Source organism: Apostichopus japonicus, chromosome 23 (genome assembly GCF_037975245.1).
Source record: "Apostichopus japonicus isolate 1M-3 chromosome 23, ASM3797524v1, whole genome shotgun sequence".
In the NCBI taxonomy this organism is placed as follows: Eukaryota; Metazoa; Echinodermata; class Holothuroidea; order Aspidochirotida; family Stichopodidae; genus Apostichopus; species Apostichopus japonicus.
In genome coordinates, this window is record NC_092583.1 from 1,931,264 (window position 1) to 2,063,763 (window position 132,500).

Sequence of the window (132,500 nt, forward strand, 5' to 3'; positions counted from 1 at the left end):
ACACCCAAGATCGGATATTACTAGAAGCGGTTCGCGCGTCAACCAACTCCTCTTTCGCACAAGGAAGAAAAGAGGATGTTCCCCGTAGGCGGCGAGTCTTACCAAGCGATAGCGAAGCCTCCCTAACATGTAGAGAATGTAATTGATCTAGGCCTACCTTGTTTAATCAATGCTTAAACACGAGTTTGCTTTAGCCCTCTCCCCCGTTCACGTTCCGCGCTCGATACGAAACAACTTACTGAAAGAGACAAAAAAACAATCTATTTGCTGTAGGAAGGATACAGTTTATCCTTAAACTTCCTTTGGCGGGGGATAGAAAGAAAGAAAAAAAAGTTGGTACAAAGTGTGATTTAATTACGACGGAATATGTTCTAAGTAGACACAGCTGCAGTATGCAATCTCAAACACAAGTCAAAAAACGAGAACGTGATCGATTAGAAAGCGCGGGAAAACTATTACCCCCAAAACGCGGGAAAATGACACACGTGACCCAACTTCAATTCATCTACCTAAGATAGTTGTAAACTGTTGTGCGTCACGGAACTGTCTTGAGAGAGAGGATTCACCCTATCTTACACTTCAAAATTACCATTTCGGGAATCTATCTCAAATGGTAAAGAAATGGAGAAGAGCAAAACGCTCTACAGTGTTTGATTAGTGGTTGTTGACTTAATGATGAAGTTGTTTTGGAGGGTTGGTCCAGAGGAAACAAAACAATATATTAGATTAGGTAGGATTTGATTGCAACTGGTATGTACTCAACTGGCTTCACATGTTTCCCGGTTGCAGCAATCCGCTTAGTACTAGTAGAACATTTCAAATATATAGTCTGAATGCAATCTGTCAAACGAACTAAAGCGATATGAAGAACTAAAAGCTTAGTTTTTTTTTAAATTTTATTATTATACTTTTTGTTTTTTTAATAGATGGGAACGTGAAGTATCTGTCCGTTGGTTTCCAGGTGAAATAGAGTGTAAACTTATGGTGAGTAATTGAAAGTTAATTAATGCTGAAAGGGAAAGAGACATTCTGAAGGAATGTATTGGAAGTGCAAAGTTCAGACTAAATCTACTTTAAAAAAAAGGAAACGTTTCTAATCAAAGATTTTTTATAAGAATATATATGTCGTATGTTGGGCATATCTAACGACCTCGTGATCGTAAGACCAGGTGTAGAAAAAACAACTAACAAAGTACCTCGGTGAGTTAGAACAAGTTTTGGAATTCCCTAACATGAATGTGTTAATACAGATATAGATAGAGTTAACAATATAGCTTCACAGCTAAAGCAGGAAATTGAGACAAAACAAAGACAACAAGACGAGAGAAGACAGAACAGGACAAGGAAAGACAAGACAAGACAAGAGAACAAAAATAGGACAAGGCAGAACGATACTAGACAAAGCGAAACAAAACAAATAAAGGGATAAGGGGGAAAGGGGACAAGGGATAAGGGCGAGGGATATCTAAAAGTATAATCTTTTGCTATATAGTCTACCAAATTTACACTAGAAGGAACCTGTCAAGTTTGTCAATGAAAAACATTAAGATTTTTACCCTTAAATTTTCTTTTGTTAACACGAAAATTATATGTGTTAACTTTAACAGTTTATAACACTCATAATAGAAGTTAACTGGCTGTATCACCAAGAAATAGAAAATTCTTTAGTTAACTTGAGAAGGGAAACCAATTTGAAATGTGTTTATACTATACCTAACTCCGGTCAGAATATCACAAAATTACAAACGCCATGCCAAATTCTGCAACACTTTTCTGAAACACTTTGGCACGATATCTTGCGCAGACGGTACCTTTGCGAATGTAGAATATTCCACTATTTTGAAGGGGAAATAAAGATATCATGATTTTTTAGTGTATGTGAAAAGTTCACAAATCCTTCTAGTTTTAAGCTAAACATTACCAGAGTGATAAAACCACCATTAGAAATCCGAAATTTTGGGATCGAATCTTTCATTATGTCATAAAATTGTTCTTTCAAATTGAGTAGAATCGTCGGCCCCATTGTAATCACGCTAGCGGCCTGTTTAAGGGCATTATAACAGAGTGCTTGTTTTAACAATAAAGGATGAGTCCATAAGGTGCTTTAGGGGTGTAGGGAAAAGATCAAAGAGAAAGACAGAGGTCGAGCTTGCATCGCATTACATGAATCACCCTTCCCCCGCCCCCTTCTCTTTCCCTAAAACTGAGGTAACGCAAAGTAGGTCCTTTGAAGTTCCGGGGTCAAAAGCTTTTTCCTTGTAATAAAAAGGTTCAAATTACGGAGATGTTGTTCTGCTGATAGGAGCAACCCCTCACAACAAACAGAGAAGAAGATGAACTATTTTTTTTTTCAGCTTCAGGAATATGGTTAAGGAATCGTCTAGCTATATGTACTGCATGGCGTGTAATGTCATTATGTCTATGCCATTATAACAGAAATGGTCAATCGAGATGATATACTCTCACGGCCTTCTCGGCCTTTTGGCTAAGATCATGTGTAGTATCTGTTCCCTTTCGAGGGGAGTGGTGATACACACCTGACGATGATCACACAGTCACAGTCTCGATGCAAGGGGACTGGGGTTAGAAGCGGATCAGTCGTTCAGTAGTTTGGTTTTCGTGCCCAGGTTCTTTCCTGGGCGACTTTTTCTTAAAAAGTATTTACTCTCTTGGCCTTTTGGCTAAGATCATGTGTAGTATCTGTTCCCTTTCGATGGGAATGGTGATGCACACCTGACGATGATCACACAGTCACAGTCCCGATGCAAGGTGACTGGAAGTTGAGAGCGTATCAGTCATTCGGTAGTTTGGTTTTCGTGCCCAGGTTCTTTCCTGGGCAACTTTTTCTTAAAAAAAAGTATTTATTCTCACGGTAAAAGCTAATCTGTAAATTTACATAAACAAAGATTTGTTGTTTTACATAATTTAATATGTACAAAAAAAGGAATTTGCGTGTGTAGTTCTTTGATTGAAAACCTCTTTATGATGCTGACGTCATCTTTTGGAGTACGATGCTCTCCTACCGTCATCGGTATTAAAGTCCATTTGCGCGTTCCACAATTAGATGTTACCCATCCTGATCGATAAAGTTATCTCTTTCAGTGCTCATGAAGAACACCAGGACCTACAATCGATTTTTTTTTTATGATGAGGTACTCCCATGCCCCGATACCATCCGCACTCTTCATCACGCTCGACTTTATCCCCCCCCCCCCCAAGAAGTAGCAAATTAAATGAATCCCCCAACCCCATCCTTACCCCTTCTACAGAAAAGAAAAGAAACTCAGATATGTCTTTTAAACCATACACCAATTTGATATGACACACGCGCAGACTAACACGCTTTGCTTATACCACACACTTCCACATGTTGGTTAAAACAGGGAGTTGTTAGGCCTCAATGGCTACAACGACATCTACTGTCAGGGATTGTCATGGAACAAAAAATATGTTTAGCTCTTCCGCCCGACAACCACGAAAGAATTTCTACTGGCACGTCAGACTGGTCCATTCAGTTGATATAACATATTCAGCATATTCATTTTATATCTCTGGCGCTGTTTAATAATAATAATAAAGAAAATAAAAAGAGGATTACCAAAAGCACCCTATCATGCTGCAACTTCTCGCAACTTCTCCATCCGCAATATATACTCTTCAGTCGCCTGCGTGATGATGAAGATGGTGACCTTAAAAGAGGTATCTCCCCCGTCTCCACTGTCTCGTAAAAGAAATAATCAGCTTTTATTTTCTTTTGTTAAAGTCTGATCATCCGTTCTGTCTGTTTAAAACTTGTCAAGTCAACATGTACCTTTTGTTAAAATCCAAACAAGAAAAATAAAATCGGGGGCAAAAAAAAAAAGAGATAGAGAAAAAGTAAAGTGAAAAAAAAGAGTGAAAAGAAAGAAAAAAATGCCAGATCAAAATTCTTTCCTGTTTCTTGTCGTGGTGCAAATTACTCACGGTATGTCGAGTTGAATCTCGCTCTGAATGTGTTGCTGACTTCAAATCGTTAATCTACAGTGTAGTCAATAATACTGTGATTGTAGTTCTGACCAACAGTAACAATAATACCTTTGACAGTTAAAGTTAAAGGAAGAAAAAAAAACTTGTCTGAGCTGAAAGGTCATGATATGCGGTGGTTCAATTGAAACACTCTCTTCGTGTTGGTTGACTTTTTACGGACGAAAGCCGGCTTGAGGCAATATCCTATAACTAGGGAGCTGATTAAATGGTACCTCTCTGCTGAGAGGAAGCCACTATATCTTTGGTAATTGGTGTTCATTAACATTAACATCATTTAATCTCCTTATTACTATACTCGCGGTATACAGTCAGTCCACGAAAACAGCGAAAAGCCACAGTAATGTGACTTCACTTACCTGTTTTAAGATACGGAATGAATGAATGAATGAATGAATGAATGAATGAATGAATGAATGACACGAATGAAATAAATGAATGAATGAATGAAAAAATGAACGAACGAACGAATGAATGAATGAATGCATGAATGAATGAACGAACGAACGAACGAACGAACGAACGAACGAACGAACGAACGAACGAACGAACGAACGAACGAACGAACGAACGAACGAACGAACGAACGAACGAACGAACGAACGAACGAACGAACGAACGAACGAACGAACGAACGAACGAACGAACGAACGAACGAACGAACGAACGAACGAACGAACGAACGAACGAACGAACGAACGAACGAACGAACGAACGAACGAACGAACGAACGAACGAACGAACGAACGAACGAACGAACGAACGAACGAACGAACGAACGAACGAACGAACGAACGAACGAACGAACGAACGAACGAACGAACGAACGAACGAACGAACGAACGAACGAACGAACGAACGAACGAACGAACGAACGAACGAACGGACGGATGGACGGACGGATGAATGAATGAATGAATGAATGAATGAATGAATGAATGAATGAATGAATGAATGAATGCATGAATGAATGAATGCATGAATGACACGAATGAAATAAGTTAAACGAACAAATAGGAATTAAACGAACAAATAGGAATTAAACGAAAGAAAAGAATGGAACGAATGAAAATAAATGAAAATGAAAAGAATGAAACGAACGCAATGAAACGAAATGTATTAAATTACACTATTTCTCAAATCACAAACTATAGAAATATCCCAAAGAAATGGTTACTAAGATTCTGGAAGCGACACCTATAGCAATTCTATAGTAATGGCGGAGGAAGGCCCGATCATGCTTATCAATCTCTCCGATTGGACTATAGGTCAATAATTGACATAGCCTATATAGTAGTAAAAATATTGCACACCCTAGCACGTGGAGTTCTTAATAAACTAAGACGGATGCTAAGTATAAAAACAATAGAAAAGATAGATTATGCATTTTTGTTAATGATAGATCAGATCGAGAACAGCAAGCATGTATGTATGTATTAATACCCGTGAGAAGAATAAAGCAAATTTATGAGGTAATAATTCTATTACCTTTTCTCGTTAATGTCGTATACAGAGGTGTAGCGATGGTACGTCTAGGCGGTTCATTGATCCAGCCTAGGGCCCCACAGAGTCCAAGGGCCCCTTTAGGGTTGGTTCCCTTAATTCTGATACAACGGATCACAACTGTAATATGTTTTAAATATTTTGGCATGAAAAGCCTTCATTATTATATAAGTCTATTTTCGGCACATTTGTCCGGTTTACATTCCTGGCATACATAGTATGCACTATATGCTATATGTTATAGCAGCTATGCCACGCATTTAGAGAAATTGAAAAGACGGGTGTAACTATAAATCATACCAACTATATGACATAAGTGTCAATATCATGTTTAACACCAAACAGAGGTATACATGCCGAAACATAGGCTATATCAAAAATAATAATCCCACAAATCTATCACGATTGAGCTCTGCGAGTGAGGATACTTTTGTTTTCTCTCTCTCTATTTATATCTCTTGGTTATTTTCTAAGCTTGACATATCAACCTTTTAAGTGATGTTGCAAAAAAAGAAGAGGTTTTGACACGACTATTGCTACTGTGGAATCTTAAAAAACCTTTTTCAATTATGTGTTTATGACCTAAAATTGTAATATATATATATATATATATATATATATATATATATATATATATATATATACATATATATATATATATATATATATATATATACATAAACATAAACATATATATATATATATATATATATATATATATATTACAATTTTAGGTTATAAACACACTGTCTTGTTCGATACAGGTGACAAACGCCTACAGTGGAATGACGACCTTCCTTACCGGTTTCGAACCTCTGGACATACAATCAGCGTCCATAGCCTAGTGGTTAGGGTGTCCGCGTACAGAGCGGAAGGCCCGTGGTTCGAATCCCGGTGGAGGCTGGAAGTTTTTTCACTGTTCTTGATTTTCCAACTCATTACGATTTTCATTTATATATATTCATTTGCCTTTGTCGTTTACCTCCATTGCATTAACATAAAGTCTGTTCAAAGTATCTCTTTCGAGATCCGGCTTTAGGAATCACAAATGATTTTCGAGTTGGTTAGCATCATGAGTTTGATCTCTAGAGTAAGGCAAAATATGTCACCAAAAACAGAACTAGTATTGTTCGATACAGGTGGCAAACGCCTACAGTGGAATGACGACCTTCCTTACCGGTTTCGAACCTCTGGACATACAATCAGCGTCCATAGCCTAGTGGTTAGGGTGTCCGCGTACAGAGCGGAAGGCCCGTGGTTCGAATCCCGGTGGAGGCTGGAAGTTTTTTCACTGTTCTTGATTTTCCAACTCATTACGATTTTCATTTATATATATATATATATATATATATATATATATATAAATATATAAATACATATACATACATACAAACATACATACATATACATGTGTATGTATATATGTAAGTGTGTATGTAAGGAAAGATGTTTGTTACTTACGGTATATCAAGAAAAAAATGTTGCTTCGCACGTATATTAATAAACTGGCCAGACCCTTTTGTTAAACGATTCCCTATGCTATTATATACGTTATAATTAAATATTTGGACATCGGTATAATTCAAATTTCTGTAATGATACTATTTTTATGATCTTTTTGGAATATTTTACTCATTCTCATATACACTTTTTCATTCGAACTAGGTTACTTGGTTAGCCGGATGGTTCTCAACTTTGTCCTTGGGACGACATGCACACGGTAAGATATATTTTCACCTGTAACAAAAAAGTTCAATAAGGTTTAAGTACCCTATGTGGAAAATCCGAATGTGAAGCTATATTGATACGAAAATGGTCTACTTTGATATAACCAGATGCTTCCTTGACTTGCATATTCTAGAATTTGACTAGTAATTAAATTTTGAATTCTACAAATACAAAATCTAGATTCTTTACCAATTAAAAATGATACAGAGACATATGAATAGCCCCCAGGACCGGGGTTATAGGGGGGAGGGGCGTTGCCATTTGCCCTTGAAAAGTTTGTAATATGTTTCTTCAGGCCATTAAAATCTTTATATTTCCTTTTGATTTTTGCTTCAAATTGCTCTGGAAACTTCTGAAAATAGAGGGTGCCTCGAGATTTATAATAGAAGAAAGGATTCAACCCTCGATGTCGTAAAGGAAATATAGGCCCATATATTTATATATATATATATATATATATATATATATATATATATATATATATATATATATATTTATATATCGTAAATATCGTATATATCGTAAAAAAGCAAGTGAGCATGCAGTTTCAATACAACGTTTCGAAAAGGTTAACTTTTCTTGTTCACGTATAAACAAGTAGACTGATTCTAGGAACTATACAGGAAGGAAAGATTACAGCTTTGGAAAGGTTGAGACTACCTCAAATGCTATGGCTGACATCTTTGTCCATGTTGTACAAGATCAAAACCGAATCCGTTGCTACGGCATAGTCATGTAAAAAGAGAGGAAACTTACAATTTAATCGATGCAGCTCTGTTGAAAAGTTACATATATTGTTAAAGAATAAGATTAAGAAAGGTCTGCGGTCCATTTTTCATTTTCACCGCGCTAAAGGTGGGTATGTATATGTGGCCCCTCACAGCTACCTTAGAATAAATATTACTGATCTAAATTGATGAGAAGAAACCAGTCCCTCTTGTTTGCTCACCAAACCCACATATGGAAAAGTAATCTGCCTTGATCACTTAGCGGAGCGATAATGTGTAATCCGCGTAAGTACCTGAGCCTCAACCTTGTAAAAACTCCCTTACAATCGCGCGTGTTGAAGTATGAAAACCGACAGAAGCGACAACTGACCAATCAGAACCGTGTAATTAGCTTCGTTTTATCGTCTGCCAATACACTTAAGTCAGCGTGTACACCCCATAAATAAAGATAGACCGTTTTGAGTCTTGACGGATTACTAGTAACTTTGAGCATTACTAAAATAGTTACAAGGAGATTTGTGGTAAAGCGGCAAAAGGAAAAAAAAGAAGCCCATACTTTATCAAAAGTGTTGGAAGGTGTTCGTAGGAGGTACATTGGGTGGAATCGAGAGGGGAAAACAGATATTGATGTACACGTATGCTGAATATAAACGCTTCAACACAAGCTAAGAATTTCCGAACGTTGTTACTTTAAGGTAAGTTCAAGATTTGAAATCAAAGTCTTTTTTCTTTCTTTCTTTTTTTTAGTTTTAATTTTTCCAAGGAAATTGTGTTAAATAGTAGTATATTAAGAAAAAACGCCTCCTTGTTTGCAATGTAACTATTTTTTATTGTTAACGAGTATGAACAATTTAAGTGTGTATGTTTGTTTGTTTAACACGAATGAATTATAAATGGTTCACACAACACCAAAAACAAAAATTATTACAATTCACTTACAGTTTTGGAAATAACTGACACTGTTCCAACGATAAATATATGAAATTAAATACAATAATTACCACTGGAAGGGTGGCTATTCTGTAATAAAAATATTTGATTTCAGTTAAGTTGTCAATAATCGCCAAAAAATTCCTTTTTGAAATAATGAAAACATCCCAACGTGTCCAACGTGACGAAAAATTCAGTACTCGGGAATCCAAATTATTATTATTTTTTCCAAAAACATCTTTGGGCAGATAACAATTTCAGGAAATGAAAACAGTCAATGTGAATTGTTTCTTTCATTGTTGATATTACAATTAATGAAAAAGACATTAATTTGCAAAGTTTTGAAGTTGTAATAAACTTTATTCGCAAAATCAATATCTTCCCTTCATAAACATATAATGTTGGAGGTATTAAAATTAAAGGATTTTTTCTTCTTACAAAGGTCTATCAGGCTGGTTTTATGCATTAATTAAATAATAAATTCCATTACTTTAGACAATAGAAAAACTAACAATGACAGTTTGTTTTTTAATCTTCCTTAAAATAAAAAATTCTTACTGAACACAATTTAATAATATCAGAAAACTTAGATCAACGAAAGGGAAAAAACTTCGATTTAACTGATAACTGCAGAGTTTCTGTTGAGATATTCCTTCATTTTCTTTTCAATTTATGTTTATTTAAGTTTGTGATAAGTTTCAAATTAAACTGCTTATACGATATCTTCGTGGGTATACCGGAGAACTAATCCGTTAATCAGTATGCAAGTAACACAGTTATTTAGCCCTTCTTTCTTTGTTACTAGAAATGCGTGCATCTAAAAAATAAAATAAAACATTTATCGAACCTGTTTAATTGGCCAGCAAAAAATTCTTTTCTTTTTCGTCTTGTAAAAAGGAAGTTTGTGGTGACTTAAATTCAATCTAGAATTTGCATATACATATTTTTACACAAGAAGTTACCGTAATTAATTAAATGTAATAACATGGATGAAATATTTACAATGGAGAATACTTAATCGGAAAATGGGAATGTTTGTTTTGACTGAAGACAACGGACTAAAAGTGTCAGTAAATTAGAGATATCTTGGAAAACAAAAAAGTAATTCCGTAAATGTATTAGAAAAAAAAAACAACGAAGTTGAAAGAAATCAGGAAGCGATTTGTTTGTTAAATTTTAGATCATATATTCAGAGCTGTCATTTTTTAAATTAATTATAATCTCTAGAATTTCCATTGTTTTATTGTCCCTTTGTTCAAGCTATGTTCTCTTTGTTTAAACATGTTAACAGAAAACACATCTTTACAACGATTTATTTGGCTCGTTTTCCAGTTATTCTCGTTATAAATTTACCCCTGCTCTTTTTAAAAAAATTTTGCCTTCAAATACAACCAGTTCGTAAATGTGTAATAAAGTAATATAAATATTACTTTTTATTGATAACTCTGAAGAGTAAATTCGGCTGGTAGAGAACAACAATAAAATGACAACCGTCAAACAATAGGAAAAAACAATGGGTTTGTATAGGACTTCCAAAACAATATTCCGCAGTAACAAAAAGACGCGTCTCACTTATCCATGTTAAACTACCATAACAATACGTCCCATTATACCCACAAGCATAACAATAAAACTAATTGTATATGTACAATAGCTTATTATTCTTTGTTCAAGAACAATTCTATTCCAGATCTCAAAAGTCTAGTTATACTTCATATAAACCAGTAATTTTAAGCTTAAAACAAAACAACTTGTGACGTGAAACCTTTGAATCTGCCCAGTTATTAAAAAAAAAACATCTGTGGGATATTTTTGAAATTTAAACGTAAGTAAAAATGGACATTGTGAAAGACATTTTACATATTTTGGCAAGCGGGTGCCCCGATAATAGGGACAATGTATTTCCCGTTTTCAGAAAACCCTGAAATTTACTTTACTCTTTACAAAGATTTAATCAACTTTGAAATATCGAATGCAAGGTTTGAAATTTTGCGTAAAATAAGGAGAGAAAATACAATCTTTTTTTCTTTGGTCTGTTTGATATGTAATAACTTTCGTTTTAAAATTGTTTTCCTTTTTGCCCTTTTCGCAATCAGCAAAAAAAAATCATTTCTGTGTTCGCCAAACTTTAATATTCAAAGATGATTTCAGACACGTATTGGTAAACGCCAAGACAAAAACAATTGTGAAATTATCACGAATTTGAAAACTGAAAAGTAACACATTAGGTGAAACAAATGTTGTACCTCTTCTTGAAAATTATGTAATTTTCCTTGAAAACGGAAAATAATTAAAGAAATTCAAGTACAAAATTAGCTTCCATTGTTTTAACATTCTGCTCAAAATGTGCTAAACTATTAAATTAACAAATAGACTAATTTCTCATTACTTCTGTTAAAACAATTGCATAATATTATAAGCTGATAAATTGAATCGATTGAAGCGCAAAAACAAGTGCTAGAAATGAATAATTCTAACATAAAAGAGATAACCAATAATTTCGATAAAGCAAATACAATTTATTTTAATTGTATATATAGGCCTATCGTAAACACAAACAATAAGAACATGCGACTGGTTTTTAATCAACACCTACACTACAATTAATACCAGCCTGCTGTGACTTCATCAAATTGATATCATTGAAAAGTCGTTTCATATATTCATATTAATCATATAATTCTACTTATAAATCTTAAATAGAAACAACTTGAATAATTACTAGACCTCTCTTCCTTGCCTTGCCCCCATTTTTCCTTATCCTGATGTGAATGAATAATGTAACAAAATTAAAAAACGAAATACTTGTGAAAAGAATTTTTAATAAAAAAAAAAGCCTCTCTTTATATATTTGTATATTTTATTCCAACCAGTGGTTTTCTTTCTTCACTCTTCCTTTTCTACCGTTTATTTGTCGGGGACAAAAATAAACCCAGCTTCGCTAATTTCATTTAATTAGAACTTCCCATCAAAAAAACCCTAGGACAATCAACTTGGTAGTTATGACTTTTAAGTGCTGTTGTATCATAGCTTCTTAAGACTGAAATGAAATTATGATTAAAAATAATTGGGTTGAAATCTTTCAATTTCTTCATGTAACTCTTAATCGCTTCAAATTACATGTCTCTGTCCCGTGGTAACCAGGTTAGGCGTAAAACGCACGACCAGTTTGACACAAATAATTTATAAGGTGAAAAGGAAGAAGTTAAAAAAAGAAAAAAAAATGAAGTAAAGCAAACGGTTACTTTTGCCCGTCCCAGCAAAATAAACATTCTTTTGTTCCTAAGAAAACTTATTTTCTTTTAAGTCGTTCATCTAACCTCAATATTTTGGAGAGCCTAAAGGGCTATTTCTTGTATGGGTTTTGTGCCTTCTATACAACAGCTGTTTCCACGAGACACCCTCAAAGGGAACGTATTGTTATGGGTAGGATAACGGGGCTAAGGGGGCGTACTGTCACACGAGGGGATTAACCGCTTTGTGATTTCTACACGGGCAAGTGGCTCTTTCTTGTTACACATATTTAACGGTACTCGTTTGCTCGAACGGTCAGAAATAAAAATAACCCAAATTTCACCTTTGTCCTAAATAGCTTCTTTTTTTCCTTCTCTCTCTCCCTCTCACTTCTTCTAAATAACAAAAGCACTACGGGGGACCGAGTGCAGTATGAGATTGACTGGGTTTGTCAAAATGACAGGCCGGGTGGGGTGTCTTTGAGAGAACGAATTTTTGAGACTGTTGTGATTGTACGAGAAAGAATCAACTAATGGGAAAGTTACAACTGTTGATCTTTGGGTATTGTTGGTTGAGTTTATAATCCCCCACATGTGCTGGTTACAGCTAATAAGTACTACTCGGTGCAGTGAACTGGTTTGAGAGAAAAAAATTGCTAAATGTTAAAATGACATCTTTCTCATATAAGATGTAACTAGTCTGATTGAAATAAAACCTGATCTCTAACAACGAAAGGGGAGAGAGATATAGTTAAGACATTTCAAGACACTCACATTTTCTGAGCGGATCTGAAAAGGCTTGAATGTGTCGTAGGATATGAGAATTGCAAGATTTTCGAAGGTCTAAACTTTGTTCCCAAAAGAGTAACGGCACAACAAATTTAAATTAAAATATCTCAGAGTTGGTACTTAATAGTCAAAATATATCAATTTAGATATATACCGTCGGGAACTTTTATTCCTTGAAAGTTTGGTAAACGTCAAAAGCTATGATATCTGATCTGCTAAAGATTTAATCTGCCTCAACTTTGGTACTCCATGCAGAGGACCCACTTCAATACTGCTATAGTCTGTGTACTCCATATATGACTTTATTACATCAAAGAATTAAAGTAGTCTGGGTACTCGAGTGTACTTATTCTAAGTACTACAGTATAGTATTGACACTTCGCAGAACTGATATGAAGCGTACATTCTGGTTACTTTGAAGGGCTTATTTCAAGTTATACACGTGATAATTTGCTCTTTTTTATATATAATTCGGCGGGAGAGCTAAGACTAAACGTTTAACTTGATCTTGTTTATAAAGGATTCGTCTTGGGTATACCAAAGACTTAAAAAGCGGTTGGGGTCATTTTAGATTATAATACTGTTTACCAATTTCGTGAGTAGGCTGGTTTCTTCAGAGGGCCTGCATAGGTATCAGAGACTTAAGTATGTTGGGTATACTCAGTGAAGAGAACTGGGGTTAGTAACAAATACTTACGTAGGTTGGGCATAACGTAAGTGACCCTTTTTATAAATGAGTGGTGAGTGTTAGGCTGGGTGTGTGTAGGCTGAGGATTAATTTGTGTGATAAAAGACGTATGTAGGATACTATGTACTTATATAGGACTGACGCCAACTTAATTAAGTTGCATAAGCAATTAACAGTATTTACATAATAGACTAATTACATATCCTGCTTCCCTGTCTTCGCAATTGAGAGGGTGAGAATTGCACTCTGGACTTTAAGAGACACTGTTACTCACGGGCAAGGGACAAACCCCATTAACAGAATATTGCTAATAAAAGTCATAGGAGCGAGTTAAACTGAACTTTGGATGGGATTATCTCCCAGTTTGCCTTTCTTTGTATCCTTTAAAAACTTTGTCGTTTTCTAAGCAGATGCTATAACGTAAGCACGTTCTGGTTTAGTGCCCTTTTGCAAAATTAGTATTGTGCTACTATTCTTTAATTCAAGATTTAATTTTTTTGCTTAGTAGAAAGGTAAATGGAATGCAAGAAAAGTAGACATTTTGGAAAGCACCTTAAAACGTCTTGAAACAAGTCAAATATGACGTCACGATAACACTGAGGTTGTAAGTTGCAAATTTGTTACTACTCTATTATCAACTGTTCATTGTTTATGTTTGTTTCTGCTAATTAAGAAAGCACTAAATCTTGTTTAAGTCCAGGCTGTTATGCAAACGCCTTGACGAAGTGTGTAATGATCGGAACTGACTTGCACAAGTTGGACGTGACGTCACAACCTACATTTTTCCCATGTCAAAGAGAGAGAGAGGGGGGGGGGGAAGAGGGCATTATGGATGTTTACATTTGCCCCACTCCACTGCCCACAAACCACCTCACCTCCAGATATGTATACAATGAAAATTTTCGTATATTTCATCATTTTGAAATATTTGTAGCTGTGAGACCGTTAGTAAACCAACTTTTATTTTAACAGAGAAACAACAATACTAACAACAGTAATAATAATAATAATAGAATACCAACAATGTCGACGGCAAGCAATTGTTCTTTAGATTTTATTTCGAGTTTATCCACTAAAGGTACTTTCCACAACCACCCTACCCCCACCCCTACCCCACCCTCACCCCATCTTCCCAGCCAATTATGTTTCTTTCTTCGTCCTATAATTCTATACCAAGTGTAAAAATCGCCTGCACGGCAATGAATTTCATGCCGAAGTCTGCAGCTACTAAATAAGTTAGTTTTTGTTTTTATGTTTAATGCGACTAAAGTATTCTCGTTAAGTCTATACTGTGTATAACTGTCACCCATACATTGATGACATTTGTAATGAACTGCCCGCTTATTCGGTTTGATTTGTAACATTCAGGCTTTCACAGCAACATGAATTATTACCCAGCATGCCCCAGACACGTGCCTTTTCTTCCTTGGTGTTATCACCAGTCCTCATAGATAATTCACAGGTTTCCCACCCAAGGGACGTACTTGCAAATTTTATGGAACGCCGAATCGTGTACTTGACGAAATTTTGTCTGTTTACATACGATACGACTTCTTTACTTTATTTTATTGTTTCTTCTCTTTTTTTCTCTGTTAAAAACTATAAAATGAAATAAAAAGAACTGAGAGGGTAAAAACGACAAAAAAAGTAGAGAATTTTATCGACATTGACTCAATTTTCTAAGGTAAGTCACCTTGTCACTAATGAATTTATAATACCCCGTGTATAGATGATGTCAACACACAACACGACAATATCACAAAGTGTATACCGCACACTGGCTGTATGGTATATATATATATATATATATATATATATATAATATATATATATATATATATATATATATATATATATATATATATATATATATATATCCTTATTCAAAAAAGCCATGCAAATATATTAAAGCAATACATGTTGTGCTTATTCATCTCTTACGAATATCTAATGTTACAATCGTGCGAAACTCAAAAGCTATAACTGCTTAATTTTTAATTTTACAATAATGATGAAACATTTGTCGTATTTAAAATCATTATCCGGTTATAGGCTTCCCGGTGATAAATATAACAGGAATATCTCGGCGTGAAACTGTTGATACCGTGACACATATTATTATTATTATTATTATTATCATTTTTTGTGGGGTGTAAGGGGGTGGGGGTCATATGTAACTGCTTAGATCACTGCAAGATTACATCACTGCTTTAAGAGACGACTTACCGATGTTAAAACTGGATATTGAGTCAATTTTATAGATCCTCGCGGTTTTATTCCATTGTGTTATCGCTTTAGTGTTATTCCATTGCTTTTGTAATTCCATTGTATTTTGTCTGTCGTGTTATGCTATTATTATTCACGATGTTATTCCATTGTGCAATTCCATTGTTATTTCAGTTTGGTATTCCATTGTGATTTCCAATATGTTTTCTATTGTTATTCCATTGTGTCTTCCTGTTGTGTTGATTCACCGTGATTCACATTGTTATCGCATTTTATCGAATGCTTGTTCCAGGCTATTATCTTATTTCATTATGTAATTTCCTTTGTGATTTTCTAGTAAGATATTTCATTGTTGTTCCATTTTGTCTTTCCATTGTATTCGTTAATATGTATATTTTTCATTATCTTTATTTGCATTGCAAATCCCATTTTTATTGTACGATTGCTCTAATGATCATCTTATCCCATTATAACTTTTTCTATTGTATTGTACCATTGTGATTTACACCATTGTGTAATTCCATTGTCTTCCATTGTTTTTCCATGGCCAATGAACAGTTCGTCTTTGAAATAAGACAAAAAACTACTAATAATCAAAACTTTGCTAAATATCATCATATTTACACCGGTATTCCTTTGATCTCGAATGTGTGTGAAAATATAACATTGGAATATGTATATCAATACAGTTGCAGCGGAAACGGGAATATAAATTAAAAACGTGTAAACATGCAAATGTAAAATATCTCCATATGTTATACTATTGAAAGTCTTCTATCAACGCATTTCATTTGCTTTTGTACCCTTCTCCTCTGCCGACGGTCACCCACAACTTTCTCCCACCGCGCAACCCCACCCTCTCCCCTCCAAGACACAGATGTTTAACTTAAAACTTTTTATCATGTCTAAAACGTGGTTCCGACATTTAATTAATCTTTTAAAGGAGCATTTCCATTGCTTAATTGATCAGGATTTTTCAATTGTTACAATATGCAGATGATATTCTCATTTCAAAAGAGTAAATTTATCATATTTTAATATTTCCCTTTAAGTTCCTAATTCCATTGGCATTTGGCCTTCTTCCTTAAGCCAAGAAATTAATCCATTTAAAATTGTTTGTCATTTTCTACCCCGGGTATTATGTTAACTTTATTTTGCTTTTAAGAGGGCAAAAAAAAAAAAAAACACGTCTATTTTATCAGAAAGCAAGTTGTATTTTTTTAGTTTTTTATTTTTACATTTGGATTTGACTTTCGTAAGAACGAAAAAAAAATAATAATTGTGATTTTATTTTTAACTGTTTGTTGGATGCATGTGCAGGGTGAGTAATATGAAGATCCATTGCTCATTCGTTTAGTAGGCGATGATTCCAAAAAGGTAATTAAAGCGCCATACCATGCGTGGTTTTAACAAGTATTGTCACACCTTACAAATCCCTGTAGAGAACCCTATTGGATGTAACAAGCAAAATAGATGCACATCCATTTTCTTTGTTGTAAATTATATAAGTATATAGATTCTACATATGTTTGTTTGATAACGAAAATAACAGATGTAAATTTTGCAGACGATCATTTTGAGTTGGGACCAGTTTTAACACCTTTCGCCTATCTCGTATATACGTTTTATATAAGGCATGACATAGCGATGTGACCTTGTCGTGAAATAAATATTTGAAAAGTGTCGGTGTTTAGGGAAATTTTGTTTTCTTTAGTTTCTTTAACCAAAGCGGCCTTGAGAAGGCTATGGCATTTGAAAAGATGTATGTCAACATACCTTTATGCATGTACAAAGTTAGTTCTTTATTCTGTTTTAGATATCCTTCTTTCTTTCTTTTTTTTGGTTGTTTCTGTCATTACCCAGAATGCCCCAGACACGGGCAAAGACCTGAGTTCTTATAATAAGGTTACACTTCAATACCCAATGTTGTTGAATATATATATATATATATATATATATATATATATATATATATATATATATATATATATATATATATATATATATATATATATATAATATATATATATATATATCTATATATATGTATATAGATAGATAGATATGTATATACATATATATATATATATATGTATATAGATAGATAGATATGTATATACATATATATATATATATATATATATATATATATATATATATATATAATATATATATATATATATATACATGCTTACCACTAAATATATTACAAAATTGGTATCTATAGTTTCCCCATATCTGCTTTTGTAAAGTTCTTTGTTTTTTCTCAGTGCATTTTCCGGTGAAACATATGTCACAATATACAGACGCATTATAATAAGGCTAGACTTTGGTGTCACTTAGGAGCAGGATCCTGTTACAAATCTCCACCTTAAGGCCAAAGCAAACAGAAAGTTCTGGGAGGACCTATGTTTTCATTTTTTTGTTTTGGCCTCTCTTCTTCTCCATTTTTTTCGCCTTTTCGCCATTTTTCTTTTCTTCGTTTCTTTTCATTCAAATGTTGCCTTAATCTGTTGGTCGATCATTCAGGCAAAAAAAAATCTCCTTCCATATCAACATACAGGATCGCGCGGCACGCTACAACCACGCTACGGGCGTCTCCAAGCCTTCCTCTTTACTTAATCCGGTTCGGCCAATTATTTCTAAATTTAATGAAAATTAAATCATCTTTGGGGCTAAAAAAAATTGGAAGGAAAAGATAATATCGTTATCTGTTTTTTTTCTTTCTTTTTTTTAATAGGTTGTTTCTTAAGCACTACAGATGCTATGGGGCATATCTATGTAGGTTACATTAAATTGACAATATTCTTATATCACGTTAGGCGCCACAGTTGTATAGCAGTATATATTTATATACAGCCTTCCAACTGTGACATTTTTTTTCCTTCAAATATGCCCTATTAACCCGGTATCATTTTTTCATTTAGTGTTACCACTAGGATTATTTTTTTATGATTATTATTATTATGATAGGCTATTATCAGTTTCCTTTTTTGTTTTCCCTTGTGGTACTGGGGACTTTATTTTTCTTTTCTCCACATTCTCCCTTTATTAAATTATATGTAAAGCTGCATGGCTACTCTCAACTGTTTCAGTAAAAGGGGGAAGATATTAATGTATTTATTTTATGTTATCTACTATAGACTATATAGAAACCCAATAAACCCACATTATTCAATATAATTGAGCGTCCAACTTTAAGGTTGAACTATTTAAGTACTTATCATTAACGCGTAATCAAATGTAGGTGTTACAATTATAGTGAAGTTTCTTCTCAATATTTTTTACTCCAATAAATATGGCTTGTGTGGTAATTAAATATATAACCGTCGGAATTTATTTGTACTGGACTCCCATGTGTAACGCTGAGGTTAAGCCAATATGTTAGATATGAGTTTTTTTCATTTTATGTACGTGCGTGTGTGTGGGGGGGGAGGGTGTTATTGGTTTCCAGGGGGAGAGGGATAGTTAATTGTATTTCTCAAACGACACAGTTATATCTTCATAATCATGTTAGCGAAGGATCTAAAGAAGACCCCATATTGTGCTAAAGGCAGTTTCTCATCTTTGCAAGGTCACGTGATTTTCATCTGCGTATGGGTTCAGGAACCCTAGTTTTACCGAAGCTAAAACTTTACAATTCAAACTTAAGGATAGAGCAAAGAGGATAAGTTAAAGCCACATTAATATGGGTAAGCGAAAGTATAGAAGTGGTACTTCTATACAATGCGTACAATGCGCATAGTCCATACAGTGTCCATACAATGCGCATGACTAAACTAAACTAAAAAAAAAATAGATACATTCGAATGAAATGAGATACGTACCGTACTCCTTTAATGTTTCGTGTTTCACGTTTTTGTTCACGATTGGTAAAGGATTATTATCAAAATGCTCAAACAAATACAAAAGTTGGAAATTCATTATTTTACCCTCATTTCGGTTATATGGGCGAATTATGGAAACAGTGAGGAATTTAGTAGTGTGGCTGACATTCTAAAATATATATATATAGTTTTGAAAGAATTTTAATGTTGAAATTCAAATCAGGTCCATATTATTTATAATATAATAGATAATTACTACCAACTATAGGTATATATTCTGAAAAGTGACTCATGAATTTGTGGTAACCATGTAATACATGTAAGTTCACCTCACTTTCTCATCGCACCAACCCCCCTCCCCCTCCCCTTCCCATCCCTCCGTTTCATCACCAATGTTATTTATCCTGCATAAATTGCGGAGTTTTGTCTTCGCTGTTTTGTCTTCGCTGTTATTTTAAAACACCGAACTTTCAAAGTAAGTATACTTGTTTCAAAATAAATATTACCCATACATAAATACATAATATTACCCCATACATAAATACATAATTTATATCAATTTCCACTTAGGCCTACCTGACAGAATTAGAAGCACCGTTTTCTTCCACGAAACCGAACCTCTTGTTTGTATGTATGTTTGTATGAGTACGTGTTTGTATGTTTGTTGTTTGTAAATGTTTCTCTAAGATCGTTTTTGTTAGCGTGAAATCCCGGCAAAGATACGGTCGTCTGTCTGTCTGTCTGTCTGTATGAGAAAAAAAACACCGCCTGCTAAAAGACCACTTGTTCTCCTTATTTACCTACAATATTGCAGCTGTCACATAATTCTATAAACAAAATATATAAAAAATTGGCATGGTTTAGTTTTAAAAAGTTGTTATTCTTTTCTAAGCAGTCAGCGCTTTACGAGTTGTATACGTCAACCTTTTTAAAGTCCTTAAATCAACTTTGTGAGTCAATGTTGATAAATAACTGTCGATGCTAATCCAAATTGTAAAATCATAAACATTGTTTCTCATCATTTTGACGATAGTCAATTTTTCATATTTTACTTAAAGACTTAAAGTCGAAACATTTCCAAGTTTTTGTTTTCCTTTCTGCTAGTTAACATGTGCTTAATATTGAATCATGAAATGGATCTGAGAGACGTAATAATGTGAATCGAGTCGAATTTAATAACCACTCGCTTATAAACCTTCATTTGAGTGAAGAAGAAAAAACAACCAAGGAGGGTGTCCTTCATTTTTTCTTGTTTCTCAATAGAAAACTGATTTTTGTTGTTGTTGTTGTTGCTAATCCTTAGTGTAAATTTGATAACATTTTTGCCAAACACAAAATATTGAAAACGCAAATTGAACTCACGCAGCGTATATGCCATTTCTACCTATATTTGCGACATGGTATTTATCATATACGCCTACCCCTTCTTTCAATTCAATTTTTAATTCCAATTCCTCCTTTAATTCCAGTATAAATTATAGAAAATTTATTGGATCAAATTGTAAGTAAATATGAAAAACAAATAATTAATAATAGTGATTAGAACAGAGACAGGTTAAAAGAAAATAATAGATATAAGAAGTCATGAATATTGATTGATTTATTGACACGTGCTCTAATTCATTTACATCACAAAAGAACGTGCAAGGTTTTGTATTTGCGATTGTTTTAAGAATTAACTCAAAATTTCGATATGTGCTTGCGATTCTGGAAATCGCAATTCGGAGCAACTTAAAAGTATTTGTTTTATAAGTTGTTCTTATTTTATCAAATTAACGTCTAGAAGTTAATATCTGTTTTTTTTTTATATTAGACTCTACACATTTCGAGATAAATTTTCCAAGCAAAAACGTTTCGTATTGATAATTATTTCAAATGAAATTCGAATAAAAGTGAGACTAAGTTCGAAAATTCCAGGCGAAAAGCTGATATGGGATTCAGTGTCCTTTGCAGAACGAAACAATATCAAAGAAAACACCAGGGAACAATTTAAGCTTTGGAAACATACAACTATAAATACGTTCGTTATTTCATCTTATTTTAACATGAAAATTACATCATCATAGTTCAGAGGTAAATTTTATTTTGTAACTTGTAAATGAAGAAAAATATAATCCACGTTTCACAGTCAAGTTTTTTATTCAATCTCTACATTCTGTTTTTCGATATATATTCTCGAAGAAGATTTCATGATTTGTATATACCCAACAGTGAACTTGAAGCAAACAAGTGTGACGTCATGGTTGCAAAACAAAACAAAAATCGCATCGGTAAAAGACACTAAATCCTTGCGTCATTTCATAATTTCACTTAAACGTCATACTCAAAGTTCACAGGTCAAGCTCATGTAGTCCAGTCCAGTTTATTGATTTATTTTTGCTCTTTTAGGAAGGAAGAAATAGCATAAATACATTTATGGGAAGTAAAAATTAGCATATAATTAAATACAGCCTGTTCCACAATCTTTAGTTCTCTCTCTTAGTTTGTTCTTTTTTCCTTCTCTGTTATTATTATTATTATTTATTTATTATTTTTCATCTTTTTCTCGGAAGGAACCAGACTAGAGAGGCTTATGCTTATTCTTGTTCCTCTAGCAATCACCCTCTCTCTGTTTTGGAATATATACTAGGGACAATATCACTTGATACTATGTTAAAGATCAGTAAACGTATTCAATGATATATTACTTATGTTTAATATCGAAATCCTTATAAAAATAAGTGTGTTATGTGATAATGGCAGAAATAAACTTGAAATATCAATGTACTAATGTTTATTGTTTAAGCTTTATCAAACCGAAAAGAAAATGCAATTTGTAAACGTATCTTAAACAATTACAATAGAAACAAATAAAATTAAACTAAACTACCTTTATTCTATACGGCTATATAGAATTCGGTTAAAATATTTCAATCGAAATAAGATTGAAATTATTTTGACCAATCTAATGATGATGAAATATATAAGTGACTTCCTTTTCGCGAGTTAACTTATTTCCTCTCCATGTTTTTGATCTGGTTTGTCATAATCCATAATCACGTGACAATGTTCACGAGACAAAATTCAGTGACTACATCGGAGAAGTTCGGTCCAGTTCTTCGGGCCTTAAAATCTAAAGTAATAAAAATTTGGTGCAATTGTGCGTTGCTATAGAAACTGTTCCTTAACCCGTTTTTAATAAGACTTAATTGGATCCAAAAGCCGATTTTTTACGGCTCATCTTGTATGATGACAGGAGGTAAGTAAATAAAATAACATAACAAAATTAAGATAAACAAATTACGAAAAAAATAAAAAGATAAAATCCTAAAATATAAATTCTCCCCCCCCCCCCCCCCTCTCTCTCTCCAATCCTCTCGAGTGAAGACATTATTGCCGATGTTTTATATGTTTTTTCTTCTTGAAGTTTTCGAAAGTCAACTTCATTTTTCGTGTGATCTTGTAATCAAATCTTGCAATACCTGTCGGGAAGGCCTGCCTTACTATCAACCCTTGCTCCAGAAATTATCTTGCGAACAGGAGATATTGAGATTTGACATAGATTCCATCATAAGAATGAACTTGGTAGGTTACTCTCGGTCAACACGGCCCTCCTAAAATTGTCGCTAAGAAACAGAAGATGAAAAAGAGAAAAAATGGGAGAGGGGAAAGAAAAAAACCAAACGCTCACATCCTTCGTTTCTTTAGCCTACAGCACTTTCAACAAATTTCTATTGTTGTATCGGCAACAAATGTTTTGTCACAACCGGGCATATCGAATAGGAACCGTTTTGTGTGGGCAGAAAGTAGGCACGTATTGAACTCAACGTGTGAAAACGGAGATGCAATTTAAAAAAAATTGACATATGAAATAAAATTGTTGATTTAATATCTAAAGAGTTAAAAGAAGAAAAAAAAAGTATAGCAAAGGAGAGGAGAGATCAGTTTAGACAAATCACCGATAATAACGGGATAGGGTTACTCTGTTTTAAAACGTTATACTGGCTTCAGCTAAGGCCAAAGGCGTTTTTCATTCAACTGAACGTGGGTTATGGACGGACTCAGAACCACCTTAAAAGAATTGGGGGGGGGGGCGGAGGAAATTTTTTTGGCGTTGCTTTTCGTGAATGTATAAATAATATTATAAGTCAACAATCACAATACTTCGTTTCTATCGTATATTTTGTCTCTCTAATTTTCTTTCTTTTTTTCAAATTCTTCAAAAGTTTCTTGCGGTTTTAGAATCAGGAAGTTTAAATATAGGACACTACAGAACCTTCTAATTGCAAATTTTTTTGGGAGAAAGAAATTTGACAAATTTTGTTTGATGTCAAAATGAAGATTGGATTATATAGCGATGAACTTTGGCTTAGTTATGAATAAAAGAGAGTTGACTTTATACCGCCTTTGGCAACAACCGTTACATTGCTGAGATTTAAGGGCTCTGTGATACGCCTCGTATCAGCTTCACCACCCTATTCCCCTCCCAGACCCACTCCACCTCCCCACCCCACCCCCGCACCCACAAGATTTTTCATAGATTTTAGTGTACTATTTCGTACAAAAACGTTACATAGGAATCATTTCTGTGTTATAGTCTTAGTCTTATGGGTCGCCAGTCGTGATAATTTCTTTTACCAAATCCTGCCAGAATATAAGTCAAACCGAGATAAATTAATGAAACTATATCAGAAACTTTTTTTTAGATATATATTTATCAACCTGTGAAGAATAATTACCGAATACGGTAATTCTTGATTCTATAAATTCCATTTTCAAGCACTTTTTTTCATATTAGTATTTGATCACATGCAGAATAAATAACTTATTATATAGCAAGTAAATAAATTAAAAATACAAGTAGGATGGAGCCTAAAAATATTGTAACGTGCCGTGTATTACCACTGGCTTGCGGTTATAGAAACCATAGTGGTGCTTACAACACCGAAATTGACAGCCATGCACACCTCCCGCCACCTTCCCGTCCCCCCCCCCATCCCACACACACAGAGCCAAAGCAACCAAAATATACTAGGATATATATATATATATATATATATATATATATATACATGCATAAATATCGCACTTTCTTCCACCAACTAGCGGCGAATGAATCTCGACCTAATTTCTGTTGCCATCGTACATTGACCACCACAAGTACCCAGTCACCCCTGCTTGATACAGATTGTCTTTTCCTTCTAAATCTTTTTAAAAGCGAAGTTTATTTCTAAAGCAAACAGTTGTCTGCCGAAAGCGATCGAATGCAGACATGCCTTTCATTTCATCAAGTACACGTGACCCCATTTGATAGCAATATATATATATATAGATATATATATATATCTCCAGTCCATCTCTTGTGACAAATGTTCCGCCCTGTATATAATTAGTATACTTTTAATGTTGTAACATTGTCATAGACGCGCTCTGAATGAAAGCTTTTTTTTTTTGGTTATTTTTTTTTTTTTAGTTCAGCGATGCAGAAGTCAATATTTCCAATTTCAATTGTGCACTACTCCATCCACCACTTTATTAATTATCCGGTGTGCCTGATAATGGTCGCGAGATTATTACGTAATAGTTAAACGACTGAATGAACTCTGTGGGTTTGCACTTTTAGACAAAAGTTGAAAGGGATTGACTTTTTTTTTCTCTCTAAAACATCGTCGGAATAATTGCTCTACCATTTCAACTCGTGATTAGCGAGAGATGCGGTTGTCTCTCGCTCGTTTTATTATTACTACACAAAAGAAGGAAATTAATTCCAAACAGCGGATACTCTGTAATCACACGGGGCCGTTTCGTGAAAACTAAAAGAAGATAATTGTCTGATTGTCACAAAAAAAAGGTAGATATCTGTATCACTTAATTGTTTCACCAGTGGTTCATTAATTATTCTAATTTATACTAACAAATGTTTGCAACATTTGTTGCAATTTCCTATTGGTAAATATTTAACGTCGAAGAAAAGTCGGTCAGAGCGTCCGTTAATTGGACATTGCCAGTGAGTTTGCGCAATGATGTACCTCTCCGACCACGGTACTGCTATATATCTATCTATATATGGGAATTACTTCAGTGTCAAATACTCTGTGAAAACAAACATTCGCAGCATAAACGATAAATTGAATTGCATTGTATTTTATCGTTTTTCTTTGTATCTTTTGTAATATTTATATAATTATTTGTATTTGTATTGTATTGTATGTTATTGTATTGAATTGCGTTGTATTTGATCGTATTTCTTTGTATCTATTGTGTTAATCATATCATTATTTGTATTTGTATTGTATTTGTATTTGTATTTGTATTTGTATTGTATTGTATTGTATTGTATTGTATTGTATTGTATTGTATTGCATTGTATTGCATTGTATTGCATTGTATTGTATTGTTTTGTTTTGTTTTATTTGGTATTATATTGTATTGTATTGTACTGTGTCATGTATGTTATTGTATTAAGTAGGCCTACATTGTATTCAATGTCAGATTGTATGGTGAAGTGTAATGGATTATCTTACATAGCATTACATGCGCTCCATTGTACGTACATTACATTGTATTCCGTTACATTATACATTGTATTTCGTTACATTACATTACATTAACATTACATAACTTTACATTGCATTACATTAAATTGCACTGCACTACGTGCATTACATTACACTGTGTGACGTTGAAGCATTGCTATGTACGTGCGTTGTACTATATTGTATTGAATTGTAACGTATCGAACATATAGGAATTTGATATCGCATTTTCTATTGATATGTATTTATTGCATTGCCCCCCCCCCCCCCCGCTCCTTTCTTTCCGCCCGCCCTCCAAGTCAATCGACTCGAAACAAGTTCGTTGTACCGATATACTGTCCAAAATACTTACTTATTAGTAACGGTAAACTTTCAATTCCATAAGACTCTTTGGAAAATGCTTTGTACCATTTTTCGGATGTGTAAGGTAACCCTCCCACCCCTCACCCCCCCCACCCTCATCCCCTTCTTCCACCTTCCCAACAAAAAACAATTGTGCTGATCTGTACCCACATGTAATAAACTACCTTATAGGTACGTTGCGTCTATACAATATGAAAACATTCATGTTACGAACACCAGCAAAGTTAAGAATGTACTCGAATGATGGAAATGTCCCCGTCTAATCACTTCTCTACTTATCCTTCCTACCCTTTCCTCCTCCTCCTCCTCCTCCTCCTCCTCCTCCTCCTCCTCCTCCTCCTCCTCCTCCTCCTCCTCCTCCTCCTCCTCTTCCCCTCCCCTCCCCCTCCCTCTTACCCTCCCTCCTCCCTCCTCTTCCATTTTTTCTTTTCTCTTCATTTATAACTTCGTCGTCTACAGTTGATAATGCCGACGCCTGACAATATATATAATGCAGGACATTCTTTATAACGTTAAAAGTCGTATCTAGCGCCAAGACGTGGCAGGGACACATTTTGCCAAAAATCTGTGATGATAGACTGCAAAAAAAAAGTCAACACGATAAATTTCAAAGAAAAGGCAAGCAACCGGTAGAGAAATTGACGAAAAGAGAGAAAACAAAAGTCGTGCTTTACTGCAAGTTGAAAGATTGTTAAAAAATTATATCCGTAAGGGTATATAACTACCTGTAATTTTGGTTGAGAAAATCACGATCTAGTTAATAATTGAACTCGTTAATATTTTTTGGTTAAAATGGCACAGAAAAACGGTGATGTGCTCAGGTAATGGAGATAAACTTGTGTATACATTCTAAGGCATCATCGGTTCCCGAAAAGACATAGATATATATATACAAAAAAAAAAACTGAAAGTAAAAATTAGTTCGTCTAGATGCCTTTAAAACTTCGCGAAAAGGAGTTTTGCAATGCAATTATTATACAGACAATGTCAAATTTAAATTTTTCGTTTCCATTTGATGAAGAAGGCTGCAGTATTTGCGGTTGGCGGGGATATATATAACTATATATATATATATATATATATATATATATATATATATATATATATATATATATATATATATATATATATATATATATATATATATATATATATATATATATATATATATATATATATATATATATATATATGGTCCTTTTAAAAGACTTGTCACGTGGATGACCGAGACGCTAAGGATCGTTATTTGAACTACTTATAATAACCTAGGCTGTATGTTCTTTTAAACTTGTTCTGAATCTTGGCCTTCGCGTAGGATTGAAGATGCTACTCCCTCTAAAGAGCGAATCAATATGTCGCGTTCTGGGTCAGAGCCTTTGCATGTTAAATCAATAAGTTCAAACTGAGCAATGATCATTTTATCAGATACAATAATTAATTGTTCAAATGAAATCGATTGATTTATCAGTTACAAAATGTATCCTTCACTTATTGACCTTGAAAATTATAAGTATTCCTTTAGTTTAGCACAAGCTGACGAGTCACGCTCGCAGTCATTCTGCCTATATAGATTTCTGTAACATAGGTATACGCTGTGTATTTATATACTGTTATATTCTATGATCGTATACGTTAATACTATGCCGTATACTGTTATCTTATATGTATAAATATGTATTACTGTTATCAAATATGTATAACTGTGTATTACTGTTATCATATATGTATAACTGTGTATTACTAATATCATATATGTATAACTATGTATTACTGTTATATATGTATAACTATGTATTACTGTTATCATATATGTATAAATATGTATAACTGTTATCATATATGTATAACTATGTATTACTGTTATAATATATGTATAACTATGTATTACTGTTATCATATATGTATAAATATGTATTACTGTTATCATATATTTATAACTATGTATTACTGTTATCATATAAGTATTACTGTGTATTTACTATGTATAGTTTATTACTATTATTTGTTAAGTATTTCCATTTAGCCTTTGAAAGATCCTGCTAGGATCGAAACGTCATGCCAACTTACTTTTACACATTCTCCTATACACAGGCTCTCTAGTGGATAGGCAGTTTGCTAACAGTTTCATTTTATTTTGAACTGTTAAGTAGATGAATACAAATAAGTAGATAAATACAAAAGGAAATAGCCACGTATTATCAAACTACTTTTAAAATTATTAACCTTTATATGTCTGTTACATATTTATTTCTTTTCTGTTCCCTGTTCGTTAATATTGCGTTTCCTTGGATTTGCATCACATAAAATAACCAGTATAAAGAAATTGTCATATATGGTTCAATATTTGCATATAAAGTTTCAATCTATAGCCAAATTATGCCTAAGAATGCATCATTTCACGTGTTCTAGTTTCATTTGTCTGGTGAAAAATACCTCCATACCCCCTACACTGGTCTCGGCAATAATGATCCCTGCACCCCCCGCCACTCCCCCCCCCCACACCCACACCGCCTCTCCTTGTATCTGTTTTATAGAATTTAAGTTTAACGAGACTTCTGTAAACTGTAAAAAGTAGTAACTTGTTTAACGTTTAATTCTGCTCACTGTTTACGTACGATTGTGTTTTTGCTTCTTTCGGACGCTTTAAATGTCAACCAAGTCCTGGCACATCCCTGGAGAAGCCACGCAGGTACCGAGATGTATTGATTAATGATGAAACAGATCTTGAGAAAATTACAAGCGAAATGAGGTTAACTACATAATATTCCAAACAGTTAACACGCCTCTTCTTCCATTTGAGCTCTTACGAAATGAATTGAAAGAAAATGTCTCTCGTTTAAGTTTAAATGCACTCGGGTATCCTGTATCGTAAACAAGTGAATTTTATTATTGAACAGAGAAAACAACTTTTTTTAATATATATGTGTCGGTATATAGTGCTTTCGCTTTGTTGTTCTTAGCCACAAATATAAACTATATAGGTAAACAAACAAACGAGTGAGGAGGAGGAGGGGCGGAGAACTGTTGGGAATTTTAATTCTTTGCTCTGACTTTGCATCAAATGTCAACTAACTAGATCAAATAATTTGAATGATAGTGTTGAATGATAGTGTGGAGCGATAGTGTTGAAATATAGTGTTGAATGATATTGTTGAAATATGTTGTTGATATATATTGTTGAAATATGTTGAATGATAGTGTTGAATGATAGTGTTGAATGGTAGTGTTGAATGATGTAGTGTTGAATGGTAGTGTTGGATTGTATTGTTGAATGATAGTGTTGAATCATGGTGTTGTATGATAGTGTTGAGTGATATAATGTTGAATGAGAGTGTTTAGGGGTATAATGTGTTTTTTTTTCCTTCTAATACATATCGTATTGAATGATTCTACATCAAACCACGTTGGGAAGCTTTTACAAGCCTATACACCTAACCAACATATTTCGTTCTTTTTGTCTCAGTCAAACTGTCAATGCTGTAGGCTGATTTCATTAGGACCATCGCTGTCCCACACATGCCACCTAACCACATCCGGGAATGTTTATCATTGCTCTTATTTCTTTCATTCCATCACCTCCCCTTCTTCCCTTTCCTTGTATCCAATCCCCTCTGAAGGATTAAAAAGTGTATTCATTGGTCTTTCTCACGTGCGTTTATACCTACATAAAAATCACCGAAACCGCAATACCGTTAACACCGTGCTATATAGACTGAAAATGCTTCTCTAATGCCTTGTGACATTTATAACAAAGGGATTGTACGCGTTAAGACTCCGTGTTAATCCCACTCGTAAAATGCGAAGATATAAAAAGTAAAAAAAATAAAAAAAACTTTTATCCTACTTCTTCCATTTTATGACAGACTTTTCAATAGTAAATTCGATCCGTCTGATTGCTACAACTTTTCAACAAAAGTCTCTTATTGTTCAACCCTTGAATTTTGACTTTTGATCGGCTTTTCCGCTGTCCGCCCCGCCCTTGAAAAGCCTAACCTATTCATTGCATTGAATTCGTAAGCTGCGGGGAGCCTAAGCTCTTTATTGTGTTGGATAACATGGGCATATGTCAGTTGGGAATCGATGGATTCTCGTATATGACAAGAGGGAAAACTCAGTAAAGCTATCTGCAAAGAAGTCAGAATCAAATATTGTTACTAAATGCTGCTGGTTTCGTTTGATCTATTCAACAGCTTACAATATTTCGTCACGCATTACGTCATTAAATGTAACATTTATAATTGGACTACATAACGATATTATTCTTTTCTAATAAAGGGTAGGCCTCGTTGGTTTATAATAAGCCTAACTGTAGTCCAAGATAAATTAGAACTTCAGCCCCAATTCATATATTCAAACTAGGCTAGGCTATAAGCAGATCATTCCGTGCTGATAGTCTGGTCATGATACTTACAGGTCAACACGACTGGCCAAAACTATGCTAGAAATTCAAATAATGGTCACTCATGCTGCAACTTCGAAAAGCATTTTACAACTATACTCCACTCATCCCTCGATGTCTGGAAGTCACTTAAAATTGCAGAACCACCAGCAATTTACTTTTGAGTTATATTTTTTGGGGGGTGGGGGAGGGGGTTTGCGGCAATAACTGACGATCTCTTAGTAACATAATTTTATCAAAATTTGAGACATCATTGTTATAATAATACGTTTATGTCTAAAAATTGTTCAATGGTTTGTTTTGCGTGACCATATCATTCAAATATGGTCACCGTGGTCAATATTCTTAAACTGATTTTATTACAACCTTCGAGGAAATTTTCCCCAGTGTGACATTCAGTCATCTTGTATGTTCCTTAAAATTAATATCTGAGAACAATTTGGAGAGTAAAGACCTGCAGGAAAGTTCTTTTCGAAAACTTCTAGCAATTTATAGCGTGCTATAATTTTGGGCCTTTACTGACTACCTTTAAATGCTCACTTCGCGTCAGATGTATCAATGTTACAATACCCTTGTACAGGGAAACTGAAAAAAAGCACTCCCTCGTAATTCTAAGAAGTGTATGCTTGATTGCGGCTTCGTTAGAGCGCATTCTTTTTTGCCCGTTATTTGACCTCCCATGGACCAGCGCACGCCCCGAGGATAACCCAACCGTAACCAACGGGTAGAACGATCAATACTTTGTCGCTGCCTCAATTGACTAAAAAGATCAACATGCTTTGCCTCTGATCCTAACCAAATAAATCTTTAAGTCGCCTTATCGAATTTACAAACAATGGTATGCTCCCCTGCTGTTGAACTTTAATAATAAAGAACGAGACACTGTTTAACATTGACATGAAAGAAAACAATAAACAACTAAAAGACAAAAGCATAACAATAATCATCATTTGCATACAACAGGTTTATTCAGGGGTGGGACTTAAGTTCTTAAGAGGTCCTCGCTGCTCACCCCTCAAATCGATATTAGCCCTTTCTGTATACTCTTGTATTCAACAAGATCAACAGAATCGTGTTATATTTGCCCCTCTGCGAGCGCTTGGCTTCTATTACAAAACTGACACCCCGTTACAAAAGTCATCTTTAACATATTTCGGGAACGGATTCATTTTATTGTTTTTATGCAAGTAAGTTTTCTGACTTTCTTAATAAGTTATTTTGTTTTATTTATTTATTTATCTATCTAACTATTTAGTTATTATTATTATTATTAATATGTTATTTTTGGAATGCCGACATTTTTGCAGCTTTGCCATCTCTTTTAGTAATTTCAGATCGTACCATTTTTTAGTAAAAAGTACTTATTGCAATTTACTTGTATACAGTTATCTTTGACTTTTATCAGGCACAACTTTTTCTCTCCGCGGCTCAGGGTTCAAAACTTGTTGAGGAGTATTGATACTGAAGTTAAGGTACGATTGTGCCTTCCGATTGGCCAGAGGGGCTGAAACGCGCAGGCCGTTCGTTTGGCTGAAGGGGAGAAAAAAAAGGAGAAAAATTTAAAAAGAAAGAAAAAAATTAAAAAAGAGCAAAAAGAAAATTTACAAAGCTTGACTCGCGCAAAAGCCAGCCTACATCTTCGCCTTGTCTTTTACACGTATTTCCCATAGGACTCGATAACATCTTACCCAAACCCATAGTCCTTTCAAAGATGGGTTTTGCCCAGGGCATCCTACAATACAATTTCATGTTTGACGTTTACCATGGACAGAGTGAGGCATAAGCTTATCAAATTATGGGGAAATTTTTTTTTTATCTGGAGGTAAAAATGTTGTTAAAGATTACAGCAAAAGGCCTCTTTTTTCGGACTAAAATTTGAGTGTGATGTGAACAAAATTATATCGGTTTTGACTGATTAAGTCTAAAGGGTCCTTGAGAAAGGTACATATACAAACAAGAAAGAAAGAAGGAAGGAAGGAGAGAAAAAAATATCCATTTTGAAAGTGGTATAGTATCAATATAACTCTATTTGTTCTTTGCTTAAAGGCAGAAATTTGAAAGAAAAAAGACCGAACTGAAAAAAAGAGTAGAAAGTAGAAAGAAAGAAAAATAAATATTTTAAGATTTTTACCGGTTAAGTTAATTAATCAACTTATCGAAAAGGGCATCTTTGTGTAAGCTTTATGTTAAGACGGTTTTAAAGAAGGCGGTTAGGGTGGGGGAGAGCAAACCTGCCAGGGTAGATTAGGGAACGACTTTGACAGGTGATTGGTATAACGGTACAAAAATAAATGCTCGATATTTGAACCTTGCTATCAGTTTCTGTGACTTGATGCTTTGGATTTAATTACAGGATATACATATTCATTTACACTTAATGAGTAATAACCAATTGTCCACTTTCCCGCTCACATATATCCATAGAAAATATTCCTGTTGGGGAAGGATATATGCAAAGGAAACGTATTGGAATAGATAGTAAAAAACGCCTCTACACTTTTTTTGGGGGTGGAGGAAGGGGAGGGGGAGGAGAGGGGGAGGACCATACGATTGCCCTTCATGTGAGTAGGCTTTAACCAGAGTAGTTGATCTGCGTTTCTGGCTGAAACGACTCACGGGCAACATCTCTTCCTTTGTATGATCCTTAACCCCCCCCCCAATGGGGGGGGGGGCTTCCGTAAAGGTTATGCTTCTCCATAAATCAGTAAGGGCAAGATTATTATCACAGTTAGCCTAAATTGTAAGGGTATATCCGATATAAAACACCAATTTCCATGAACAAACGAACATACTACTATTCCTAGATCTTTCACAAAGAAGAACATTTTCTATATATATATATATATATATATATATATATCGATATATCCTAGAGAGGGCGTGGTTACTTTGGCGGATTGTCATGACTGCATATGAATATTCATATCACATTACTGTTTAAAAGGTAGCTGTCAGATAACAGAAAAGAATATATGAATATTTATCTAAAGTTATTGTTTCATCACCTTAGTATGCAGTTAGGCTTAATTGTAAGGATATATCATGTAAGAAAAAAGTGCATTTCCAAGAAAAAAGAAAAGAACACATTATCTGTGCCTAGATCCTTCACAAAGAATAACATTCCATATATATCGATATTTCGTAGCGAGGGTTTGGATACTTGGGTGGGGTTGTCATGACTCTTAATGAAAAGAATAAATGAAATGACTCTTTATGAATATTCATATCAAATTACTATTTATTAGGAAGACGAAATTTGTAAAAACTGCTTTCAGTTTTCTTGTGTCAGTCTATGTGTTAATAACAACATATGAATAATCATCTTTGTGAATATTCATCATTGTGGACGATTCAGTTTTTCTTGTGTCAGTCTATGTTGTAATAACAATATTTGAATATTCATCTAAGTGAACATTCATCATTGTGGATGATTCAGTTTTTCTTGTGTCAGTCTATGTTGTACTCAAAACATATGAATATTCATCTAAGTGAATATTCATCATTGTGGATGATTCAGTTTTCTTGTGTCAGTCTATGTTTAATAACAACATATGAATATTCATCTATGTGAATATTCATCATTGTGGATGATTGGGTGCTTTTAATAAGTACCACACATAATAGATTGTATAGACAAAATGTTCACAGCGGACTAGTGGTATTACGGCAAAAGAGATATCAGTTCTTCGATATATGAACAATTGCACTTAGTTTTTCCTCTTTCATTTATGGTTCTAATGACAGGACTGGATATACATATTCATTAAATTAACTTAATTTAAACAATTTCCGTAAAGAGATTTAATCCAAGCACCATCTAAAGAAACATTTGAAGTCGATAGTGTGTCATTCTTGGTAATATCCCATTTCCACGCACTTTTTCCCAAAAAGTTGATATTTTAATATCTTTTTGGCTCACTTAATATGATGATATCGGCGACTTTGTCCAAACGATCCAATTGTGCTATAAACATACCACTCCAACATAACCCCCCCCCCCCCCAAAGAAAAAATATCAAAAATTTACCTCATTTCACGTTTATTTGTTCTTAACAACATCGTCATTTCTGATGGTGTTAAAATCATATATCGATTAATCATTAATACTCAAAAATAGGACAAAAGGTCTCTTTTACTTTCCACGGGTTTATTTTTTTTTTATATTTTCTTTTCTTTCTTTTGCGCATGTTGTCACGTGATAAAAACGCCACCCAACCATCCATATACTAATAACTTGCAATACAAAGAGAGGGAAGACCAAAATTTAAACTTAACACGTTATCACCTTTCGGGCGTACCATTTATTACACCCTATTAATCTTACAGAGAAAAGCGATTCATCATCCCTTTTCTCATTTCATAAAAAAATAAAATAAAAAAAAAATAAAAAATTCTCTCAATTTTTCGTCTATATTTTCTGCATCATTAATCTACGTATTAACACCAGACAAATCGGCATCGCTTAATATTTATTTTTTGGCTAAAATCTTTTTTTCTGTGTGTGTGTGTTTTAAGCTAATTAACTTTACAAAAACCTCAGATCCTTCCTAAACCACTTTGTATAGTGTCGTCACTTCTGTAATAGTAAAATAACGTAATTTTAAGTAAAAACGGTATAATTTATTATTTTTTTATTTTAACGTTTTTTATTTATTATTTTTATTATTTTTTTCTGTTGCGAAAAATGGGGTTAAGTATATAAGTGTACTCAACTTTGACTTTTTATTTTTCAAATTTTTAGAGGACAATGTTCGATATAAGATGCTTTTAGAGAATGACAAAGTTAACGCAACCATTATGACTTATTTGGACAAAAGACAAATGAAATGTATTCTACGAGTAAAATTATTACTGAAATGTCTTATTTATAAGAAATTTTGAGATGGCGAAAATCTATTTGAGTTTGAGTATAATTCCACAACAATAAGAGAGGTGTAGTACAAAGTCAAGATAAATCAAGGTGGTGGAGGAGGACTGAAAACACAATAGCTTGTACAAGCAGCCAAAACCTTAAACACGTTAAACAATACAGATATAAACACAATACAACAATAGAGGAAGAGAACAAAGGAAAAAACAATGGTATATATATAACAACTTAAAAGCAATAATGATTTACCAAAAAAAACATTTAACTTTTAATAATTGTCAGACCCAGCTGTTTATATTACAATCATGATGCTTTTTGTGAAATTTGATTCAGGCGTTTAAGAAAGTGGGTTGGTTTTAACATTTTCTTTTCTCCTTAGAATTTTTCGTTTGACCGTGACTGGCACAAGAAGATGGGGTGGATGGATATGTGGGGGTGGGGGGGGGTAATATTAGGTCTGATGCTACGATAAGGAAAACTTAGTGTTTCCAACAACTCCCTGGTAGTGAACGAGTAAAAGTAGCCTACATTGTGTCTGAAAATTAAAACCTTTGACATTCATAATTGCTAACCTTATACGGACTCTTGTAAAGCATTGCCTATATACGGCTACTAAAATGTTTCGATATCTTAGTTATAAGGGTTGCACCTGATAACTTATCCAAGAGTCCTCTGTGTATAGAGATTGTGCATATACCTTTTACATTAAAACAAATAGAATTTGATCTTAGAATTATTCTTTAACTTTTACTTATACTCATATGTGTGCGTGTGCGTGCTTGTTGATAAATGTTAAGTAAATCTGGAACACTATGCTAACTTTCCAAGGTTAAGTAAGTTGCTCTTTAACCCTCACGTCAAATCAAGCGGAAAGGGTGCTTTGAGAACAGGGGGTGTAGAATCCTTCATTTATCAGACCACAATCATTGATTAAGTGTCCTTTTCATCGCCTTACCATCCGACAATTTCTTTAGTCCTGGATTTTCCGCGTCAATTGCATTTCATTGGAGTAAGATATCAACGAAGCGATTTTTAAACCGCTTCCCCTTTTCAGTTTTTTCTTCTTCTTCTTCTTTTTCTTTCTTACTAATAAAGAAAAGAGAAGGAGGGGAAAAAGACGAGAAGACGAAATCGACTCTTGTATTCATGTCACATAAAAACTGACAATGGAGTGAAAAGAAGGGGGCGTCGAGAAGTTGAATGGAAAGGCGATTAAGAGGGGAGGGTCAGACGATCCCCGGCAGGGAAGAGGCAATACTAGAAAGGGTTGTCCTTGAGACATTTGACAAGCTTGACGTATTGTGGATATAGTTGTCTTTCGTGAAAACAACCTTAAGTCATCTTCAATGATCACAAGAGGGGTTGAAACCTTTTGTCCTTTTAGAAACTTGTCGATTGTTTGGTACAAAAGGAAGCGCTCGTTGCGACAGCCGTCAAAGAATTAGAGAGTTAACTTATGAAGTGTATCACAAGGCCGCGTGAAGACTCACATGGACTAGCCGTCGCTATGATAATGTATCGTAACCTTCTAGAGCTTGAACGACTTCAAACACCTAATCCACCACCACCACCTGCCCCTCCCCCTCCCCTCCCCTTTCCCCGTCCCCTCCCTATACCCCTCCTCCCAGAGAAAATGTTCTTGCTTTTAAATTTGGACATATATGCCCATATGCGAAGGACATGAGTTCGATTGTTCATGGAAATGGATGTACCCTTAATTTAAGTGACAATAAGGTGTCGGCATATACTAAACACCTAATCCACCACCACCTACCCCTCCCCCTCCCCTTACCCCTTCCCCTTTTGCTCCCTATACCCCTCCTCCCAGAAAAAAATGTTCTTGCTTTTGAATTAGGCTAAAGGTCCATATGCGAATGAAATGAGTTTTTTTGTTCATGGAAATGGATGTACCCTTAATTTAATGCTTAACATGTGACAATAAAGTGTCGGCATATACTCCGTTCAATATTGTAAAAACGAATTTAGTTGTGCAAATATTTACAAAGGTTTAACACTCAAATGATTCATAGTACTCAATGTACTCATAACTTCATGATTTAATTTGAACCTTTTGTTTTTAATCAACACATTAGAATGCATCTTATGAATCACGGGACGTAATTTTTAAACCAAGATTGGCTGTATACAATCAAATGTTAATTGGCAATTTTTTTCTTGTAGTTGTTGGATTTTAAACATAAATGTTGTGCATTGTTTGTAAAATAATAAGTTTAAAGTTAATTTTAACTTGTAACGTGAAATATTTCTTTCTTCTTTATTCTGGTTATGATTATAAAATTAATATATTGTAAGAAACTTCACAGAAGAATTCCATAAAAGTTGTTTGTATCAAAACACAAAAAATATTAATCAACATTCATTTTGGAATATTCCTCTTCTGTTAGAAATTATTCCTTCTGATGTATGTTCTGCATGACAGATACAAAATTGATGACAGAAATATTTTCGATTTTAACAACTTTTGTCGAAAATTAATCATTTGGTTATTCATTAATTAAAGTTAAATGGAATTATATCGATCAATTGTATTGTTATTAAGACTTTTCTAAAGTTGAGTTTGTTGATGCCATCATGACGTCATTGCGATGAAATATCTTATTTAAGGTATTAACATAATAACATATCACTTCATGTGTTACGGTACGCCTTGAGGCATACTGACAATATTACAATATACAAGTTATGCAAACAGAAAGACCGCTCGTGGTAAAGTAAAAACGAATAGAAACTCGCAACATTTCAATGGATGTTTTCTTTACACAAGCTTATCTTAGTAGATCCTGGGTCCTGTTGAAAAACATGGTTTTCTCTCTTGAAATTAATTGGACACGGAAAAGTATCAATTTCAATAACAATGAACAATTTAAAAAAAAAATGAAGCAATAATGAAGACGTCAATATGACGTCACAAGCCATTGATGATATTCTTTTGTTAATTAACCTATTCTTATGCAGAATTTCCTCTCTGAACTTCGATTGACTATTGCAATCGTGGCGTCGTGGCATACAAAAGTTGAACAAATAGCTAACTGCATAGTCGTAACATAGAAACCCCCAAAGGTTTTTTAACTCCCTATTTTTACCAATTAATTCTTTATATTAAACATACAGTTTATCAAATATCAAGGTCGCATTAACTTTTGCGTTTTTTGTTTTAAACCTAGGTTACAGTCAAAAGGACCCACAATGCACCTCACGTCTGCCAACAGGGGGTCTCCCGAGCCGGCACCTCGAGTAGGGAAGGACATGTCGAACCATATTAAGAAACCAAAACTGTTTCATCCTTACAAACTCCAATCCCCTCCTCCTCGGCCCTCAAATGGTGCCACGGGATCGCGGGAAGTGACGTCAGATTTGACCTGGAGGTCATCCTCACTCTCCAGGTACCACTCACGTGACTCTTTGGGTTGCCACCCAGTTCTTAGTGAACTCCTGACTAACGGGAGATTGCCACCTTTTTATGACATCCTATCGGTTCAAAGGTCATCGGATAAGCTACCATTGTGTTCTCCCCACGACGTGTTGGATGCTAGACATACCCGTTGGTATCACGTGTTGGAACAGCAACATCTCTACGATGAATGGTTGAAACGCTCACGGACAGCTACGGACCCGTCACAACCCCCCGTTCCCAGTCGAGGGGAACCGGATCTTACCTCTGCGAGGTATCATTACCTGAAATCACAACACGCCCTGTCTTCTCTGACCCCACACAAAGAACACGAACCATCCGAAGAGAGGTTGTCGGTATGCCGCGACCCAAACTGTGCTGCGGTAGTGACCCGATTAAACCCATGTAGTTCCTCAACTGTACCACTTGCATCGTCATCACATTACCTCTACCGTGACAGCATAGGGGCTTTATTCCCTTGGAGTTACCCTCATCTACCCATCTCATCCCTGAGGTCCACATTCGTCAACCCTCGAATCTACGATATGTTCTCTACCAGGAACACGAGACGATATTCGGGCCGGGCCACCTGTGATTGTCCCAACTGTCAAGAAAATGAGCGTTTAGCAGCCACCGGGCAACCCGTGCAAAAGAAAAACGTCCACAACTGCCATATACCAGGCTGTGGGAAAGTCTACGGGAAAACATCTCACCTAAAAGCGCATTTACGATGGCATACCGGCGAACGGCCTTTTGTGTGCAATTGGCTCTTCTGTGGCAAACGTTTTACGCGCTCGGACGAATTGCAAAGACACCTCCGGACACACACGGGTGAGAAAAGGTTCGCATGTCCGACTTGCAACAAACGCTTTATGCGGAGTGATCATTTGAGTAAACACGTCAAGACCCACGGTAACGCAAACAGCAGGAATAACGTGGACAAGAGTAAAAGTCAAGAAGAAACTGGTGTGAAAAATTTGAAGGCGTCTTCAACCACGAAAGAAATCAAAATGGCGGAAAATACGGAATCTACCGTTGCTAAGGAAGTAATACTTGAAGACAAACTGACGTCACAAAATAGTCAAACTTGACGGGGGAAAAAAGGAGTCATAATAAGATACAAATTATATAAAGATAATTGTAAATATTTATAAAATTCAACTAAATATGGAAAACCATAATTTTGGTGAAAATAATGAGCAAAAGTGATTGTCATCCGTTGCGCAGGGATTTGAGGCAATATGAACATGACAAAAACATACCTGTAAATATAGATTAAAGAAAAATAGGGGACTTAGAATGATGCTTTTGTAATGTCATAAGTTATTATTGTCATACTATTATAGATTAGAAGTTTTAATCTTATCGATTAATTTTCAATTAAATCGATTGAAAGAAAAGTTAAACATCTAGTAATAAGGGTAAAAAACAAATCCTGAATTAGGTCTCAGTATGACGATATAATAAAGGAAGGTCAGGGGTCATCAGAAAGTGTTATCACGGTAACTAGGCAGCCATCTTGATCTGATATTTATTCCCTACAATAAAAACTTTCGTCAAGATATTACTCAAACTCTAAAATACCCTTTACATTTACACCACATCAGTAAATAAAAACACGGTGGGTTTTCTGCTTTAGAGTAGATACCTTAAAACAAATTGTTGCGTTTGCTCAGCAATTTGCTTTTTTTTCCTCAAATTATTACTCAAAAAAATTAAGGTTGCAATAATTGATAAAATTAAAGACAACATCTCGTTTGCTTTTTTTTCAATTGAAAGAAGATTAAAGAAGAGGTAATTAATGAATTTTTGATTCAATTATTCTGAACATTTTGTCGTCAAAACACTGTACGTGATAGTTTTAAAGTATTAAACACATTTCAAAGAATTTGATTAAATAAATAAGAAAAACAAATCCTGAAAAATACTGAAAGAGAACTACTTTATAGTCATAAAACATGGCGTGTAGGAGGTTTAAAAGTCATGCAATGAAAATGAACGAGACATTTTCAAGTTAACTTAGTTTGTAACAGTAACAGTTTTATATATCAAGCAGTTGGTTAACCAAGGCCAGTAGCCAGGCATTCTGCGTTGCAGGGACACAAACACTGTTTAAGACGGGACACTATAGTGTTGTGTCTTGTAATTTGCCACACGACGGTGGCTCAGGTAGAGGGGAGGGGGTGGCAACAGTCGTCTGCACGGGTGGGGGAGGGGCGTTATGGCAAGCGTACAAATATTGAAATTCTATAATGTCAAACATGAAATGCCTATCGGTATTCGATAGCAGCCATCGACGCATTCTTAATGCCTCCAACTGCTACAACTTCATAACATTAGCAAAGTTGTTTATAACGTTATTAATGACGTCAGAAAACATACTTATTTTAGTTGCCCAGCAACGAATTTCCAAAATTCAAACTGTTTTTTTTCATTAATTCGTTTTAAACGAGCTTGAAATAATGACGTGCATATCTTGGCCAATATATGAAATGTGCAATAGATATTTATTGCATGGAACTGATATACGTTTTAACGTAGGCGTTAAAATACGTCATAATTACGTTGTGATTATAATAATAATAATATTTCGTAAATAATTTCCGTATTTATCAGACATCACAATAGTATATGGAAGTGTGTTTAAATACGTAAGCTATAATATAATGACAACGTTGAGTATTTATATATATATATATATATATATATATATATTTCAAAGTCACACTTGAGTCCACCGTTCCTCTGTGCCTCCCATCTCCCACCACCACCACCAATTTAACCATCTTCCGCCAAACGTCATAAAGTTCGAAATTTTATTAAACTATTTATTTCGAGACAAATTTGGCTATGTCAAACTTCTACTCTTTTTATAGTAAGGTATTTACTTCACATATTTGGTTTTAAACTAATATATATGTGATATTCAGTTTATAGAATGGGACGTTGTGGAGCTGAGGAACGAGAGAGAGGCGGAGAGAGTGGGAAGAGGGGGGGGGGGTGGGTAATCTTAAGTCTTAATCGGCTATTGAGGAGGGCTTACTCTACATAGGCACAGGAAATGTGGTCCATCTTTCCATCTCTTAAGTGAAAAAAATTTATTATTGTAAAGATAAAAAATTGATACCATAAGAAATGAAACACTACATACATCGCTGTTATCTCTTGATTTGTATCACTAAGTGTTCACTGCGCATGCGCCCCTATTAACTTCCATCTTTATAGTCATCCCACTGCAACCACTCTCCAACTTCTATAGAATTCACAAAATCACAAGAAGAGACAAATGCTGGGCACTTTATATCAATTATCAAGTTAAGACAAACCACCTATAGATTGGTTCACCAAAGTTAATTTATATGGAATAACATTTGTTTTTGTTGACCAATTCTTAACCATAAAAACGTCGACCAGACACTATTTTTCTTTAGTAGTATTAAGTACAAACAAACTGCAAATCGGAATAACAAATTTGCATATTTTTTTTTCTCATTACTCCATTTTTGGAATGCAGATTTCCAATTGGTCAAGATGCTGGACTGCATAGCTGTAGTTTTGGAGTGTCACGTGTCCGGTAAACCGAGTAGTGCAACACATAAATTAGAAGAAAAAATATTATTAAAAAGATATTACACAAGGACAACTGATAGGTTTGAACCTTTAATAAGGGCAATCAGAAAAACAATAATTGTGAAGGGGAAGGAAGCAGCTAGGGGTGAGAGGGACTTATTGACTGATGATATTAATTTTACTATTCCGCCACATAAATTGTTATCACGCCCCACCCCACCCCCACCCCTCCATTTCCAATCCTCTCCCTTCGTTCACCAAGACTAAATAACCGAACATAGTCGTGAATTGATTATTATACTTACTGCACCATAGCTTATTTATGGTTTGTGGTAATAAGTGCAACCACAGGAAGTAATTATCTTTGTGACGTATTCATAGCCGTAATTATGAAGGGGGGGGGATCCGAGCGTATATCTCTATCAATTAATTTATTTCTTAGAAATATTTATTAAAAATACTAAAAAAATCTAAAAATTAGAGCATTAAATGTTTTGATGATAAAACAGAGGTGAATCTTGCTATTTAAACACAATTGCTATTAAAAGATATTGATGACTCGCTCCAAACCGCGTGCGGCCATCTGAAAAAGTTAACTTTCTGTTGCTTGCAAGTGACGTTTTGTCCGTGTCGCTACAAAATGCAGACAGTAATGAAACGTAATACCTTGTTATCTTTAGTTGGACCTGAGATGTCCATCGCTGTATCGTTTGTATACTGTGCTGTGGGTATTGACCGCAGCCGTATGTACTGACTGTACACTAGTGTCTAATTACCGACGGTAGCAAGCTGTGTGTGTATTTTCTGGGATCGACGGTGGTGTTTAACAGATCTGTTAACACCTCATTCGAAACTAGGTCAAATTACCGGCATAAGACGCTTCTTTTTGCGCGAGTCTTCACACCCTTTAAATATAAGTTTGTCATACAACTAGGGAGGGCGTTGTTCCTTTTTTGACGTCAGGGAGCCCCGTCGTATCTATTGCTCAGACTCACTTACAGGTCAACTAACTACAAATGTTGTGATTTTTCTTTGGCTTTTCTTTTTTTTGCTGGCATCCTCTTGCGTATCCTATACACATTTTTAAAAGTAATCCTGAAGGCAAATAAATAGGCCTACTCGTTGTATGAAACTTCAGGCCCAGTTATAAAATATTTCAAGTTAAATCTGGTGACAAGTTTGAGAAGAAATGGAGACAAAAACAATAATTTACGCATGATTATTTTATTCTCCAGTGTTGTGTGTTCTTTCAAGTTACCTTGTATGGCCTATAAAATAATGTTTGTGACGTAACACTGCCAATGTTCCAAATTAGACACTGTCTCCACTGTACCTTATTTACGTATACACGCAAAATACAAGTAGAGGGCGCTACTTTGGAATTTTGTGTTGTTAACGTCTACATAAAGGTTCTATTGGGATATATGTAGGCTATATTAATTATTATATTAACCCAAATATGTGTAGTTGGTTTTGCATTTCATTTAAGCTAATATTCTTGGCATTTCATTCTCACTGGCCAGCATAAAGTTCTTTCTGCAAATTATTTTGCAAGGGTCTTATAGATTTAACCACACCCGTCCTGTCACTGTATAGCGTCAAGAATTTATACAGTATCCCTTATTGTGTGATCGACACACGCACATTCAGACAAATACACTCCATGCATCGAGCGAAGGAAAGTCATTTGTGTAAGAACAAACTTCTTGATGGACTGTCTTCAATCGCTCGACGTGTTTTCTTGATATCTTCCTGGCTCGTTCAGAACCCAACTCTAGTAAAAGAGACCGTGAATTCCATCTGGTAAAGCAATCACATAAATTCTCGCCCAGTAGGCTTTGTTTGGTCGGTGTACCAAATGCCGCGCAATCACGCCTCTTTTAGGCGGGACAATCAACGGGTTGGAGCCTTGCGTCTCCCCCATAAATACTCAACTGTCATCGCTTTGCAAAAATTGATCGAAAAAACTTTTGTGTGCATCCCTTGTGAAAATAACAAGATCAGAGCTGTCTTTGCGAGAAAAACAGACTGAGCTTGATTTTTTTTCCCTTCTCTCTCCACCTCCCTCTCTCTCTCTCGTCTCATCATAACAAATATAACTTCCCTAAATACAAATGAACTGACTGCGACCCGTGACTATCCGAATCCCACGTGGGGTAAGGTGTAGGTTACACACATCGGAAATTAGTTTAACAGTTTTGGTATAATTATGTAGAAACATTAGACAAAAGGTAAAGAATAAAAACTTTATCATAAGATGAGAGTTTCTTCTTTAATAGTTCAGGCAGGTATAAAACAATATTAAAATTATCCTATAAAAGTGTTAAATATATACTGTTAAATTAAATCGTTTGGTTAAGACAAAGGGGGAAGGAGGTAGTTATAAGGGTGGGGAAGGGATATAATGGGCCGAAAGTCAGAGAATAAAGTGACAAACTTTATTGTTTTTCCAGTTGAAGCTGTCTCTCATGCATGTATCGTGAATGTACCTAATTCCATGTAATATTAACAATTATTGTTGTATAAAAATTGAGGAATATGAGTGGTATTTTAGCAACAGTACAATGTAGTGTTGAGGATGTTTGAATTTCTTTCTTAGAGATTGTGAAAGCGTCTGCTAATGTTTATAATGTCCTTGGTAGATAGTTGTTAATGTAATCGACAGCTTGCATAACATAGGACGTTTGTTAAAGTCAGGCTAATGATAACTATATTTGTTTTCAAGCTTTACATCACAGGGGCTTCAGGCCGCCCCCCCCCCCTCCTACTTGTTCCCAGACGGGTACACCACTTTGTAAAACAAACACCTCATTTCGTATAATGAATTATGAGTTAATTTTTTTTTGGTTGGCTGCAGACCGAGAAAGCTGCCCTGGGAGGGACTATGTAATGCTATAGTTCATGCTTGACTTCTCCCTGCAATCTATCTATATGTAGATACCTATTTCACCAAAATCACGTGACTATGACGGTACACTGCGATCGATGGACGTGACATAGCACCGAATATAGTGTCCTCCCTTGTTGTTAAATATATTTACCACACACGTGAGGCTATACCTAGGGAATCTCCTACAATAATTGTGCGAAGTTATGATGGATGGCCCCAACGCGATACTTAGTCTTTTAACAGACTCGCCGTCGATACATTTTACGCGTCCATTCCGTACAGAAACCAAACGAGTTGTTAGAAGACCGTGAGCATCACAGATTTCTCTGTCAGTCTTCGATGAAATAGTTTGTATGATGAACTTGGTCTATTTCCCTTGAGGGTGGGGATTACAACCGCCTCCCTCGCGCTAAATTCATTCCCGAGAGTACAAATTATAGGTTATAGGTAAAAAAATTCGTGTGTTGTTGTTAACGGTATCAGTAAAGCATATATATATATATATATATATATATATATATATATATATATATATATATATATATATATATATATATATATATATATATTTATATATATATATATATATATATATATTTATATTTGTAAATATAAATTTATATTTGTATTTGTAGATATATATATTAAATTGTAGTGAGTTGGATATATATGAAGATTATATATATATATATATATATATAGCCTATATATATATATATATATTCTTTGAATTTATATATATATATATATCTTGAATTCTTCTTTTTTTTCTTGATTGGTATATGTTAAACAATTTAAGAAATAAAGAGTAAACCAGCTAGCAAATATGTGAAATGTAGTGGATATAGTCTGCCATGCATGCCCCTCGCAGTCGGGCACACCGAATGCTGACTCTTACACAGTGTACCATCTCATAAAACGAATTTAGGGTGGTTCTGAATCCCCACACAATTGTTCTACGTCAGTTTGGAGTTATTTAAGCATCATCCTAATCAACCGCCAGACCGCCCTTCTTCCACTCCTCTTTAAAATGATATTGCATTTGAAATTATAGGCTCAGACGGAAATCTCTTTTATTTAGAAAGATATTGTTAAAATTATTCTAGTCTGACGGATCACTGGCTTTTCATTTTGTCACAGTCGCCATTGCGATGAGATCGTTATAATTATTGGTGAAGAGAATTTCTGTTAAGAAATACAAGTATATATTCATTCAATAAAATAAACCGTTATTTACGTAAATATGTTGATTATAGACTATATTGGATGTATTGGTCTTAGAGACGGATTTGATGCATAGCTTGTAGGCAAATACTATATTAAGTCTATATGTATGCATGGTTTACTCCTGTCAGAAGACAAGACACAAGTTCATTGCGGTAGATATGAACGTTTCTTATATTGTTACGTCTCATTGCATCTATTAATTGCTTACTGTTTTGTGTGAATAAGTAATTAAATTTGATTCATAAGGCTGGATTCGAGCTCTACCAGTGAAGTGTGGACGTGTACTATACTGACTGTTGATAGGACAAAAGTAGTATGGAACGCGAATTGAACCAATAAACTACGAAGTTAGCATTGAACATACGCGGTGACAGTTGGATTAGTTTTATACACAAGATCCGGGTTATCCGATGATAGACTGAAACGCATATACCCGTAGGCCCTCACTTGTTTTTAGGCGCTTCAGTATTCTGGTCACACATGAGATGGCGTGTGCGTGTTTCCCAGGGTATGAACATCTATCGCCACTTTTTCCATGTTTCCCGATCGCCGCCGCCTTGAAATTTTAATTGCGAACTTTTGGGGAGCTTATATTGCAACGGTTTTAGTCCAGACTCTGCCAAAATAGACGTCACCTTATTTTCTTTATTTTTCTCTCTTCGTTTAACACAGTGGTTCTCAAACTTTTTTGAAGGCTACCGCACCCTTCGACCATCTTGAACTGTCCCAATGCCCCCTCCCCCTACCCCTCCCCTCGACCTACCGTTCATAGTCGCCCGCTCAAGGGAGCATTCAGACTGTCCGAAGATATGCATATATAGGAATTAAAAATAGCCTACATTTCCTACAAGATGATGAATTTTCTCTCAACAATAGTTATTTTTTTGGTTTCCAGACCGACTGGATGCCTTAATGTGCCCTAAATGACTGCAGTGTTGTGTCGTAATCGTCAGGGACCCCCAAATCAGTGCCAACGCCCCCTACTCCCCGTGTACCCTGTAGCTCCCCCTGAGACTTCCCAACGCCCAGGGGCGGCAGGGACCACTTTGAGAACCACTGGTTTAATATATAGGCCTCTAAATTTTAGAGGGTAAAACATCTGAACGAAAACAGTTACGGGACATGGGTATGGGATAAGCCTTGTGTGGGGATTTTGGTTTTCCACCTCCTCACCCTTCCTTACCTTCAGACACACTCACAACTTTTCGTTCATTCTGTTAGCTGCAGAATTACAATGCTTCTGTGCGGAAAAACCATAGAAATTGATGGGCAAAACTAAAGAAGTAATATCGTGAATATCGAGTATTTCGCAATATGAGCTTATCGTGTAACATAGGAGAGATCATTTGACCTCGGCCAGGTACGGTAAGTGGCTACCCTGGTAGTATATAATACCACACAACGAACGTGTACGACTCAGAGTAAAATAACTGTTATGAAGTATCGGACCGTCAAAGTAAATTTTGATGTCACAATCGGGGTTTGCTTCCTCCCAGTATTTTCATAATAACAGGTAAGGTTGATAAGGATAGTACGAACCATCGATTCTGCTTTTGGAAATGATATCAGACTGTTTGATCCTGCGTCTTTGCAAGTTTTGTGTTGCTATGTCCTAGACTAGGTCTTAGGAAATAGGCTACACTCTAGCCTACATATTTACCGTATATAGTATATAGGCCTACTACAGTATGGTATAGCGTAAGCATACATGGTAAGCTTCGAACTAGGTCAAGGAGAACTGTGGGTGGCAAGAGGATTCATAGTAGACTATACCAGCTTTAGGCAGTGGAAAAGTAGTTTCCAATGTATGGGTTCTGACAATAACGTGATGGCCACAGCAATTGGCTTGGTATTGTAGTGACCATATAATACTGGTCAACTTTGTTTTGTTTATTTACCCCCTCTAATCAGCCTCTGGCTAGAGAATCCAGATTGCATTGATGGAATTTTCCATCTGTAGCACTTGATAAAGTTTCTATACACATGCTATAATTAGGTTACCATTGAAGTACCTGGGCTGGTATATAAGGGACACACTTGTGGTCATTCACTCTCTGTCACTCTGACCATGCACTCACTCTCTTCTCCACACAGTCTGCAGACAGTTAAAGTAGAACGATAGTGACAGAAAAAAAATCTCTCATTTTCATATATAATGTAGTTTATATGTTACCAAGCAACATATTTTTTTAATTTTCCAAATAGCACACCGGAAAGTTATAAAAAATGGAATTAAAACATCGTTTTTTCGCCTCCGTAATTTAGGAATTTGCAAACACTGCAACGACCTTGAACAGCCCTCTGGTCAGTGAATGACGTCACTGTGATGATCTTTTCTGTTGTGAGCTGTTCAGTACGGAGCTGTGCGTGCAATTCGTGTCAGCATAACTGTTATTTTCCGGCGTAATGTTCAAGACATAAATAGATAATGAATATCATAGTGTTTCTTGATTTCTTCACCACGTGTTTACAAGTTTTTTATTACGAAATTTGCGGCGATTTCGCAACGATTTCCCAATATCTGAAGAGGTAACTCGCAAGCTGACCCAAAGTAACGTAAATCTCAAGATCACGTTTTTGGCGGGTTTTATACAGAGTGATGTATGAATGTGCTCACTTACCAGTCAAACTGGCACAATAACAATAGTGATGATAGTCTCAAACGTAGATTAGTATAACATCCGAAAGAAAATCCAAAGTTCTAAACAAAGTAGATTCGCTTGTATGCACTAGGCCTACTGTAAAACATAAACGTTCCTTGTTCTGTGCGTCATTAAATCCAACAGAAAGGTTTCTTTGAGCTTGAAATACAACCGCATTTGAATTCAATCGAGTTGTTAGTCTAGCTCGAACAATTTTCTCACTACATGCAATGCCTATTGCGTTTATTCACATGCATGCCTCATGGTTTGGGCTTCAGGAGGAATCGTATTCTAGCCCAACTTCACGTAGGTCCGCAAACGGTACTTTCACACTGTGCAAACATAAGTGACAGTGTGCGCTACCGTAAGTAATACTTACACGATGTTTTGTTTCGCTCGAGCATACACACATTTCCTATTCGTATTACATTTAAAGTGGTTTGGAGGGTATGAACACATCTCTGCCCCAAAAAACTCTGCCTAAGCGACGTCCATGCCCCAATTGAAATTTGCAAGTGGATTCTCTCCTCACATAGTCATTAGGTTGTTCACGTCTGACATGTCTTCCAGTTCCAACACTTACTGTTGCATTTATCGGGATATATATAAATAATGCGGCATAAAAGCATCAATCTTTCAAACTTTTATTACTTTAGTGACTTTGCCACACGCAAATTTCAATTGGGCCCGAGAATCATCTTCTGTGAAGTGGGCAGAACAAACTTTCACATTCTTGCCATGAGAAACTCCTGGTGCGATGAAGTCTTTCCTGGTTCTCCTCACAAATCGTATCCAGAGTTTCCGATATATCTCACTACTTTTTCCGCTTGGAAAATTGAAAAAACTTATTGTAGAGTCCACATTCGTTCTGTTGCATCCCACTACAACGCAATTTCTTGGATTTTGCTAGTGGTTTACGTTGTTTGTCGAGTCCAATATAGAGTAGGTTGCAACTAAACTTACACACTAAGTGCACACTGCTGAAGTACACTACGCCGAGCTCACGTTGTTATCATCATAATGACGTCACATGTCACTGTAGATCACGTGATCATCATATCGCTTTTCGCGAAAAGCCCAATTTTTGTTTAAAAAATCAACGAGTTTAGGAATTTTTTTTAAGCCTTCCCCAACATCGGATTGACTTGAATTTTCACATGTGTAAAATGGAAACCAACTAGAATACTCTTGAATAAAATCGTATTTTTTCGTCGATGGTGAAAAATCACTATCGTTCATCTTTAAGATACTGATAACAGTTATAACACTGATAACATAACTTATACATATCTTTTACTTTAGACATTGCAGCTACTCAGGGCCTGTTCACCCTGTTTTTATCTCATTAAGATAGTTGTTAAAGGACAGGGTGGATACTACATTCATATTTGTATTGCCTTACTTATTAGTCCGTAATTGTGTGTCTAGTCTGCATCATATTTATTCGGTAGATCTACCTCGCGCTAGTGCTTTAGTTGCAAAGCTGCTATATTTTGGCCATAAACTGTATATCTACCTTGACTTACCTGGGTCGCGCCTTTTGTCGCCTTTTTTAGACATTTATTACATTTCTTTGTGCATATTACATTTTACCTTAAGGACCAGAAGCATGGCCAGCTTTCACATGCTCTGACTACGTCATCATTTTGTACCCTGGACTTCTGTGTTTACATAACGTTTGATTGTCTCGCTGCGTAATATGATAATATCTCTGGTAGGCAGTAGCATACAGCCAACCACTGGTGTCATTGCAGAGTGACTTTCGCTCGTACATGCTGTATACAGGCTAACTAATATACAGCTCACACGTCTAGGCCTCACACGCCTAGGCCATTTACTGGAGAGTTGAGTTGGTCAATTGAAATAGACAGGGGCGACTGGGTCGTCGGAGGATCATTTAGAACATAGTTGTCGAGAGAAAGTATAGCTAAAAATTTATTTAACCTCTGCAGTATCTCGAATCTCAATTGGCATTTACAGTATGAATGTAGCATCAGCCAATAGTGTAGGCCCGGTGGCATTAGATCTCTAAGCGAGTAGGCTTCAGGTAGCGGTTACAGTACCTTGTTAACTGAAATACTAACAGTATTTTGACATCGATTAGTGAGGAAGGGAACATCTCCTTAAAGGCATTGAAGACTCGCCCCAAACCGCGTGCGGCCATCTGAAAAAGTTAACTTTCCGTTGCTTGCAAGTGACGTTTTGTTCGTGTCGCTACAAAATGCAGACAGTACAGTAATGAACTGTGGTACCTTGTTATCTTTAGCTGGACCTGAGATGTCCATCGCTGTATTGTTTGAACACTGTGCTGTGGGTATTGACCGCAGCTGTATGTACTGACTGTACCCTAGTGGCTAATTACCGATAATAGCAAGCTGTGTGTGTGTGTATTTTCTGCGATCGATGGTGGTGTTTAACACTTCTGTTACACCTCATTCGAAACTAGGTCAGATTACCGCCATTAGACGTTTCTTTTTGCGCGAGTCTTCACACCCTTTAAAACCTCATTCTGGGTTCAACAATAAACATGACCTATCTGATCCTTTCCCTGACAGTATAACCATTTTGTTTGATATCTGAGACATGCAGAGGGTTACCAAACATTTAGGTGAGCTTTTATGGCATATATAAATCTAGAGAAATGGTCTTGAACCACCCCCCCCCCCCTTCTATTTTGACATGAAGGGTAAACTACACATCCAAAATGGCATATTACAGTACAGCCTAGGCCTTATTCCTATCTACAGTAGCTGATGTGCTATGTGGATATAAAGCCAAACTGGGGAATGTCATTTACTAGGGTGTGCATTTTGAATCTCCTGACATCTTACAGACCAGCACTGTGTTTGTTAAACATACCTGAGTCATCTGTAAATGTTGTCGCCAAAGAAACAGTAATTTATTTCACGAAAATTTATTTCATTTTGCAAAAAATATATGCCTTATCATACTTTTGTCAAATTTGTACTGAATCTCATTCAAACTGAAGAAGTCGAGTTCAGAGACAGTGTACAGTGCTGTAGAGGGTAGACTGTTTCTTAAGTTTAAATATTAAGAATGTTACTTTGACAGTGAGCACTATAGAAGCAAGCTTAACAACCAAAATGAACCACAATGTTTGATATTTTGAATCATAAGTTAACTTTGACTTCACAGAACTCTCTTTTAAAGCGCCTGTATAACACAGTTTTAAGTTCTGCTGGATTGTAATCTGATTCATATCTGAGCATATACAGGGTATGTCAACTGTCGTTAGTATTTTCTTTCAGTTGTTTAGTTTAATATCCATCATTTATGAGGGTAGTCATTATATACAGTAAAGTTATACAGATTAGATACAGACTTGGATATCATAATCAGGAAATAATTCATCACTAATCGAATTGTGATACGCTATGCAAAGTGGCCAAGTTGCTCTACAAGCCCAAAGATGTATAAAACACAGCGACAGTAGTATTTTAAAGAGACAACATTTCATAGCTTTCAAAACTGCTACACAAAATTTGAAAAGTAAATTATTCCCTGATTCTTGCTAAAAGATTGCACTAGCTGCGTGGACATAGTTAATACTGCTTGATTTCAGGAGTAACAGATGTCAAATATGAGAGCTGCCAACTGAAAAGTTTGCATAGCAGTTTCAAAAGCTCTGAATGCTCCCTTACAAAATATCTACACCGGCTTTCAGTTAACGCTCGGATTGACTATAAAATTCTGATATTGGTGTTCTGGGCATTGAAGTATGGTATGCTCGAATGTCTTCACGACCTTATCCAAGAGTGAACAACGGATAGACCTACTCATTCCCAATACCTCTATCAACTTACTGTTCCTGTGACACGCACAAGAACCTTTGGTGATCGCAGTTTCTGCTGTTCTGCCCCGCACTAATGGAATTGGCTGCCAGTCCATCTGCGGGAAAATGGTTCACTTGAACAATTCAAACGTGCTATTAAAACTTACTTATTTTCTAAATGCTACACACATCATGCTACACACATCTGTAAAGCGCATTGAGCAACCTTTAGGTTGGATTCTGCGCTATATAAGACTAATTTTTATTATTATTACTATTACTATGGTTCCTGTGTACAAAAAACTGTGCGACGCGATAACGGATAAATGAACCCCTGCCATTGTTCATCCAGTTTGAGTTGTAAATATCTGATTTTTATTATTCTACAACTTTACAGAATTTTACCCGTCGCTAAATGGCATCTTCCTGACTGTTCCTATGACAGTAGTCACCATCAAAGCTCCATATGGAGGCCAGCAGAATTTGATCTGAAATATAGATTTTCCTGAATTTGAAGTGTGCTATGTACTGTAAAATAGGCCTAGTATTATCTGACAAATTATTCATCAAATTTAACATAAAAATCTGTTTTCTCTTTTCTAGAAAGACAAATATGTTGACATCCATGAACATTGGCTTTTTCCTGACGGTTTTGATCTCAGCGGTTACCGGCAAGGCTCCCTACGAAGGCTTTGAGAAGTTTTCGGAAAAGTATGAATTTCCAGAGCTCGAGTATGGATACGGGGATCTGGAACCCTACATTGACGAAGCGACTCTACGGGTGCACCATAGGGGACATCACATGGGCTACATGAAGAAGATCAATGCCAAGCTAGAGGAATGGAGAAAAGAGGTACGAACCTTAGCGAACCATTACCTTACTCAGGTTTTGATTTTTGATTGCTAATACAATGCATGGGAGTGTTGTTGTTATGAAAATCTGCAAGGAGAATAAAGCTGCTTAAGAATGTCCTAGGGATAGCTTAAGGGGATTAAAAAGCTGGGATTACTTAGACATGTGAAGACTTGATAATTGGATTAAAGGATAGAGCTAGAGGTGAGGAGAGGAAGGTAGAAGGGTTTATGGCAGTTGGGCTGTGGCTTTTGTGAGGTGAGGAGTTAAGGTAATAACGAGAGACAAGGAAAGGGAGAAGCCTAGGTTGTGTTATAGGATAGCGGTTATAGTGTTGGAAGGTAGTAGACGTTGTTGATGAAGGCTTGATGTTTTGTGATTGAAAAAGGATGCAGTGGCATTTTGTTCAGTTGGATACTAAAAGAAGAAAAGGATGGAGTAACACTGTCCTGAAGTTATTACCCCAAACCACTTAACAGTTGGTAAGAACCTTCATTTATTTTTCTAGGTTCAGGTTTGTTCGGGGGACATCCATGTTTGTTTTACAAACCAGAGTGGTAAAATAACGACGAATAGAGAACTTAACGTAAAATACCCATGGATGTTACAGCGGGGTTGGGTTTTACCGAGACTGTGATTTGTAGTGTGAACAAAATATTGATATGTTTAGGTGAATACAAAATGGAGGTAATTAAGAATTGAACTGTCTAAGGTTTGACATCAATTGAAGAAATTGTGTTTCATGAAAGATGGTGAAAAAAATGAGTAAATGTTACCAAGAAACTAGATGCATTTGACAAAGGATATGCTTTCAGAAAAGAATATCAGTTGCAATATATTATAAAAAAATGTATGGATACAGGTGAATGAACAGAGGTAAGAACCTACTGAATGATTTGACAGAAAACTTAATTTAGATTTCCATAAAATATTGGTAAAGTCGGATGTACTGATTTATAGGTTTTAAAGACCTTTGACTATCTTGTTAGATTAATTTTGATCTGAGAGGACTTAATTTCGGTAACTTAAACAACTAAATGCTAAATATGTCGGATGCAGAACACGGGGAATAATATCTGTATAGCGACATAATTTAGGGCGTCAGAAATCATGACTAAGGAAATAGAATGCTGAAAATGATGGATGTAGAAATAGGAGTAAAGAATTACAGTAATTAAAATTGATGGCATTTTATTTCACTAATTTCAGTGTAATGTTACAGTCAAAACACATCCTTTCAGATATGTTGTTTTATCCTCGTTAATACCAAGAAATGGTTACCTTTAATTGTTGAATGAGGGCCACCCCAGAGTTTCAGATTTGTTGAAATTTCTTAAATGTTTAATTTTTCTTGTCTTTTGTCCAGACTACTGATGATCTAGCATCCATGTCCCTTGTGGATATCATTTCCGATGTCGATGCCATCCCGATAAAATACAGGAAGGCTGTTCAAGATTTTGGTGGTGGGTGAGTGTCGGCGATAACCAGTACTTAACAGTTTTATCAGTCTGTGTGTATCAGCCGTTGAGGAAGGTAATTTATTTTGCTTCACTTCCCACCGAACATCTCACCAAGCGCGGCGGAACCAGTGGGGGGGGCACAGGGGGCACGTGCCCCCCCACTTTTCCTCAGGTTAAAAATGTGCCCTTTTTCTACATAAAGAGTGTACTCTTGATCACCTTATTAGGTCAGCGATATTTCAGTAAGAGATCTAATCCTAATTTAGAACTATTAATGAATTTCTGTGGGTCAAACTCAAAGCTATTTCAAATGGAAAAAATTTGTTAAGCTCCTAACAAGAAATAAACTCTAATTTGGCAGATTCCTACTTTAGCAATTAGCATTTTGTATAAGTACCTGAATGGGTACGCCAATCAAACATCAACTTGTAAACATAGAACAGTGAAAGAAGGTGATTTTTGTTGTTGTTGCTACACTGCAGAGCTTGGATCGATTTGAATGTATAGGACTATGAGCTTTATACAGTAGCCTATACTACATGCATCTCTTAGTTCATCTTCAGCTGCGTTTGTCTCGAGGAAAACTTGTTCCTTGTTTCCCAATTTGCACATTGGATATTGCAGTGCTAGTATGCAAATTTTCCTTGATGGAGTGATGTGTATATGCAAATAAGATAATACAATAAGAGTTGTAAAGGGTACTAAATATCAGGCTGAATCAGTCCAATCGAATTTCTGTAAAGTGCCCTTCGACTTCGGTGCGCCCCCAGATTAAAAGTGCTTCCGCCGCCCTTGCTCCTCACGACATCTGTACTGCTTTGCTGTAGCTTGTCTGCAGCCACCAGGTAACCTTTGACACTGAACTCCCAGAGGTGACATAGCCGGTCACCTAGGGTCAACCTCATTCCTTCTCATTCTACCACCCATTAGTGTATAGTGGTGTACTCTATGGAGCGGTCAAGATCATCAGGTTACATGTCCTTCAGTTACCATTCATCCATATTTTCTGGCTTCATCAGTCGGAAAGTCCAGCTAAGGGGTGGGGGGGTCCCGGGGTTGGGGGTCGTTTCCACTCTTGGAGTATCACTTACGAGCATTGTTCTATAACGTAACTTTACCAAGTGAATGAGAGACGAAATATGTCATTGACATGAACCCAGGGGTGTTCTCACGTAAAGCAAGCAAAAAGAAGCATGGCTTGATAGTAGCAAATTTATGCGAAGGCTTGCATTGCTTTAGTTTTTGTCGTCAGAAAGCTTGTGAACACAATGAATGTCACAAAATTATGAACACCCCATATGTGCATATAGAAATAATCCAAAAGTCGCCAAAATATTTCCTTGAAATTTTTTTGTCAGGTTTTCGAACATTTTGGCGATTTCAACGTATCTGTTATTTTTTTTGTGCTACTGAATAGCCATTTAACAGTGGGAAGTTTGCCAAGCCTTTCATTGTTTATGAAGTTTGTTAATACCATGAACTTTTGACAGTTCCAAGTGTAGATAAACAATAACTTCGTTTAGGACTTTTGCTTGCTAATCCTGACATATATTATTCCCATGTAGATAATCAATATTGAATGCACCAATGTATGTCTTACTGACCTAGGAAACACCCCCCCCCCAAAAAAAAAAGAAGAGAAAACCTTAATTCTTCAATTCCTTATTTGCAGGTTCTTGAATCATGCCCTTTATTTCGCTGTCATGTCTCCAAACGCCCGCAATGAAACGCGTCTTCCTACAGGATCTCTGTTGGACGACATCAACAATTCCTTTGGAAGTTTTGAAGAATTTAAAGAGAAGTTTACAGCTGAGGCCTTAAAGCTCTTTGGTTCAGGTAAGAGACTAACTATGAGCAAAACTTTGTACACAAAGTTTTCTTTCAAAAAAATATTAAAACATTTTAGGATTTCAAGAAGATCAAGTGTGGTATCACCAATCTGAAAATATGTTAATTAGCAGAGTATTAAGAAAAATTGCGTAGAAACATCACCGAGAGAATATACTTTGGGTAATTTTCTCCATTGGCCTACACTTAAAAATGGAGGTAAATGACAAAGGCAAATGAATATATATATAATTGAAATCGTAGTGAGTTGGAAAATCCAGAACAGTGAAAAAACTTCCAGCCTACACTGGGTTCGAACCCGGGCCTCCAGCTTATATGCGGACACCCTTACCACTAGGCTATGGGAGCTGATTGTATGTCCAGAGGTTCGAAACTGGTAAGGAAGGTGGTTATTCCACTGTTGGCGTTTGTCAGCTGTATCAAACAATACTAGTTCTGTTTTGGTGACATATTTGCCTTACTCTAGAGATCAAACATGATGGTAACTTACTGGAAATCATTTTTGATTCCTGAAGCCGGATCTGGAAAGAGATACTTTTGTATAGACTTTGTTAATGAAATGGAGGTAAACAACAAAGGCAAATGAATATATATATATATATATATAATTGAAATCGTAGTGAGTTGGAAAATCCAGAACAGTGAAAAAACTTCCAGCCTCCACTGGGTTCGAACCCGGGCCTCCAGCTTATGTGCGAACACCCTAACCACTAGGCTATGGAAGCTGATTGTATGTCCAGAGGTTCAAAACCGGTAAGGAAGGTGCTGTTGGCTTTTGTCACCTGTATCGAACAATACTAGTTCTGTTTTGCTGACATATTTGCCTTTCTGTAGAGGACAAACATGGTGCTAACCTACTGGAAATCATTTGTGATTTCTAAAGCCAGATCACGAAAGAGATGCTTTCAACAGAATTTGTTAATGAAATGGAGGTAAACGACAAAGGCAAATGAATATATATATAATTGAAATCGTAGTGAGTTGGAAAATCCTGAACAGTGAAAAAACTTCCAGCCTCCACTGGATTCCAACCCGGGCCTCCAGCTTATATGCGGACACCCTAACCACTAGGCTATGGGAGCTGATTGTATGTTCAGAGGTTCGAAACCGGTAAGGAAGGTGGTTATTCCACTGTTGGCTTTTGTCACCTGTATCGAACAATACTAGTTCTGTTTTGGTGACATATTTACCTTCTCCAAACATGATGCTAACCTACTCGAAATCATTTGTGATTCCTGAAGCCGGATCCGGAAAGAGATACTTTTGGACAGACTTTGTTAATGAAATGGAGGTAAACGACAAAGCCAAATGAATATATATATAATTGAAATCGTAGTGAGTTGGAAAATCCAGAACAGTGAAAAATCTTCCAGCCTCCACCGGGTTCGAACCCGGGCCTCCAGCTTATATGCAGACACCCTAACCACTAGGCTATGGGAGCTGATTGTATGTCCAGAGGTTGGAAACCTGTAAGGAAGGTCGTTATTCCACTGTTGGCTTTTGTCACCTGTATCGAACAATACTAGTTCTGTTTTGGTGACATATTTGCCTTCTCCAAACATGATGCTAACCTACTGGAACATACAATCAGCTCCCATACCCTAACCACTAGGCTATGGAATCTGATTGTATGTCCAGCGGTTCGAAACCGGTAAGGAAGGTCGTAATTCCACTGTTGACGTTTGTCACCTGTATCGAACAATACTAGTTCTGTTTTGGTGAAATATTTGCCTTACCCTAAAGACCAAACATGATGCTAACCTACTGGAACATACAATCAGCTCCCATACCCTAACCACTAGGCTATGGAATCTGATTGTATTTCCAGAGGTTCAAAACCGGTAAGGAAAGTCGTAATTCCACTGTTGGCGTTTGTCACCTATATCAAACAATACTAGTTCTGTTTTTGTGACATATTTGCCTTCTCTAGAGATCAAACATGATGCTAACCTACTCGAAATTATTATGATTATTATATATATATATATATATATATATATATATATATATATATATATATATCAATTTTCTGTTTGGTAAAAAAGGTGGAAAAAAGCCATACCTCTGTTTCAAGCCTTTTCATTTTTATTCTTGTCGACTTTACAAATGATAAAAAGGACTTGTGACAACTGGGAATTTTTCCCAAATGTTTAGTTCTTTTGTCTATTACAAGGTCTTTTTTTTACTGCTCAGAGATAACATCATTGACCCTAAACTGTCTTATAATTTTCACATACATTGACCAACAAACAATGTCCAAGATATTTTAGCTGTTTTCAGTGTCCTGAAAGTGTTTTTCTATAAAATGCAAAGAACCAAGTTTTCATCATCCTGTGTGCATTTTTCTTTTTCTCTATCGTAGGATACGTCTGGCTCAACCAAGAGCCTTCTCCAGATGGCAGTTTCCACCTCCACATCACCACAACAGCCAATCAGGAGAGCCCGTTGACAGACGCCTTATACCCTATTCTTACCTTAGATGTGTGGGAGCATGCATATTATCTTAAGCATCAGCTCCGTCGACCTAAACATGTAGCGGACTGGTGGAAAGCGGTGGATTGGAATCAGGTGAAGAAACTCTCCGACTGGTGGCAGCAGGGTTCCGGACACGACGAGTTGTAAGGCACCTTTGGCTTTTCTCTCTTAATTGAATGGATTGAAATCTCAATCTTAGATTGAAAGTACTTCAGGTATATCTGGTACAAATCTGGCTTCTTTATTCTTCATAAAGTAGCCAGTAGCTCTCATTGGTCCATTTTTAAAGGATATTTATAGCCCATGTAAATTTATATTTAAATACCATCATAATCTAAGCGTCCCGCTGAAATTTGAAATTGTTTCTGAAATATCCTTTTCGAGACATTTGATAACCGAAGTTTTTTAAACTCTCTACCAAAAGGTGGAGCAATTAGGTGTAAAGTCATAGGTGCATAGTCATGGGAATTTTTTTTTTTTTTTATGTGCTTGTTTTCACTCTTTTGTTTTAAGGTTGGATTTACTTTGTTCCAGCTCTTGCGTAATATTAATGATGGATCCTAAACTATATTATGCTAAAATCACCGATGAAGTTGTGTTTTTTTTCGCCCAGAGAATTATTTTTATTAGTCTAATTATAGATTGGCCATAAATTCCAAGTGGTTCAAAGTGCAATCTCTTTAATTGAAATTTCGTTCCATTGAATTTAGGAGTGCTAGGATAAATGTCCATCTAACTTAGTATATAGGAAATTGAAAAGTGAGAGATATGGTTGTGGCCAATTTAACCAAGCACTTTATTCTTATTCTGCATTTATTTATCTTTTGAAAATCTTATGTTTGATATTATCATTCAATCGTCTTTCATTAAATGGTTTGGAAGGCGACACAAACCCCCAAACATCATTGTTGATCTATGAGAAAGAGGGTAACTGTTATAAACAACATCCCTATTACAGATATTAAAAAGAAAAATCTGATTCACAAAGTTTTTTGGCCTATTAAACGTTCCCGCATCTAGAGGAAAAAATGTATATTAACCAAATATAACTATAAAGAGTTAACAAATAATATCATGCTATGGGCGTGAATGTCGCCATGGTTTTTTTTTAAGTAACAACGTTCAAAACCCGTCGGGCGCCCTTATACCTCAAATCTACACTCCAACATAGGAAATTGAAAAGTGAGAGATATGGTGTTTGGCCAATTTAACCAAGCACTTTATTCTTATTCTGCATTTATTTATCTTGTGAAAATCTTATGTTTGATATGATCATTCAATCTTCTTTCATTAAATGGTTTGGAAGGCGACACAAACTCCCAAATATCATTGTTGATCTATGAGAAAGAGGGTAACAGTTATAAACAACATCCCTAAACAGATATTAAAAAGAAAAATCTTATTCCATTCGGGAGGTGAGGTGTCACAAATATAATATTTCTTCACATATAAGGATGAAAACTTGATGAAGTCTAAATGTGACATCATTAAGCCACATGTGCTGCAATTTTGTCTAAAGAGAAAGAGGGTAACTGTTATAAACAACACCCCTAAACAGATATTAAAAAGAAAAATCTTATTCCATTTGGGAGGTGAGGTGTCACGAATATAATGTTTCTTCACATATAAGGCAGAAGACTTGATCAAGTCTAAATGTGACATCATTAAGCCACATGTGCTGCAATTTATTTTGTATGTTGTGCTTATGATTTATTTTTATTTTCCGGCAATGTTTATTTTCTGTAATGGAGATGTGTTTTGCAAATGCTGAAGCTTAAGATATTGAACCTCCTAGTGATGGCACTAGTTTTGTTTTAGTGTCAACGCTTAACTTTTTACCTTGAAAATATGAAAAGAAAGGTAAAGAGATAATAAACGGTTCCCAGAACCATTGTGGTACTGTGACAGCCACAGATTTACACAGTTACAGTTCCAAAAGATCACTTTAACACTAGGATATTTCCCAAATGAAACAAAAATTTTGCCTTACTGTAGGTGTTTGTGGTATTTGACTATTTGTTATTCACAAAGCTATGTAATGATGACTGGGTTTGCGTCTCCTTCCATGTTTAAGTCTGAGGGTAAAACGGTATTGGTCTGATTTTTTTTTATGGTTTACTCATTTTGGGTTTTTTTGTTCAATTTTCGAAGATGATCAAATTTACTGCTTTTGTTCTCATTGGTGATGATATGTATAAAGTTAAAAAAAATGTGTTATTAATTTTAAGAGATTATTGTATCATGAAATATAAACTTACTCTACTCAATGTAATGTGTGCTGGCTCTAGCAAATTTTATCGAAATGTTACTGAAAGTTTCTACTTCTCAGAACCCAAATTCATCAAGTTAGTCACAAAGTCATTCCTTGCATAACTGTGGTTACGGAAAGAATAAGCATGCAGAAATAAATGTATTTTACGAGATCAAATTTGTATATTTTTCAATGCTTGAATGTTGTCGACAAACAGTACATCCAAACATGTCCCTATTGTGTATTCGTGATAACTAATTTGGGAAATTGTTTTAGCTCAAAATACTACTTGTTTCAAAAGATGGGGAGGGATTGGGGGAGGGTAGTTAGTCATTCTCTCCATGGATGTTTAGACCATGAGGTTGAACGGTTCAAAAGGCGTTGCATCTGCAATGGTTAGGCAAACTGTATTGAGGCAGTTGCCTTAAAACAGGCATGAGATTTTCCCTCAAATTCGCGGAATATCCGTGATTTCTTTTCTACCTCGGGGACAAAAACTATTTTCCTAACACTGTAGCATACGCAAACTGGAGCCTATACCGCAATTTTTGCAAAGTTCTGTAATTTTTTTTACCCCATACTCATCCCTGCTTAAAAGCCAGTGCTGTGTAGAACCACATCAGATATGGTTTGGTTTGGAATGTTGAAATGTAGCCCAACTGAAACCTTTAAGTCTTCATCATGTTCACTGTAGTAGAAACATTTCTTGAAAATACCTTTGGTTTCACTTTGATCAAATTTAAATTTAAAAAACTTATTGAGTCTGATTTTTGCTTTTTCTTTTTCTTTCTTTTGTGTTTAAGCACTGAGAATTAATTTCTTAAATCAGAATTTGTATTATTTACGGTTATGTCGCCGATTTGGTGATTTGTCATTCATCACGTCCAACTTCAGTACTTACGACTTTCCCTATTGTACATGAAGAACCATTATTAGCTAAAAACCTAGCAACGTTAAACAAATAATAAATAGATGTTTTGCAAAAGTTTCTTTGCAAGAAAACTTGATCCACCTTCATTGCTTTGCATAGTTACAAGCATTTATTACATTTAGCCTTTAGGAGTGGGAAGGGGTTGGACAGGTTTTGGGAAGAGGCCGAATTTCCATAATGAATACTACTTAGCAGTTTAATCTGCTTGTTTTTATAAATATATTTATTTGTAATGGTAAATCAATCATATTTCACTTTCCCTGTATTTCACTTTCCCCCTGTTTCTTTTTTTCCCTCAATTATTGAACCAACTTGTGAAACAGCAAAGATGTTGGCTGGATTTGGGACTCATGAGCGATAGTTTATTGGCTTGAGGTGATTTGATGGCAATTATCACAGCAACTTCATGGAACCTTCATGTTTGGATAAGATGGCCCCGTAAATTAATATTTCACATGCTTTCTTAAAAGTCAAGTTGGGGCTACCAGGAGAGAGTTAAAATATGATATAGCTCATTCATTAGACTAAAATGAAATAAAATAGTAAGATTAAACAGTACTAACTTTTCATATTGCCTCTATCTTCTCAGTACTATAAAATTGAAATAGTACACAAAGTTTTCAGGGAGTAGTTAAAATTTGGATATAAGACCATTTTGGTAATTGTTTTTTTTTTTACCTCTCTGTAATATTCATATTTAATTAACATTTTCGTTTTCTATTCAAGGGAAATGGGGGTAAAAATACTCTGCTAATACAATGAAATAATTGTCACAGAGATGTCTTCTTTTGTAAAATATTTGTTGTCATCCCCAATGCAGAACCAGAAGGGCGCCACTGATCCCACGCATGAGTTTGGAATGAGATAAAAGATAGTAATCCTATGTGAAATAGTTATATAGAATTTTAGGCCCTCTAAATATTAAAATAATATTCGATATTTCTTACATGATTATGGTCAACTTTTGCAACAAAGGGACGGATTATGAGATTATTATTGACTGGAAGGTAATCAGAAGGGCGCCAACGAACCCAGGCATGGTTTTGAAAAGAATTTAAAAAGTCACGATTTTGGCCAAAATTTAGATCGAATTTATCATCAAATTTGGCCCTAAAATGACACTTCTCAAATTTCAATTGGGACGCACATTTCGGATTCCCGTAGCCCATAAGCTGCTTTTCATGAAGTTAAAAGTGGCATTGAATGGAGTTTTAGGCCCTTTCAATATTCGAAATTCTTTCATATTAATGGTCAATTTTTGCAACAAAGGGACGGATTATGAGATTATTATTGACTGGAAGGTAATCAGAAGGGCACCAACGAACCCAGGCATGGTTTTGAAAAGAATTAAAAAAGTCACGATTTTGGCCAAAATTTAAAAAAATCATAAGGGTATAGCCTTACAAAATGATCAAATTTGGCCCAAAAATGACACTTCTCAAATTTCAGTTGGGACGCACATTTCGGATTCCCGTAGCCCATAAGCTACTTTTCATGAAGTTAAAAGTGGCATTGAATGGAGTTTTAGGCCCTTTCAATATTAAAATAATATTCGAAATTCTTTCATATTAATGGTCAATTTTTGCAACAAAGGGACGGATTATGAGATTATTATTGACTGGAAGGTAATCAGAAGGGCGCCATCGAACCCAGGCATGGTTTTGAAAAGAATTAAAAAAGTCACGATTTTGGCCAAAATTTAAAAAAATCATAAGGGTATAGCCTTACAAAATGATCAAATTTGGCCCAAAAATGAAACTTCTCAAATTTCAATTGGGACGCACATTTCGGATTCCCGTAGCTCATAAGCTGCTTTTCATGAAGTTAAAAGTGGCATTGAATGGAGTTTTAGGCCCTTTCAATATTAAAATAATATTCGAAATTCTTTCATATTAATGGTCAATTTTTGCAACAAAGGGACGGATTATGAGATTATTATTGACTGGAAGGTAATCAGAAGGGCGCCAACGAACCCAGGCATGGTTTTGAAAAGAATTAAAAAAGTCACGATTTTGGCCAAAATTTAAAAAAATCATAAGGGTATAGCCTTACAAAATGATCAAATTTGGCCCAAAAATGAAACTTCTCAAATTTCAGTTGGGACGCACATTTCGGATTCCCGTAGCCCATAAGCTACTTTTCATGAAGTTAAAAGTGGCATTGAATGGAGTTTTAGGCCCTTTCAATATTAAAATAATATTCGAAATTCTTTCATATTAATGGTCAATTTTTGCAACAAAGGGACGGATTATGAGATTATTATTGACTGGAAGGTAATCAGAAGGGCGCCAACGAACCCAGGCATGGTTTTGAAAAGAATTAAAAAAGTCACGATTTTGGCCAAAATTTAAAAAAAATCATAAGGGTATAGCCTTACAAAATGATCAAATTTGGCCCAAAAATGACACTTCTCAAATTTCAGTTGGGACGCACATTTCGGATTCCCGTAGCCCATAAGCTACTTTTCATGAAGTTAAAAGTGGCATTGAATGGAGTTTAGGCCCTTTCAATATTAAAATAATATTCGAAATTCTTTCATATTAATGGTCAATTTTTGCAACAAAGGGACGGATTATGAGATTATTATTGACTGGAAGGTAATCAGAAGGGCACCAACGAACCCAGGCATGGTTTTGAAAAGAATTAAAAAAGTCACGATTTTGGCCAAAATTTAAAAAAATCATAAGGGTATAGCCTTACAAAATGATCAAATTTGGCCCAAAAATGACACTTCTCAAATTTCAGTTGGGACGCACATTTCGGATTCCCGTAGCCCATAAGCTACTTTTCATGAAGTTAAAAGTGGCATTGAATGGAGTTTTAGGCCCTTTCAATATTAAAATAATATTCGAAATTCTTTCATATTAATGGTCAATTTTTGCAACAAAGGGACGGATTATGAGATTATTATTGACTGGAAGGTAATCAGAAGGGCGCCATCGAACCCAGGCATGGTTTTGAAAAGAATTAAAAAAGTCACGATTTTGGCCAAAATTTAAAAAAATCATAAGGGTATAGCCTTACAAAATGATCAAATTTGGCCCAAAAATGAAACTTCTCAAATTTCAATTGGGACGCACATTTCGGATTCCCGTAGCCCATAAGCTACTTTTCATGAAGTTAAAAGTGGCATTGAATGGAGTTTTAGGCCCTTTCAATATTAAAATAATATTCGAAATTCTTTCATATTAATGGTCAATTTTTGCAACAAAGGGACGGATTATGAGATTATTATTGACTGGAAGGTAATCAGAAGGGCGCCATCGAACCCAGGCATGGTTTTGAAAAGAATTAAAAAAGTCACGATTTTGGCCAAAATTTAAAAAAATCATAAGGGTATAGCCTTACAAAATGATCAAATTTGGCCCAAAAATGACACTTCTCAAATTTCAGTTGGGACGCACATTTCGGATTCCCGTAGCCCATAAGCTACTTTTCATGAAGTTAAAAGTGGCATTGAATGGAGTTTTAGGCCCTTTCAATATTAAAATAATATTCGAAATTCTTTCATATTAATGGTCAATTTTTGCAACAAAGGGACGGATTATGAGATTATTATTGACTGGAAGGTAATCAGAAGGGCGCCAACGAACCCAGGCATGGTTTTGAAAAGAATTAAAAAAGTCACGATTTTGGCCAAAATTTAAAAAAAATCATAAGGGTATAGCCTTACAAAATGATCAAATTTGGCCCAAAAATGACACTTCTCAAATTTCAGTTGGGACGCACATTTCGGATTCCCGTAGCCCATAAGCTGCTTTTCATGAAGTTAAAAGTGGCATTGAATGGAGTTTTAGGCCCTTTCAATATTAAAATAATATTCGAAATTCTTTCATATTAATGGTCAATTTTTGCAACAAAGGGACGGATTATGAGATTATTATTGACTGGAAGGTAATCAGAAGGGCGCCAACGAACCCAGGCATGGTTTTGAAAAGAATTAAAAAAGTCACGATTTTGGCCAAAATTTAAAAAAAATCATAAGGGTATAGCCTTACAAAATGATCAAATTTGGCCCAAAAATGACACTTCTCAAATTTCAGTTGGGACGCACATTTCGGATTCCCGTAGCCCATAAGCTACTTTTCATGAAGTTAAAAGTGGCATTGAATGGAGTTTAGGCCCTTTCAATATTAAAATAATATTCGAAATTCTTTCATATTAATGGTCAATTTTTGCAACAAAGGGACGGATTATGAGATTATTATTGACTGGAAGGTAATCAGAAGGGCACCAACGAACCCAGGCATGGTTTTGAAAAGAATTAAAAAAGTCACGATTTTGGCCAAAATTTAAAAAAATCATAAGGGTATAGCCTTACAAAATGATCAAATTTGGCCCAAAAATGACACTTCTCAAATTTCAGTTGGGACGCACATTTCGGATTCCCGTAGCCCATAAGCTACTTTTCATGAAGTTAAAAGTGGCATTGAATGGAGTTTTAGGCCCTTTCAATATTAAAATAATATTCGAAATTCTTTCATATTAATGGTCAATTTTTGCAACAAAGGGACGGATTATGAGATTATTATTGACTGGAAGGTAATCAGAAGGGCGCCATCGAACCCAGGCATGGTTTTGAAAAGAATTAAAAAAGTCACGATTTTGGCCAAAATTTAAAAAAATCATAAGGGTATAGCCTTACAAAATGATCAAATTTGGCCCAAAAATGAAACTTCTCAAATTTCAATTGGGACGCACATTTCGGATTCCCGTAGCCCATAAGCTACTTTTCATGAAGTTAAAAGTGGCATTGAATGGAGTTTTAGGCCCTTTCAATATTAAAATAATATTCGAAATTCTTTCATATTAATGGTCAATTTTTGCAACAAAGGGACGGATTATGAGATTATTATTGACTGGAAGGTAATCAGAAGGGCACCAACGAACCCAGGCATGGTTTTGAAAAGAATTAAAAAAGTCACGATTTTGGCCAAAATTTAAAAAAATCATAAGGGTATAGCCTTACAAAATGATCAAATTTGGCCCAAAAATGACACTTCTCAAATTTCAGTTGGGACGCACATTTCGGATTCCCGTAGCCCATAAGCTACTTTTCATGAAGTTAAAAGTGGCATTGAATGGAGTTTTAGGCCCTTTCAATATTAAAATAATATTCGAAATTCTTTCATATTAATGGTCAATTTTTGCAACAAAGGGACGGATTATGAGATTATTATTGACTGGAAGGTAATCAGAAGGGCGCCATCGAACCCAGGCATGGTTTTGAAAAGAATTAAAAAAGTCACGATTTTGGCCAAAATTTAAAAAAATCATAAGGGTATAGCCTTACAAAATGATCAAATTTGGCCCAAAAATGAAACTTCTCAAATTTCAATTGGGACGCACATTTCGGATTCCCGTAGCCCATAAGCTACTTTTCATGAAGTTAAAAGTGGCATTGAATGGAGTTTTAGGCCCTTTCAATATTAAAATAATATTCGAAATTCTTTCATATTAATGGTCAATTTTTGCAACAAAGGGACGGATTATGAGATTATTATTGACTGGAAGGTAATCAGAAGGGCGCCATCGAACCCAGGCATGGTTTTGAAAAGAATTAAAAAAGTCACGATTTTGGCCAAAATTTAAAAAAATCATAAGGGTATAGCCTTACAAAATGATCAAATTTGGCCCAAAAATGACACTTCTCAAATTTCAGTTGGGACGCACATTTCGGATTCCCGTAGCCCATAAGCTACTTTTCATGAAGTTAAAAGTGGCATTGAATGGAGTTTTAGGCCCTTTCAATATTAAAATAATATTCGAAATTCTTTCATATTAATGGTCAATTTTTGCAACAAAGGGACGGATTATGAGATTATTATTGACTGGAAGGTAATCAGAAGGGCGCCAACGAACCCAGGCATGGTTTTGAAAAGAATTAAAAAAGTCACGATTTTGGCCAAAATTTAAAAAAAATCATAAGGGTATAGCCTTACAAAATGATCAAATTTGGCCCAAAAATGACACTTCTCAAATTTCAGTTGGGACGCACATTTCGGATTCCCGTAGCCCATAAGCTGCTTTTCATGAAGTTAAAAGTGGCATTGAATGGAGTTTTAGGCCCTTTCAATATTAAAATAATATTCGAAATTCTTTCATATTAATGGTCAATTTTTGCAACAAAGGGACGGATTATGAGATTATTATTGACTGGAAGGTAATCAGAAGGGCGCCAACGAACCCAGGCATGGTTTTGAAAAGAATTAAAAAAGTCACGATTTTGGCCAAAATTTAAAAAAAATCATAAGGGTATAGCCTTACAAAATGATCAAATTTGGCCCAAAAATGACACTTCTCAAATTTCAGTTGGGACGCACATTTCGGATTCCCGTAGCCCATAAGCTACTTTTCATGAAGTTAAAAGTGGCATTGAATGGAGTTTAGGCCCTTTCAATATTAAAATAATATTCGAAATTCTTTCATATTAATGGTCAATTTTTGCAACAAAGGGACGGATTATGAGATTATTATTGACTGGAAGGTAATCAGAAGGGCACCAACGAACCCAGGCATGGTTTTGAAAAGAATTAAAAAAGTCACGATTTTGGCCAAAATTTAAAAAAATCATAAGGGTATAGCCTTACAAAATGATCAAATTTGGCCCAAAAATGACACTTCTCAAATTTCAGTTGGGACGCACATTTCGGATTCCCGTAGCCCATAAGCTACTTTTCATGAAGTTAAAAGTGGCATTGAATGGAGTTTTAGGCCCTTTCAATATTAAAATAATATTCGAAATTCTTTCATATTAATGGTCAATTTTTGCAACAAAGGGACGGATTATGAGATTATTATTGACTGGAAGGTAATCAGAAGGGCGCCATCGAACCCAGGCATGGTTTTGAAAAGAATTAAAAAAGTCACGATTTTGGCCAAAATTTAAAAAAATCATAAGGGTATTGCCTTACAAAATGATCAAATTTGGCCCAAAAATGAAACTTCTCAAATTTCAATTGGGACGCACATTTCGGATTCCCGTAGCCCATAAGCTACTTTTCATGAAGTTAAAAGTGGCATTGAATGGAGTTTTAGGCCCTTTCAATATTAAAATAATATTCGAAATTCTTTCATATTAATGGTCAATTTTTGCAACAAAGGGACGGATTATGAGATTATTATTGACTGGAAGGTAATCAGAAGGGCGCCATCGAACCCAGGCATGGTTTTGAAAAGAATTAAAAAAGTCACGATTTTGGCCAAAATTTAAAAAAATCATAAGGGTATAGCCTTACAAAATGAACAAATTTGGCCCAAAAATGACACTTCTCAAATTTCAGTTGGGACGCACATTTCGGATTCCCGTAGCTCATAAGCTGCTTTTCATGAAGTTAAAAGTGGCATTGAATGGAGTTTTAGGCCCTTTCAATATTAAAATAATATTCGAAATTCTTTCATATTAATGGTCAATTTTTGCAACAAAGGGACGGATTATGAGATTATTATTGACTGGAAGGTAATCAGAAGGGCGCCAACGAACCCAGGCATGGTTTTGAAAAGAATTAAAAAAGTCACGATTTTGGCCAAAATTTAAAAAAATCATAAGGGTATAGCCTTACAAAATGATCAAATTTGGCCCAAAAATGACACTTCTCAAATTTCAGTTGGGACGCACATTTCGGATTCCCGTAGCCCATAAGCTACTTTTCATGAAGTTAAAAGTGGCATTGAATGGAGTTTTAGGCCCTTTCAATATTAAAATAATATTCGAAATTCTTTCATATTAATGGTCAATTTTTGCAACAAAGGGACGGATTATGAGATTATTATTGACTGGAAGGTAATCAGAAGGGCGCCAACGAACCCAGGCATGGTTTTGAAAAGAATTAAAAAAGTCACGATTTTGGCCAAAATTTAAAAAAAATCATAAGGGTATAGCCTTACAAAATGATCAAATTTGGCCCAAAAATGACACTTCTCAAATTTCAGTTGGGACGCACATTTCGGATTCCCGTAGCCCATAAGCTGCTTTTCATGAAGTTAAAAGTGGCATTGAATGGAGTTTTAGGCCCTTTCAATATTAAAATAATATTCGAAATTCTTTCATATTAATGGTCAATTTTTGCAACAAAGGGACGGATTATGAGATTATTATTGACTGGAAGGTAATCAGAAGGGCGCCATCGAACCCAGGCATGGTTTTGAAAAGAATTAAAAAAGTCACGATTTTGGCCAAAATTTAAAAAATATCATAAGGGTATAGCCTTACAAAATGATCAAATTTGGCCCTAAAATAACACTTCTCAAATTTCAGTTGGGACGCACATTTCGGATTCCCGTAGCCCATAAGCTGCTTTTCATGAAGTTAAAAGTGGCATTGAATGGAACTTTAGGCCCTTTCAATATTAAAATAATATTCGAAATTCTTTCATATTAATGGTCAATTTTTGCAACAAAGGGACGGATTATGAGATTATTATTGACTGGAAGGTAATCAGAAGGGCGCCATCGAACCCAGGCATGGTTTTGAAAAGAATTAAAAAAGTCACGATTTTGGCCAAAATTTAGATCGAATTTATCATCAAATTTGGCCCAAAAATGACACTTCTCAAATTTCAGTTGGGACGCACATTTCGGATTCCCGTAGCCCATAAGCTGCTTTTCATGAAGTTAAAAGTGGCATTGAATGGAGTTTTAGGCCCTTTCAATATTAAAATAATATTCGAAATTCTTTCATATTAATGGTCAATTTTTGCAACAAAGGGACGGATTATGAGATTATTATTGACTGGAAGGTAATCAGAAGGGCGCCATCGAACCCAGGCATGGTTTTGAAAAGAATTAAAAAAGTCACGATTTTGGCCAAAATTTAAAAAAATCATAAGGGTATAGCCTTACAAAATGATCAAATTTGGCCCTAAAATAACACTTCTCAAATTTCAATTGGGACGCACATTTCGGATTCCCGTAGCCCATAAGCTGCTTTTCATGAAGTTAAAAGTGGCATTGAATGGAGTTTTAGGCCCTTTCAATATTCGAAATTCTTTCATATTAATGGTCAATTTTTGCAACAAAGGGACGGATTATGAGATTATTATTGACTGGAAGGTAATCAGAAGGGCGCCAACGAACCCAGGCATGGTTTTGAAAAGAATTAAAAAAGTCACGATTTTGGCTAAAATTTAAAAAAATCATAAGGGTATAGCCTTACAAAATGATCAAATTTGGCCCTAAAATAACACTTCTCAAATTTCAATTGGGACGCACATTTCGGATTCCCGTAGCCCATAAGCTGCTTTTCATGAAGTTAAAAGTGGCATTGAATGGAGTTTTAGGCCCTTTCAATATTAAAATAATATTCGAAATTCTTTCATATTAATGGTCAATTTTTGCAACAAAGGGACGGATTATGAGATTATTATTGACTGGAAGGTAATCAGAAGGGCGCCAACGAACCCAGGCATGGTATTGAAAAGAATTAAAAAAGTCACGATTTGGGCCAAAATTTAGATCGAGTTTATCATCAAATTTGGCCCTAAAATAACACTTCTCAAATTTCAATTGGGACGCACATTTCGGATTCCCGTAGCCCATAAGCTGCTTTTCATGAAGTTAAAAGTGGCATTGAATGGAGTTTTAGGCCCTTTCAATATTCGAAATTCTTTCATATTAATGGTCAATTTTTGCAACAAAGGGACGGATTATGAGATTATTATTGACTGGAAGGTAATCAGAAGGGCGCCAACGAACCCAGGCATGGTTTTGAAAAGAATTAAAAAAGTCACGATTTTGGCCAAAATTTAAAAAAATCATAAGGGTATAGCCTTACAAAATGATCAAATTTGGCCCAAAAATGACACTTCTCAAATTTCAGTTGGGACGCACATTTCGGATTCCCGTAGCCCATAAGCTACTTTTCATGAAGTTAAAAGTGGCATTGAATGGAGTTTTAGGCCCTTTCAATATTAAAATAATATTCGAAATTCTTTCATATTAATGGTCAATTTTTGCAACAAAGGGACGGATTATGAGATTATTATTGACTGGAAGGTAATCAGAAGGGCGCCAACGAACCCAGGCATGGTTTTGAAAAGAATTAAAAAAGTCACGATTTTGGCCAAAATTTAAAAAAAATCATAAGGGTATAGCCTTACAAAATGATCAAATTTGGCCCAAAAATGACACTTCTCAAATTTCAGTTGGGACGCACATTTCGGATTCCCGTAGCCCATAAGCTGCTTTTCATGAAGTTAAAAGTGGCATTGAATGGAGTTTTAGGCCCTTTCAATATTAAAATAATATTCGAAATTCTTTCATATTAATGGTCAATTTTTGCAACAAAGGGACGGATTATGAGATTATTATTGACTGGAAGGTAATCAGAAGGGCGCCATCGAACCCAGGCATGGTTTTGAAAAGAATTAAAAAAGTCACGATTTTGGCCAAAATTTAAAAAAATCATAAGGGTATAGCCTTACAAAATGATCAAATTTGGCCCTAAAATAACACTTCTCAAATTTCAATTGGGACGCACATTTCGGATTCCCGTAGCCCATAAGCTGCTTTTCATGAAGTTAAAAGTGGCATTGAATGGAGTTTTAGGCCCTTTCAATATTAAAATAATATTCGAAATTCTTTCATATTAATGGTCAATTTTTGCAACAAAGGGACGGATTATGAGATTATTATTGACTGGAAGGTAATCAGAAGGGCGCCAACGAACCCAGGCATGGTTTTGAAAAGAATTAAAAAAGTCACGATTTGGGCCAAAATTTAGATCGAGTTTATCATCAAATTTGGCCCTAAAATAACACTTCTCAAATTTCAATTGGGACGCACATTTCGGATTCCCGTAGCCCATAAGCTGCTTTTCATGAAGTTAAAAGTGGCATTGAATGGAGTTTTAGGCCCTTTCAATATTCGAAATTCTTTCATATTAATGGTCAATTTTTGCAACAAAGGGACGGATTATGAGATTATTATTGACTGGAAGGTAATCAGAAGGGCGCCAACGAACCCAGGCATGGTTTTGAAAAGAATTAAAAAAGTCACGATTTTGGCCAAAATTTTAAAAAAATCATAAGGGTATAGCCTTACAAAATGATCAAATTTGGCCCAAAAATGACACTTCTCAAATTTCAGTTGGGACGCACATTTCGGATTCCCGTAGCCCATAAGCTACTTTTCATGAAGTTAAAAGTGGCATTGAATGGAGTTTTAGGCCCTTTCAATATTAAAATAATATTCGAAATTCTTTCATATTAATGGTCAATTTTTGCAACAAAGGGACGGATTATGAGATTATTATTGACTGGAAGGTAATCAGAAGGGCGCCAACGAACCCAGGCATGGTTTTGAAAAGAATTAAAAAAGTCACGATTTTAGCCAAAATTTAAAAAAATCATAAGGGTATAGCCTTACAAAATGATCAAATTTGGCCCAAAAATGAAACTTCTCAAATTTCAGTTGGGACGCACATTTCGGATTCCCGTAGCCCATAAGCTACTTTTCATGAAGTTAAAAGTGGCATTGAATGGAGTTTTAGGCCCTTTCAATATTAAAATAATATTCGAAATTCTTTCATATTAATGGTCAATTTTTGCAACAAAGGGACGGATTATGAGATTATTATTGACTGGAAGGTAATCAGAAGGGCGCCAACGAACCCAGGCATGGTTTTGAAAAGAATTAAAAAAGTCACGATTTTGGCCAAAATTTAGATCGAATTTATCATCAAATTTGGTCCTAAAATAACACTTCTCAAATTTTAATTGGGACGCACATTTCGGATTCCCGTAGCCCATAAGCTGCTTTTCATGAAGTTAAAAGTGGCATTGAATGGAGTTTTAGGCCCTTTCAATATTCGAAATTCTTTCATATTAATGGTCAATTTTTGCAACAAAGGGACGGATTATGAGATTATTATTGACTGGAAGGTAATCAGAAGGGCGCCAACGAACCCAGGCATGGTTTTGAAAAGAATTAAAAAAGTCACGATTTTGGCCAAAATTTAAAAAAAATCATAAGGGTATAGCCTTACAAAATGATCAAATTTGGCCCAAAAATGACACTTCTCAAATTTCAGTTGGGACGCACATTTCGGATTCCCGTAGCCCATAAGCTACTTTTCATGAAGTTAAAAGTGGCATTGAATGGAGTTTAGGCCCTTTCAATATTAAAATAATATTCGAAATTCTTTCATATTAATGGTCAATTTTTGCAACAAAGGGACGGATTATGAGATTATTATTGACTGGAAGGTAATCAGAAGGGCGCCAACGAACCCAGGCATGGTTTTGAAAAGAATTAAAAAAGTCACGATTTTGGCCAAAATTTAAAAAAAAATCATAAGGGTATAGCCTTACAAAATGATCAAATTGGCCCAAAAATGACACTTCTCAAATTTCAGTTGGGACGCACATTTCGGATTCCCGTAGCCCATAAGCTGCTTTTCATGAAGTTAAAAGTGGCATTGAATGGAGTTTTAGGCCCTTTCAATATTAAAATAATATTCGAAATTCTTTCATATTAATGGTCAATTTTTGCAACAAAGGGACGGATTATGAGATTATTATTGACTGGAAGGTAATCAGAAGGGCGCCATCGAACCCAGGCATGGTTTTGAAAAGAATTAAAAAAGTCACGATTTTGGCCAAAATTTAAAAAAAATCATAAGGGTATAGCCTTACAAAATGATCAAATTTGGCCCAAAAATAACACTTCTCAAATTTCAGTTGGGACGCACATTTCGGATTCCCGTAGCCCATAAGCTGCTTTTCATGAAGTTAAAAGTGGCATTGAATGGAGTTTTAGGCCCTTTCAATATTAAAATAATATTCGAAATTCTTTCATATTAATGGTCAATTTTTGCAACAAAGGGACGGATTATGAGATTATTATTGACTGGAAGGTAATCAGAAGGGCGCCAACGAACCCAGGCATGGTTTTGAAAAGAATTAAAAAAGTCACGATTTGGGCCAAAATTTTAAAAAACCATAAGGGTATATAGCCTTACAAAATGATCAAATTTGGCCCAAATATGACACTTCTCAAATTTCAGTTGGGACGCACATTTCGGATTCCCGTAGCCCATAAGCTGCTTTTCATGAAGTTAAAAATGGCATTGAATGGAGTTTTAGGCCCTTTCAATATTAAAATAATATTCGAAATTCTTTCATATTAATGGTCAATTTTTGCAATAAAGGGACGGATTATGAGATTATTATTGACTGGAAGGTAATCAGAAGGGCGCCAACGAACCCAGGCATGGTTTTGAAAAGAATTTAAAAAGTCACGATTTTGGCCAAAATTTAACAAAAAATCATAAGGGCAAAATGATCAAATTGGCCCAAAAATGAAACTTCTCAAATTTCAGTTGGGACGCACATTTCGGATTCCCGTAGCCCATAAGCTGCTTTTCATGAAGTTAAAAATGGCATTGAATGGAGTTTTAGGCCCTTTCAATATTAAAATAATATTCGAAATTCTTTCATATTAATTGTCAATTTTTGCAACAAAGGGACGGATTATGAGATTATTATTGACTGGAAGGTAATCAGAAGGGCGCCAACGAACCCAGGCATGGTTTTGAAAAGAATTAAAAAAGTCACGATTTGGGCCAAAATTTAACAAAAAATCATAAGGGCAAAATGATCAAATTGGCCCAAAAATGAAACTTCTCAAATTTCAGTTGGGACGCACATTTCGGATTCCCGTAGCCCATAAGCTGCTTTTCATGAAGTTAAAAGTGGCATTGAATGGAGTTTTAGGCCCTTTCAATATTAAAATAATATTCGAAATTCTTTCATATTAATGGTCAATTTTTGCAATAAAGGGACGGATTATGAGATTATTATTGACTGGAAGGTAATCAGAAGGGCGCCATCGAACCCAGGCATGGTTTTGAAAAGAATTAAAAAAGTCACGATTTTGGCTAAAATTTTAAAAAATCATAAGGGTATAAGCCTTACAAAATGATCAAATTTGGCCCAAAAATGACACTTCTCAAATTTCAGTTGGGACGCACATTTCGGATTCCCGTAGCCCATAAGCTGCTTTTCATGAAGTTAAAAGTGGCATTGAATGGAACTTTAGGCCCTCTCAATATTAAAATAATATTCGAAATTCTTTCATATTAATGGTCAATTTTTGCAACAAAGGGACGGATTATGAGATTATTATTGACTGGCAGGTTATCAGGAGAGTGCCAACGAACACAGGCATAGTTTTGAAAAGAATTAAAAAAAGTCACGATTTTGGACAAAATATTGGTCTATTTTTGCAACATACGGGCGGATTATCTTTGACTGGTAGGTAGAGTGACGTCATTATAATGTTGGTTATACTTTTACACACTACTTTCCCACTTAAGGGCAGATTATATTAAAGGTTACTCATATTGTGATACTTTGGTTTTGATATACAGTTTAAGTAATAAAGCCCACCTCCTCCCCCCCCCCCCCAAAAAAAAGCTCTCCTATTCAGTTTAGAATTCAGGCAGAATGATAAATATACTATAATATTGTCTCAAGCGAAAAGTTTTTAGTAGACATACTTTTTCGTAGGACAACTTAAGAGTTGTGAATGAATGTGATGGTTTGTCCATTCAGTAACGCAAAACACAATGTGATCCTTTGGTTTCTGCTCGTTTTAGTAGTATCCCTAAGGAATTTTTCTTCTTCTTTTAACTAGTCTCAAATCAAAAGATGTAGGGGAATCTATTATAAATGTTTCCCTTTCTCCATCCCATCATTCCAAACTTTCAAGTAGGTGCAATGACTCTGAAAGAATGACACAATGACCAATTACTGAACTTGTCAATGAAAAATGTAATTTACATAATTAGAAATGAAAAATATTTCCTCAGTTATAAGATTGGACCTGTTAATTAATCATACTTGTGGTACAAACATTCCATATATACTTACGTTTGAACGATTGGCATAAACGGCCCTTACATTTATTAATGTTGCTGTCGCCTACTTAGTATCATATGCTACAATTTAATATCCAAAACTCCCATGTATGCTCAACGACACCTTTGCTCTTCCACCAGTCCAAAATTGTCCTAAGATATGTGGCTGTTTCAATTGTTTCACATCTTCATTTTTTTGCAATATTCAGGGTTTATCAGATTATGGGGATATGTGAGAAATACATGTAAAACATGTCAACCAAAAAAAAACATCAGAATGTATTTATACCAACTCCTTGATTAGAGGATACATTTACTTTTTTAATATGTAATAAACTCTAACATCCAACAAAATAAGTAACCTCTTGTTTTCTTTAAGCACTCCCTAGGAGGTAAGTGATGAAATCTTCCTTACTTCCCCTTCCTCCCACACCTGTATTTTATTTCAGCCAATAGCTATACCAAATCAGTAACTGAGTCCACTGTTGGGGATGCTGAACATTTTATACTCTGTCTTTGTGCATGAGGAGTGGAAAAGCTCTTCCTTCCTTTCACATCCGCTGGCCTCATGACCAAAAAGTACTCCTTGAAGCTTGACACCAGCTCTCCTCCACAAGGGATCTTTCTTTCTTAAATCCATACTATGAACATTAAAGTCATCTGTCTCTATTGTATTGAATCTCAACAACCCATCATTGTAATATGTTCAGTATTATCTTTAATTCAATTTTTTATTTTTTTTTATTTCACTTTTTTAAAGACATCCAATTATTTTCTCGCCTGTCATCAAGCATCAGCTGAGAGTCTTATTGCAACAACCTAGCAGCATAAGGTTTGCTAAAGCTTTAACCTTGCATGGCTGAATTTGTTAGGTTGTACACTCTTCATCCTCTCTTCCTTCTCTGTTCTTCATCTCTCATCCTCTCTGTTTCCTTCATCGTCTTCATCTTCTTCTGTTTCACAGCTCTTCTGACATCATTTGACCTCTCTCTTAGACTTTGAACAACCTCTCTCTTCGACAAGCCAGCTAACAAGCTAGATTTTACCTTCTCCACGCAGTGGGTTCACTTCACCCACCCACTTACACAGTGCTGTTCTTGGTCACACCGGTTCATGGACATCATCATCATCAGTTTGACAGTGGCCTGTCCAGTCTGGTCTGAATTTCCTTTTAAAATGTCATCTGTACCATCTGCGAATGCATCCTGCACCTCCTCATCTTCTTCGCACTGGACTACGAGAGTGTGACCTCCTTCTTATTTCCCTGTGCCGGTCTCTGCGAGAGTCGGTTCTCCGATCGACGTCCTTCCTCTCTTTCCGCTTGTCGTCGTAACCACTTTTTCTTTCCGTGTCCTGTCTGTTTCCTTTCTTCTTCTCTTGCGGTGACTGTTTGCGCCCCTTGTCGCTTTCTGATTCGCTACCGTCTGACTCTGAGCTGCTACTACTCTCTGAGGAGCTGTTCTCCCCAGACCCAGATCCACTGCTGTGGCCTCTTTGTCTTTCTTCACTTTTCTTCCTTCTTCCTCCACTGTCCTTCTTTCCCCTGACCTTCTCACCACCTGCCTCTTCACCCTCGTCACTTGAACTGTCAGCTCCTTTCCTCTGCAGTCCTTTCTTCTTCCTTTGACCATGATCTCCTTTGCCCCTCTTCGTGTCTTCTTCCGAAGAGCTATCACTTCCCGATTCGGATGAACTGCTTCCCTCCGTCTCAGACTTCCTCTGTCTTGATCGCCTCTTCGAATCTTCTTCCTCCTTTCTTCTTTGCAATGTTGTCTTTATCTCGTCCCTCTTGCCTTCCTTCTTTTCAACCAGCCTGACTATCCTTTCTGGTTTTCTACTGTCATCTTTCTTCTCTTCTTCATCTTCACTTTCTGATGACTCTGATGAACTAGACTCTGACGAGGACTTGCCCTTCTGCTTCTCCTTCTTTTGGCGTGTCTCTCCATCATCACTACTGCTGGATCCAGACGAGTCAGAATCATCACTGTCTGAAGAACTTTCTCTTTTGGAAGATTTCTTGGACCTTCTGTTTGTCTGTGGTTTCAAGTTTTTACTCTTTCTTTCTTCCAAGCCACTGTCATCTGAACTTTCTGATTCGCTGGAAGATGACACCTTCTTACTTCGTCTTCGACCGTTTGCGGTCATCTCTTCAACTTTTCTCTGCAGTCTCTCGACTTCTCTGCGATGTTTTTCAATACGTGACCTCCTCTCTCTTTCTTCTTCTTTTTTCTCTCTTCTCCTTTCCTCTGACCTTTCTCTCTCTCTCCTCCTTTCCTCTGACCTTTCTCTCTCTCTCCTCCTTTCCTCTGTTTTTTCTTTCTCTCGTCTCATTTCCTCCAACCTTTCCCTCTCTTTTCTCCTTTCCTCTGACATTTCCCTCTCTTTTCTCCTTTCCTCTGACCGTTCCCTCCGCTTTTCCTTTGACCTTTCTCTCTCTCTTTTCCTTTCCTCCGACCTATCTTTCTCTCTGCTTCTCTCCTCTATTTGTTCCCTCTCTTCTCTGCCAGCACCACTCCTTCTATTCTTCCGACCATCAATTTCTTCCTCATCGGAATGTCTTCCTCTTCTATTTTCTCTCGCGTCTGCATCACCTCTTTGTCTTCTATCGGGTAAGTCTCTACCATCCTTTCTTTCTCCTCTGGGTCTGTTCATCTGTCTTTCACCTCTCTCATCCTGTCTCATACTCCACCCAACGATTTGGTCTTCGTTGTTTCTATTTCTCTTTCCTTGCCTCCGATCCTGCATCTCACGGCTGTCTTGTTCATCTTCCCTGCCAACAATGTCTTGCTTCCCTGTCTCTCTGTCATGTCTTCCTCCTCTATTTTCCCACCTTTCTCTGCTCCCTTGCTTCCCTTTATCCTTCTGCCCATCTCTATCCTCCTTGTCGCTTCTCTTAGAAGATCGATTTCCACTTCTCTCTTTGTCTTCGAAACGTAAGCTGTCATCACGATTACTCTTTCCCTTTCTCTCCTCTTCACTCTCACTATAACTTTGATCTTCATCTCTCTCCACATCTTTTCTCTTATCTTCCTTCCGGTCGTTTCTCTGGCTACGTCCCCTTTTGTCCTCCTCACCACTGTCCCTTTCCATTCTCCTCTCATTTTGCTGACGCTCCTCATCCTTCCTTCTTCCTCCTCTGCTTTCATCTCCTTCCCGACCAACACTTCTATTCCCTTTGTCGTTCTGTCTTCCGCTCTTTGATTCATCCCTGTCTGTTCGTCTACCATCCCTACTTCTCCTTCCATCATCCCTCTCTCCATTCACCATCAACTCATCCCTCCTACTGTTCATCCTCCTATCTCCTCCTTTGTTTCTCTCCTTGACCTCAGTATGTCCTCTACCGTCTCTTCTCTCAGCCGTGTCATCATCAGATTTTCTTCTCTCGTTTCTCTTTCCATCTTTCCTCTTTTTCCTGCCATCTTCCTTCTTACGTCCATGTGATTCTGCTTCAAGTCTGCCATCCTTTCTGCTCTTTGTAGAATCTTTTCTTCTGTCTGCCCCCTCTCTGGATTTTCCTTTTCTCTTCTTTGCCTTTCTTTCATTACCACTCTCTGAAAGTAGAACAGAAGATAAAAGAGATGCCAATGGATAACATAAACTCATCAGCTATGCTGATAGAATGGAGATTTACACAAACCATGCCAACTTTCAGATACCTAAAAAGGAAAAAATAATTCCTGAGGAGACTACCAAATTAGACTGACTTAAGAAATTAGCTATCATTTATAACATTTATCTTGAATCTGTATAATTCTCGTATGTGGAGGGCAATTTTACCAAACCTCCATAGTATTACTCAAAATCAAATTTGCATCTACTCGATAACCAAAAGAAACGCTAAATTGAAGATAGCAAACATGTTATGTTTAACACTCTAAATTTCCCCTAGACACTTTAAAATATTCGAATTATCACATGTAACAAAGCAAATTCCTAAATTAGCAACTTTTACATCACTGCATGAAAACAAACTTAACAAGGCAAGATAATGACATACAATGTTATGGCTATTAGAGAGTTTATATCTATGTGTCTTAGGACCTTCGAAGTTCACTGCTGGAACCATGTTTGAAATTTAAAATTTAAATTATTATTATAAATTTTTTTTTTTTTTTTTTAAATGTAAAAAAAATTATTTTAAAATCATATAAAATTATAATTATAATTAAAATTTAAAACCAGTTGGTTATTTCCCATTTCACTGGCATTCCACATTTGATCTGACATGATCAGCTTAATAGAGCAGTATTTCACAAAAAGTTTATGGTCAATGTACTTTGACTATCTGACCGTCAAGAGCATATCTTATGCCACTAATTATGTAACAGTATAGTAATATATAAAGTATTTACACCAAAGAAAGTTCATAATTTAACAACTACCTTTGCTCAAACTTACTTAACTCAATTTTTTTTATCTTCAAAAGACACATTTATTTTCCATTTAGTACTTAGTGAGAAATACTTGGTGAGAATACTTGAGTGAGAATACTTGAGTGATGATTACTTGAGCAAGAAACAAGATGATCACGATAAACTGCTGTCAATTTATCGGCGGGAAACATGTGGCTATATTACTTGGAGATTGCTCATCATTGGGATGTGTGTTAACTTGTGGCTGATATTTCAAGTGAAGCCCAAATGAAGGACCTGAATCTTGCGGTTTTGAGCAACAACAATGGACAATTAGTCACTGCCTGATGGAACAGTTAAAAACTATAGCCATTAAAGATCAGTCTCTGAACAGAACTCACTAAGAAGACCTGTAACTTCCCATAAATATGCAAATTCAACATAATAAACTTTAGCTCTTTTTGACTGTAATTATTCAATCCTTCAGAGTCTGAAGCTCTCATTGAGCGCATACTGTATCCTCTGCAGGTCCGTAAGCACACAGAATTACTGGAAGGGAATATGGGTGTTCCTGGGCTAGATAGGTAACATGGGTAAGATATCAAACACTCACAAATTCAAAAAGTTTCAAAAAGGGGAAACTCCCCACAGATGACCTCCATTTTTCTATGGAAAAAGCGCTGTTTCAAAAGAAGTGTAAGTTTTAGATACATTCCCCACACCAACTCCCCCACCGTGATCCTCCCCATCCTCCTCCACCTTCTCATCAATGTCAAACGTGTGCCTCTCACTCACCAGATGCGCTACTCCCATCCGATGAGCTAGAACTATCATCTGAACTACTGCTATCTCCCTCCTCCTCCTCCTCTGACGACGATCCACTGCTAGATTCAACGGCTTGATGTTGCTGCATGATCTTCTTCTGTAGGTCAGTTAAATGTAGACGTAAATCCTCCCTGTAGAAGATCAAGTAAGTATAACAAAAAGTGCAAGAAATTACAGACCAACATTTGATGAGTAATACACATTCATTCATTCATTCATTCATTCATTCATTCATTCATTCAATCATTCATTCATTCATTCATTCATTCATTCATTCATTCAACAGGTAAACATTTGTCACCCGTCATCTCACATATTATAATAACTTGCTCTGTGTATCAGATTTTACTGCAGATTTTACTATATATTTGTAACGTTTTGTTGTAACGTCTTAACCGACGATTCTTAAAGTAAAGAGATGGATTAAGCTTCAATAGTTTCGTGTGTTGTATGTTCAGGGATGAGCATGCGGTAAAAAAAGAATCACAGAACTTTGCAAAAATTGCGGTATAGGCTCCAGTTTGCATATGATACAGTGTGTTAGGATAATAGTTTTTGTCCCCGAGGTAGAAAAGAAACCACAGATATTCCGCGAATTCGTGGTAAAAGCTCATGACTGTATGTTACTCTGAAGACTTAAAAGAGTTATAACAACTTAGACCTAGAAACAGCAGTGCCAATAAAAACAGTCCTCGTTTACAGAAGATGCCACACCAAAGATGTTTCTGAATTTTACATTGTCAGACAACCTCTACCGCATTCAAATTGCGACGTTTAAATTGTTTTGGGGAGATTATTCTTATGACAAACTTTTCTGTTCCCACAGATATATGGGAACTGCTTGTTAAAGGGTGTGAAGACTCGCGCAGAAAGAAACGTCTCATGCCGGTAATCTGACCTAGTTCGAATGAGGTGTAACAGAAGTGTTAGACACCACCATCGATCCCAGAAAATACACACACACAGCTTGCTACCGTCAGTAATTAGACACTAGTGTACAGTCAACACATACAGCTATGGTCAATACCCACAGCACAGTACACATAGCAGCAATGGACATCTCAGCAGGGAGTTGTTATGGAACTCCCTGATCTCAGGTCCAGGTAAAAGATAACAAGGTATCACGTTTCATTACTGTCTGCATTTTGTAGCGACAAGAAGAAAACTTCACTTGCAAGTAATGGAAAGTTAACTTTTTCAGGTCACGGCACGCGGTTTGGGGCGAGTCTTCAATGCCTTTAAGTCAGTGACAGCTTTTTTCATAAAAAAAATTAATGAAGAAAATTTGTTGTGATTAACTCAAAGTACTACTGATACATAGCTCATCTTTAAATTAAATTGTCTCACACAGAAGGGGAAAAAAAGGCCATCAGCAAAGCTATGATTTATGTTCCAGATGACTTTGGAAAACTTACGTAAGACCTCCAAGCCCTATGGACGTGAAGAAATTGATGGAGAAACGAGTATTGGCAGGATTATCTCTTGGCATGAGACCCTCAAAGAAGGGTTGTAGAGTGCTGTAAAAAAATCAAACAAATAACAATAATTTAAGAATAACATTTTAGCTCAAAATTACTGACATCATTCAAATTTGTTTAAAAAAAAAAAAATCAGGGGGCCTGTTTTTTTTTATCCTAGCAGGATCTTCTTCAGCACCTGCTAGGGCGAACGTCACAAACCTCTAACTTTGTTAGAATACATACATCGGCTATTGCAGTAGATGCACTCTCCCTCTTTTTTGGATCTAAAATTGTCTTTTTCTCTGCCTAGAGAAGACAGTTTTCACCATTTCTGTAAGCAAACTAAGATATATTAAAAGTGAAAAGATGAATCGTTTAGGTATAGAGCCACAAACTTTGCTCATTCAATTGGTAGTTCATGAAAATGTAGAAATATAGGATAGAGAAACTCACACATCCTTGAGTCTCTCGTTCAGTTTTGGTAGTCCCATGTACTCCGAGAGTTCTTGAAATAATATCTTGATGAAGATTCTGCTGGAGGAAGTGGTCTCATGCTCGTTCAGATGGATACAGTGCAACACCTGAAAGGGAAAACCCACACAAAAGGGTGGTTAATATGTTACCCTACAGAAAGAGTGGTTGATATGTTACCCTACAGAATTTATATTTTGTCCCTCCACTGTTTATCTCCTACCTCTCCTCTTCCCCTGTTGGTTTCTTTCTTTCTTCTCTCCATCCCTTGTCTACTAATCCCCTTACATCTATCTCTCTGTGTTCACCATGCTCATTAACATGTCTGTATCCTGCTAGGATCGAAACGTCAGGCCAACTTACTTTTATACATTCTCTTACACAGGCTCTCTAATAGATAAGCAGTTTGCTAACAGTTTGATTTTATTTAGAATTTATTTAACATAGAGAAATTCAATTCTCTATCGGAAGAAGGTTTGGATTGTGTGTTTTCGCTTGTCCTGTAAAAGTATATTCTGAAGGTTGTTTTGGAATGTTTACACTTAAAGAATTAATTGAATCAAGGGAATAAGCTCTCTGAGCAGGTGCTGGAGGGAGGAATGAGGATGGGCACGAGTAGTGACATGGTTACAAGGTGGTATTGGTGTCTGAAAGGAAGACTTCCTTGTGAGATTTTGGAGTGAGAAACTTCACTCTTCCACTTAAATACTAGCGTATTCAAAGGGCCAACTTTTCAACAGTTCCTCTAGGGAAGAACACATCTTAACAGCATGGATGAAATGCAACAGAACATTAAGTTTTTCCCTTTATTGCCTTCTATGCAGACAAGTAAATATGTCAATTGCTTGCTATATTCCACACATCCCTGCAGCTTCATTTTTGTAGCAGTCTCGTGATTTTTCCTGTAAATCTGGAACTTAAATCAAATTAGAGCAAAGTTGAAAAAAACATTTGCTCCATATAACCAAAATGCAATTCAAGATTAACCAGCTCAATCTATTCTACTTAATAAGGGTATCAAGAACAATCAGCTTTTCCAAGATGTTATGAAAATTAAATAAACAATATTACAAGTGCTATAACTCATGGGATTGATTTAAAGTACACATATATCTTGTGCACATAGAGTACACATGTGGTAAACATATATCTGTACACTGAGTACACACATATCTAGCACATATAGTGTACATATGAGTACACATATATCTTGTGCACATAGAGTACACATACATAGAGTACTCAAATATATAGCACACAGAGTGTACACACAGAGTACACATATATCTAGTACACATATATGGTTCACATATATGTAGTACACATACATAGAGTACACACATATCTAGGACACAGAGTACACAAATATCTAGCAGATATAGTGAACACATAGAGTACACATATATTTAGTACACACAAAGTACACTTAGAGTACACGTTTATCTGGTACACATATATCTAGTATATACAGAGTACACACATATCTAGTACACAGAGTACACCAATATCCAGCACACATAGTGTACACATAGTGTAAACCTAAAGTACACATGTATCTGGTTCACATTTATTAGTACACACAGAGTACACAAATATCTAGGACACAGAGTACACAAATATCTAGCACATATAGTGTACACATAGAGTACATACATCTGGTTCACATATATCTGGTACACACAGTGTACACTAATATCTAGGACACATAGTACACCAATATCTAGCACACATAGTGTACACATAGTGTGCACATAGGGTGCATAGAGTACATACATCTGGTTCACATATATCTGGTACACACAGAGTACACTAATATCTAGGACACATAGTACACCAATATCTAGCACACATAGTGTACACATAGTGTGCACATAGGGTGCATAGAGTACATACATCTGGTTCACATATATCTGGTACACACAGAGTACACTAATATCCAGGACACATAGTATACCAATATCTAGCAAACATAGTGTACACATAGAGTACACATAGGGTACACATATATCTAATACACATAGAGCACACATAGAGTACCACATATATCTCCTTACCGTCCACGATATACCATCCGTGTAGAATAAATGAGCAAACATTTTGGAGACGTTCCTAAGCTTATTGGTATCCAGTCGATGGCAAGTGGAGTACTGTTCTGGAAAGATGCTCTCGTAAGCGGCGGCATATTCTCGCTTCAGCTGACAAAATCTCTGTGGAAGATGGGCAAAACCATGTATGTTGTAAGGACTTTTAAACCTAAATACCACGGTCATCATTAATCTTAGCAGAGCCGAAAACTGCAAGGAATAGATCAAAAGGAATAGACTTCCTCATCAGTTCCCCTGTCCATTTTTAAGTAGGTGACCTGAAATAAAGGTGAGAATCTCAAATGCAAGTTTGCAAGTGCAAGTTTGATTTTCATTTAGTATAAATCCATTCACCTATCAAGATAAGAAGTTCTTCTTTAAGTTTCTTCTACCTTCACGTCTTTCCGTTATCTAATTCCATTTTTAGTCTCCTTGTTCTCTTCACTCCTAAATCTTGTTGTTAATCTCCCTGCCATCCCTATTTTATTCCAAGTTTCCTTTTCTCTTGACACGTTCAGTTTGTTTACTTCTATTAATATGTTTGACTTTACCAAATAACAGACTGTTAAAATTTATTCACGCCTGAAAATTTCTCAACTTGCCAAAAATTTATGACACCATCATGAAATTGTGTAGAAAAGCCATAGTTTGAAAGCTTGGGAGTAGGACGACTGGGTTTTCCAGAGGAAAATGGAATGTAATGTGAAATGATCTAACCTGTGCCAAGAGGCCGAAGAATTTCTCGTAGGTCCTAAGCTGTGCGCAGCAGTCGATTATCATCAGGCATATTTCAGTCTGTGGAACGAAGAAAAAGAGTTAATGTTACGGATGTGTTCAGAGGAGACTTCCCTCCATTGAGAAACCAAATAAAGGCTCTGTCTCTTGCGCGACAATATTAAAGTGTTGCACCATAATAATAATAATAATCATAATAATACTTATTTATATAGCGCATTATACTGGCGGTCTCAATGTGCTTTATTAGAAACAAAATGAGTACAAAAACTCAGCATAGTAGAACAAAATTGCGTGGATTTTATCAATGCAACTAATGGCTGAAGCGATACCATAGTCCCTGGTTCAAGCAAATGTAAAACGCAGAGAATGTGTAACCAAAATCCTATCGGTACTGGCTACCATGCAGCTCCACAGGAACATAGAATAATGTAATGTAATACTGGAATCAATTTTCTATTTTATAATTTTTCTTTTTATTGCCATATTATAAAGATTAAAAACATTCTTCCAAGTGGAGGATTGTTAAGGTGAATGCTAAAAACACACAAATGACGTCCTACCAACTTGAAGAGGAAATAGCTTCAGGTATAACGTTTGAAAAGAAGTCCTCTAACCTTATTTTAAAATCTACTAAATAATTCGCCATTTTACAAAAAGTCCAATTGTCTCAATACCACATTTTATTTGACTGAATGACTTTGAGAGGATATTTTTGTTACCTCTTGACCTGGTTTGATCTCCATCCTCATCATCTTATGAGCGCATTCTTCAAAGTCAAGACTGGACTGCACGGTGAGATAAACCGTCCTCCTCAGAGCAGTTAGGTTTGTCTCGGTTTCGTCCTGTATTTCCATCTTCTCTGTCACTTCTAAGAGAAAATATTACAAATTGACAGACAATTTAACCGAAAAGAACATTCAAATGTGGTTTTATTTTATTTTATTATATTCAGCAAATTATCATTCTTCATCTACATACAAAAAACTTGCACATATAGAGAAACATTTAACATACAAGATGGAAATATACTCAAATGCATCAAAAAGAAAATAACATGCCAAGGATAACCCTTTAAGCTAAAAGCTTATTTCCAAAAGGGTCCTTATAACCTTAAAACTAGAGCACCAATGGTGCAGAAGCTCATACCTTTTCGAGCTGAAGAATGTAGGGCCCACAAAACCAATTTTGGGCCCATGAGGGATACCCCCCCCCCTCCGTTAGCAGAATCCTGGCCACACCACTGGCTATGATTCCTATTTTCCCCTTTAAATCCTATTTTACCCGCTCTCTCAAACAATACCACTGACCTACCCTATTAAACTTTCTCCCCCTCTACCTTAGCAGACATAACAAGCACTCCCTACAAGACATAACTTCACAAGCTGCCTACATACCTCAGGCTCAAAGACTTCTAAGAATCGGCAAGTGCTGATTGGCCATAGGGCTCTCATGCTTACAGTTCAACAGTTAATAACAACTCCCAGTCCTGCTTTAATTCCACTAACAGCCTCTGCAGAGCTTAACCACAAATGTAAACAAACACTGCAGAAACTGGGAGACAAATTAAAGGAGCTTTGGCAAAAAGTGAAGGCTCAGATTTTTTTAAACAATGGGGATTAATTGTAATTAATTAACTTTTGACCAAAAATTTTTAGGCATCACCTTATTCATACACAATCCAACAATCATCAGTTCAACTTTGAATATGATCCATCAAAATCTTGAGGAGATTGAGATATTTGAAAATATTACAAAGAATGACCTCCGATGACCCCCTAAATGACCTTTGACCTCAATTTTCCGAACACCCCTCGTAACTCTCATCCCGAGGAACATTGTGACTAAGTTTCATTATAATTGGCCATACACTGTACGAACAGGAGCAATTTGAAAATATAGGGCCGCGGCCCAGGCCACAAAAGACCCCTAGTTGATCTTTGATCTCAAATTCATGAACACCCTGAAGGTAAAACTACCATAGTACTATCGTGACAAACCCTCAACATTGTACCATGGAATCTGTAGGAGAAGAAGCATTTTGCGTATTTCCACAAAATGGCCCATTACGGCCCACAGGTGACCTTTGACCCCAAATTTTGGACCATCTCTGATGGCCCTATACCCAATGGTCCTTGTGTCCAAGTTTCATGAAATTCCATCAAACACTGTGCGAGTGGGAGCGGTTTTACCAATTGTTGACGGATAGAGTGATAGAGTGATAGAATGATAGAGTGATAGAGTGATAGACGCTGCACTGTAACAATAGCTCACACCAGCATGCTGGTATGAGCTAAAAACAAGATAAGAAATTTACTATTAAAACACATAAAACATGCATACCATCACTGTAAAAAATAAAAAGATAGAAAGATGGCTCATTTAACACAAAGTTCAGTTAGGTTAGGTTTTTCACCCTTAAGATGCAGCGATTTAATTTTGCTATTCAATGATCTTTCACCCCTAGATAATCCTATCTTTACTAATCCCTGATTAATCTGCTCCTAATCTTACCTCCTTCCTCTTGGTCATCGTCGGAATCCTCTCCGCTCTCATCGTCGTCTGACCCGCTTCCGTCGGAACCGCTGCTCTCTTCTCCTAGAATCTCAGCTCGGATAGCTTTGTACTTTTCTTCATTTTCCAGATACTCTGGGTCGTGCTTGAAAATATCTGCAAAAAAGGGGAAAAAAACAAATGACAACTTAATTAGGGATGAATTTAGGTAGAATTTTAGTCTCGATATGTCATGGTACGAGAAAAAACGGAAACATTTCCGTGCTAGAAATGTTCCAAGAGCTTTCCTGGTTTTCAAGATATTCACTTTAACAATATACTAAATCTCTGGAATGTTCCTTTTAAGTTTTTCGCCGGCTCCTTGGGGCAGGCCGCCGATGTAAATGTTAATCCGTGGTGTTAAAAAATTCTGGTGACTGAACCAAAAATATGTTCTTTTAACTTGCTATAAACAACTAGACACATTTTTTATGACATTCAATACCATTTGAGCCTTGACAAAATTTGGAACACTTTTGTACAAACATGATATTATTCACAACAAAAAAAGGTTTATATTTCCTACTGACTTTTGTCTTGAAACTGAGGAACAGACCTCAGCGTCATTGCGTTAGACTACATAGTCCAGCCGCTGTGATTGATGTGCCTCTGATGTTTGAGGGTCAATTTCTGAAAACTTTAAAGTGGTTATAGAAATGCTACCAGCAATGTCTTTTCATCTTCGGTCTACATTTCATCAAAATAAATATCTGCGCCCTAAAATTGACTCCTTCAGAGACACTGTGATGAGATTTATAACTACTTTGTAAGCCAAGGTTTGGAATTCTCGGAGGATTATGTTCATGTTGGGAATTTCCACTTAACTTCACCATTGATGTTATAGGTTAAACTCATCCAGCAAGCCATGAAGGTTTTAAGCAGCCCATTCAAACTCACAACTTTGAAGCTAATAAAGTATGAAAGGGAACGACACATATAATAACATACCACAAATATAATATTGTTGTAGTGATTCGTAAAACCAGTCAGACAAATACCACAAACTTTACCAAAACCCTGTAGAAGAAATACATATGAAGTGGTTATATTTTCATATCTCATAATTTTGAGATTTTTGTGGATTTGATTACTTTACTTTCATAAAATAGGAAAAAAAACAAGCTTCTCTGTAAAATCACTGTTGTGCATTTGTGAAGTTATGTCTGACTGTTACAAATCACTAAAATAATATATTGTGCTCAAAGCTGTATTTTTCAGTATGTGTTTTATGATGAAGACAATGTAAACACCTACAACTCACCTCCTACGAATGTCGGTATTAATGACACCCTACCGAATGTCGGTATTAATGACACCCTACAGAATGTCGGTATTAATGACACACTACCGATGTACGGTATTAATCACACCCAAACGATGTACGGGATTAATGACACCCTACCGAATGTCGGTATTAATGACACCCTACCGAATGTCGGTATCAATGACACCCTACCGAATGTCGGTATTAATGACACCCTACCGAATGTTGGTATTAATGAAACCCTACCGAATGTCGGTATCAATGACACCCTACCGAATGTCGGTATTAATGACACCTACCGAATGTCGGTATTAATGACACCCTACCGAATGTCGGTATTAATGACACCCTAACGATGTACGGTGATAGATTCAGAGAGTGACTTACTCAGCAGGTCTTCTGTGTCGTAGTTTTCCTCCAGCGTGAGCATGTGCGTGTACTGGTCCGATTCCTCCACCAGTTCCAGACCATCTGCTATGGCTGGAAAGTCCTTGAAACCGTCCTTCCTGTTGGCAAACATCACCTCCACCATGTACTGGACTCGTTTGTCTATGGCAGCCTCGTGCAGAATACTTCGAGATCGTTCGAATATCGCTGGAAACAAAGTCACGACGAAAGGCATATTATTTATCAGCACCAGGAGACGTAAACAAGGATACAAGCTTAACATATCTCTGGTAATGTTAAATGTTTGCTTGAAAAAAATCTAAAATATCCAAAGACTCTATATGTCTTTCGTGAGATTAATACAAGTGAAACACTTTCAGCTTCCGTTCAATGTAGCATTGACTTGTTTCATTTTCCAAAAATCGCAGTAGCAAGGGATTTATTCAGCTCCTAGGATTACAGTTAAAATTGTTTCATTTAAGCTTCTTCAAGAATGAGATGTAAAAGAGGTATACATAATGACAAAGTATCATTCCCGAACACACTCCGTATTCTTATACAAGCAATTTGCAAACCTAAAACTTTAAGACATGAGTATGAGTTTAATTTTGTCATGGAGAAAGACCTCAGATGTAGTTATGGACAATGCTTTTTTAATATTTTTTTTTGGCACTAGATCACGTTTTTGGGGATTTTGAAATTTTACTCTAAATTGGGCTATAAATGAACAGAAATTGTTGACCAGCAATTTAATACTAACCGTGAACTCCCCGAGGGGTCACTTCTGATAGCTTTTGGCCGCACTCCTTCATGAATCCCACGGCGATTTCAACACTGTCGTCAGTTGGGTTCTCGAGCAGAAGGGTAAGTATCTCCAATGCTAACAATTCATGGGCCTGGGGTAAAGAGAAACAGTCAACATTTCAATTGCGCCAGCAAATTTAACCTTTCCAGGGATGTGCCCAGGATTTCTGATCGCCGTCCTAGGGTAGGGGTCTAAGGGGGAGGGGTGTCCCCTTCCCCTTTGAGAAATTCTTCAATTTTTGAAGGTGCTCAGATGCCAAATGCTGGCACTTGTGTAGCTTTTTAAGCACATACACAAGTACTAGTTTGCTAACAATTTACTTTTTTTTTTTTTTTTCATTTTATGTTGAATATATTGTTAGGAATGTCGGGATTTTAGATGAAAATAGTGCTGGGCGGGATTCACGATTTTTAAGACAGTTCTAGGTGGTAATTTTTAGTGCTGGGCGGGGCAGCCCAGTGCCACCTAGCGTGGGCACATCCCTGCTTTCATTTGTTCAAATGCTTCAGTAGGTTAGACATACATTATATGTATATGTATACATATAAATATATTTATATATAAGTGTGTGTGTATGCCTGAGTGTATGCCTGGAGTACCAAAAAGATGAACACAGGATTTGTGGTAAATATTGCAATAACTGAAATCATTTTATCTTATCTTTTCCTGCTAGAACATAAACTGGATGCAAGGTTCAAAGTCAAAAGAAACTGAACAGCATATGTAGATACCAAACAACAATGGCATTTCCCAAAATGCTATGCAAATTAACTCATTAATATTCATATATTAAACAGACTGTACCAAAATAGCAATGTGCAAACTTAAAATTTCACAGAAGGTGGCAGATTTTATCCATGACTCATTTTACTTTGCAAAATTCTACATTCTTACCACTTGTTGATTGACGAGGTGGGCAATGAACCTGGTAGACGAAGCGCAGAGCGTTTTATCGTTCCTTCGGAATCCCTTCTTGAAATTCACAATGAGGCGGCGCAAGATGAGGTCGACGTTCTGTGGGAACTGCAGCAGAAAGACAGAGGAAGATATTACCGTAGGAACAACGTAACTACAATATCGCCGAGTCAACAATCCTATCAATTCGTATCAGTTACTATCAACATCGATCAATTTGTGATGCACATAGATAACATAACCATCTTTCCACCTTACTCTTACTCCCTGCCTAACACCTACAAGCTGCAATTGAAGAAGGCAGTCCACCATGACAAATTGATATGATGTTACCTTAGAGCAGCCAGGACTTACTTTTCCCCAAGGCCCTCATCACAATCACTACACACAAAGATGGTGGCATAATACCCCTGCAAGAATTCCTTCTCATGTATTGGATGTTATTCTCATATCATACTTTATCACGGACTGCCTCATAATTCACCCAACCTGGTCATATTCTGTCTACAGGAAAACCCACATTTCAATAAAAAAAATGGGAAATGAATTATTATTATAATTATTATTTACCAAATTTATATAGCGCTCTGTTCATGCTTAAGCATGTTCAAGAGAGCTTTACAATGACAACAAAATGACAAAACCCTTAAAATATGAATATGAAGAATAAAATTGACACCGCTTAAATATTAATATAAAAAATATATATATATTTATTAATTAATGTTTCTTCATTTCTCTTTATTTATGAACAGACAGAATGGGACATAGTAAGGACGGAAGCCAAGAAGGGTCATCACAAAACTAAAATCTCACCTTGGTGTTGATGACAGCGACTAGGCCAGCGTAGACGTGGGTGAAAGTTGGAGCGGCTGTCTGTGCTGTGATGACGGACCGAGCCAGAAGACCCCTACAGAAGAGAAATAATAATAATAATAAAAAGTTCTTATACTTACAATAAAGTCTCGCCGCGCTGTACAAAAGAAAGTGAAAGATATGTACCCAATATACAATAAGAGAAAACATAACAATTATAACAATGAAATCAGGTGTGTCTTCAAAACAGTTTTGAACATCTCCACAGACACGAGATTCTTTATTTTGAGTGGGAGTTTATTCCAAAGGAGGGTTGAGGAGTACTGGAAAGATCGCTTGCCATAAGATTTAGTGGACACAGGGTGCATTGAGAGCAATAATTGGGTGCTAGAGCGAAGACGGCGAGTTGGGGTATAACTTTGAACAAGTTCACGCAAGTAGTGTGGCGCAATACCATGAATAACAGGAGTACCTTGTAATCAATACGCAGTTTGACAGGTAGCCAATGAAGGTCATGAAGTATGGGGGTGATGTGAGAGACAGGGCTAGTGCGAGTGATCAGCCTGGCGGCAGAGTTTGAATGTGTTGCAATTTAGCCAGTTGACTATCAGGGAGAAAGGGTTCATACTTGACAACTCATACTTATAACTGAGATATCAAATAACATCACAAATATCCATCAATTGTGGGTTGAAATGAATACAAAAGACCTTTGCAAACGATTACATAAAATCTACAGGATTAACCAATATTTGGTTGATGTCCGTCAAAGTTGTGATCATACCCATGAGTTCACTTGCATAAGAAAGCAAGTCATGCCCCCCCCCCCCCCCTCCTGCATAGATACTGCATAACTCAGTATGAAAACCACAACTAGATGGATTTCAAACAGCTTATGTCATACTCACATTAAGTTTCACTTAAAGTACTTTTCAATGAAGATACGTGAAAGAGGTGAAAACAAAATACTAACACAATATTCCTCAAATTTAACATATGAAACCTTGCTTTGGGCCACAGGTCCCACAGATAAACTGTAATAGACCTACAGGTGCTGTTAATTCAGTTGTCCGATATAAATGTAGCCAAGTAACAAAGAATGACCGATATGTCCTCTGTAGTCAGAAATGTGTAGGTTTTGTTAGCCAGTAGAAACTCCCATGATTCGTGTGGATCATAAGCCAGCCAACCACTATTTATCTCCATATTTCATATATCTCTACGGTGATTGAGGGTGATACTAATTTATTGTTTTACCTATTTAATTTAATGAAAAATTTAATTAAAAGAATGAAATTTGGTGTTAACGAGCAGTCTTCTGTCAGAAGATTTCCAAGGCTGATTCTAGTTGTCCGAATAGAGATTTGGTCGTCTGAGATGATCCGAGGACCGTTAAAAAATTTTGGCCTGATTGCCGCCATCGTTTTATATGAAGATGAAAAGAAATATTGAAATGCTGCAACCAACCTTCCTCTGACTAAGTTGAGCTTTAGGATCTCCGGTATGATAAATCCCATGTTGGTGATGTTGGCTTTGTTTACGATACCATTTATGCTCTTCTTGAGTGCCTCCCAGGCTATCCTCTGATAAGCCACGCTGTGTAGACACAAAAACGAGTGGTTTCAAACATTAACAGATTCCTCTTTTAATAAATAACTTGATTACCCATCACATGGCATACAGTAAAACATTCAATATTCTGACCTACATTGAACTGGTTGTCCAGATCTAAAAATCAAAATATCCGAGCTGGACCCCTGGTCAGCCGTAAAATAAAACCTTGAATATCTGGATGTCCGCTATCCAAAATGATAGATTTTCCAGATCCCATTCCCAAACAATCAGTCACATGTAACAGTTACGTTGTTCTCATATTAAAACAGTATTCCACCGATAAAAATATAACCTTGAATATCTGGATGTCCGCTATCCAAATTTTAAAATTGTCCAGATTCGATTCCCAACCATTCAGTAACATTTTATAATGGTCTCAAATTTAAAGGGAAGTATATAACCGTACAAGTAAAATCTTGAATATCTGGACGAGCCTTATCCAAATTATTCGTTGTCCAGATCTGATTCCCAATCTATCAGTACCAAGTAACAGTAACACTGTTCTCATATTAAAAGAGTTTTTCACCGTAAAAATAAAACCTTGAATAACTGGATGGCCATTTTCCAAATTTTTAGAATGTCCAGACCTGGTTTCCATACATTCAGTAATGAGTAATTGTAATACTGGGTCTTAGATTAACAGAGAACTCAACCTTACAATATAACATTGATTATCTGGACGTTTATCATTATGTAAATCCTGAATCATTCAATTCGATTCCACACATCCAATATACAGATCGGATTGGTTCAAAGTGCCAAGAAAAAAAACTTGCTTCTTTAAAGAAGGTTTAGTAAGAATCCCACCTTGTTTTATCTGTGATCTGGTCTTGCATCATCTTGAGTCTGGCCGGAGGGATGTAAGCGCCGCCCGTTTTGGAAGTCAAGAGATCGTCAATCTTGGGCTTCCTAGGAGGAGGGGGTGGTTCAGCCTCATCTGGGGCTTTGTTTTCCTTCTCCTCATCTCTCCTCTTATTTCTACGGTCTTCTCTCCCGCTGTAAAAAAACATGAGCAAGATCAAAATAAAATCTCAGTCAATAATAATAAAAATACATAACTTTTATATAGCACCACACAAACTATGAAATAATTCTTGTAGCGCTTATATAAACCAACATTCCCACCCCTCCCCCCCGCCCTCTGCCCTGCCAAATCCAGTGAGGTATCCATGTGGCAATAACCATTTGACCGCCAATATGTCCAATATTGAAAATTATTGCTTTCCACAAATTTCAGATAATAGTTTAGCTGTTTCTAACCTTTGACCTTTACAGGTCTAATTTTACCCTCAACTTTGATTGTTGAGGACTTATGCAGAGGCAACAATTGATCCTTTTTGTGACCCCTATATCTCCATAAATTGTAATGACACCACTGTGGTTAATTGAAGACAATAAAAGCTGTGATTACATTACGGGATAAAACGCTGCACTGCTGTGTTCAACAAATAGAATACGATCATATATTGATTTTGAATCTCAGCACGTTCACTTTAGACCCTGTGCTCGGTTACGAACACTCTGGTCAAGATCAACCAACGGCAAGTTGAGTGAGGTCTGTTTATTGAGAAGAACATGAGCAAACATTTTACCCCCAGCGCAGGGTCTGCTCCTGTGCCAACCCTGTCTATCACTGCGGGATCTGATCCACGTTGATCCGGTCTATCACTGCAGGATCTAATCCACGTTGATCCTGTCTATCACTGCTGGATCCAATCCACGTTGATCCTGTCTATCACTGTGGGATCTAATCCACGTCGATCCTGTCTATCACTGCAGGATCTCATCCACGTTTACACTACAAACCACAGCTGAACGCGGGTTCAACACCTGCTTCGTTCTCACCGGTAAACATGGCCCTATGCCACTTCATAACTCCTTTCTTTGCTACATACAGAGGAACGTAGGGAAATGTTGAAATAACAAGAGTTTACATATTATATATTACCTCTCCCCATCTCGTCGGTTTCCTCTTCTGTCCCGGCGATCTCTGTCCTCTGGATCTCGTCTCTCACTACCAAAATAGAAACAAAGAGAAGATAGTTCAGCTTTCAATAGTGACAAAGAATCTTCGCTCAAGATAAGAATTTTATAACATACATCAGAATTATATACCATATATCAGAATTTTACAACATATATCAGAATTTTATAACATATATCAGAAGTTTATAAACATATATCAGAAGTTTATAAACATATCAGAAGTTTATAACATATTTCAGAATGTTTTTACATGTATCAGAAGTTTATAACATATATCAGAATTTTATAACACATATCAGAATTTTACAACATATATCCGAATTATATAACTTATATCCAAATTATATAACATATATCAGAAGTTTATAACATATATCAGAAGTTTACAACATATATCAGAAGGTACAACATATATCAGAATTTTACAACATATATCAGAATTTTGAAGTTAATCATCGGTAAGCTTACTCAGGTGAATCCTCCTTCCTTCCTCTGTCTCTTCTCTGGAATCTCCGCTCTCTAAACTTCTTCTGGGCGTCTTCGTAATCTTCCGGATCCTTGTCCGAGTCCCCGGACTCCCCGTCTTTCTTCGTCGCTCTCTTTTCGAACTTCTCTCTGGCTTTGCTGTAGTCTCCGCCAGATGGCGACGGCGTGGCATCTTCCTTTGTCTTATCTTTACTGCTTCTGAAAAAGAAAGAAAAAGTAACAAAAAATCAGGAGGGTTAAGGAAATGTCAGCCTTCATATGTCAGCCTTATATAGGTCTCTTTCACCCTTTTTTTCTCCACCCCTTTCTGTCTTTGTCCTTGTCTAATTTATTGCATACCCTAGCTCTTCCCTTAATCCTCTCCACTGTTTATCTCCTACCTCTCCTCTTCCTCCGTTGTTTTCTTTCTTCTCTCCATCCATTGTCTACTAATCTCCTTACATCTATCTCTTTGTGTTTGCCATGCTCATTAACATGTCTGTATTCTGTGCGTGTATTTGTCCTTTCTGTTAAACTGTTACTTGTCATTAAGTCATTTAGCATATGAAGAAGGTCCTGCTAGGATCGAAACGTCAGGCCACCTTACTTTTACACAAGCCTTAATATGTCACAACCTTTTTAAAACAATTTACCGATGTCCAAAGGTTGGCACGAGCAAGTATGTTACATTGCCACCCGGTCAGAGTTGTCCCTGCCCTACCTGCATTTTTTTTAAATTTCCATGTACCTCTCCACCGACAGGGAGAAGTAGGGCTTAGTGGGAGACGTTGTTCGCAGGACACAATGTGGGCAACGAACAATTCTCTCATCTTGTCTTGAAAAATACTCAAAAATGATCAAACTTGCATATTCATATCTTTAAGGGATTCTCAGTCTTGATTGGGCTCCAGTTTTTTCTTGGAGTAGAGAATTTACAGTTTCACATCATGTTTGCTGTTGTGGAGTGTTACACGGAAATAACGAAACATGCACTGGCAGGGTCAAACGGGGTCAAACAGAAAGGCTGCAGCAGCTGCGAACCCTACTCAACTAAGATGAATCAATATAATAAGAACAGAGATCATCTCTGCTGTATCTATTGTATAAAACTGCACAGCACAAAATATTACATCCTACTCAGCCTGACTGCAGCCCCTCAGCAGCCTACTTAGGACACAGTACCGCATTGATTGAACTGCTTTCTGTCTTAGCTTGAGAGTTACACAAGTTGTCCGTATAAATAGCCTTCCTTTCTTAAGTAGCCTTAGATTAGATTAGATCAACTTTATTAAACTACGAGGGTAATTGCATGCTCGTGTAAAACATGATATGAGATACATTAAAATATGAAAACCCAATACGTACAGTATCAAACAATTGTAAGAATATGAAAACATAAGATATTTTATAACATGCAGTAAAACAATATACAAAGCTCAGGACAATGGCAAGAGAGTACAGTCGAAACAGAAGAAGAACATAATTTATCCCAGCAACCTGGTAACCATAAAGGCAATGCACACTTACTTGTCTGACTTCTGTCTGTCCTTTAACTTCTTTTCATATTTTTCTTCAAACTTCCGGTAACTTTCTTCAGATTCAGCTTTCCTGCAAGAGAGAACGTGGACAAAAAAAAAAGATCTGCAACCGCTGTTTTGAAATTAATATCTTCATCAGGTGTAAAAATGAAATCAATGATCACGTATTGTTGGGAGTAGTACATCTCTATCGATACCTATCACTGTTAGGTATAGATATGTAGCATAGTGAAGTATTAATGTGTTATGGGTTGCGGTTGTGGTGGTAGAACGGTAGTAATAGTGCATTAGTAGACATGAATAGCAGTGCAATAGTACAGTAGTGAAGCAGTAGACATGCATTAGCAGTGAATTGGTAGTGCAATAGAAGTGCAGTAGTAGTACTAGTAGTAGTAGTAGTGCAGAAGTACCAGTGCAAGTGCAACAATAGACATACATTAGTAGTGCATTAGTAGTGCAGTAGAAATGCAGAGGTAGTAGTGCAGAAGTACTAGTGGATTAGTAGTGCAACAGTGGACATACATGAGTAGTGCATTAGTAGTTCAGTAGAAATGCAGAGGTAGTAGTGCATAAGTACTAGTGCATTAGAAGTGCAGCAGTAGACATGCATTAGCAGTGCATTTGTAGTGCAGTAGAAGTGCAGTAGTAGAAGTAGTATAGAAGTACTAGTGCATTAGTAGTGCAACAGTAGACATGCATTAGTAGTGCATTAGTAATGCAGTTCTAGTAGTGTAGAAGTACTAGTGCATTAGTAGTGCAGCAGTAGACATGCATTAGTTCTAGTGCAGTAGTAATAGTAGTAGTTCGATAACAATTGGCATTGAAGGCAATTATTCTGAATGTATTAACACATCTCATTAGGAAAGGCTGAACATAAATGAATTAACACAAAGCCACTCATGTTTACGAGACAGCAGAATCGACTTGATCCTTTGCTGTTTCATATTTTTCTCTTACATACCATATCTCTCCCTTTCTCTTCTTGCTCTTCCTGGTTTTGTCTTCATCTGAAGATGTTTTGTCCTCATCGCCATCACCTTCTTTCCTCTTTCTTTTGTCGGACTTGTCACTCTTCTGTTTGTCTGTTTTCCTGTATAAAGATTCAAAAATCTGAGATTGCATTTTGAATATTAGAAGAAAACTTAACTGGTCATCTCCAATACATCAGACTTGAGTACCTTCTTCTTTTTGTATTTCTGTCAGAGATGGCAGGATATAATACAACCTTAGTGTAAATATTGTTCAATGGATATGAGTGAATATTTGACAAATATATATTATTTGACAAATTATTCAACAAATTATTTGACAATTTATATGACAAATTCAATGGCTATTGGTAAATATTTGACAAATTCAGATTATTTCAATTTGACAAATTATTTGACAAATCATATTTGACAAATTTATATTACCTAGACATTCAGAGAAGTCTTGTTAATTCACATAACATTCCACTTTCCTTGTTACGAATCAATAAAGTACCTAATATACTGTACAGCCAAACCAACTTTCCCGGTTGTACAGTTGCTTTGATATACAAGTTTCCATGGACAAAATTCTGAAAACAGATAGATCTATGTTATGTCCTGGTTGAGTCTGTAGTGCCTGTAGGAAAATAAGGACGGAAACTCACTCTTTCTCTGCATCTGGTTTATTTAAGATGCTCATCATCCTCTGTTGCTTCCACGATGTGCTGTCATCACTGTCAGAGGCTCTGCAAGGAAACCGACACACACTCTCAATCGTACAATAAAGGAAAAGGAGCTAAGCAGTGGCCATGTCAAAGGTCACTAAATGGCACATATAGCGGAGAAAATTAGGTAACAGTTGTAACGATTGTCTGAGTTGACCAAGTTTCTGCTTGAATAACCAAAATCAGCTTCAAGGTTGTCCAGTTATTTTATTTTGCACATCAAATGCAGATTGCATTATAACTACAGTGTACACTGTAAATATCCAAAAAAAAAGGTAAAATGATAAATCTGTATTGTACCATCCCCTCTCACCCTCCCCCCCCCCCCAAAAAAACAAAATTATCAAAACTGATGTTCTATCCACCAAACCTACACGTCTTTCTTACAGTGTACAGATTCGTCAATGTCATGTTGCTACCATTTTCATTGCCACAAGTTTCAACCAGAAAAAAATCATTAAACATTTGTCCTGGCCATTCTTGTGGATGGGACCATGAAAGTAATTTTAAGGGTGAGATATTTCAAGCCAATGTTAGCCTCTCAAGCTCTATAACTACAATAAACTCAATAACTACAATAAAACTGGACATGCTTAACTGTAGTACCATAAACCAACAGGAGGCTGAATGGTTTGGGGGAAATAGGTGGGAAGTAGTTGGAGATTGATTGTCAACAATTGTAGGATCCTCTTTCAAGTCTATGCTAAGTGTATCTGCAAATGCATGGATAGATATGAAATTATATGACACTGCACTGTATGTGTATGTGTGTGCATGTGTCATTAATATCATGATAGATATATGCAGGCAACAGAGTAGAGAATATATTGGATTTGTGCTGTATCTTGCTGTACCAGGGCTCAAGAATATGTAGCTAAACAGCACTGTGAATTTATGTCAATCTCAAGATATGTCTGGTCCTAAAAGTAGAACTACAAGGTTTTGTTAACCATCCCATGAAATTTCCTCCATTATAGTTCAAATGGGACAAACGTTACGGAAGAAGGAGATCCAGTTTCAAATAGCTCCAGACAAGTTTGAAATTGTTCCAGAGATACCCAACATTTTACGTTCTGGGAAGCTGTTTTTGGCTCCAGATGAGGAAACCTTATGTTCAAGCCCTTTGCTGTGCAGAGTGGGGTGGGGAGGGGGGATGACAGTCTGTAGGAGAGACAGTGGATGTGGTGGGGATTGGGAGTAGGGGGTGGAGAAGAAATACAATCAAATAGGGCAACAGGACGGAATGGCTGTGCCACTAATTGTTACAAATGGAAGGAGAAATTGTAAACATTTACATGCAATTTTACATTAAATGAAGGTTATATCAGAATGACGGTGTCACCTACTTTTGTTCCTCAAAATCAGACTTATCACCCGCACCAATGGAGAGCTCATCTTCTGAGAACTCTCTGCTTTTATCCTTTTCTTCACTCATGTTGAGCGACTTTGCTGAAAGAGATTTGATAAGTGCAGTCATGTATTAAATGTCAAATAATTTACTGAAAATTCTTGATTCATTTCGAGAATAATGGGATGAACAATGCAAAATCTTTATTGCTGTTAGAATACCACAAATAACATGCCATCATTGTGTAGGACTGTAAATTTTACCAAATGCACTGGCTACACAACTAGAGAAATCACACACATCACTGAAGTCTGTAACTTGTCAAAAATTAAACTTAAATTCTTCATTTTTCATGGAATGAAGTGCTTTAGGCTAATGGCAAAGGAATAGCCCAATTTGATAATCCTTGACAATTTAAGTTTCAAGGCAATCAACTTAATTTATTCATGTTAATTCAAGCCAAGGAGTAACTATAGAATGCAGGGCCACTCGATGATTCTATCTGAGCATCCGGATGCAGGGATGCTCAGTCTCACCCCAGTACGTATGTGAGTATAAAATGTCAAAGTCCAAGTTCTTTCTTTTTGAGTGGATGCACGGATGCTTGGATGCGAGGTCAAAAATTTCCTAAGTCCTTTCCTAGTACTTCCGTGGTGGATGCGCGGATGCAGAGTCAAAATGAAATACGTGATGGAATTTAAGAGGGTGTCATACATGTACGGATGCCTTTTAAGAACGACACACTATTGATGTGGAATATCTTCGTACAGTACAGTATTTGAAATATGTGATGGTATATAGGGAAACTTTCTAAGTCCATTCCTAGTACTCCCGGAGTGGATGCGCGGATGCGGAGTCAAAATGAAATCCTTGATGCAATTTTAGAGGGCGTCATACATGTACGGACATGTACAGACACACTGCGCATCCGGATGCTGGGAAGAGTTAATGAATGGCCCTGTATTCTATAATTGTACTACCTTTTGAATATATGGCCACTCATTGTTCCTATCGGCAGCAATATTTCTTTGATGTTTCCTTGTTTCGTTACTGTGGCAAGATACCCTAGCCTAGGTAGGCAGATGCCTAACTAAGTTAACTTACTAAGTGACAGTACACATAAAGTTATTTGAACTTAGCCTAACCTAAGTTAGGACTTAGGGGCAGGCATAGCCTAGTTAAATTTCTCAACTTTAAACATTTACCATGTTCGCTTACTACTGCAACTTTGATATAAAATATCTTCCAGTGTCGTTAAGATTTTGACCAATTAAGCGATCGCATAACCAGTACTTGCAGGACAGTGTTGTTGCCTGCTGTGTGATTCACACAGTCGCAGTCACCCAATTGCCCTTGTCATGCGTTGAGTAGAAATAGCGTAGGTTTAGGTCTATGCAGTAATGTACGTATGGTAGGATATACATCGACGAACAATGTTCACTCAAGTAAATTATAAATACCTTGTATAATGTGACGGTTTGAACAAGTTTTTTAATCTTATTAACATTCAATCGATTTAAAACATCTTGTCTCAACTGATTCTTGCACTTTCCTTCAAAAGTAGTAAATCTCGGTCCGTTAAATGTTTGCAGCAATTTGAGTGTCTGTTGGATGGACGTTTTAGTAACGCAATGAATTATGCAAATATGAATATGCATATCAGTCGGTCTCAGCTTCCTCTCAGCTGTCCGTTCGCGGGAATTTAATTGTTAGCGGGAAAATCCTTTTATAGTAGGATTATATGCTGAGTCTATGTGTTTATCAGATAGGTATAGCTGCTGAAATTACTACACGGAACTACTTAAGAACAGCAGTAGACTTTGTTCGTAACTAAGCTAGAGTTGAGGAATAACGTAAAATCTGCAGTGATTTCAACAATCTGAATCAAAGAGGACACACCAGCGCCGCAGTAACAGTTGCATCGTAAGTCTTAGAGGTAATTGCTAAAAATTCACCAACATTGATTAGCTGACGCAGCGTTAGGCTAAGCGTATACAGCAATATACTAAGTAACATACATTAGGAATAGGAGTGGACCTAGCGTAGCTGTTACAGTGTAGTGTTACTCTAGACCTTTACAAATGTAGCAATACTGCAACTTTGCAAGTACATGAAGTAGCATGAGACTAAATTTGTGCCAGCCCTAACTTCAATTAGTAGTATTGTCCTAGGCTATGTCCCCTTAATTTCTTAGTACTTACAGTACATCATCTGCGGCTTGGCTATATTATTAGTATTATTAATGCTATTTGCGAGGCATAACAGTAACAAGTAACAGTACTGTCAGTAGCACCTTCCTTTTTTGGTAGCCTATACTGAGGTGTTGCTAACTTAATTTTGTCTTAAGGGACGTCCAGGCGCGTAGCCAAGAATTTGCCAAGGGAGGGGCGAAACTGTAGATTCGGCACTGCAAACTATCTAAGCAGAGCGCCACTATGGTTGGCGTGAAGCGTACAAGAAAATTTTGGCTGTAAATGCCTCCCAGATCGATGGAAATGGCACTTCCCAGGCTTTGTAAGTTGCATTGTAGCATTTGCTCTTTTGAAAATACTAGCGATATCATAAAAACATTAAAAATTTTTTTTTTAAATACTCAAGGGTGGGGGCGGCTGCCCCCTTCGCCCCCCCCTTGGCTACGCGCCTGGGGACGTCTTCTGTGGATTTGGTGTTCCTGTTTCCTAGGAATTGGGGTTTGGTGCTATTCTTTGAAAGGTTTTGGTACAACAAGTTCACTTGGCCAGCTATTCAGTGACAAAGAATACTTTGCTCTCACCCTTTTTAGAATATGGTAGGAACTGAGGTACATGCTCATCTGTCAGAAATGGCAACAATGACACATGTGGTTCATCACTAAGTCCTCTCTGATAATAGATATATGTATATCAGGCACAAACGGTGAAATTGTGCAACTCTCCTTACACTGTAAAGCTTTGCTAAAGTTCGTCAATTAAAGCTCTTTAATCCTATTTCGTTGATTCTCTTAATAAATTTGACATTATTCTTTGAGTTTATGTAGGCCTAGATCGTTGATTTTGGATGACACACCTGCCTTGCATTTTGATACTCATTTAACATTCATTTGCAAGAGAATTGCTTCATATAAGCCAGTGTTCATCTAAGAAGTAAAATCATATCACATGAATATGATTGCAAATGACCTTCTGTTGACCACCTAACCCTTTGGAAATGTTAAACTACAGTATAGCCTAGCCCAGTTAGGCTAGGAATTTTCATAGGCATGATTTTACAGTGATCACTGTAGGTTCTTTTTTATTCTGCCCATGGGCCAAGTACATTTCATAGAAGAACTCTCCAAACACTTGTAAGGAAAAGTGATTACATTGTCTGACCTTGCAAGAAAAATAGGGAAAAAAAATTAAAAAAATATGCTACTGTAGGAGTATATCTCTCATGGCAGTTTCCACGCAAGTCCAACAAACAGAAGGCCAAGATTAGTAGTGTTTAACTTGGATCTTTTCATGGTAGCTGTCTCTTGAATGTCACCCAGCTGTTATAGTTTGTACACTTTCTCTTTTTCTTCAGAACAAAATCAAAATGCCAATCACAACAAGGTCCAGGGGTCAGGTTCAAAGCACTTTACAGTTTAAGCAGAGAAAGTCTCGAGGATCAGGTCTCAAAGCCAGCAAGAATGGTATGGAAGATATTTCAGAGAGTAAAGGGATCTCTAAGGCAAAATACCAAAATACATCTGACAGAGCAGAAGTGAAACAAGAAACAGAATGCAAGAAGAAAAATGAGCTGCCAACCTCACCAAGGAAAAGACCACACTCCAGAGGTCAGTTGTGATTTAAGGCTGCACGGCTTTCCACTATAAGCCTAACAAACAACAGTAACAATCTCGATGGTCTAAATGAAGTAAATGAAAAATTAAATTGGCAACACAAACTGTCAATTGCAACCTAGTTACTTTTATTTTTAATGGTGAATCGCATTTTTACCAATTTTTACCTGTCCCTTCACTGTTGTATTATTGTGTATAGAACACTTTTGAAAAGTAATTTGTCGACTGTTTTCACAGGAATTCTTAATCTTGATTTATCTTGGTACAGTACTTGGTGTCGTGCAACTCATACATGATATGTTGAATTCTTAATCTTGATTCATCTTGGTACTTGGTGTCGTGCAACTCATACATGATATGTCTTTTTCCTTCCAAGCGCCATTTCACATTCCAAATTTGAGTTAAACTGTTGAATTGAAAGCCACCCGACATGACAGTTGTAATCCAGTTGTTGCCCCCCCCCTGTTTGTGGTCGCTTAAGCATCGTAAAAATTACTACTATGATTATTATTATTTCATCTGTCGTCTGATATTTGTGATAAATTTACGTTTTGAATTTTAGTGGTTGTTGAGGAGCATCCCCTCTCTGCATGAGTTGTATCTGTTTGTCGTGTCTGTTTTCTTGCATTCCTGAAAATAGACTAGTATTGTTCCTTCACTCTGCATTATTTGATTATTTTTGTATTTCAATATTTCTTTCAGCTTCTGATAAGGAAAACAAAGATATCATCTTAAAGTCACCATGTAGCCCAATCAAGATCATGAAATCTTCTCCACTGAAGTCACCTTTAAAAGGATTGAAAAACTTGACTATAACCGGTAAGGATATTTCTATCAGTATATGACGGTGAAATGACCCTTTCTCTTGACCTCTTGTGACGTAATTAAAGAACACGCTTCTGTCATTCAATCACCATATGGGTGCTGAAGAGGTGAAATACATGATACAAGGACAACTCTCAGACAAAGCTTTGACTCTCCTTCAAGGGAAATGGTCGTCAACTCTCAAGGTTTTACCCAGACTGGCATGTTCATGTAATGCCTTACAGTGGTGTCCGGCAAATCTCACTTGCAAATATCTTAAGACTGCTGTTACAAAATAGAGTTATATGGAGTTGGTGGATATTTTTCAGGCCCAAATTTCCAGATGTTTCGGTGGATATCGTCAGGTTTAACATGTCAGGTTGGGTGGTGGGGTTTGTGGGATCTGTGGCTGATGACATTGTCTTGGCACTACCATCAACGTGTGGAATGGTCATTGAAAGACTTGTTGTAATTTTAATTCGATCCATTGTAATATTCACAGAATAATATCTGAAGGAGAGAAATATAGGACTTTTGTACACAAATCAATGTACCATCTGCCTTCTCCTAGCCTTTGTTATCTGTGACATGTCAAAAGTTATAAACAATGTCATTTGTGACGATAGTACAAGTAAGTTTTAAAAATGTGTCATCAAAGAAGCAAGTTGTGCTAACAGTCAACAGGATTTTTTCGTCTCCCTTAAAACTTGTGTGTAAAAGTAAGTTGGCCTGACGTTTCGATCCTAGCAGGATCTTCTTCAGAGGCTAATTGACAAGTAACAGTAACAGAAGTGACAAAAACACGCACAGAATACAGACAGGTTAATGAGCACGGTGAACACAATGAGATAGATGAAAGGGGATTATAAGTAGACAAGGGATGGAGAGAAGAAAGCAACAGGGGAAGAAGAGAGGTAGGAGATAAACAGTGGGGGGGGGCAAAGTGAGGATTAAAGGAACAGGGTAGGGAATAAACTGGACAGGGACAAAGACAGAAAGGTGTGGAGAAAAAAACTCATCATTGCCTCCAACCTTACCGTTACGACCGACAATGGTGATCTTTGTTTCCACTTCACACCTCTTGGCTCTGTTCCCCAGAATTTTGACAAATGTGGTGTAACTGTCTTTAATTTCTTGGAATAATTTGGATATTTTTTTATAGTTTTTGCAGTAGCATACTATTTTGCACCTTTTCACCACTCGTAAGAGAGTCGACTTTGAAGGCAATACAGTTGAAAATGATTCATTTCAACGTTTTTGACATTTTCAATTATCGCAATCTTCCCCTCTACAGATAGTCCAAATCAGTCTCGTTTTTTGACACCGAAGAAGGCTCCCAAAAGTCCAAGGAAACTCAGTTCTCCATCGTCTCTTAAGAAATGCTGGAACGATGACAAAGCTGAAGGTTGGTTAAGGCATCCATACTTTCTGTCTGCCATTCAAAGAAGAGCTTCATTTATTAAACTATTTATGTGCAAGAGTGGAGAGGTGTATCTGATTTACTTTTGATTATGACTAACCAGCTGTCCTTATGGCAAACTCCCATCACCAAAAAAAAAACCCATAAGAATGATCCCTGACTCACTTGTATCATGTATTACATGCCAACCTTGTCAAGCAATAATTTACTCTCGTGCATCCTCCAAACTTTAAAGGGATACCCTGCCAATATTTGTCTTAAAAGTACGATTCGTTAAAAGTATTGATTTTTGTGAGCATCAGTGCCCAAATTTGTTATACTTCCGAACTGCCTACAGGTCAAAACTACACCCAAGCCAAGAGGGCCCTTCACAACCTTGTCAAGCAATAATTTACTCTTGTGCATCCTCCAAACTTTAAAAGGATCCACTGAGAATATGTCTTAAAAGTACGATTCGTTAAAAGTATTGATTTTTCTGAGCGACATCGCCCAAACTTTGTTATATTTCCGAACACTTCTACAGGTCAAAACTACACCGAAGCCAAGAGGGCGCTCCACACGTCGCTTCCGGACCGACTGCTGTGTCGAGATGAAGAGGTTGAGAGCATCCAAGGTTTCCTCCACAGTCACATCGTGAAGAAGAAACCGGGCAGTCTGTACATCTCCGGAGCTCCAGGGACCGGAAAGACGGCTTGCTTGAAGTACATCTTGGAAGAGGACGAGGTGAGAGACAGGATTGGATCTCTACTAGCAATTATCATTTCCAAAAATATGGCACTAAAAATATGATTAATATGAATATTATTGAAGACCTATGGTTACAGAAGCTTTGAATACTCTGGAACAAGTTACCAGATCACATTCGAACTTGCTCTAAACTTTCTACATTCAAAAGTCTACTTAAGACCCATCTTTTCACTTGTTCTTTTGTAAATTAATCTGCTTTCTTTTTAAAGCGCCTTGAACCGTGACTTTTGTGTACTGATTTGGCGCTATATAAGTCTATCATTATGATTATATTATATGAATATGAAAAAAAATTGATGTTATTACCCAAAGCCCTCATAACCAACAGTACTTTACTGATTTATGGAACATACAGTATATATAAACATGAATAAAGATACATTGTATGAGAGAACATAAGAATTATAGTAAGCAGCTATTTTATTGTTCGGTATTGTACAAGAGCAAGTGTACAAATGATGTAGAAAGTAACTAAGCAATGTAAGAACAAAGAACAGGTTCATGTATGACTCGAGATGAATCGTTTTCTAGGAACTGTAGAACAGAACCACAGACTTGGCAGAAATCAAACAAAGGTCAAAGTCATTCTATTCTTACCACTCTCTTCTTTGAACAGGGGCCAATGGCCATGCTCCCCCCCCCCCCCTCCATCACCATCAGAAACTCAGACACAACACTTTAAAAAAAATACAAAGTGATAGAATATCCTATTAAGGGGTTTCCCATCACTAACCTCTAAATTACCATTCACTACATTAAAATTTACAGTAAAAATCACTTCAGACTTAAAAGCAAAAAGAAAATAACTCAACCCTGTTCTTAACTGGAAATATTTTCCAGTAATTTCAAACCTTTCTTGAGAAGTCCATGTATATATAAATCTCTTTGACAGGATTTGAAAGGTGTTAAAACGGTATTCGTAAACTGTATGTCTGTCAGACGGAGCCAGGGAATTTACATCAAGATTTTGAGGGAGATCGACGGGAAGAAGGACGACAGAATCAATATGAAAGATGCCCAGAGACAATTGCAGAAGAAATTGTCTTCCCCGGGACCGGTCATGTAAGTAGGAAAGATGTCAACACAAGCATCCACAGATTACGTTTCAAAATGATCTTTAAAGGCATTGAAGACTCGCCCCAAACCGCGTGCGGCCATCTGAAAAAGTTAACTTTCCGTTGCTTGCAAAGGACGTTTTGTTCGTGTCGCTACAAAATGCAGACAGTACAGTAATGAAACGTGATACCTTGTTATCTTCAGCTGGACCTGAGATGTCCATCGCTGTATTGTTTGTACACTGTGCTGTGGGTATTGACCGCAGCTGTATGTACTGACTGTACACTAGTGTTTAATTACCGATGGTAGCAATTAAGCTGTGTGTGTGTATTTTCTGGGATCGATGGTGGTGTCTTAATCTGTCTTTGCGAGACTCTGAGAAATTTGTAGGATGAAATCAAAACGAAGACCTCTAAGATGAATACCAAAGATCCGCCTTGATCTTCTTCAGTAATCGTTTTGAGAAGTCACCGTCTTTAATAGATTCACCAAGAATTTCGGCAATATTGATTCAGTCATTATTTACTTCTCTAATTACTAATAGCTGTATGCCTGTTAACCACACGCAGTAGGTGGTTTGGAAGCCGGCTGAAGGGTTGTCATTATGTGTGAAGATTAAATGGCTTTGGTCATAATGTCACATTTTTTCCGGTCCCAAAATTACAGGTTCCTTGTTAATAATCTGGCAGACACGTCATCACCTCTGAAGTGCAACTTTATTTTAGTGGTATTAGTAGTCTTGAAGTTAACTTACTGTTGTTTTTGTTTTTGTTTACAGATTGTTGGTACTGGACGAGATTGACCATTTGGACAGTAAAGGTCAGGAGGTGCTTTACACGATGTTCGAGTGGCCATCGTTACCGAAATCAAGATTAGTTCTACTAGGTGAGTTAAGAACACAGATATCAAAGTCTGAGCAAAACACATGTAGGGGGGGGGGGGTGGGAGAGTGGTTGATTATTGCTAAACTTCTGTTTAAATAAGGACTGCTTCATACATAAAAACCAAGGCTTGATTCCCACCAGCTGCAGCCAAAACCATTTACAGTAATGTCCTTATAAATCATTGTTACCGGCGGCAACACTGCAGTGCCCTATTAGCGAAGCTTTTGTAGGTGCTTTCATTACCTCAAGCTGGAAATTTTCCAATGACATTTGGTCTATTATGATCTAGAACTTGAAGTGTTTTTACAAACAAACTCACAAGTAATTCCTGTTTTCTATCTTTGCTGTTCATTTTTGCACTTCAGCAAAACTGTTGTGGTGCCTTTTGAGCAGGCTTTAGGCTTTTTAGCCATTTGCATTTAAGAGCTCAATTGAAAGGAATTTTGTTTATTCCCATGCATGTTAAAAGGTCATTGGAATATAAGAAGCTACTGAATTAATTCACTGTGTGGTTTTGTATTAAATGTATAGATCTTACCATATGCACGCTTGCTGGACATAGAGTACTCACTTATTAGGTATTCAACATTAAATCACCATGGTAACAACCCGTTTTTCCCCCTTTTCTCTAGGTATTGCTAATGCATTAGATCTCACAGACAGAATTCTGCCCAGACTGCAAGCTCGGCCTAAGTGCGCACCCAAACTGTTACACTTCCAGCCGTATACAAAGAACCAGATAGTTTCCATTCTACAGGACAGACTAGAGGTAAGACATGATTGTCTGTTGCAGACTATAATTGAGACTTGTTTAAGTATATTGCAGACTTAAGGTATGCCCTATAAGTCAGTGTTAACCAGTGGTACCATACTTCCAGCCATATACAAAGAACCAGATAGTTTCCATTCTACAGGACAGATTAGAGGTAAGACATAATAGTTTGTTGCAGACTATAATTGAGACTTGTTTAAGTATATTGCAGACTTAAGGTATGCCTTATTTAGTCAGTGTTAACCAGTGGTACCATACTGCAAGCCATATAGGAAGAACCAGGTAGTTTCCATTCTACAGGACAGACTAGAGGTAAGACATAATAGTTTGTTGCAGACTATAATTGAGACTTGTTTAAGTATATTGCAGACTTAAGGTATGCCTTATTTAGTCAGTGTTAACCAGTGGTACCATACTGCAAGCCATATAGGAAGAACCAGGTAGTTTCCATTCTACAGGACAGACTAGAGGTAAGACATGATTGTCTGTTGCAGACTATAATTGAGACTTGTTTAAGTATATTGCAGACTTAAGGTATGCCCTATTTAGTCAGTGTTAACCAGTGGTACCATACTGCAAGCCATATAGAAAGAACCAGGTAGTTTCCATCTTACAGGACATGCTTGAGGTAAGAACTGATGGTTTGTGCAGCCTACAAATTGTGACTTGTTTTAGTTTAGGATATTACAGACTTTAAAGTATACATGTCTAAATTACCAATGTTCACCAGTATTAGTATTACCATACACTGACAGAAGCAGTAAGCATATTTAACCCTATTTACGCTTATTTAAACCGATTAAACCCTATTTAAACCCAATTTGAGTCTAAATTGGCTCAATTAGGGTAATCCATGAGATACGAGGGTTGAACAATGACCCAGGATGAAATATAAAGTTGACGTTAGGTCAGTGGTTAACGCCGGTGCCTTTCATAATCATGGACGTGAAAATATGAATCTAAGAGACTGACTTTGGTCAGCTTGCGACTTTGATAAGCCAATGATGGCTTCTTCGCGAGTTCCTGCTTGCAGGAGGTTCTAAAATACAATACATACATTTAGGTTTCCTATATTTTGCATGTTTTTGTATCTTTCAGGCTACTGAGGGCAGCAGTCAAGTTCTTGACCCTGTTGCATTGCAGCTCTGTGCGAGGAAAGTTGCGGCAGTCTCTGGGGATATACGCAAAGCATTGGATGTTTGTAGGTATGGAGAAAAAAATATGTTTTACAACATGTTGTTGTCACACCTTTACATCACTATTTTAAAAACAGTGTTACCCTAAAATAGCTCATGTTTTCCAGATGATAATGGAGTTGTACAAATATGGTTTGATTTTAATATGTTTTGATGCTTTTACTAACTAGATACCTCATTTCAGTCATGATATTTACAATTGATAAATAAAAAGATTGATAAGTTATTGATAAATTAAACAGTGTTAATGTGCCATTTTGGAGAGTGGAATGGTTTCCAATCCATGCATACCCAAATTGTTGTCAAGACCATGTTTGATTTTCGTAATCAATTCAGTCTAATCCATGCTAATCATGATAATCCATGATATATCAACACTAAGATAAAGTTTAATGTTACATTATATGTTACATTTAAGAGTCATTATGCATTCAAACTGGATCTAAGCACTGCACACAAAGTCTGCGCTGACCGACTGAATTTAACCACAGAGACCTAGGTCGTGACCTAGTTGACCTCCGAACACTGACCCGCTTTCTATTAATGAGCAATTATAAGCTTACTAAATTAAATTCACTTTCAATGACTCATTGGATAGATAGAACAATTGTCTCCTATATCCATTTAACGTAATCATTCAATGGTATGATTTTTTACATATTTACCTTTTTTTATGTATTACTATGTCTGTTTTTTTTTACTATACACTTATATCCCATGTATAACTATGTAACTTTTTTACTATACACATATATCTCGTGTATTACTATGTAACTTTTCTTTACTATACACATATATCCCATTTATTACTACGTAACAATTTTTACTATACACATATATCCCATATCAATAAATGGCTATATTAAGTATAGACCACTCTACAGAATGGTCTATATAACCATATCAAGCCAAAGATATGGCTCTAGAAAGAATAGGTCACATTCAAACTTATCTACTTGTGATTGGTTGCATTCCATAACGCTCATCATAAACCACATAAATACATGTTCAGTTTTCCCATCTGAAGCCAAAGTGACTTCAAATGCAGGCATGAGCTTTTTCCACGAACTCGCGGAATATCCGTGATTTCCTATACCGCAATTTTGGCAAAGTTCCGTAATTTTTTTACCCCAGGCTCACCCATGAAAATGGCAAAAGCTTGTTCATTGTTATCCTAATTACCACCTCCACTCTGCCTGATATTTCCAAATTATCCATGTTATAACACTGGAATTGAGATAGTTAGATATTTAGGTTTTGTTCAGACAGACTGCATTCTTGTCAACGATGTAAACAAAGATCAGAAACTCCTTAACGTATGGCTCTATCCATCGCCCAGCCTCCCTTCCTTTGTAGCCTAAGTCTGTAGGAATAATCGCCACCTTTACTTTTTAGAGAATCTTTGCAATGTTTCTTTTTATTATCTTCCAGGAGAGCGGTTGAAGTCACTGAATCAGATCAGCGAACTTTGTCGGTCCTGTCTCCAACAGGTGAGTGAGACAAAATATCTTTTCTTGAAATTATAAAATAAATTAATAATTATGAATAAATAATGGCCTAAGCTATGTGGTTATTCCTGGATTTGTAGTCTACTCTAGATGAATATTAGCTCAAGATTGTTTCGTTCTAGAAGCCTCTGTCCTCATGTAGCCTTACGATGCGTCAGATGTTCAGAGAATTTTTAAAAAACAAAGGCTTTTGTCTTCTGATATCTGCACTAATTTCTGAGCCACTGATTGGTGGAACACCAGAATAAATATATGATATCTATGCACAACGTTGTCAGTATCGTTGTCAGTTGTCAGTATCGTATCAGTTATGTCAGTATCATTATGTCAGTATCGTTACGTCACTATTGTTGTCAGTATCGTCAGCAACGTTGTCAGCATACAGTTGTCAGTTTGAATGGTGGATCACAAGAATACAATGATGATATCTATGCACAATTTTTTCAATATCACCAAACGACAGCTTAGCTGTAGTGATATTGTCACAGGAAAGGGACTTGCTAAAAAATAGGAAGTTGTTGTGGAACAGAAAAATTGTAAGAATTAAAAAAAAAGGAATTTGTAACAGACTATAAAGTTTTGCTATCTTGGAGCACTGTTCAATGAAAGTAATACGTTTTGGCAGTAACGTGACAGAAACATGACAACCACAGTAAAGCACTGAGAGTAAAATGGCTCCATAATGGAACATTGCACTAATGTGCTTCAGTTAAATTTATTAAACATACCAGCCATTCGGGGGCTGGAACACTGCAGTTTTTTTTTTATCTCTCACTTAAAAATACTTTGGTAGTACATTTCAAAGTAATCTCAGGGAAAAAATTGAGTGCTAAAATTTTGTTCAGCATTCTTGAAAGGTTCAGAATTTTGTCTCGTAAAATAATCTGGTTCCTCGCGTACAAAACAGCTATAAATGATAAAAAAAATACGTAAGCAAAAGGTGGAGGAAAATATGAATGTTTAGGTGTTTGAAAGTCTTCATAACTCGCCCCTCACTTCTACCCCCCTCTCCACTTAAAGATTTGACAGCTGTTGCATCTAGCCTTTTAAAGACATAATCCTGGACTTAAATATTTTAAAACTGTTGGATAATGCTTTTCTGTATCATCCTGTTGTAAAATCCCAGTATATTTTTTCATCTGTTTTTAGCTCCGAGGCAACCTGGATCACCAAAGAAGTCACCGAAGAAGAAATCGCAGAAAGTCAACCTACAGACAATTTCTAGTGTACTAGGAGAGGTGTATGGGTCCAATATAGTCTCTTCGAACAACCAATCACAGACATTTCCACTTCAGCAGAAGCTGGTGATCTGTACTCTACTACTGACAGTGAAAGAAGGCAAACGACGAGAAGTTACACTAGGAAAGGTGAAACATAGTCTTGTAATTTATTGTATACAGGGATGCCAGAATTCCGGCTTTTCCAGATTTGAAATTAAGTTCCGGCTCCACACACGATCTTTCCTTCCCAGTTGAAACAGACATTAGTGTTTTCTGCGAATTTCTAACTATTATCCTAACACACTGTAGCATGCGCAAATTGGAGCCCATACCGCAATAGTTTTCACTGGATTTTCATAAAGTTCCTAACATTAGCTTAGATAGTCTTTGGTCCCCACAACTTTCAGGCCCTAGGGGCAAACCCTGCTGGCATCCCTGTGTATATCTAGTAGCCTTGTATGATGTTACAGTGAAGCATTAAAATTAAAATTCACAAGACGTCACATTATGTTTCGACATGGGCAAAAAGCGCCTTCAGTTTTTCTTTTTCTTTTAGGAAGGTGGGTGGGGGGGTAGGCGAAAGGAGGATTAAAAATGGATGCAATTGTGCCATTTCCTACACCTCCCTCAACCAACCAATCAGCCCACTCCCCCTCCCCATTCCTCATCCCATAGTTCTTAGGTGGAACATTGCGTTGCTAAAACAAGCTAGAAAAATTCAAATGATGAGCTGGCTGTATTTAGCAGCAGCATAGTGATGGAGAGTATTTGAACTATATGTAAGAAATTTCCAGCTTTCTGTCGATCTGTCAATCAACTGCAAATTCTTATGTATTGCTAATGAACTCTTTCCTTAAGTTATTTGCTCAGATGGTACAAATGAAGCCAACACAGGCACATAATTGACAAGTTAGCAGTCATCTGCCTGTGATAACAATACCACTTACGTACACAGTTATGTAAACTGCAAACCACTCACTGGCATACACGGACTGCCTTGAAATAAAGTAAAGATAGCATAAAAATTTTGAGTCGAACAGTCGGTTTATTTACGAGAGAAAATCCAATTTCAAAGAAAAGAAGCCACTGGAATCAACTGGATCAATCAGTCTCCTGCTCTTCAGGGACTTAATCAATATTTTCAGGCACTTTTTGTAGCCTTGAAGAAAAATTCAAGCAAATGTTAAGGGCGATACACCTGTTGTTCTACGTTAGTCTATGTGACATTTGTCGAGCGTTTGATGAGATCATGAGAGGGAGTCTAAGAGGGCCTCTTGACATAGTTTCCTCTGCGGGAGGAGATGTTTGTGAAAGCCGATTAAAGTGCTGTGAGTTCTCAGTGGTGCTCATTACACGGCTGAGAATATGAGGCATTTAAGGCATTTACCAAGGAGTTAAGGCATTTATCAAACAGCTTTTGGCTGGATAATAGCAATGGTTGGCCAGGACAGGTTCTTTGCCGTTTTTAATCAATGTTTTACATATTTAATGAATATATAATTCCCCTTATATTTGGTCACTCAATGTTTATGGTACTGTGTTTTGTGTCAGTGCACCCTCAACCAAAGTTATGATCAGTCTACTTCAGATACTAAACCTTGCTTGGAAAAATAAAGTGGCAATTTAAGGATGTTAACATTAATAATTTCAAGGAAGCAATAAACCTTGCACAAGATCGTGATACGTGGCGGAGGTTAATCACTGAGCATGTCGGATAGACAAGACTCAACTTACCACTACTACTACTACTACTTCAGATACTCCAGTTAAAGGGCAAGCGTTGAATGGTCGTCCGTGACGACCAAATTTTCGTTCCGACGACCAAAATACAGCTTTGGAGGTCGTCAGACAGAGGACTGGTTGTTTACATCTAATTCAGATCGCATCGTAAACTAAATAACCCCAAATAAGGTAAAACGATAAAATTGGTATCACCTTCCCATCCCATACTGGAATCAGAAAAGGAAATGGTGGCATTCTCATAATCCACCCGAAGCGGAGTTTCACCGATCCAAAACCCAACACTTCTCTCCTGTAGTGTGCAAATTAGTCATCATTGTTGATGTTTGTTGTTTTTTTGCTCCCATTTTTCGAACAACCAAATTTCCTGTTCGGACAACCAAAAGGCGAGACCTGGTTGTCCACGGTACAACCAGAAAAAACAATCCTACGGTTTATTAATGGCGTGCAGGACTTGAATAGCCAAGGACACTGGTTTGAAGCCCATTCTGACCAATAGCTTGTCTGCGATCCTCAAAATATTCAATGACATTTACTGATTAATGTCACAAAAAGGAGTGAAATAGATTAATGATGTGTTTTAACCACTGTGGTAATTTTTTCTATTTCTTTTTTTTTCTACGACAGCTTCATGAAAGTTACTGTAAGATCTGCCTTGGAAGGCAGGTGCCTGCCGTCGACCAATCAGAGTTTTCCTCTTTGTGTCAGCTGATCGAAACCAGAGGCATTATGGGTATCAAGGCTTCAAAAGACATGAGGCAGACAAAGGTACGTAAACCTAGTTTCACTGTCGCCTTGTATTATGGGTAAATTCCACGAGTCGGCCGACGGCCATTTTAAGACTAATTTGATCTGTCAGTGCAAAATGCATAACCAAAACGTGTCTTTTCGGATGAACAGATTGATATGAATAATTATGAATTATTAAAATAATAATTATTATTATTATGAATACTTAATGATAATTATTATTATGAAAACTAATTATTATGAATAATTATGAAATATGAATAATTATGAATAAGTATGGAATATGAATAATTCTGAAATACAGAGTTTATTTTGTGATCAAAACAGATAATTACAAATAGACCGTCCTCTAACTTGTATCATGTTTTTGAAACATTATCGAATCACCTCAATTTATACAGATAGTCTAGAAACAAACCGACAACATTTCGAGACTGCTCTATTCAACCAGTTAAGGCAAAATATCCGCATTTCTGGCAAAATTTTAAGAACGCGTACGGTATTGAGAAGTTGAGTTTGCGGGACAATCTTTTGCTCAGATTTTTTTATTGATTTCTTGATTTTTCTACTTTCCCTACAGATTAATCTCAAGCTGAGCCAGAAGGAGGTGGAGTTTGCTCTCCAAGATAAAGTCATCCTCTCGTCCATCTTACAACAAGGATTACCAAACTCTAAATGACACTCAGCGAACTTTAATCCTTGACGGCGAACACTGCGTACAAAACTGATGTAATATTCATTAATTGCATTGACCTCTGGAAGTGTATTGCAACATCTCACTCAAAACCACTTCTTTTAGCATATCTTTCTTTCCTTTAACCGATGAAATTGTGAATTTAAGATACTAGGCTACCTTAACTCCCTCTATAACTTGCTAACTGTGAGAGTCAACATTTACCAATAATAGCTTGTGGAACAACAAATTTTTGATGTACCATTTAGCATTCTTGAATTTTGGGTATTTTTAGCTCTTAATCTTCATTTCCATTTACTTTAATGAATTAATGTTAATAATAAATAATGTAATAATTGTGAATCATTCAGTATATAATTGCCACCATTGTTGAAAAAAAAGTTTATGTATTAAATTGTTTTTATTGATGTGTAAATAAATAATTGATTCAACATTTTACAATGAATTTTAACCTTGTCCTCATTTTGGTTTTCAATTTTGCTCCAAGAATGAAACATGATCTCATTAAATCTTAAATGTGGAATTAAATATGTATATAGATTATGTGTTAGTTTCAGGTGTGTGAGGTTGGTCCCACGAATGTCCTTGTCTGTAAGCTGTTAAATATTTAGGTGGCAGTATTGTTCATTGTAAGTTGAAAACCCCTCCTATCTCGATATCTTACCCCTAAACTCGAGATAAGGTTGTAGATCTAAAACCAAACATCAAGAAAAAAATTCATGTCCTATTTTATTGTTCATTGTCAGACATTGAATCATCAGTAATTGTCATGGCAACGAAAAAGTAATTACGACAACAATCTTTGCATTTCTAAACAGCGTATATATGATAGCGAGCAGCTATTTCCTTTCCTTTGCATAAGCAGGTTGGCAAGTTTTGTGTTCATGATATTCATAACTGTAACTGGGTTACCATGGAGATTAGGCGATAATGATCGAGCAGCATTCTATGTGATTTAACGGTGGACAGCTTAAACTGGATTGCAAAGCAAGAATAATTTGATGCATTAGCAAACAGGATACTTTAGTATGGGTTTACCAAACGTTATCACAAGTTCACAACTACATATTGCAGCTCATTGCTAAACAGAATTCGATTTGAAGATAAGGAAAGCGACTTCAGCTAAGCCATTAAAGCAACCAATATTTCTGAGAACATTAATAACTTGTATTTAACAAGTGCCCTATTGTAGAAAATGAACGATATGATGTAATTGAAATGGGACATATTTCTGTAGAGCAATTAATTGCTGACCATTTTTTTATACAGAATGCACGGAGGGACTATTCTTTTGCTCTGTATACGCGTTTTAATGAAAAAATTGTGACTTCCCCTTAAATCAAAGTCGCATGTCCTCTTGCTTCTCGAAGGATCTGATCCCCCCCCTCCCCCTGGACCAAGAATGAACCCCGCTTCCATTGTTCTTTTTTTTGAATTTCTTACCAGACCCCTGGAGGTAGTTTAGTGACACTATATCAGTTTTTTTTTTATGGGAAAGGATTTCCCTTAACCGTTTGAAAATCACTCCTACTATAACCCTTATTTCCCTGCACCCTTCCTATACCCCGCACTAGCGTATATATTTCCCATAGATCCCTCCTCCCCCCTTCCCTCTGGCAAAAAGGGGGGCCTTTTGCCAGAGCCTTAGAAATACCAAACAATGAATAACTCAATGTTTATATGATAAAAATTAGTTGTTCTTATTATTTGATATTTGAATGTTTAATGCATATGCAATTAATGTAAAAGAGGTTGATATTTATATACATAGGCGTGATAAACATAAGGCTATACATATAAAACAAAACAAATCAAACACGATCCTGACAGACAATTGCTTGAACATTCATCGACAGTAGATTTCTGAATTCCAACTCCCACGTTTTTTACAAGCAAGTTCATCAATGCGTAAATATTTTTACACTCCAATGAAAAGTTAAACGGCGACTAATTAATTATATTGCTATTTCGACCGCAATTGAAATGATACTGGTATATATATATATATGTATATATATATATATATATATATATATATATATATATATATATATATATATGTATGTATGTATATATATTTACAGGTACTATCTCGTAAATGGATCTGTGATATGTGCATAACCTGAGAGGAATTTCCGACTCTTATTATGGTAAACAGCGCCGTACATTTCATACTCGTGTGGGTTTCCCATACATCTCTCTCTCGCGCTCTCTTTCTCTATTTGCCGTATACAACAAGCACGTATCATGCTGGTACGCAATTTCTCACATCCACACATGCAAACACATCGCACCACAAACGTTAAAGGGTTTTCCGCTGCAACAGTTGACATGCAGAGCGAGGTGGCAGGCCTCACTACTGAAAAAAGCAGAAGAAGAAAAAAATCCTAACGTGGAGAATTGCCCTTGGACTAACTGTATAACGTGGATGTTTTATCTTGGATTAACATCAACACACACTCATTTCCCAATAGCTAATTGATGCGTTCGAGTGTATCGTCTCGACTCAGAGCAAGCAAGCAAGCTTTGGATTTTGATAACGTATACTGGACAAAAAAAATACGAAGAGATCAAACAAGAAGAAGAATAAACAGAGGATGGAGAGAGCTTTAATGAGTAAACCCATTTTTGTCGGTGATATATCAGAAAGCATTGAAAGAATTTCGGTAATATCTTATCATCAGATAGTGGATTTTTTGGAAGCTTAATTAATCAGGAGAGTCTATATTTCGTCAGGAATCTATCCGTATTCTGTGTTGAGATATTCTCTCTCTCTCTCTTATCCTTCATTCCTTCCCTCTTAGTTTTCTGTTATCTTCGGGAGCTGCTCTATAGTATTTATGACTGATTGTGCAAGTGACGCAATTTCTCAGAGGTGTTCTGCCAGTTCTGGATATTAATACACTGTTCGTATATATAAAGGTGCGCGTATATATGTGTGTACAAATGTATACATATATAAACAAATGCTTTGTAATAATGTGACATTTGTTGATAAACGTTGTTACAGCATTCATCAGGTGAAGACAGCCTACGTAAAACCGTAATAACGAGAATGAGTATTATTTCGGTTATTCATTCGTTGGTTTGGTAAATTTTCCAAATTTTCTCCATTCATTTTTTTTTTTTGGCCTCTCTCTTTCTAGATATTTGTTCTCTTTGTTTTGTATACTCTTTTAAACTCCGCCCAATAATGTCGTTTTACTACTCCTAGCATCACATGCGAAAAAAAGCAAAAATGTGGAAAATAGAGAGTGTCGGATTTTTATCCTTTTTGGAAATTGTTTTGATATTGGAGCTGCTGTCGGTCCAACAAACGATAGCATTAAAGGCGTCAGGATTAAATGTAGATGACGTCGAGAACCAACTTCAACATGTACACCTCACCGAGGACCCGGAGTATGACTCGTCGAATCGGTATAAAATGCGGGACACCCCCGCGGACAATGAGAATATCAACCGCCGGCAGGGGCCAGCAGCGTATGCTAACATTCTAAGGCGTTCGATAAGATCTACTACCGAAGAGGATTATTTACATGAGGTCATAACTACATTAGAAATATTTGAAGAATCGGCTACATGCGAGAGGGAATTTCTCAGGGTATCTAACGTCCCTAATAACGAGTCAGTTTTGAAGAATATCGTCGATTTCTCGTCATTAAGAGGTAATTCATCTATAGCGATATATACTGCGAACCTGCTAAGCAATTCACTTGGGTTTAATCGATCTCATATCCCCCAGTCTGTTTATGAGGATCCAGAGTTGTATTTCTCTCTGGTGAGGACTAACGTGAACACTAATCCTAGCTTGTTTGGGTCCTGCGTGGCGTTCGATAAGTATCGTTTCAGCGGTGCCCTCCTCTTTGGACCATGTGCCCATTTATCTCTAGATTCGCAAGATATCACATACGAGCTAGATATGGCCGCGGAGCTAGATTACACTTCCGACGATAAGCCGGTCACGAATTGGTTTACCAAGTTCTCGTCGAGTAATCCGCACAAGACTTCGAAATCGGATCTCTTACAGAGACGGTACAATGCTACTTATTATCAAGAGAAAATATTCATCCAGCACGCATTCGTGACCGAAGATGATGGCACCTGGACGGAACCGTACTTTGATTGTAACGTCACTAACGAGTGGATCATTACTTATTCAGTGCCTTTCTTTGATGCGAGCCTACAATTTCAGTGAGTATGATTATTGACTTATGTAGCTGTAGCCAATCATTTTATTTATTTTAATCTTTAAAAAAAAAAAAAATCCCACATCAGTTTTCTGTTCACGATTCTGTGAGAAATGAAGCAGATGCTATCCTTGTATGGTTGCATACAATATATATATATATATATATATATATATATATATATATATATATATATATATATACATATATATATATAAATATATATATATATATGTATATGTATATGTATATGTATATGTATATATATATATATATATATATATATATATATATATATATATATATATATATATATATATATATATATATATATATATATATATATATATATATATATATATATATATATATATATAACTTGTTAAACCTAATTGCTCTTATTCTGTGAGAAAGGAAGCAGATGGTATCCTTTTATGTTTCTATACAACATCAACACGCGGAAATGCCATATAGCCTATTACAAGACATTATAGCTGTGTGAAAAACAAGGGGAAGAATCTGCCGCAAAAAATAGCATTATAATCTATTTAGTTACCTCTATCAATGATTTGTACAGTACAATTCAACACCTGCTAACCCAAAGTGCAAATTTATAATATATGCATATATACACATGAACCTATATGCCACACGAACTGTTCACACACACAATTGTTTATTGATGTGTCCTCTAATTCAGATGTGGTATACATTTCTGGACGATAAATTCACGTTTAAAGCAGCTGTTTTCATTTGCACTTTTAAAGAGATTTCTTCAGTTGATTTTGATAAATTTATCTATATTGTCAACATTGGTATGTACCTTTCACTATGGCAACAGTGTAAACACAAATGTCCATATACAATTGTAAATGTTACTATGTATGGTTCCATTAATGAAGGATTATAGACCCGAAACGAACTTTGATATTTTTTACAGCCTTGAATGTAGTTCTATTAGTTGTTGAGGAATGGTCCTTTAAAACAACAGAGGCACTTCGTTGAAAGTGGATGGACTACGTAGACTATAACAAGCACACGTTTACACTTGCCCAGCGCCTTAGAGTTGCAATGTAAACTTCAATAGAAAGATATACACGTTTATAGCTTGGAAAGGATACATTGAACATTATAATGGAAAGTTGGTGTTTGATGTTATCCGTGTATAGCCGTGTTAATTTGAAATTTAGATAACATTCTTTTTTAGAAATTAAATATCGAATCCTACTGCTTTAATGTCTGTACATGTGTTGTCATGGCAACTTGCCCACTGTGATATCACTTGACTGCTATTTTATTCCCTTTTTGAAGTTGAATTTGAAAAAGGTAATATTGTGTCAACTCCTTCAAATTTACATCCTTGTCCATTTATCGTTTTTACTCTTGTTTCCATGGTAATCTAAACCCTTCTTCTTTATTTAAGTGTTCATTTTTAGTCCAAATGAGTTTCAACCAATATCGAGTGACATTTATATGACTCCTAAAAATGAAATAACTGATGGTTTCCAATGATGGTTACGTTTATATCTATGGTATATATATAATATATATATATATATATATTTATATATATATATATATATATACCGGTACATTATATATATATATAATATATATATATATAAATATATATATATATGTGTGTGTGTGTGTGTGTGTGTATTGATAGTGATATAATTGAAAACGTAATGAGTTGGAAAATTTAGAACAGTGGAACAGTGAACAGTGGTATAAAAAAGATGGTATATATGATGTACCGAAATAACTGATGGTATTGAACTACAACCGTACCTCATTTTTGGTTTCGTTCTTAATATTACGTAAATTCATCCACGGTGAAATCGAATACATCCTAACAAAACTGCCTGCACTTGTTTCATGTAATTTATAACGCAACAGTTTATGTTGAAATTTGAGGAGTTTTACTGACTTCATTGTCATCCCTAACTATTCTTGTAAACTGTTTGTGTATTACGCTTTACATTTGAAAAGATCACTTCTATATTTCAAGAGCGAAAGAGAGGAAAAAATGCGGAATATTTAATAAGTTAACCGTTTAGACTAGTTCAAGTCGGTATCTCGTTTTATTTAACGGAATAACATTCTCTTCCTGATTTCTGTATATTTTTCTTCTCCTTCTCCTCGTTCATCTCGATAGCATCCTCGTGATGCAATGTATATTGTAAACAATATATTATTTCTGTTATAAGCAGATGTCCAATTTTTGTTTTGTGGTATCCCATGTCCACTTCGTCTGGGAAAAAAGCTTCCATGCACGGTTGAGGGTTATTTCAACAACTATACTCACTTTAAGTTTATCACGAAGAAACGTCATAAACTCTAAAACAAATTAAAACCAGTGCTTGATGATATTCACTCGCCTTTATCAACTTGGTTGCTAGACAGGTGCTACAGTATCGCCAAACCCTTTTGCTATTCTCTCGTTTTCTTCTTCATCATCTTCTTCTTCTTTTTTATTCCTTTTTGACTTTCTGGTATACTTCAATCGCCCTAATGGGGAATCCTTCCCAAATATCAATTACAAAATGTCGCCAGGGCCTACGGCATCGACTGTCAGCATCGTTTCAAGAGTCAAAGGAACTGACGGCTACTACTACTAGCTCTTGAAGACGAATCGGTCAAGAGCGTTTACGATAGCAGAAAATTAATAAAAACGACTGTACTACCTAGCCTGCGGTCCTGTTCCATATGCATAAATTAAAAAAGGGAACAACGTTCATTTACTGTCCCAAATCCCCGTTATACTCGTATTGTCCCAAACCTGCGCGAACAGCGAAAATAAAAGAGGGACATCTTCTTTCTTTCGTTCTTTCTTTTTCTCCCCCTTTTTTAACCAAGTCGATGAAACATCATTTAAAGAGACAGTTTGGAAAACGGTATATATGCGTGTATGCGTGTGTGTATGTATGTAGTTTAGATCCTCCTGCAAGCAGGAACTCGCGAAGAAGCCATCATTGGCTTATCAAAGCCGCAAGCTGACCGAAGTCAGTCTCCTATAGATGCATATTTAACGTCCATGATTATGAATTGTCAATTGTCAACTACCGGTACTCTGTAACTGGGCGACATACATTAATCTTGGAGTGAGTCAAACTTGGGACCTTATGATTGAAAGACACCGGCGTTTACCACGGAGCTAACACTCGGTATATAACGGTATAGTCGGTCTCCTGTAGAATAAGGAAACCATAAAACGTAATATCCATCGTTTTAATTTTCATTATAGATATCACGAGGTGCATGCTTTATATCTGTTTAGAATATCAGCCATCATTTTGCCAAGTATAACACTATATAGTGTGAAGTATACCGTCAATAATTCAAGAAAAATACAGCATATTAACCTGCTTTCAATGTGAAATAGAAATGGTTTACATTATCAAAGTTCATTAAAATCAGCCTCATTGTTTATTTGTTCTAGATATTGTCTACAATTATAAGCTTTTAGTTTGTATTATGGTGGGTTGTCTGTTTTTCATCGACACATTTTAACAGTGGGATATGTATAAATGTATGTGTGTTTGTGTTTAAATGTGCCGTATGTACAAAACAGACATACATTTAATTTGCGACAACTTTGTAGTTGGTCTCACAGAGTGTTTATTGTCAACTATTTTTCTCATTATATATTTGAACAAACGCACAGTGTTATCGGTTAACACAAAAACCTACATGTATGTATACGGAATGTACACTAAGACCTATACATGTATGTAAGGATGTACAATAAAAAATATAAAAAACATAGGGCTACATAAACACAGCGCTATATATGTTTACCGTATTTGCGTGTTTATATACAACATTCCACATTTTCTATCCTAATATACTGTAAACTCTATACTTAGTGCCTTTAAAAATCTCAAGGGTCGTGTATATGTGAAAATCACGCGGTCACGTCAGAGCTATTTTCAGGGGGTCAGTTAAAGGAGATTTTTGTAAGTTGAAACCCTGTCTGTCGAGGAATTGATCAGCCTACAAATATATATCTTAACGCCTGACGTTTTTGAGTGGATTGTATACTAGGCCTTTACACTGCAGTATATACGTGACATGTCAGGACATGGTACATCATATATATAGTACGTGTTTTCCATGTGAAAACGAATATAGGTTTGTACTGTACAAGCATCATAATCTTCAAAGAGATTATTATGATGATAGACAACAAATTCGGCAGAGTGTATATAAGTATCATATCATGATAAAAAATCTGATCTTCCATATGACTGGGCAAGATAAGAAAATTGGTGGGTAAAGGAAACATAATCAAAACAAGTTGGCTTCGTCGAAAGCAGATATTACCCACAAAACAAAATACCAAAAAAAAGGGTTTAATACGGACACCAATTACATAATTGTTGTGCTTTTATTATTTATTTTAAACAAATTTGAGATTCGAATTTTTAAAACACGCATCTGTGACGTAGTCATTTGCGTCATACGTACCTTAAAATCAGATATAATATTAAAGGTCATGCACCACGTGGTATTGCTTGCCCCTAACATATATGCTAGAAGATCAAATAATGATTCACTCATTTTCAATTGTTTTTAATCCCAAAATATTGTCACTTTTTCACTCTAATAGACATGATATCGTCTCATTTTTAATATTCTGAATTATTTGAGTAATTATCTGCAAGTATTTCCTACGATCAGATAGATTATCTATGGGAATGTAGGCCCTCTCATTATGTTGTAAGTATTAGCACAGTAAATTTAACTGATGACGTTTGTACTAATGATATGCACCCGTATGATTTATTCACACAAATGTTTTGAGGTTTCATCGAGTTATTCGGCCACAAAATATGGACTTTCCTTCTAAAGATATCTCGCTTTATCTATGCATTGACTAACTATAGGGGCTGCTCATAACACCCATTCAAAGGGGCACATCCATGAAGGGGGCCATGGGCCCATCGCGCTCCCCTCCTTTGGATTTTGTTTTATTGCACTACAAGTAAGTTACAAAACATATCGTTTTTCATTATAACAAGGTATTCATGGCGGACACACTTGTAGCACGCTTCGCACGCGTGCATTCCTTAAAAGTATACTGGCTTTTTCATGTATACCGTAAGCTCTTTCAGTATACGCATTCAATATCTGCCGATACTTAGCTCCCGACTTCACCCCCAACACCCGACCCCACTACCGACTCCCGCCCTCCCCTCGTCGAAATGTCCAAGATCCGCCGCGGATGCGTATTCCAGGACACACACCTTCTAGCTTACCCTGATAACCCATGACAGTGTAAGGTATACATTATAATATATCTCTCTATAAATATATCCGTTCTTTTTTTGGCATTTATACTCTTAGCTTAATACTATATATCTGTGTATAGTCCCTTCACAGTTTAAGTGAAACACAAAATCAGTTTTGTTTTTCAGTCTGTCAAATTATGTCTGGATTACTATGCTGCTTTCCTCTGTTTTACTACTATTTTATAATGAGAGATTATAGGAGACATATCTGTACATACATATATATATATATAGAGATATATAAAGGCTATATATATATATAGCCTTTATATATATTAGATATATATATAGCCTTTATATATATATATATATATATATATATATAAAGGCTATATATATATATATATATATATATATATATATATATATAAAGGCTATATATATATATATATTTATATATATATAATATATATGTTTATGTATATATGTATATATATATATATATAGATAGATATATATAGATATATATACATATAATTATATGTATATATTAATATAAATATGACTAATGCATCCTTCCTCGTGGGAAACATTATATTTCAGTGTTCGTATAGAATCTAAGCAGTAAATGCAGACCTTCCGGGCATGTGTTGGGGAGCTCGCGGGTTATAAATAACCTATCCAATACTTCTACATACGATGTCACCGCTGTCGTCTTTCGTCGATGAATTTTAATAATGTGATTAAAAATGCACCTTTAGTTTGAGAGCAACGAAGAGACGTAAACATTCGTCTCAATGGGTTGGCCCCAGTCCATCCCGCCAAAAGGCATTATTTTATATTGGGGTGTATGCATGGAACTACCACGAATACAATGTGTGTGCGTGTTAGCGTACATGTGTTTGTACTGTGCACTTTACAGCGAGTGTTCAATAGGGCTAATTGACGAGTTACAATGGAGACTGAGAACTATATAGATGACAAAGCAATTATTTTAAGTCCATAAAGAAACTGCCGATATTTTTCTCTTCATTATCGAAAGTAAAGATTTTAAGGTATACAATGAAGAGGTAACTCAGTAAGAGAATAATCACTTTTTAATGCCACTTTGAAGATGACGTAGGCAACATAAAATGATAAATAAATAAAAACATAACGGCGCTCTATAGATATATTAAACTGATGTTAGTAAATTAGAACGGACATCCTATACCTTCCAAGAGCATCTTCGAAAAGGTTTACAAGTGGTGTCAAGGATATACTACAGTAAAGGCTGTGACAATATAGATACAACTATGTAAACTACTTCTTTTCGCAAAAGAGAGTTGCTGGTAGCCTATAGCTATACGAGGGGTTTCGTTGAAAGGCTTCCATTGCATATACTGCTACTGCATTGCAGACTGCTACTTTCATAACAGATTTGGTATGGGTACTGACCTTGTATATAGGCATATGTTCACACGTCATAACCTTTGTCCTGTAATGTATGTGGTAGATACAAGACTATGATAAACAACTCTAGATATCATGATTTGAAAACAAGTTGAAGACTTGAGTAAGTCTATTATGACATCATTTGTCATTTCCCTTAACAGAGTTAGGCTTTTAGGGATTCATATATATATATATATATATATATATATATATATATATATATATATATATATATATATATATATATATATATATATATATATATATATATATATATATATATATATATATATATATATATATATATATATATATATATATATATATATATATATATATATATATATCTATATATATATATATATATATATATATATGTATATATATATATATATATATATATGTATATATATATATATATATATTTATATATATATATATTTATATATATATATATATATATATATATATATATATATATGTATGTATGAATGTATATATATATATATAAAAATATATATATATGTATGAATGTATATATATGTATATATTTATATATATATATATATATATATATATATATATATATATAAACCATAGCCTCGTGTATGGGTTAACGTATCCACCCGAGCCGAATATTTACAACATCGTACAGATCCATATCCTCAGACCAAACTTGACTACCCGTTGACGTTTACTGTTTTACGTACATTAGAATGATGAAAAGATGAAACGATCTTTCTGAAAACGAACTATAGTAGGACCTTTCTACATAATTATATGTAGCTATATGGCAGTCTATTGATTCTTTTCCCAAGACCTTCATATCTTAATCAATTCCATGATTGCAAAAAGCTGCCAATGGGTTTCTTCCGTAACGGTCAAATTTACCGTTTAATATACGGTGAGTACCGCACGCACCCATCGATGGACAATCGATCACATCCATTCTTGGCCGTGAATCAGTCAGTATGTTTACATAGCCAGACAGGGAAACAAGGTGTACTTTTAAGAAAATTGATGACGTTGTAAGATGTGACTACAGTATATACATCGCTGCATAAAAAGCGTGCTGTTCAATCTATCTAGGAATATGGATTAAAGTTTTACTAATCAAAATGAACTTGCAAGGAAGGAGAAGAAGATGGAAGTCCAAGAAGGGGGAGGCAGGGGGGGGGCACGAATTGTTAAATTGTTAAACTTGGGTGATGGTGACCCTGCGCGATAAGATATTATAACGAAACTTATTCAACGTTTAACAAAATAAAAATAGAGTATGACCTTACCCAGCGGGAACAGACGTCACAAATCGTAGAGACATTTAAAAAGAAAAAAAAAATGTGCGCAGTGAGAATATACCTGTGAAATATTAGCTCTTTGTGTTATAGCAACTCCCGACCGGGTTGCACACAAAACAAAACGTTCTCGCTTATTCTCACTGCGCGCGGTGTTTACCGCATGCATGCATAGTAACTATAGCATATCATAGATTAAGTTCATTAGTAACATTCCATGAACACGGTAGGACGGATTACTATACAGCATTCCAGTACTCATCAGGCACAATTAACCGCAATAGCCCTTCCTCCTCATGTGGTTAATAGCTTGGTAATAATTTCAAGAACTGTGGCACATGCATAGCCCGACATGAACACAAAAAATTAAGAATGAGAAGGGGAAAAAAAGCACAGCGTTGGAGCGTTTCAC

General features: G+C 36.1%; 5 protein-coding genes and 1 pseudogene across 10 annotated transcripts in view; 5 read left to right on the forward strand and 1 right to left on the reverse strand.

Annotated features, from left to right (window-relative positions):
- Positions 1-927: 927 nt before the first annotated feature.
- Positions 928-41,934, forward strand: LOC139964567 (uncharacterized). 3 transcript variants are annotated; one of them, XM_071966252.1, is made up of 3 exons: positions 928-984; positions 7,192-7,246; positions 39,008-41,934. In XM_071966252.1, exons 2-3 carry the CDS (start codon positions 7,209-7,211, stop codon positions 40,323-40,325), a joined length of 1,356 nt encoding a protein of 451 aa, XP_071822353.1. In that variant the 5' UTR covers positions 928-984; positions 7,192-7,208; the 3' UTR covers positions 40,326-41,934. The 3 variants fall into 3 exon arrangements, with proteins under 3 accessions (XP_071822353.1, XP_071822354.1, XP_071822355.1); XM_071966253.1 differs by lacking the exons at positions 928-984; positions 7,192-7,246 and adding an exon at positions 8,503-8,677; XM_071966254.1 differs by lacking the exons at positions 928-984; positions 7,192-7,246 and adding an exon at positions 25,365-25,505.
- On the forward strand, positions 2,661-2,863 carry LOC139965116 (U2 spliceosomal RNA; annotated as a pseudogene).
- Positions 41,935-48,280: 6,346 nt separating the features above from the next.
- LOC139964568 (superoxide dismutase [Mn]-like) lies at positions 48,281-63,951 on the forward strand. The gene is made up of 5 exons (XM_071966255.1): positions 48,281-48,434; positions 53,960-54,209; positions 55,576-55,676; positions 57,342-57,505; positions 59,880-63,951. The coding sequence occupies exons 1-5, from the start codon at positions 48,388-48,390 to the stop codon at positions 60,137-60,139; spliced, it is 822 nt and encodes a 273-aa protein (XP_071822356.1). The 5' UTR covers positions 48,281-48,387; the 3' UTR covers positions 60,140-63,951.
- Positions 63,952-77,925: 13,974 nt separating this feature from the next.
- Positions 77,926-104,965, reverse strand: LOC139964558 (uncharacterized). 2 transcript variants are annotated; one of them, XM_071966233.1, is made up of 21 exons: positions 104,806-104,965; positions 103,344-103,446; positions 101,938-102,018; positions 101,263-101,391; positions 100,291-100,371; positions 98,767-98,982; positions 98,261-98,326; positions 97,120-97,308; positions 96,166-96,294; positions 94,699-94,792; positions 93,862-93,990; positions 92,923-93,058; positions 92,163-92,369; positions 90,473-90,628; positions 88,681-88,829; positions 87,941-88,018; positions 87,194-87,346; positions 85,122-85,249; positions 84,624-84,725; positions 83,179-83,339; positions 77,926-81,582 (listed from the first exon to the last, which is right to left on the reverse strand). In XM_071966233.1, the coding sequence occupies exons 2-21, from the start codon at positions 103,430-103,432 to the stop codon at positions 79,247-79,249; spliced, it is 4,809 nt and encodes a 1,602-aa protein (XP_071822334.1). In that variant the 5' UTR covers positions 103,433-103,446; positions 104,806-104,965; the 3' UTR covers positions 77,926-79,246. The 2 variants fall into 2 exon arrangements, with proteins under 2 accessions (XP_071822334.1, XP_071822335.1); XM_071966234.1 differs by lacking the exon at positions 101,938-102,018.
- A 147-nt stretch (positions 104,966-105,112) lies between these two features.
- On the forward strand, positions 105,113-120,379 carry LOC139964566 (cell division control protein 6 homolog). 3 transcript variants are annotated; one of them, XM_071966250.1, is made up of 13 exons: positions 105,113-105,281; positions 106,889-107,141; positions 107,850-107,966; positions 109,246-109,356; positions 109,895-110,094; positions 111,011-111,180; positions 111,953-112,059; positions 112,691-112,827; positions 113,929-114,035; positions 115,458-115,516; positions 116,684-116,901; positions 119,122-119,262; positions 119,825-120,379. In XM_071966250.1, the coding sequence occupies exons 2-13, from the start codon at positions 106,901-106,903 to the stop codon at positions 119,921-119,923; spliced, it is 1,707 nt and encodes a 568-aa protein (XP_071822351.1). In that variant the 5' UTR covers positions 105,113-105,281; positions 106,889-106,900; the 3' UTR covers positions 119,924-120,379. The 3 variants fall into 3 exon arrangements, with proteins under 3 accessions (XP_071822351.1, XP_071822349.1, XP_071822352.1); XM_071966248.1 differs by having other exon boundaries at positions 105,113-105,268; XM_071966251.1 differs by lacking the exon at positions 109,246-109,356 and having other exon boundaries at positions 105,113-105,268.
- Positions 120,380-122,157: 1,778 nt separating this feature from the next.
- The window catches only part of LOC139964561 (metabotropic glycine receptor-like), a 65,138-nt gene continuing 54,795 nt past the window's right edge, over positions 122,158-132,500 (forward strand). The window contains exon 1 of the mRNA XM_071966238.1: positions 122,158-124,129. Within this exon, the coding sequence (XP_071822339.1) occupies positions 123,159-124,129 (971 nt within the window). The 5' untranslated portion in view covers positions 122,158-123,158. The remainder of the gene's footprint in view (positions 124,130-132,500) is intronic.

Coding starts and splice junctions, on each gene's coding strand:
- LOC139964567 (XM_071966252.1), top strand. CDS start 7,209: ATGGTTCTCAACTTTGTCCTTGGGACGACATGCACACG. Junction 7,247..39,007: donor CTTGGGACGACATGCACACG/GTAAGATATATT, acceptor TTTTAAACCTAG/GTTACAGTCAAAAGGACCCA.
- LOC139964568 (XM_071966255.1), top strand. CDS start 48,388: ATGTCACAATCGGGGTTTGCTTCCTCCCAGTATTTTCATAATAACAG. Junction 55,677..57,341: donor GTTCAAGATTTTGGTGGTGG/GTGAGTGTCGGC, acceptor CCTTATTTGCAG/GTTCTTGAATCATGCCCTTT. Junction 57,506..59,879: donor CTTAAAGCTCTTTGGTTCAG/GTAAGAGACTAA, acceptor TCTCTATCGTAG/GATACGTCTGGCTCAACCAA.
- LOC139964558 (XM_071966233.1), bottom strand. CDS start 103,432: ATGAGTGAAGAAAAGGATAAAAGCAGAGAGTTCTCAGAAGATGAGCTC. Junction 93,991..94,698: donor TCGCTGTCATCAACACCAAG/GTGAGATTTTAG, acceptor TTTCTGCTGCAG/TTCCCACAGAACGTCGACCT. Junction 83,340..84,623: donor ATAGGGCTTGGAGGTCTTAC/GTAAGTTTTCCA, acceptor GATCTTCTACAG/GGAGGATTTACGTCTACATT.
- LOC139964566 (XM_071966250.1), top strand. CDS start 106,901: ATGCCAATCACAACAAGGTCCAGGGGTCAGGTTCAAAGCACTTTACAG. Junction 107,967..109,245: donor GAAAAACTTGACTATAACCG/GTAAGGATATTT, acceptor TCCCCTCTACAG/ATAGTCCAAATCAGTCTCGT. Junction 112,828..113,928: donor TTCTACAGGACAGACTAGAG/GTAAGACATGAT, acceptor TGTATCTTTCAG/GCTACTGAGGGCAGCAGTCA.